This window comes from Lynx canadensis, chromosome X (genome assembly GCF_007474595.2).
Source record: "Lynx canadensis isolate LIC74 chromosome X, mLynCan4.pri.v2, whole genome shotgun sequence".
Lineage (NCBI taxonomy): Eukaryota > Metazoa > Chordata > Mammalia > Carnivora > Felidae > Lynx > Lynx canadensis.
Window position 1 is genome coordinate 95,129,927 of NC_044321.2, and position 142,136 is coordinate 95,272,062.

At 48.7% G+C, this 142,136-nt stretch overlaps 2 protein-coding genes, 1 long non-coding RNA gene, 1 other non-coding gene and 1 pseudogene across 11 annotated transcripts; 3 read left to right on the plus strand and 2 right to left on the minus strand.

The window, feature by feature from the left end:
* Positions 1 to 1,148: 1,148 nt before the first annotated feature.
* Positions 1,149 to 43,723, minus strand: LOC115506868 (annotated as a pseudogene).
* On the plus strand, positions 10,974 to 11,077 carry LOC115507955. The gene has a single exon (XR_003966868.1). It is a non-coding gene; the product is annotated as a U6 spliceosomal RNA (small nuclear RNA).
* A 25,704-nt stretch (positions 43,724 to 69,427) lies between the features above and the next one.
* On the minus strand, positions 69,428 to 75,873 carry LOC115507029. 8 transcript variants are annotated; one of them, XR_003966539.1, is made up of 6 exons: positions 75,686 to 75,873; positions 74,377 to 74,582; positions 72,609 to 72,724; positions 71,578 to 71,907; positions 70,635 to 70,754; positions 69,428 to 69,887 (listed from the first exon to the last, which is right to left on the minus strand). It is a non-coding gene; the product is annotated as an uncharacterized LOC115507029 (long non-coding RNA). The 8 variants fall into 8 exon arrangements; XR_003966537.2 differs by lacking the exon at positions 75,686 to 75,873 and adding an exon at positions 75,226 to 75,304; XR_003966538.1 differs by lacking the exon at positions 75,686 to 75,873 and having other exon boundaries at positions 71,578 to 71,704; positions 71,825 to 71,907; positions 74,377 to 75,039.
* On the plus strand, positions 75,137 to 108,515 carry SLC25A43 (solute carrier family 25 member 43). Its single transcript, XM_030305096.1, has 5 exons — positions 75,137 to 75,411; positions 82,943 to 83,184; positions 86,084 to 86,256; positions 107,046 to 107,180; positions 107,766 to 108,515. Exons 1-5 carry the CDS (start codon positions 75,137 to 75,139, stop codon positions 107,964 to 107,966), a joined length of 1,026 nt encoding a protein of 341 aa, XP_030160956.1. The 3' UTR covers positions 107,967 to 108,515.
* A 10,184-nt stretch (positions 108,516 to 118,699) lies between these two features.
* SLC25A5 (solute carrier family 25 member 5) lies at positions 118,700 to 121,848 on the plus strand. Its single transcript, XM_030305713.1, has 4 exons — positions 118,700 to 118,890; positions 119,931 to 120,417; positions 120,635 to 120,775; positions 121,440 to 121,848. Exons 1-4 carry the CDS (start codon positions 118,780 to 118,782, stop codon positions 121,595 to 121,597), a joined length of 897 nt encoding a protein of 298 aa, XP_030161573.1. The 5' UTR covers positions 118,700 to 118,779; the 3' UTR covers positions 121,598 to 121,848.
* The last annotated feature ends 20,288 nt before the right edge of the window (positions 121,849 to 142,136 follow it).

Sequence of the window (142,136 nt, forward strand, 5' to 3'; positions counted from 1 at the left end):
CTCTTTTCTCTCTCTCTTTTTTTAGTTTATCTATTTATTTTGAGAGAGAGAGAATCCGCAGGGAAGGGGCAGAGAAAGAGGCGGGCAGAGGATCCCAAGCGGGCTCTGTGTTGACAGCCCAGAGCCCGACGCGGGGCTCAAACTCACGAACCGCAAGATCGTGACCTAAGCTGAAGTCGGACGCTTAACCGACTGAGCCACCCAGGCGCCCCAAAAGTAAAATATTAAAAAAAAAGAGAGAGAAGGGGCGCCTGGGTGGCTGAGTCGGTTAAGCGGCCGACTTCAGCCAGGTCACGATCTCGAGGTCCGGGAGTTCGAGCCCCGCGTCGGGCTCTGGGCTGATGGCTCGGAGCCTGGAGCCTGTTTCAGATTCTGTGTCTCCCTCTCTCTCTGCCCCTCCCCCGTTCATGCTCTGTCTCTCTCTGTCTCAAAAAAAAAAAAAAAAAGTTAAAAAAAAAAGAGAGAAAAATAACAAATGACCCGAAAGAGCTGGACGAAGGAAAGATAATCACATACGAAGACGTGCGAATGAATAAGGTACCAATGATAAGATGTTCAACTTCACCAAGCGATGAAGGAAATGGAAATCCACACAACGAGATACCATTTCCCTCCATCGGATGGGCAAAAATGAAAAAGATTGATAACATCTGGTACTAGTAAGCATGTGGGGAAACAGGCATTCTCTTACATAGTTGGCAGGAGTATGACTGTTTACAACCTTCTCTGGATAATCATCTGACACCGTTTTTTTACGTTTTTAAAGCCCAGGCCGCCGGAGCCAGCGGTGACCCCGCTTTGGAAATCTATCCCACAGAGATCATCGGAGCGGTATGTGAGGCTATACGGACCGCACTGACTTCTGCAGGGATTGCGAAGGGCAGAGCAGTCTACGTGGCGTGACCTTATCTTTGTGCCGGGGATCGCTCCAGGCATAAAAAAATAAATACTTGCGGGCTTCCCAAGAATGCTGTGATCGCAGATAACCTTCTCACTCTCCAAGAATAACACCTTTCTGGTTAGAATACCTGAAACTCCCTCCGTGGGGTTGGGGCTAATCTTTGGGGACATCTTTTTTTTGCCCCCCCAGGTGTTTTTGTATTTCTTAGGTTTATTTCCCCCTTGTTCCAAGCTCTAAGCATCCTACTTCACCCCACCTCCGTGGCCTGCCCGGTTTCCTCCAGCAGCTCCAGGGTCAGCGGCTGCACCATCTGGGACAATGCAGCCACGGTCACAAGGGGCAAGGCCACCCTGGCCGGGCCCCTCTCTACGGGCTTCGTGGGTGAGCTCAATGTTCGCAGCGGCTTGGATCGCACGTGCACCCACCCTGCCCCCGGAGTCCCGGTCACCCAGGATCCCAGCAGCGATGGCTCCCACCAGCCGCCAGTGCCTCCTCCCTCAAGCTCCCAACAGTCCCCTCTGAGCTTTGACTTCTCTGGGCGGTCCAAACTTTGGCACCGATGGTGGTCTGTCGGAATAGCACTTCTTCACTCTGACTCCACTGGCCCCTCAGCCTCCACTCGGTTGTCACCTCCTCCGAGAAGCCTTCCCTGATCTCTAGACCTCGTGGTGGGCTGGAACCCCGTCCTCCCGCACTGCCAGGGCCGGGCCGGTGTCCCCGCAGGGACCTTTTGGCAGAGTGGGCGTGGTCAGCCTCGAACCTTGGGACATCGTGTTTTAAAATTTTTTTAATGTTTACTTTAGAGAGAGAGAGAGAGAGAGTGCACGAGTGAGGGAGGGGCAGAGAGAGGGGGAGACAGAATCCGAAACAGGCTGAGGCTCTGAACTGTCACCACAGAACCCCATGCGGGGCTCGAACCCCCCAGCTGAGCTGTGAGATCATGACCCGAGTCGAAGTCGGAGGCTTAACCGACTCAGCCACCCAGGTGTCCCTGGGACATCATTTTTAAGACGCAAAGTGAACTCAGGTCTCAGGGGAAGGGTGCAAGTTTGTGATGCTGAAATTGGGTGAGGGAATAGTTAGCGTGGGACTGGGTGGGGAGGAACATGTAAAGTTCGTTTATTCATCCATCCAACAAATGTTTATTGGCATTTACTATGTGACAGGCACTGTTTATAGCACTGGGGGGTTCATCAATGAATAAAACAGAGAAAAATCTTTGCCCTTGGGAATTTATATTGGAGGGGTAAGGCAGGCAGTTAACAAACTGCACCATATATATATATATATATATATATATATATATATATATATAATGTGAGATGACAAATAGAGCCAGGGAGGAAATTAAGCAGGAAAGGGAGGCGAGGTGTTGGAGGAGGCATTGTATTTTGAAAGGATGGCCAGAAAGACTCACTGAGAAGGAAGCATTAAAAAAAATTTTTTTTTTTTAGTGTTTAATTTGAGAGAGAGCGTGCAAAGCAGGAGAGGGGGAGAGAGAGAGGGAGAGAGAACCCCAAGCAGGCTCTGCTCTGCCAGGGCAGAGCCCAATGGGGAGGCTGGAAACTCACAAACCCTAAGATCATGACGTGAGCTGAAATCGAGAGTCCGACGCTTAACCTACTGGGGCACCCAGGCGCTTGTGGGCCATGACTTTACCTTATCCTCAGAACAAGATTGAGAGCCATTGGAGAATTATAAGAGGAGAGACATGATCTGGAGTCCATTGCGAGAAGGCCACTGTGGCTGCTGTGTTGAAAATAAACTGGAGGGGGGCGGGGCGACACGCTGGGCCTAGAGATGACTTAATAAAGAAAAGAAAAGAAACCGGAGGGAGGCAGGACAGGAGGAGGAAGACCACATAGGAAACTAATGCCATGACTAGGGAGAAAGGTGACAGTGGCTCAGACCAGGGTGTCAGCAGTAGAGGTGTAAGAAGTGGTCAAGTTCTGAACATACGTAGCAGATAATCAACAGGGATCGCTGATGTTTTAAATGTTGGATGTGAGAGGAAACGTGAGATTTTTGTTTTTTATATGTTGATTTTTTTTTGAGAGAAAGAGCGCAGGCGGCGGAGGAGAAAACAAAAAGGGGGGAGACAAGATTGGAAAAGGGCTCTGTGTTGACAGTAGAGAGCCCGATCTGGGGTTCGAACTCAGGAACTGTGAGATCATGACCTGAGCCGAAGTCCAACGCTCCACCAAATGAGCCACCCAGGCGCCCCGAGAGGAGAGTTTTTGCATGAGAAACTGGAAAATTGGATTTGCTATTTGCTGAGATTGGGGGTGGGGGGCGGGTTGTGGAGGGGCAAGCCAGGGGTGGTGGAGACCAAGGGCCCGGTTGACTTGTGTGCGCTCCCAGTGACGGGCCACTTCAAAACTCCCACCGGCTTCTTAAATTCCCTGTGAATTAGACCCAGAGATCTCCAGACTGAAAGCAGCCCTCCTGGGTTTCCATTCAGAGCTAGAGAACTCCACCAGTGAAGACAGAGACAGTCCCTTTCATCCTGAGGCGCATCTGACCAAAAACAAAATAGGAAAACAACAAAGCCAAATGCCACAAGTTTCTTCTATGAACAGTGAATATTAACAGAAAACCTATGGGAGATGCCACAGGGAAAGATGTCTGTGGACGACTGAGAGAAATGGTCCCTACAGAGTAGGGAGACGGGAAGTCATGGTAGACAGAATAATGGCCCCCAAAGATGGCGGTGTCTTGCCAGCTAAGACTTAAAGGTTGCAGGCCTTCACCAATTTCTCTAGGGGGGAGGAGGGCTCATTACCTTTCCCTGGCAATTGTCTCTCTTCCTCTCCTCTTCGCTCAGTGGCGCTTTGACAGCCTCCTCTGGAGACCTCCTATGATCCCTGCCCTCATATTTTCAATTTATGTTGACACTTGTGTCATACGTGAAAACCTTTTAGAAGCGCCAACAGATTATTCAATTGTAAAGTATTGTCACTGCCTCCCGGTTAGACAGAGTACTGATGTACTGACTCAACTTGCCCCCAAGTAACATACGTCTAATAGGAGTATAACGTTACGTTGCATTAACACAGAGAAACCCATGTTAAGAACCACAAGGACCATATAGAAAATATGTTATGAATTCACATCTGCATCACTCCGTCTTCCAGGAATCAATAAGCCAGACAGGAGCCAAGAGTTTTGCCAGAGAGCCTTTTTATTTTTATTTTTTTTTAAGTTTTATTTATTTATTTTGAGAGAGAAGGGGGGGGAATGCATGCAAGTGGGGGAGGGGCAGAGAGAGAGGGAGAGAGAGAAAACTCCAAGCAGGCTTCAATGCGGGGCTCGAACCCACGAACCACAAGATTGAGACCTGAGCCGAAATCAAGAGTTGGACGCTTAACCGCCTGAGCCACCCAGGCGCCCCAGTCTTTTTATTTTTAATTAATTGATTTAAGTTATCTCTGCACCCAACTTGGGGTGCAAACTCGTGACCCCAAGATCAAGAGTCATATGCCCTTCCGACTGAGCCAGCCAGGCGCTCCCTATTTGCTAATATCTTGTTAAGGATTTTTGCCACTGTATCCATGAGGGTTATTGGTATATAGTTTTCTTTATTGTGTGATGTCTGTCTGGTTTTGATATCAGGTTAATAACAGTTCATAAAGTGAATTGGGAAGTACAGAAAATCCTTGAACAACATGGGTTTGAACTGCGTGGGTCCACTTACATGTGGATATTTTACAGTACAGTACTGTAAATGTATTTTCTCTTCCTTAAGATTTTCTTAATAATGGGGCACCTGGGTGGCTCAGTCGGTTAAGCATCCGACTTTGGCTCAGGTCATGATCTCGCGGTCCGTGAGTTCGAGCCCCGCGTCGGGCTCTGTGCTGACAGCTCGGAGCCTGGAGCCTGCTTCGGATCCTGTGTCTCCCTCTCTCTCTGTCCTCTCTCTCTCTCTCCCACCCCTTCAAAAATAAATAAACATTATAAAAAGATTTTCTTAATAACATTTTCCTTCCTCTAGCTTACTTTATTGTAAGAATATATTGTATAATACATACAACATACAAAATATGTGTTAATCGACTATTGATGTTATCGGTAAGGCTTCTGGTCAACAGTAGGCTATTAGCAGTTAAGTTTGGAGGGGAGTTTAAAGTTATACATGGAGTTTCAGCTGTGTGGGTCAGCACCCCTAACTCCAGTGTTGTTTAAGGGTCAACTGTATTTCCTCCTCTTGTATTTTCTGGAAGAGTTTGGTAGAATTGGTATAAATCCTTTTTTACGTGTTTTGTATCATTCTCCAGTACAGCTATCTGGGCGTGGAGATTTCTTTTTCGAGAATTTTTAAGTTATAAAGTTAATTTCTTGAAGTCCGAAGATGATTCAAATAATCTATTTCATATTTGGCAAGTTGCGGCAGCTCGTGTTTTTCAAGGAGTTGGTCCATTCCGTCTCAGTTGTCAAAATTACGTGTGTGGAAATTTTCACTGTATTCTTTTATTATCCTTTTGATGTCTACAGGGTCTATGGCACTAGCCCCTGTTTGAGTCTGGCTGGTGCTAATGTGTGCCTTCTCTCTCTGTTTTCTTTGTCAGTGGTAGTAGAGGTTTGGTCATTGATCTTTTCCAGGAACCAATTCTTTGTTTCATTGTTTTGCTCTATTGTTTTTCTGTTTCTGATTTCTTTGATTTCTGTCTTTGTCATTATCGTTTTCTTCCTTCTTCTGCTTACTTTGGGTTTATTTTGCTCTTGTTTTTCTAGGTTCTTGAGGTGGAAGCTGTGATTATTGATTTGACACTTTTCCTCTTTTCTAATGTGTGCATCGAGTACTATAAATTTTCCTCCTGATACTGCTTTAGCAGCACATCTCAGATTTTGACATGTTGAATTTTCATTCTCAATTTAATGTATTCTTTTTATTTCCCTTGAGACTTTCTCTTTGACTGGTGGATTATTTACAAGTATGGGTTAAAAAAATTTTTTTTTCCATGTATTTATTTTTGGGAGACAGGGAGAGACGGAGCACAAGTGGGGGAAGGGCAGAGAGAGAATGAGACACAGAATCTGAAGCAGGCTCCAGGCTTCGAACCTTCAGCACAGAGCTGGACGCGGGGCTCAAACCCACAAACCGTGAGGTCATGACCCCAGCCAAAGTCGGACGCCCAACCGACTGAGCCCCCCAGGTGCCCCTAGAAGTATGTTTTTAATTTCCAACTGCTGGAGATTTTTCCTGTTACCTTCTTGTTTATGGATTTCTACTCTGATTGCATTGGGATCAGAGAACACAATTATTTTAAATTTTTCTGGATTTGTTTTGTGGTCCAGAATATGCTCTACCTTCGTGGATGTTTTGTGGGCACTTGAAAAGAATGCGTATTCGGCTGTTGTTAGGCGGAGTGTTCTAGAAATGTCTATTACATGTTATCGGTTGATGTTGTTGAGTTCTACATCCTTGCTTATTTTCTGTCTGGTTTTTCTGTGAGTTGTTGAGAAAAAGTCTCCAGCTACAGTCGTGGCATTTATCTGTCTCTAGCTTTTGTTTCACACATTTTGTAGTTTTTTGTTTTCTGTATATAGATTCAGAATTGCTATGTCTTTTTGGTGAATTTTGACGTTTTTGTCATCATAGAATATCCCTCTCTGTCACTGGTCATTTTCTTTACTCTGAAGTCTATTTTATGTGATATTAATAGAAGCACTTCTGCTTTCTTTTGGTTAATGTTTGCATAATAGATCTCTCTATATCCTTTTATTTTCACCCTGGTTTTTTTTTTTTTTATCATTTTATTTGAAATGAGCTCCTTATAGACAGTATGTAGTTGGCCCTGGGTTTTTTTTAGTAACTTTCTTTTTTTTTTTTAAGTTTATTTTAATTTATTTTTTGACAGAGAAAGAGAGCACAAGCAGGGGAGGGGCAGAGAGAGAGGGAGATACAGAATCCAAAGCAGGCTCCAGGCTCCGAGCTGTCAGCTCAGAGCCCAACGCGGGCCTTGAACTCATGAGCCATGAGATCACGACTTGAGCCAAAACCAAGAGGCAGATGCTTAACCGACTGAGCCACCCAGGTGCCCCAATAACTTTTTTTTTTTAAGTTTTCTTGTTTTTGTTTTTGTTTTTTTAGTAATTGCTACACCCAACGTGCGGTTTGAACCCACAACCCTGAGACCAAGAGTCACATGCTCCACCAGCTGAGCCAGCCAGGTGCCCCTAGTTGGTTCTGTTTCTTAATCCACTCTGCCAATCTGTCTCTTAATTGTTGTATTTAGAGTGTTACACTTGGGGCGCCTGGGTGGCTCAGTCGGTTGAGCGGCCGACTTCGGTTCAGGTCATGATCTCACGGTTCGTGGGTTGGAGCCCACGTCGGGCTCTGTGCTGACAGCTCAGAATCTGGAGCCTGTTGCGGATTCTGTGTCTCGCTCTCTCTCTGCCCATCCCCCACTCGCGCTCTGTCTCCCTCTGTCTCAAAAACGAATAAACATTAAAAAAAAAAAAATTCTTGTTTTTATGTATTCTTTTTTCTCCACACATTTAGAACCACCTCAGAAAGTGTTCTAATCATGGCTTCAACCATGAAACATAATTTAGAAAACTCAAAAGGAGAGACAAAGATTATTTTATTTACCCATATTTTTGTTCACTGTGTTCTTCTTTCTTCCTTCTTGATGATTCAAGATTTCTTCTTTTGTCATATCCTTTCTGTTTAGAGCAATTCCATTAGCTGATCTTTATGGTTGGTCTGATGGCGACAAATTCTCTTAGTTTTTCCTCATCTGAGAAAGTCTTGATTTTCCTTTCATTCCTGAAGGATGTTCTCACTAGATATAGGATTCTAGGTGGACAATTCCTTCTTTTCATCATTTAAAAAATTGTTGTGCCAACTCCTTCTGGCTTTCATGACTTCTGATGTGAAATCTGCCATCATTCAAATTGTTATTTCTCTCAAGATACCATTTTTTTTTCTGGCTGCTTTCAAGATTTTTTTCTTTGTCTCTAGTTTTCAGAAGTTTAATTATGATGTGCTTTGGTATGGATTTCTTTGAGTATATCCTGTTTGAGATTTGCTTAGCTTCATGGATCTGTGGCTTTATGTATCTTGCCATATTTGGGGAAATTTTGGTCATTATTTCTTTGAGTACTTTTTTGTCTTAAGTCATCTCTACGCCCAACATAGGGCTTGAACTCACGATCCCAAGATCATGAGTCACATGCTCCTGAGACAGCTAGGCGCCCCTCTTTGAGTACTTTTTAAGCTCTACCCTCTTTCTCCTCTCCTTCGGAGACTCCAACAACACAATGTTAGATCTTTTGTTATAATCCCTTAGGTCCCTGAGTCTCTGTTCATTTTTTTAAATCTATTTTGCTCCGATTGGGTCGTTTTTATTGTATCATCTTCTAGTTTATTGATTCCTTCCTCTGTCACCTCCATTCTGATGTTGAGCTCATCCACTAAGTTTTATATCTCAATGATTGTCGTTTTCAATCTTAACATGCCCATTTTGTACTTCTTTATATTCTCCAATTCTCATTTGTTTCTATCCTATATGTTCTATTTCATTTGTTTCAAGTGTGTTCGTAACTGCTGTTGAAGCATTTTTATCACAGCAGCTTTAAAATATTTGTCAGAGAGGGGTGCCTGTGTAGCTCCGTTGGTTAAACATCTGACTCTTGATCTCGGCTCAGGTCATGATCTCACGGTCATGAGATCAAGCCCAAGTCAGGCTCGGTGCTGGGTATGAAGCCTGCTTGAGATTCTCTCTCTCTCCCTCTGCCCCTCCCCCGTTTCTGCTCTCATTCTTTTTCTCTCTCTCTCTCTCAAAAAAAGAAAATTGTCAGAGAACTCTAACATTTCTGCCATCTCAGTGTTGGCAACTCTTATAGGCTGAATTGTATCCCTGAAACACAAAACTGTGTGTTGATGTCCTCATTCCCTATTACCTGTAAATGTGCCCTTATTTGGAAATAGGGTCTTTGCAGATGTAATTAGGTTAAGATGAGGTCATTAGGGTGGGTAATAATGAAATATGATTGGTATTCTTATAAAAGGAGGTAATTTGGGGGGCACCTGGGTGGCTCAGTCGGTTGAGCGTCCTACTTTGGCTCAGGTCATGATCTCGCGGTTCGTGAGTTCAAGCCCCACATCGGCTTGCTTCTCTCAGCGCAGAGCTCGCTTTGGATCCTCTGTCTCCGTCTCTCTCTGCCCCTACCCAACTGGCACTCTCTCAAAAATAAATAAACATTTGGCATGCCTGAGTGGCTCAATCAGTTGAGCATCTGACTTCAGCTCAGGTCATGATCTAATGGTTGGGCTGGGTCGGGCTCTGTGGGGACACCTCGGAGCCTGGAGCCTGCTTTGGATTCTGTGACTCCTCTCTCTGCCCTCCCCCACTCATGCTCTGCCTCTCTCTCTCTCTCTCAAAAATAAATAAAAACATTAAAAAAAATTTTAATAATTAATTCTGGGGGCGCCTGGGTGGTTCAACTGGTTAAGCGTCCAACTTCGGCTTGAATCATGATCTCACAATTCATGAGTTCGAGCCCCACATTGGGCTCCATGCTGACAGTGTGGACCTGCTTGGGATTCTCTCTCTCCCGTTCTCTCTCTGCTTCTCCCCTGTGCACGCACGTGCTCTCTCTCTCTCTCTCTCAATTTAAATAAATAAATTTTAAAATATATATATATCCCCAAAATAATAAATAAATAAATAAATAATGAATTCTGGGGTGCCCAGGTGGCTCAGTAGGTTAAGCGTCTGACTCTTGATGTCGGCTCAGGTCATGATCTCCCGCTTTGTGAGTTTGAGCCCCACGTCAGGCTCTGTGCTGACAGCACTGAGCCTATTTGGAATTCTCTCTCTCTCCCTCTCTCTCTCTGCCCCTCCCTCGCTCACACGCTCTCTGCCTGTCAAAACAAACAAATAAACTTTAAAAAATAAGAAAAGATAAAATAATTAATTCAAACAATATAGGCCAAAGGTGGAAAATACTTCCCCACTGTCAGTCTCATTCAGAATCAAGAAAATGGGCCTGAGGGCTTAAGGAGGGCTCGCTAAGGAAATACGAGCCTCGGCTTTACTATCCCTTACCCAGCTGGGAAACCCCAAATACACATGTGTAAAAGCGTTTTTGTGCTGCGTAGGTTTGTTCTCATTCATCGGGGTTTTTTTTTTTTCCAAATCAAGCTCCCCAGAACATCTTCCTCAGAGTCACCTTGAGATGCTTAATAAAAAAATGCATTCAGACCTGCTGAATCCGAGCCCAGGATTGGAGACTTGGCACCTATATTTTAACCAGCATCCCTTGTCCCCAAGAGAGCTTGATGTACCCTCATATTTGAGAACCACTGATCTGAGCCAGCGATAATATTGCTGAAACCGACCAGGCCGAGGATGAAGCCTTATAATAGGCCTGGAGACTATCCTTTGGGAACTATTAATCATTAATCAGGGCCCCCTGGGCAGACTGGATTAACCAGTTACTAATCCCCCCTCCTCGTCTTCGAGACCAGTCGCTATTGTGTCGCTCCGATTCCCACAAATAACATCTTGAAAGTCCTCAGCTAACATTTTGCCAGATTTCACTTGCTCCCCACTTGCCGCTGCCCAGACCTAGCATTCTAGGAAACCGATCAAAGGTAACGAAACTAGTCTGACAGGGTTTGTTCTCAGAGAACTCGTACTGGGTCCAGTGAACAGAAACCATGCTTCAAACATAATCCATTTTAGATTGTCTCCTGGAATCAACGTCAAGCTTACTGATCTGTCCACGGCCGCTTCTTTCCGGTTTTGAAAACCCACGATCACATTTGCCTGTCTTCAGGCTTCCGGCACCTCTCCTACTCTCCACACTGATGAAAACAAAAGTATCCCCAAGAGTGGTCTCAAGGTCTCATCTGCAGGCACTCCCAGGGCTCTGAGAGAGGCAATTTGTCCAGACCAGAGACTTGAACCTGGTTACAACAATGAAATACTCTGCAAGACCACTTGAACCGCTTTCTCCACCCTGGGCTTTTCTTTCCTTAGCGCCGCAGCATCGCCTGGGATCTTGTTAGAAATGCACGTTCCTGGGCCCCACCCAGACCGACCAAATCAGAATTTCCATTTTAAGTGACCGCGTTGGCAAGACGCTGAAGTTGGGATCGATGCAGAGAAGATTAGCATGGCCCAGTGCAAGGCTGACACGCAAATTCATGGAGCAGTCCTTTTATTTTTTATTTTTTTTTAAAGAATCTCCAGGGGCGCCTGGGTGGCTCGGTTGGTTAAGCGTCCGCCTTTGGCTCAGGTCATGATCTCATGGTCTGTGGGTTCGAGCCCCGCATCGGGCTCTGTGCTGACAGCTCAGAGCCTGGAGCCCGCTTCGGATTCTGTCTCCCTCTCTCTCTGCCCCTCCCCACTCATAATCTGTTTCTCTCTCTCTCTCTCTCTCTCTCTCCCTCAGAAATAAATAACCATTAAAAAAAAAAAAGGAAAGGAAAGCACTGGGCTAGACTTTCAGTATGAAAATTTCTCCTTGACAGAAAGTGAGAGCGGGGGGAGCTCTGGTCTGTCTTTATCATCCATCACTATGTCTTTGTCAAGTGCATGCTTTCCTCCATTGTCTTGTAGCCCTTAACTTATGAAAAGCTCTTTCTGTTGCCCTTACTATGTGGTGTTAAGTCTTGTGAACGCCGTTGTTACAGGTCTATACCAGCCTCCCGCATGTGTCATTGGCCTTGCGTGTTCCTTTCCAAATCTAACCTGCTAAGAACTGACGGTAAGGGATGTTTCCTCATCGAGAAGCTGCAAGGCACAGGGGCGCCTGGGTGGCTCCGTCAGTTGAGGGTCCAACACTTGATTTCAGCTCAGGTCGTGATCTCACGGTTAGTTCATGAGATCGAGCCCCACATCAGGCTCTGTGCTGACAGTGCAGAGCCTGCTTGGGATTCTCTCTCTGCGCCGCCCCCCCCCCCCGCCCCTACCCTGTTTTCGTGCTTCCTCTCTCTCTCCCTCTCTCTCTCTCAAAATAAATAAATACTTAAAAAAAAAAAAAGAAGCTACAAGGCACGATAATTCTCTGTGTACAAAAATCCATTGGAGCCCAGACAACACACAAGCCAAAAGGAGTTGCTATGTTTCTCTTTCTGCATAAGCCCTCAAGCAACCTTTAGACTATCAAGTGTCCTGAAAACTGGCCCCTGGAGGATCTTGTTATTTATTCCAGAACAGGAGACTATGCCACCTGCTACTCTCGGCAAGTTACCTACGGTTCTTAGTTAAGTGTGCAAGAGTAAGACCCCACATCGCTCTCCAGCGCCCCACCCCATACCATTTACTTCTGGGAGCCCTGCCCTCCTTGCCCCTACTCTTCCAGCGTCCTACTTGTCCGTATCTTCTGCTTGCAAAGCTCCTTACAGAAACCTGATTGCTTACTGTCCGTAATGAAATACCAACGTCCATGCTAACTGTGCCTTCTGTAGCGCCTCCGGGATTAGAAGGGTATCTTCCCCAGTTCCGTGCCGCCCGCACTCTGTCACCTGGGTTTTGCGCTAGGCCTGCTTTTGTTCAGTCTCTCAAAGCCTCCATGGGCGGGCCCAGCAGCACATGGTTTCTCATTTGCTTGACCACCGAAGCTACCGGTCTGGAAAAGGAATCGACCCCATAGTCCCCCCTTACGGCTTCTCTTCTCTTCTTCTAGCCCTTCTCGCCACCAAGAGCTCTTTCCGTCTCTCACGGTGACGGAGCAAATGAGCCCACAAAAAGGGATCGATGCAAATAGACACTGATGTGTGCTTGGGGGAGAGAGAGGAGGAAGAGGAATTGTACACTTTCGGAGGGACAGGCCTCCCGTTAAGTCATGCACAAGCGCCCAGTTATCGCTGCAATTGGTTAATCTCCCCACATTTAGGGAATTTCCCAGAGAGCTTTCTTTCTTTCTTTCTTTTAAGTTTATTTTTTTGAGAGCGCTCAAGCGGGGGAGGGGCAGAGAGAGGGGGACAGAAGATCCGAAGCAGGATCTGCGCTGACAGCAGCGAGGTCGGATCCCACATCAGATGTGGGACTCGAACTCGCGAACCGCGAGATCACGACCTGAGCCGAAGTCGGACCCTCAACCGACTGTGCCACACAGGTGCCCCCCCCCCCCAGATAGCTTTCTAATTATTGATTTCTAATTTAACTTTTTTATGGTCGGTGACACTTCTTCACGGCCCAGCATAAGGTTTCTCACGGTGAACGCTCCACACTTGAAAGCAATGTGTATTTTGCTATTGCGGTGGGGGGCAGGGGGGAGACCTATCAATATCCATTAGGACAAGTTAATTGATGGCGTCTTAATGATTGTCTACGTGTTCTACTGATTACTGAGAAAGGAGTATTAAAGTCTCCAAGTATAATTGTGGATTTCTCTCTTTCTCCTCTAAATTCTACCAGTTTTTACTTCACATATCTTACAGCTCCGTTTTTAGGCACATACACATTTAGAATCGTGCCTTCTTATGCATTGACCCTTTCATCATTACAAAATATCCCTCTATATCTCTGGCAATACTCCTTGTATTAAATTCACTTTATCTGACGTTAATATATATGATATATATAATAATATATATAATTATGTCCTATATTTTATATATATATACACATGTATATGGTATATATATCTAAAATAATATAGGGGCGCCTGGGTGGCTCAGTCGGTTAAGCATCCGACTTCGGCTCAGATCACGATCTCCTGGTTCATGGGTTCGAGCCCTGCATCGGGCTCTGTGCTGACAGCTCAGAGCCTGGAGCCTGCTTTGGATTCTGTGTCTATCTTTCTCTCTGCCCCTCCCCTGCTTGCACTCTCTCTCTCTCTCTCTCTCTCTCTCTCAAAAATAAGTGCAAGGCCAGGAACATTTAGGAGATACTATTGCAGTATTTACCTAGGACCCACCTAGGACCATCCCCTCAAGATAAGACCATCAAAAAGTAAATAACAGTAACGAGAGCATCCTTTATTGAGTGTGGACTGTAGGCCAGGCAGTGTTGGAAGGGTTTTACAGACAAAACGTCATAGAATCCTCGCCCCAACTCTATGATGTAAGGGCCATTACTATCGATGAAGAAACAGCCACAGAGCGGTTAATGAATGTATTCCATGACATGAAATTATAGTGGAATTTACATCCAGGTTCTTCTGACTTTTGCTGCCCTAAATTTTTTTACTTTTTATTCTGAAAATTTTCAAATGCGTACAAAAGTATGCAATAAATATTTCAGCGTATTCTCTCATGGGACGCTCTTTAAAAGCATAACCATGGGGCGCCTGGGTGGCTCGGTCGGTTAAGCGGTCGACTTCGGCTCAGGTCATGATCTCGCGGTCAGTGAGTTCAAGCCCCGTGTCGGGCTCTGTGCTGACAGCTCAGAGCCCGGAGCCTGTTTCAGATTCTGTGTCTCCCTCTCTCTCTGCCCCTCCCCCGTTCATGCTCTGTCTCTCTCTGTCTCAAAAATAAATAAACGTTAAAAAATAAAATAAATAAATAAAAGCATAACCACAATATTGTTACCACACCAAAAATACTAACAGTGATCCCTCAACATCATCAAAGAGTCAGTCAGTATTTAAATATCCCTGATAGTTGCATGAATGTTTACAGATCTTTTGTTGTTGTTCACATCAGTATCCACATATTGCAATCGATTGCTGTATCTTTTGAGTCTCTTTTAATCGCTAGGCCCCTCTGGCATTTCTTTGTTTTTCCCATTGGAATTTATTAATGCGGATGTGAGCTAGTTTTCCTGTAAAGTCTCCCACTGTCCATGGATTTTGGTGATTATATCCCGATAGTGTTTTTCAAGTGAACTGTTAGATCTAGAGACTTGTGAAAACCCGGGTTTGATTTCTCGGCAAGACAGTTTCATAGGTGATGCTGTGTTCTTTCATCAGAAGGGCATAATATCTGATCGTCTCTCTACCGGCGATGTCCACAGACACGAGCGAATCATTGCCCAGATCCATTGTTTCCTTAGAGACTGCCAATGGTGATAGTCTATCATTCCTTCTTCACTCATTAGCTGGAGTACCTCTATAAAGAAAAACTTCCCAGTATCAAGTTTTTGGTTACGCTGAGATAAAATCTGTGCAGAAAATACTACAGTCGCTCCTTTGCTGGTAGACGTCTCCATATACATAGACCTCAAGCTTGGGTTCCCCATGGTTACAATCACAACTTCAGCTTTTCTTTCCAAAGCATGCGTTCCATGCTAGTGTGTCTGGGGCCAGCCTTGACTACAGGGAAATTGGGAGAAAAGTTGAAAAATATATAAAGTATTGGGGCACCTGGGTGGCTCAGTTGGTTAAGCATCCGACTCTTGAGTTCAGCTCGGGTCATGATCTCATTGAGGCGGGCTCTGTGCTGACAGTGTGGTTCCTGCCCTAAGGTCAGGAACACGACAGGGGTGTCCACTCTCACCACTGTTATTCAACATAGTGTTGGAAGTCTTAGCCTCAGCAATCAGACCACACAAAGAAATAAAAGGCATCCAAATCGTCAAGGAGGAAGTCAAACTTTCACTCTTCCCAGAAGACATGATAGTCTATATGGAAAACCCAAAAGATTCCACCAAAAAACTGGAAGAACTGATTCATGAATTCAGCAAAGTCACAGGATATAAAATCAAGGCAGAGAAATCGGTTGCATTCCTATACACCAACAATGAAGCGACAGAAAGAGAAATCAAGGAATCAGTCCCGTTTATAATTGCACCAAAAAACATAAAATACCCAGAAATAAACCTAACCAAAGAGGTGAAAAATCTATGCACTGAAAACCATAGAAAGCTCATGAAAGAAATTGAGGAAAACACCAAAAAATGGAAAATATTTCATGCTCCTGAATAGGAAGAACAAATATTGTTAAAATGTCGATACTACCCAAAGCAATCTACATATTCAATGCGATCCCTATCAAAATAACACCAACATTCTACACAGAGCTAGAACAAATAATCCTAAATTTGTATGGAACCAGAAAAGACCCCGAGTAGCCATAGCAATCTTGAAAAGGAAAACCAAAGCAGGAGGCATCACAATCCCAGACTTCAAGCTATACTACAAAGCTGTAATCATCAAGACAGTATGGTACTGGCACAAGAACAGACACTCAGATCAATGGAACAGAATAGAGAACCCAGAAATGGACCCACAAACGTATGGCCAACTAATCTTTGACAAAGCAGGAAAGAATATCCAATGGAATAAAGACAGTCTCTTCAGCAAGTGATGCTGGGAAAACTGGACAGCGACATGCAGAAAAATGAACCTGGACCACTTTCTTACTCCAGACACAAAAATAAACTCAAAATGGATGAAAGACCTCAATGTAAGGAAGCCATCCAAATCCTCGAGGAGAAAGCAGGCAAAAACCTCTTTGATCTTGGTCGCAGCAACTTCTTACTCAACACGTCTCCAGAGGCAAGGGAAACAAAAGCAAAAAGGAACTATTGGGACCTCATCAAAATAAAAAGCTTCTGCACAATGAAGGAAACAATGAGCAAAACTAAAAGGCAACCGACGGAATGGGAGAAGATATTTGCAAATGACATATCAGATAAAGGGTTAGTATCCAAAATCTATAAAGAACTTATCAAACTCAACACCCAAAAAACAAATAATCCAGTGAAGACATGGGCAAAAGACATGAATAGACACTTTTTCAAAGAAGACATCCAAGAGGCTAACAAACACATGAAAATATGCTCCACATCACTCATCATCAGGGAAATACAAATCAAAACCACAATGAGTTATCATCTCACACCTGTCAGAATGGCTAACATTCACAACTCAGGCAACGACAGATGTTGGCGAGGATGCGGAGAAAGAGGAACCCTTTTGCACTGCTGATGGGAATGCAAACTGGAGCAGCCTCTCTGGAGAACAGTATGGAGGTTCCTCAAAAAATTAAAAATAGACCTACCCTAGACCCAGCAATTGCACTACTAGGCATTTATCCGCGGCATACAGGTGTGCTGTTTCGAAGGGGCACACGCACCTCAATGTTTATAGCAGCACCATCGACAATAGCCAAAGTATGGAAAGAGCCCAAATGTCCGTCGATGGATGAATGGATAAAGAAGATGTGGTCTATATGTGTGTGTGTATACACACACACACACACACACACACACACACACACACAATGGAGTATCACTCGGCAACCAAAAAGAATGAACTCTTGCCATTTGCAACAACACGGATGGAACTGGAGTGTATTATGCTAAGAAAATAAGTCAGTCAGAGAAAGACAAATATCATATGACTTCACTCATGTGAGGACTTGAAGAGACAAAACAGATGAACATAAGGGAAGGGAAGCAAAAACAATATAAAAACGGGGAGGGGGACAAAACACAAGAGACCCCTAAATACAGAGAACAAACTGAGGGTTGCTGGAGGGGGTCATGGGTGGGGGGATGGGCTAAATGGGCAAGAGGTATTAAGGAGGACACTCGTTGGGACGAGCACCGGGTATTATATGTAGGGGATGAATCACTGGACTCTACTCCTGAAATCATTATTGCACTATCTGCTAACTGACTTGGATGTAAATTTAAAAGTAAATTTAAAAAAAAAGAAGAAACTTTTGCATAACCAGAAGAAAGATTTTAGTTTGAAAAGACCACTGAGTGGCAAGTAGAATGAAAGAAAGGAAGATTGGCCTCTAATAATACATTCGTGTGAAATCTTAAGATATTGACAATAAAGGGAGGATCCTTAAAGCTTCTAGAAGGGAAAAAAAAAAGCCCATCTACAAAGAAATAAGAATCCTCATTGGCAACACTTCGATGCAAAAAACAAAAACAAAAACCCCACGAGAATAACATCAGGAAAGATTGAGGGAAAATTACTTTGAACCTACAATTCTATATTTGTTAAATAGAAGAACAAAAAGAAACATTTTTAGACATGAGACAATTCAGAAATTTTACCTCCCAGTTATCTTCTCTGAAAGAATTAACTAGAGGATATACTCCAACCGTCAAAAAAAAAGAGGTCCAAGAAAAAGGAAGTCATGGGATCCAAGAAGCAGAGACACTAACCCAGGAACACGATGAAAAAAAACTCCTAAGAGAGCAGCCATTGAGGGAGGCTTCGAGTCAGTACATATCCGTGCACTTGACAAGCCATCTAATCAAACAACGGAAAGACAGCAGCAATATGGTGACAGAGAACCAGATATCTTTGGGCAACAACAACACAAAGAAGGATAATTAGAAATTCGAAGGAAAACGAACTACTTCAAAAAGTCACCATCCACATATAAAACAATCTAGAATGTGGCATGACTAACAATGGATATTGGGAGTAATTTACTTTTGGAGAACCTCCTGCCCTCAAAGAACTCACACTGATGGGAGGGGTGGGGTAAGCAATAAACAGATGACTCTTCTCCTAAAAAAGACATGGTCCTCTTGGCCCTCTTGGCCAGATTCCCTTTGTGCAGTGAGCAACCTGCACAACTGTACACAGCAGGCCTATAGAGATTCAACAGTAAAAAAGAGCTACGTCACTAACCGGAAGCATTCTAGGTCACCCCAGGAAGGCCCATGGGACATCTACACTTGCCAACAATCGTATGTAGCTCTCCTCCTACACAATCTGCTCACCTGCCCCAATTACAGATTTAGGGCCACTCCCTGGGCCCAATCACCTTCCCAGAGATTATGAACCCTGCCACCTTCACATCTAGCTTCTCCCTTTCCGTGCATATCCATCTCATCCTTCATCATGCCTTACTAGACCCAGCTGGCCTCAACCCCACCCAACACCCCACCCTGCACCCTACACCCTTAGGATCCAACGTTACAAAATTAGAAACCCGGAGACAAAATATAGGAAATTTTGGAGCGAGCCACTGCCTCTCGTACTCATCTTACTCCACCCCATTTAGCAGGCAAGGGAGTGAAAGGAAGTCCAATGTGGGGCTCGAGCTCATGAACCGTGAGATCATGACCTGAACCAAAACCAAGAGTCGGATGCTTCACTGACTGAGCCACCCAGGCGCCCTAAAATTTTTTCAATGTTTATTTTTGAGAGAGAGCGATGGCGAGATTGGCAGAGGGGCAGAGAGACGGGGGGGGGGGGGGGGACAGAAGATCTGAAGCCAACTGACCGCACCGAGCCCTATGCGAGGCTCGAACTCGCGAACTGTGAGGTCGTGACCTGAGCCGAAGTCAGACACGCAACCGACTGAGCCGCCCGGGGGGCCCCCCCACAGAGCTTCCTTTTAAAACATTACATTCAATTTAAAGAAAAGATACTGGGAGCTCGGGCTCCTGAGTCGAACTGTCTGGGTTCAACTCTTGTCTCCATCACTTCCCAACTGAACTACAAAAAAGCCATCTGGCGTCACAGAAAACACAGACGGTCTGGACGCTTTGCCCAGCTTTAAATCCCCGCTCTCCCCCCTCACTGGCCGATCACCAGTGACCGGCAGCCCTTATGGCTTGTTTTCTCATCTTCGAGATGAGCGATAGCATCTTTACCTCGCGGCGTTGCTGCGGAGCTCACGTGAGAACGTGTACGGCCCGGCCCATAGTAAGTGCTCACTAAATGTCAGGCACCCTCGGTATTATTCCATTATGTGTCCCTTTCTCGTGCCCTGACAAGGGGGAGGGAAGAGGGCCGTGCTCTGCATAATCATGCAAGCACCGTCTCCTCGGTGAGCTGGGGAAGGAAGTCAGGCAAATTCTCGTCTCCCGTATGGATGCAGGCTGCACCGTCTCGGAGAATCTGGTTTGCCTGGAAGAGATTTGTGCGCGTATTTATGTTTCGTCCAGCTGAGAACCATTGCATACCGGGAACAACAGGACAGTGTGGGTCTCTCTGCGACTCCCACTGATAGGGAACACTGGACGGGGATGACGTTTGGAGTGCCAACGCCCACCCCAGCCTGTCCTGCTGGCCGCCCCAGAGCGACGTGTCAGGCTGCAGAACTAAGACTCGGGCCAATGTGCCAAGGGGGAGGGAGATTACACAATTTTACCCATTGTTTTCTCTATTGCCTCTAGCTTTTTTTTTTTTTTTTTTGCAAGAGAAAGCATGTAAGCCCACGCACGGGCACACGCGCGCGCGCGCGCACACACACACACGGGCATGGGGAACGGGGAAGAGGCAGAGAGAGAGAGAGAGAGAGAGAATGAGAATCTCAAGTAGGGTCCATGCCCCAATGCATTGGGAGCCCAACTTGGGGCTCGATCTCATGACTGTGAGATCATGACCTGAGCCAAAACCAAGAGCCGGACGCTTAACCAGCTGGGCCACCCAGACGACCTGCCTCTAGCTTTTGAATTATGCTTAAAGAGTCTTTCTTTCCATCAAGGTTAAAGGGGAATGTGCTCGGGTTACCCGTCTGGCTCAGTCAGAGGGAACATTGGACTCTTGATCTCAGAGTCGTGAGTTCGAGCCCCACACTAGGCATAGAGATTACTTAAAATAAGTAAATCATTTTTAAAGGGGGGGAGGTACCCCTGCTTTCTTTTTTCTAATGTTTTTATTATTTACTTTTGAGAGAGAGGGGGAAAGTGGGGGAGGGGCAGAAAGGGAGGGGGCAGAGAGTCTGAATCCGACTCCTTGATGACAGCCGAGACCCCAACCTGGGGCTCAAACTCACAAACCATGAGAGCATGACCTGAGCCGAAGTCAGATGCTGAAATGACTGAGCCACACAGGTGCCCCCCCACCACGTCTTCTTTTCATACTCGTAAGGTTTCATATCTTACGTTTGGATCTTTGATTCGTTGAGAGTTTGACTCCTGTATATGGTGTGAAAGTCGCATCTAACTTTGTGTTTTTCCACGTGGCTAGTCCATACATCCAGAATCATTTATTTAAAAATCCATTTTTGGGGCGCCTGGGTGGCGCAGTCGGTTAAGCGTCCGACTTCAGCCAGGTCACGATCTCGCGGTCCGGGAGTTCGAGCCCCGCGTCAGGCTCTGGGCTGATGGCTCGGAGCCTGGAGCCTGTTTCCGATTCTGTGTCTCCCTCTCTCTCTGCCCCTCCCCCGTTCATGCTCTGTCTCTCTCTGTCCCAAAAATAAATAAACGTTGAAAAAAAAATTTAAAAAAATCCATTTTTGTGCACCCTGGCCCAAGTCCAGTGCCGTGTGTTTATTCTTTTTTTTTTTTTTTTTAAAGTAAACTCTACGCCCCAAGTGGGGCTCGAACTTGCAATCCTGAGATCAAGAGTCCCGTGCTCGGGGCTCCTGGGTGGCTGTCGGTTGAGCGTTGGACTCTTGATTTTGCCTCAGGTCATGATCTAACGGTTCCTGGGTTCGAGCCCTGCATCAGGCTCTGTGCTGCCAATGCAGAACCTACTTGGGATTCTCTCTTCTTTTCTCTCTGCCCCTCCCCTGCTCGCTCTCTCTCTCTCTCTCAAAATAAATAAATAACAATTTTAAAAAAAGAAAAGAGAGTCACTTGCTCTATCCACTGAGCCAGCCAGGCACCCCCATATGTTTATTCTTTAAAAACTCTAGTGATAAGTAATCGTATGCGGAATGTGAGAAAGTGAACAGAAGACCGTGGGGGAAGGGAAGGCGGAAAAATACTTTCAAACAGAAGGGAGACAAACCGTAAGAGACTCTTAAACACAGTGAACAAACTGAGGGTGAATGGGGCTCGGGGGGGGGGGGAGGGGGAAATGGGTGACGGGCATGGAGGAGGGCGCCCGTTGGGATGAGCACTGGGTGTTGTATGGAAGCGACGAATCGCGGGAATCTAGTCCCGAAGCCAAGAGCGCACTGGCAACGCTGTGTGTTAGCTAACTTGACAGTAAATTCTATTTAAAAAAATAAATAAAAGCAAAGAAACGAAGAAAGAAAGAAAAGAAAACAGTCCGGCGATAAGTAAAACAAAAGATCAAACAAAAAACAAACCAAAAATCAGCAACAAAAATAATCTCCCTACCAAATCACATCCTTTCCTCATGGGTACGCACTCTCACTCTCCTCTCTCTCTTACAAGAGTGAGATTTTATACACGCCGTTTTTATCACGGACACCTTTATTCACACTGTTTTGGCCCCCATTCCTAAATATAATTAACAGCCTATAATTAACTGTATAATTAACATACACACGCGGGCTGTTTTTATTCGTTTTACAAAAACGGGATCACGTTACGTAATATTTCTCAGCAACCCATCTTTTCCTACTTAATACTTTTTTTTATTTTTTTAACGTTTATTTATTTCTGAGAGAGACAGAGACAGAATGCGAGTAGGTTCGGGGCAGGGAGAGAGGGAGACACAGAAGCCGAAGCGGGCTCCAGGCTCCGAGCCGTCAGCACAGAGCCCGACGCGGGGCTCGAACTCACGAGCTGTGAGATCGTGACCTGAGCCGAAGTCGGACGCTCAACGGACTGAGCCATCCAGGCACCCCCCCTACCTAATACTTTAAGGAATCTAAGTCAGCTGGTATGGACCCAATTCTTCCTTTTTAATGGCTAACTTTCAGTGATGTGGATACGCCAGATTTCTATGCCATTAAGCACTGAGGGGCATTGATTTTCTTTCCCTTTTTTCACTGCTGTAAACTGAGCTACAACTAACATCCTTGGACACATAGGAGTGTGTTTGTTCCCGGGTACCCTTCGCGTTAAACTCTTCTGTACTGCTTGGATTGTTACCATAAGCAACTATCGATTTATTTAAAACAAAACAAAACTGGGGCGCCTGGGGGGCTCAGTCGGTTGAGCGTCTGACTTCGGCTCAGGTCATGATCTCACGGTTCGTGAGTTCCAGCCCCGCGTCGGGCTCTGTGCTGACAGCTCGGAGCCTGGAACCTGCTTTGGGTTCCTGTCTCCCCCTGTCTCTGCCCCTCCCCTGCTCATGCTCTGTCTCTCTCTCTCTCTCCTTCAAGAATAAATAAAAACATGAAAACAAATTAAAACAAAACAAAATGTACCAGCGCGCACACCTTCCTGAGGACTCTGCTCAATGCCCCAAGAATTATGAGTTTTTCCAGTCTGCCTGGTGGGAACGAGCATGATCTCCCTCTAATCATTGCAGATGGTTCTTTCCCCGGCCTCGGGCAGTTTTCGCACACGTATGTGCTACTCAGGAGATTCTCTCTCAGTGCAGCTCTTTCCTGTCCGGCGTCCTGTCCCCCCTTCGTCTCTCTAGACTCTCCGCTCTGTCTCCTTGACTCGGGGGGGGGGGGTACCAAGCTCTGCCTCGGTTCTCTACCGTATGTCGCAGCCTGAAGCTTTCACGAGGAAGTAAGGCTAAGGCGATTCTAGGGCCTACCTTGTCTGATTCCCGTCTCGCTGGGATCACTGTCCTTCCTTGACGAATGTTCTGTGTCTGAAAAAACAATGGTATTTCGTGTACTTTTGTCTGTTTGTATTTATTGCTTCATGCAGGAGGGTGAATCCGGGGCCTGTTATCTCATCTTCGCTCCGGACACGTCAACCCCCCGGTATTTTCTCAGCCGGTAAAACAGAGGCCAAGAGCCCCAGCTGGCTTGCCCAAGTTCCTGCTACAAAATGGAGGAGCCAGGGGCGCCCCGGGGGGGGGGGGCGCTCAGTCAGTGGAGCATCCGACTTGGTTTCGGCTCGGGTCATGATCTCACGGTCCGTGAGTTCAAGCCCCGAGTAGGGCTCCAGGCTGACAGTGCGGATCCTGCTTGGGATTCTTTCTTTCTCTCTCTCTCTCTCTCTCTGCTCCTCCCCTGCTCGCTCTCTCTCTCTCTCTCTCAAAATAAACACATAAATATTTTTTTAAAAAGGAAAAAAAGACGGGCATCATGCCCTGACTGAGAAGGACAGTAAAGGCAGGACATTGTCTCCACGTGGCCCTTGTTCAAATGCACTCACAACCTCGGAGGGTCCTTGGCTCTAAGAAAAGCCTGAGCCTTGGGGGTCGGGAAAGGAAGCAGATGTCGCTTCCGGCCAGAGGGCAGACCTAGATGGCCTCTCGGGTGATGAAAGTCGTCTGGTGAGGAAGGCGCGGAAGAGGACACTCCCATTTCCTACCAGGTGCCATGACCAGGGCTGCCTCCACTGTCACATAGCAGAGACAAAGCTCCTGGGTAGATGGTTCTTCCTGGGAAATCAGAGGTTTCCTGCTTTCTTTACCTCCATGCGGTCCCCATCTAATCTTTTTTCAAAGCTTTCAACAAGACCTTCGCTACTCACTTTAGAGAAGACACCACGTCGTTTTCTTCGACTTTGTTTAAAACGAAAATCCGAGTTCGTTAACGCACAGCGTAATAAGGCCTTCAAGAGTGGAATTATTCATTCATCACTGACATACGACACCCCGTGCTCATCCCCACAAGTGCCCTCCTTAATGCCCGTCACCCATCTAGCCCATCCCCCCACCCACCCACCTCCCCTCCAGCAGCCCTCAGTTTGTTCTCTGTGTCTAAGAGTCTCTTGGGGCGCCTGGGTGGCTCAGTTGGTTGAGCGTCCCATTTGGGCTCAGGTCATGATCTCAAAGCTTGTGAGTTCAAGCCCCGCGTCGGGCTCTGTGCTGGCAGTTCAGAGCCTGGAGCTTGCTTTGAATTCTGAGTCTCCCTCTCTCTCTGCCTCTTCGCCACTCGTGCTCTCTCTCTCTCTCTCTCAAAAATAAACATTAAAAATTTTTTTAATTTTGGGGCGCCTGGGTGGCTCAGTCGGTTGAGCGTCCGACGTCGACTCAGGTCATGATCTCACGGTCTGTGGGTTTGAGCCCCGCGTCGGGCTCTGTGCTGACAGCCCGGAGCCTGGAGCCTGCTTCCGATCCTGTGTCTCCCTCTCTCTCTGCCTCTCCCCCATTTTCACTTTGTCTCACTCTGTCTCTCAAAAATAAATAAATGTGGGGCGCCTGGGTGGCTCAGTCGGTTGAGCGTCCGACGTCGACTCAGGTCATGATCTCACAATCCGTGAGTTCGAGCCCCGCGTCGGGCTCTGTGCTGACAGCTCGGAGCCTGGAGCCTGCTTCGGATTCTGCATCTTCCTGTCTCTCTGCCCCCCTCCCCCCACTCACGCTCTGTCTCTCTCTCTCTGTCTCTCAAAAATAAATAAACATTAAAACATTTTGGAAAAAGAAAGAAAAGTGGATCTTCTGCCTCCCAAACAGATACTGCTTTCTGCCCCCCTTCTCACCCCCACTTGCCTGGGCGGTGCCCTCCCGTTCTCTTCACCTCTTACGCAAACTTGGCACCTTTATTGGTGAAATCGTGCACTTACACAGCCGCCGAATCTCTTGGCGGTGGGGGGGGGGGTCTCCCAGCAAAGCAGGGCGGCGTCTCTTCACCGGCCTCCTTTACACCCCATTGCTTGTTGCTAACTGAAACCCAAAGATGCTGAAAGCGAGCCTCCCCACCATCACGCCTGCGCCTTGCGGGCTTTGGCCAAGACCTCTGGGAGTCAGGCCCCTCCCAAATGCATACGGCGTCGGTGTTCTGCCGCATTTGCCAAGACTCGAGTTCACACTCAATTCACTAATTCCTTTTTGTTTTGGAAAATACAATTATTTTCATTAAAGTATGTTATTCATAGTAACATGTGATACATGTGTTATTTTTTCCGTTTCCCAGTTGCAGTAAATATCAGTAGACAGAACTCACCTAAGCCAAAGTTCTTTAGGTTCCCGTACCTATAATTTTTATACATGTCAAGAAGTCCCGAGGTGCCTGGGTGGCTCCGTCGCGTCTGACCCTCGATCTCGGCTCTGGTCAGGATCTCATGGTTCGTGGGTTCGAGTCCCCCTTAGGGCTCTGTGCTGATGGCACGGAGCCTGCTTGGGATTCTGTCTCTCCTTTTCTCTGCCCTTGCCCTGCTTGTGTGCGCTCTCTCTCTCTCTCTCTCTCAAAATAAAAAACTTAAAAAAAAAAAAGTCCTCAGACCAGAAAGTTTGAGAACCGCTAGATAGCAATGAAAAGGAGCAAATTTCACAGACATAGAGCGAAAGAAGCCAGACACAAAAGCATATATACTGTATATTCCATTTATATAAAGTCCCAGAACAGGAAAAGCTAATGGATGATGTTAGAAATCAGGACGTGAGCCCCTGGGTGGCTCAGTCGACTGAGCATGCAACTCCTGGTTTTGGCTCAGGTCACCACCCCGGGGTTGCGGGATCAAGCCGCACACCAGGCTCCACACTGGGCTTGGAGCCTGCTTAAGATTCTGTCTCTCTCTGCCCCTCCCCTGCTCTCTCTCTCTTTCTCTCAAGAAAAATCAGGATGCTACTCTGGGGGAAGAAGGAGGGCGTTGGTTTAGGGGGAATCATGAGGAACATGAAGACACTGAGTGCTGTTAACATGTGTGTTCAACTGGCAATTCACTGGTGTTTTATATACGTTTCTGTACGTGTGTTTTGCTTGCGTTTTGGGTTTTTTTTTTTTTTTAAACAGATTTTATTTTTTTTAATTTTTTTTTCAACATTTATTTCTTTTTGGGACAGAGAGAGACAGAGCATGAACGGGGGAGGGGCAGAGAGAGAGGGAGACACAGAATCGGAAACAGGCTCCAGGCTCCGAGCCATCAGCCCAGAGCCCGACGCGGGGCTCGAACTCACGGACCGCGAGATCGTGACCTGGCTGAAGTCGGACGCTCAACCGACTGTGCCACCCAGGCGCCCCCAGATTTTATTTTTTTAATGTTTATGTATTTATTTTGGGAGACAGAGAGAGAGAGCGTGAGCAGGGGAAGGGCAGAGAGAATCCCAAGCAGGCTCCGTGCCATCAGCACAGAGCCGGATGCGGGGCTCGATCCCACGGACCGTGAGATTATGACCGCCGTTTGACAGCTCCTCTGGACTAATGGGCATCTCCCACTTACCACGGGCGAGCCAAACGCTCCCCTCCCTTCTTCCTTCTGATTCCTCGGGCCCCAAACTCTCTTCCTGTCCCCCCACGTACGCGGTGGCAGCTTTACCCGAAGCTAGTGTAGCTTTCGCTTCAGGGACCCTCGTGTTCCGAGGGCCTGGAAAAATCACCAGGAACATGTTCACCCCAACTTTCCTTCCATTGCATTTGCCCTTGTGCCGAGCGGTCGCCGAGCGGCCGTGGACATTCTGGGGATCTTGCTCACGTAACGTTGAGTTGGGCGTCCGCTTAGCTGAGCTTCGGCGAGATCCACTCATGTGCCTTGCCATCACTTCCCGGTGTCGTGACAGAAGAGCGGAGGTCCAGAAGTCATCGTGTGATAGGAATCCGTCCTGTGGTACTTGGCACCGAGGTACAGAGAGAGCCGAGTCAGACACGGCCGGAAGCTACTCTGCGGAAAATTCTCTCCAAAGCCTAGAACTGCACGCAGAGGACTGGGTTCTCATCGCCGCCTGAAGGAGAAAGAACTTTCTCCCTCGTTAAAAATACACTGGGTGATGTGGCACCCACGGTTATAAGTGCCGCCTACTCTTTATTTCTTGTTTGACGGAAATCGCGTTTGGTAGAATTGACTGGAATCCCTGTGTTTGCAGGGCACAAACCGGTGGCTGTGCTAAGGCGCTGAGTGTGTGCGTGTGAAGTCACACGTTTGTTTGCCGAATCCCAGCATGCCGAATCATGGCCTAAAAGAGCTGATCCTTCTCGTCCTCACAAAGTCTGCCTGGGTCATTGTGATTTTCTTTTTTTCTCCCTGTCAATGCATACGCGCTTCTGTCCTTACGATAGGGGCCCTTTTGTCCTTGGGATGCGTTCCAAGACACCCCCCCCCACCCGCCCCAGCGGCTGCCTGAAACCACAGATAGAACTCAACCTTAGATGTCCTCTGTCTCTCCTATACATGCCCGCCTATAGCAAAGTTTAATTTGCAAATCAGGCCCAGGAAGAGGCGAACAGCGGCTAATACTAAAATAGAGCAATTATAAGAATGTACTGGAATAAAGGTTACGTGAATGTGTTCTCTCTCTCTCAAAATATCTTCCCATGGGGCGCCTGGGTGGCGCAGTCGGTTAAGCGTCCGACTTCGGCCAGGTCACGATCTCGCGGTCCGGGAGTTCGAGCCCCGAGTCAGGCTCTGGGCTGATGGCTCGGAGCCTGGAGCCTGTTTCCGATTCTGTGTCTCCCTCTCTCTCTGCCCCTCCCCCGTTCATGCTCTGTCTCTCTCTGTCCCAAAAATAAATAAAAAACATTGAACAAAAAAAATTAAAATATCTTCCTGGACTGCACCCCACCTTCTCGTGATGATGTGAGATGACAAAATGCCTACGTGACGAGATGAGGGGAGGGGAAGGACGTGGGCCCCTGTGACAACGTGTTAGGCCACTGCTGACCTTCTGACGCCACGTCAGATAGGGGAGCATCTGATTCTGGACCTCGGGTGACCGCGGGTAACTGAAACTGGAAAGTGAAACTGTGCATAAGGTGGAAGAAGACGAAGAAGAAGGAGAAGGAGAAGGAGAAGAAGGAGAAGGAGAAGGAGAAGGCAGCCTGGGGCACCGGGGTGGCTCAGTCGGTTAAGCATTCGACTTCGGCTCAGGTCTTGATCTCGCAGTTTGTGGGTTCGAGCCTCGAATTGGGCTCTGTGTGAACAGCTCAGAGCCTGGAGCCTGCTTCGGATTCTCTGTCTCCCTCTCTCTCTGCCTTTCCTCTGCTTGCTTTCTGTCTCTCTCTCAAAATAAATACACATTACAAAGTTAAAAAAAAAAAAAAAGAAGAAGGAGGAGGCCTGGGGAGCCCGGTGGCTCAGTCGGTTAAGCATCTGGCTTCGGCTCAGGTCATGATCTCACGGTTCTTGGGTTCGAGCCGGGCGCCGGGCTCTGTGCTGACAGCTCGGAGCCCGGAGCCCGCTTCGGATTCTGTGTCTCCCTGTCTCTCTGCCCCTCCCCTGCTCGTGCTCTGTCTCTCTCTCAAAAATAAATAAACCTAAAAAAAATAAATACATAAAAATAAAAAAAGAAGGCCCCACAAATCATATAAGCTTCAGGCTCTACATGTAGAGTACGGCCCTGCTCACACTCTATATCCAACCAGCAAGTCCTGATGGCTTTACTTCCGAAATACGTTCATTTTCCAACCCGTTCTCATCACCCGGACGGCTACTACTCCAGCTCAAGCTGCCGTCACCTCCCCCTCGGATCTCCACACTAGCCTCCCGACCAGTCTCCCTACGTCCCCTGCCCCCCCCCGCCGCCATCGCCCCACGTCCCCCCGCCCCCCTGCAGTCTATTCTCAACCACAGCGGAGAGATCCTTCGATGACATTAATGAGATCATGCGAGTATTCTGCTCAAACCCCTCCAACAGCTTCACATCCCAACTCCGAGACAAGCAAGCTGTGAAAAGCGGTCTACCCACCCCTTCGTGATCGGGCCGCCAGGGGCCAAGTTCTACGATGCTTCCCCTCACTCGCTCCACTCCAGCCACGCCGTCCTCCTCGCTGTTCCTCAAACGCACCCCCACAGAATTTCCCCCTCGCGCTTCCTCCTCCCCCTAGAAAGTTCTTCCTCCAGACACCCCCCGTGGATGTTTCTCTCCCCTCCTGCAAGTCTTTGCTTAATTGCCACCCTCTCAACGAGGCTCACCTCCTCCCCGTTAAACGTTTCACCTCTGCACCCTCTTTGCACTCTTGGTTCCTCTTACTTTGCTCTCTACTGTTTCTCCTTATGTTCCCTAGCGCTTATCACTTTCTAAAACGCTGGACAGTTGACTTATTTATTGTATTTATCATTCTCACCTCTCTCCTCCTATTTTACTCACTGCTATATCCTCAGCACTTAGAGAAATGCCTGGCACCCAGTAGGCACCGAATAAATATTTGCTGAATGGTGGGCGCCTGGGTGGCTCAGTCGGTTCAACGTCCGACTTTTGGTTTCGGCTCAGGTCACGATCTCACGGTGGGTGGCTCTGTGCTGACAGGGCGGACCCTGCTTGGGATTCTCTCTCTCCCTCTCTCTCTGCCCTTCCCCCACTCACACATGCACTCTCACTCTCTCAAAATAAATAAACTTTAAAAATAAATAAGTAAGTAAATATTTGTTGAATGAATGGATAAATGAATCAAGAGGATGCCAGCCAGAGGGAACAGCATGTGCAAAGGTCCAGGGGTGAAAATGTGTGTGGCTTATTCAAGGAACTCAAGGAAGTCCTCAGGAGAAAGATGAAGAGTGGCTCCAGTGGAGTCAGGCAAGGCAGACGGGAAGCAGGGGGCGAAGGACGCTGTAGTCCAGAAAAAGGATATGGCACCTCAGAGCCAGAAAAATCCACTGAAGGGCTACTCACACCAAGGGAGAGGTGTGATCATAGTTTTTTTTTTTTTTTTTTTTTTTTTTTTTTTTGCGTCATCGTTGGCCGTTCTATAGGAAATGGATCACGGTGGTGGTGGGGTGGGAGCAGGGGTGAGGGTTGAGGACTGGAGGCAGAGACACCAGTTGAGAGGCTTTGGGAGCGGTCCAGGCAAGAGGCGAGCGTCTCAGACTAATTTGGGCAGTGACGGTGGAGCTGGAGAGAGAGAGGGAGTGGAAAGGTCTTTTATGTGGGACGTAGACTCGGAAAGCTCTGACGATGAGCCAAAGGGAGAAGGGCTTTTGATGAGAGGACCGTGGTCATCTGTGCTGACTGTTGCCAGGACTGCAAAACGTCTGTTGGACTTAGTGACAGAGAAAGAGCTGGCAACCTTGTCAAGAGCATTTCCACGAAATGGCGACGGTCACAAGTCCACTTGCAGCACAAGTGACGAGGGGGGTCTGAGGAAGCGGATGCCTCTCTACGTGTCCGCAAAGCACCCGACGCCTCGTAGGCTCTCGATACTTTCCTCCCGCCTTTCCCCGTAGTTTTTTTAGGTAAGCTCTACACCCAACATGGGGCTCGAACTCACGACCCCCGAGATCAAGAGTCGCGTGCTCTACCGCCTGCGCGGGCCGGGGTGCCCTCTCCTTTCCCTGTATCAACGATGTTGCGTATCTGCAACAGTATTGCTGATTAAAGTCTCGGTAAAGGAAAAATGTTAAATGAAAACGATCCCAGCTTGTCAAATATTTACTGTTCCTTGGGCACTGGGTTTCTTAAGGTAGAGTATTAAATTCAAATATTAACGAGGAAAACAGCTGGTGCTGAATATTCAAGCTCCCAGAGGAAGCCATTAATGAATCATTTTTAAAGCTGGACAGCTTCACGCTTAATCTGTTCAAGGAAGAGGAACGCAGTCATTTCTCAATTATTGTTTTATAAAATGAATATAAATTTCCGATTAGTCTGTTTCTGAAATGGAAACAGCCTTTTAGCATTATAATAATGAATGTTTGTTATAGGAAATTCAGGCATTAACCTAGTGTATAAAGAAGAAAGGGGAGACAGAGTTCCAGCTTTGCAAGATGAAGAATGTTCTGCAGACGGACGGTGGTGATAGGTGCATAGCAATATGAACGTACTTCAGGTCAATCAACCATACACTTAAAAATAGCTAAAATGGCAAATTGTGGGTTATATATATTTTACTCTTTAAAAAATAAACCATTTTTTTAAAAAAAGTTAAAACGGCAAATTGTATGTTACGTATATTTTACAATTTAAAAAATAAACCTTTTTTTTAAATTTTTTTTAACGTTTATTTATTTTTGAGACAGAGAGAGACACAGCATGAACGGGGGAGGGGCAGAGAGAGAGGGAGACACAGACTCGGAAGCAGGCTCCAGGCTCCGAGCCATCAGCCCAGAGCCCGACACGGGGCTCGAACTCGCGGACCGCGAGATCGTGACCTGAGCTGAAGTCGGACGCTTAACCGACTGAGCCCCCCAGGCGCCCCAACCTTTTTTTTTTTAAAGAAGGGGATGGTTGGGGCACCTGGGGAGCTCAGTCGGTTAAGTGTCTGACTTTGGCTCAGGTCACGATCTCGCGGTCCGCGGGTTCGAGCCCCGCGTCGGGCTCTGCGCTGACGGCTCGGAGCCTGGAGCCTGCTTTGGAGTCTGTGTCTCCCTCTCTCTCTGCCCCTACCCCGCTCGCGCTCTGTCTCTCTCTGTCTCTTGAAAATAAATGAACATTTAAAAAAAAAAAAGAAGGGGATGGTTACAGGGTCGGGGGGGGGTGGGACGGATAAAATAGGTGATAAATAATGAGGAGGGCACTTGTTGTGATGAGCACAGGGTGATGTATGGAAGTGTTGCATCACTACACGTCCACCCGAAACTAATACAACACGGTGTGTTAACTAACTGACAGGAAAACACAAACTTAAAAAAATAAGAATGGGAAGATCACCCCCTAATGCACTGTGTAGGTTAGCATATTCATTATTCACTCACCATTCATTCATTCATTCAACAGATATTTATGGAATGCCTGCTATACGCCGAGCATATGTCTAAGTGCTGAGAATATATTAATGGACAAAACGGCGTCCTTCCCCCCGTGGAGCTTACTTCGAACGGGGGAGGAAGAAAACAAACAGGGGAGTATGTACTATGTCAGATGGTGGTAAATGATACAGAGAACAACAAGGCAGAGAAAGGAGAAACAGAGTGATGAAGAGGTTGTCATTTTACACAAGGAAGTCCTCGTTGATGAGGTGACGTTTGAGCAAGGAGCTGAAACCAGAGCGTTCCAGGCAGCAGGAATAGCCAAGGCCAAGATCCCAAGGCAGAAGTAGGTTCGGCATGCTCAAGGAACAACAAAAAAGCCCGGGTGGCTGGAATAGAGTCAATTAGGGATAGAGGAGTAAGAAAGGAACTCACAGAGAGGTGAGGAGGGGCACAGATCACGTGGGTCTCAGAAGAACCCTACAGGGCTTTGACGTTTCCTCTGGGGGAGGATGGAAATCCCTCGAGAGTTTGAGCAGAGGAGGAACCTGACACCATTTCAGGTTAAAAAAAAAAAAAATCAGTCTGGCTGCCGCGTTGAGGTTAGACTCAAAGAGGGCAAGGCAAGAAGTAAGGAGGAAAATTAGGCTATTGCAATAATCCAGGTGGAAGTCATGGCGGCTGAGACCAACAGGGTGGCCATGAAGACCGTGAGAAGGGCTCAGACTGTACGTATATGGAAGGCGCAGCCAAAGGCATTTGCAGGACTAGACATAGGCGGGGGTAGATCTACGCTTTGTGTGGCCTAACGCTTATATAATTTGGGGGGCTCTCTATTAAGAAGAAGGTACACGGTCACCTGGGTGGCTCAGTGGGTTAAGCGTCCAGCTCTTGGTTTCCGCTCAGGGCATAATCTCAGGGTTCCTGGGACTAAGCCTTGTGTAGGGCACTGACAGTGTGGAGCCTGTTTGGGATTCTCTCTCTCTCCCCCTCTCTCTGTCTTTCTCAAAATAAGTAAATGCACTTAAAAATTTAAAAACGAAACAAAACACGGACTGCCTGAATGGCTCAGTTGGTTGAGCGTCCAACTCTTGGTTTAGGCTTAGGTCATGGTCTCGTCCTTTGCGGGTTCAGGTTCTGCACTGACAACACGGGGCCTCCCTGGGATTCTCTCTCCCTCTCGCTCTGCCCTGCCCCCACTCTCTCTCTCTCTCTCTCAAAATAAATAAATAAATAAACTCAAAAAAAAAAAAAGAAGGTCCAAAATTGGCTACAAAGGTGATTATCTATTTCATTTTTTTTCAATATATGAAGTTTATTGTCAAATTGGTTTCCTAATATCTATTTCAAATGAGACTAGAAGTCACAGTGTATTACAAATTTATAAAACCTGACAAATTCAACACACATCAGAAATTCAGAAAATAATATTAACTTCCCGACACGCCCCTACAAGGCCTTTTGCCTATCTTGCCGATTGCGTGCCATTTATTCACCCGTCCGTACGACGATTTTACAATATTGTCTATAAAAGAATAGAAAGATAATTCTCTCCTCTAGCATGGCTGACCGGAATTTGTGTTTTATGATTGATATTTCAATTTCATCTTTATTGCTGGTGGAGTATTTAATTGCCATTGTGACAACAAGACAGGTTTTGACAGGCTAGCCTTTCTCTCGGTTTACATACTTCGCTTCCTCCCTATCATATTTAAATTCTTGTTCATTAAAAACTTGCCCAAGGGGCGCCTGGGTGGCGCAGTCGGTTAAGCGTCCGACTTCAGCCAGGTCACGATCTCCCGGTCCGGGAGTTCGAGCCCCGCGTCGGGCTCTGGGCTGACCGCTCAGAGCCTGGAGCCTGTTTCCGATTCTGTGTCTCCCTCTCTCTCTGCCCCTCCCCCATTCATGCTCTGTCTCTCTCTGTCCCAAAAATAAATAAACGTTGAAAAAAAAAAAAAAAACTTGCCCAAAACAGGGGCATCTGGGTGGCTCCGTTGGTTGAGCATCCAAGTCTTATCTTGGCTCAGGTCAATATCAAGAGATCGAGCCCCACGTTGGGCTCTGCCCTGGGCACGGAGCCTGCTTAAGATGCTCCCTCCCTCTCCCTCTCCCTCTCCCCCTCTCCTGCTTGTGTGCTCTCTCTCAAAAAAAAAAAAAAATTAACAAATAAATACATAAATAATTTTTAAAAATTGCCAAAACCACAAAATTGATCTGAAAATAAAGCATTTAGGGACGCCTGGCTGGCTCAGTCCATTAAGCGTCCGACTTCAGCTCAGGTCATGATCTCGCGGTTCACAAGTTCGAGCCCCGCCCCGGGCTCTGTGCTGACAGCTCGGCCCCCGGAGCCTGCTTCGGAATCTGTGTCTCCCTCTCTCTCGGCCCCTCCCCCGCTCGTGCTCTGTCTCTTCCTCTCAAGAATAAACATTAAAATTTGTTTGCGTGAGAAACAGGAAAATAAAGCATTTACACAGGCAATTAGAATGCATTTACAAATTGACACTGCATTGTAGTGAGCTATGTAGTTTCATACTCAGATACTCTTAATATTGCATACACTGATTTATTGACTCATATGTTTAGGCTTTCTGTGACTGGAACACTGTTTCCTCGGGCTAGTCCGCTGTGCCCGTGACACTTTGGTGTCCCATTTCGTTTGCGAGTACCAGGCTCCATCGGAGCAAGTGGAGTCAGATACACTAGAATATGATCCCGTATGTTACGGTGTATAAAACATGCAAATTCACACATAAACTCACAATTTGCACTACTGCGACGGACTTGTGCTCCGCAAACATAGGGTTTTCGATAGATTCTAGCCCAGAGGATTCGCCTAAAAAATGTGCGGTAGCCACTGTGGAAAACAGGATGGCGTTTCCTCGAACACTTGAGAGAAGAACTACCACACGATCTAGCGATCCCACTTCTAGGAGTATATCCAAAAGAACTGAAATCAGGATCTCAAAGCAGCCTCATTCACCACAGCCAAGATACGGAAACACCCTAAATGTCCACGGATGGGTGGATAAACAAAATGTGATATGTGCACACAATGGAACATTATTCAGCCTTAAAGAAGGAAATCCTGGGCGCCGGGGTGGCTTGGTCCGTTGAGCGCCTGACTCTGGCTCGGGTTGTGATCTCACAGTTCGTGAGTTGGAGCCCCACGTTGGGCTCTTTGCTGACAAGCATGAGGCGGAGTGTGCTAGGGATTCTCTCTCGCCCTCTCTCTCTGCCCCTCCCCCACTAGCACACAGGTGCACCGGCGCGCGCCCGTGGACGCTCTCTCAAAAATAAATACACCTTAAAAAAGAGAAGGAAACCCTTTCATGGGCTACAACATGGAAGAACCTTGACATGATGCCAAGTGAAATGAGTCAATCACAGAAAGGCAAATACTGCATGTTCCAACTTACACGAGGCCATCTAAAATAGTCAAACTCAGAAGCAGAGTGGAAGGGTGACTGCCAGGGACTGAGAGAGAGGGGGTAATGGGGAGTTACCGTTCAATGGGGATAAAGTTGCAGTTGTACAAGAGGGATTAATTCTAGAGACCTCCTGTACGACACAGTGCCTGTAGTCAACAATAATGTGTTGCACGCTTAAAACTTTATTAGGAGGATAGAGCTCCAGTCCGTTAGGCATCTGACTTCCGCTCGTGAGTTCAAGGTTCGAGGTGCGTGAGTTCAAGCCCTGCGACCGACTCCGTGCTGACAGCTCGGAGCCTGGAGCCTGCTTCGGATCCTGGGTCTCCCTCTCTCTCTCTCTCTCTCTGCGCCAGAAGTGAGGGCAAGCCGCGTAAATACGCCTGATCAAACCCAAAATAAATGTAAACCTAGTTCAACCTCCCCTTTGTAGGACTCAAAATGCCCACAGCCGCCCAATGCCAACCCCACCACAAGAGCAAGAATGACGGAGGGGAAGTTGGAGGGGAAGGAGACAGCTGTCCGAACTGACTGCAATTACTTATTAATTACTATTAAATTAAAAATGTTTGCCTACGGCAAATTTTACAAAAGGCACGTGGTCACGTGATCCCGCCGTTAGGGCCTCGGAAGAAGGGGCCGCAAATGCGGAGCCTCTGACGTTTAAGCTTCATGAACTTCACCGTGAACTTGGTGCTAGACGTGGAGCGTGACAGAAAGAAAGGAGTCGGACTTGGCGCCAGGGTGTTTGGCCTGAGCAACAGGATGAACGGAGTTACCATTTACTGAGATACAGAAGGTGAAGAGAAGTTTTGGGGGTGAAATCCGGAAGTTTGGTTTGGGAGAGGAGAAGCTTAAGATGTCTGTTAGCTAAGAGGAGCTAGCGGGTAGGCAGAGATATGAGTCTGGAGTTCGTGGGAGGGGGCCATCAGGGAGACAACAGCCCAGGGACTGTATCTGAAGCTGTGAGATCGGATCTGGAGTAAGGAAAGAGAGGCAGGAACGAGGTGGACCAGGATGGGGCCCTGGGAAACGCTCTCGGTGGGGAATTTGGCGAATAAGGAAGCTAAGAAGCCAATGGGGGCCAAAAAAACCCCTAAGAGAGTGCGGGGTCCTGGAAACCAAGTGAAAAAAGTGTTTCAAAGCAGGAGTGTTCAAATCTTTCAAGTAACGTGAGCACCGAGAATGAACCATTTCAGCCAGGATTGAACGTCCGCGTCAGTGATGATGGAGAACTTACCACGAGTTGTCTAGAGTGAGACAAGAAAATGGAAGGAGCAGAATCACAGACGTTCATCACACTTGGTGTTTGAAGACCTGCTTCTCTCAGTAAAAGCTCTTGGCATTACTCTCTAACAGCCCACACAGATCTACTGTATTGTTATTTTTAATATAATTTATTGTCAAATTGGCTCACATACAAATGTATACTGTGCTCTTGGTTTTGGGGGTAGATTCCCATGGTTCATCGCTTCCATACAACACCCAGAGCTCATCCCAACAAGTGCCCTCCTCAATGCCCATCACCCATTTTCCCCTCTCCCCCACCCCCCTACTTTATTATTTTTTTAAGTTATTTAGTGCAGGAGAGCCTGGCTGGCTCAGTCAGTGGAGTGTGCGACTCTTGATCTTGAGGTTGTAAGTTCGAGCCCCACGTTGGGTGTAGCGATTACTTAGAAATAATTTTTTTTAAATCTTAAAAAAAAAAAAGTTGTTTAGTGTAAGGATTCCTATATTTGTCCAGCTCGCCTTTGATGGGCAGTTAGGCCGTTAATCTTGGCGATTATAAATAATGCCTCAATGAATATCTTTGAACATACTTTTTTCTGCACGTGCAAAATATGCCTCTAAAATAGATTTCTGAATTCTGAAATTGCTAAATAAAGAGTATGCACATTTTCAGTTTTGATGCATATTGCCAAATTGCCCTTGATTGACTTTCTCATCAGTCATATATGAGAACTGCCCTTTCCTCACACCTTTAAAAGCATCGGATACTAATAATGTTTCCATCTTTGCTACTCTGATAGGTTTTTAAAATAGCAACGTTATTTTATTTTGCATGCCTTTGATCACCAGTAAAGTAGAAGAGCTTTTCATGTTTATTTCCGTTTGTATTTCTTCTTTTGTGTGACAACCGAGGCCTCTGTCCGTTTTTCTCTTTGAGCATCTGTCCTCTTTTTATTCTAATCATTTTGTCAGAAATGCATCATATATGTTGCAAATATTTTCCCCCAAATGTTGTTTGACTTGCAACGTTATTTACGGTGGTTTTATAGAGTTTGGTTTTTTCCTACATGGTCTAAGCTGTCATTGTTTTCTTTTAATGGTTGCTGCTTTTCATATCACAGCTGATTGTTTTTTAACAAGAGCCACAGAAATAGATTTTAAGATTATTAACCCAAGGCTTAGAGAGAACACGTTCTCTTTTCATAGCTAATCAGACATCTGCAATGGGGACAAAATTGCCCCTCCCCACCCCCAACCTCAATCAAGACGTTTCTCTTTATATTATTGGCAAAAACTACTGCCTAATTGAGACTTCTGCGTATTCAATGAATGTCTGTGTATTTGGCCTCACAATGCCCAGGGGCTAATAGGACCATGTGCTTTCTCTAACAAACACGAGAACAGACATGAGTAAGACAGCCCTTTTGTAAAATATAACATTTGCAGCGTGCAAATTACATAAAATGGCAATAATGTGGTTTTCTAGGTTTGAATGCATTTCAGTTCATTCCATTTATAAAGCAGACTTGAAATAAAATAATGCCATTACAAAATATATTTTTTTTAGGCGTGAGTTATCTTTAAAGCTCTTTAGGTGACATGTTTTTGCCTTACATGGGTTAGAAACCACCACTGGTCCATTAAATGTGGTTTCCACATACGTGAATATTTTAATTTCATTTAGTGTCGAGTTTTTCTTTAAATTCCAGTTAGTTAACATATGGTGTACTATTGGTTTCCGGAGTAGAATTCAGTGATCGATCACTTACAGATGACACCCGGTGCTCATCACGTGTGCCCTCCTTAATGCCCATCACCCATTTAGCCCATCCCCCACCCACCTCCCCTTAGCGTGTTCTCTGTAGTTCAGAGTCTCTTATGGTTGGCCTCCCTCTCCGTTTTGATTTTCTTCCTTCCTCTATGTTCATCTGTCTTGTTTCTTGAATTCCACATAGGAATGGAATCATGTGGTATTTGTTTTTCTCGGACTGACTGATTTCCCTTACCATACTACCCTCTAGTCCCATCCACGTCGTTGCAAATGGCAAGATTTCCTTCTTTTTAACGGCCAAGTAATATTCCATTGTGCATACATGTACCACTTCTTTACCCATTCATCAGTCGATGGACATTTGGGCTCTTTCCATAGTTTGGCTCTTGTCCATAGCACCGCTATAAACACTGGGGTGCATATGCCCCTTCGAATCAGCATTTTTGCATCCTTTGGAGACATACCTACCAGCGCAATTGCTGGGGGGGGGCGGGTAGAGTAGTTCTATTTTTAGCAAGTTGAACTTTCTTTACACCTGAAAGCTGACGAAAAAGAGTTTCGGCATGAACTAAATTATTATAACCATTTTCTTAATGCTTGACAGGCAGCTCAAAAAAAGCGCTGTCGGCTACACAGAGAATAAAGAGCCCTCGATCTTGTTTCTTTCCCAAGGTAGCCCAAGGTGTTTGAGAGGTAAATTTTGAATTCAGGAAGTGTCCAGAGTCAGGGAAACTAAATGGAGCATGCGGACTTCAATCACTCCAAAAAAAAAAAGTTGACAAAATCTTTCAGACCACCAGAAACTGTGAAGTTGTTAAAATATCAGAATGCAGAAACAGATACTCCAAGCACTCCTGTTAGGGAAGCAAAAGCCGGAGAAAGAATACTCTCTATTTTAAATGTTTTCCTCATACCTATCAGAGACAGCTGCTGATGAGATTATCATATAAAATCGATAATCAGAATTTATAATAGAAGACATTATCCCACAATAGTAATAAAACCCATAAAATATCTAGGATTAAGCAAAAAAAAAAAATGACCAGGAGGACCTCTATAAGAAAGAAACTATAAAACTTCCATGGGACATAAACTAAGACTTTAACAGGAAGACTCAACATTTTAACATTGTCAGCTCCCCATAAATTAATCTAGAAATCTAACACGCACACAATGAAAATTCTAGAAGGAAATTCGCAGAAGGGAGAGACGGGGAACTCGACAAAATGATCATAAAAATGCATTAAAATTTAGAAAAGGACGGTAATAAGTAGGGATTAAGCCTACCAGACGGTAAAGGGTATTATCAAGCCACACGAATTCAAGAAGTGTGATGCAGAAATTGACAAGAATTGGCGATTTAAAGGATCAGAATGGAGTATAGAAACAGACTCAAATATATGGGAGGAGAACATAGTACTATATGATAAAGTTGATATGCCTTCATTCAACAAATACTTATCGAGCCATATGTGATGCAGACATGCAACACTCAAAATTTCTGTCTTGAGTGGAGCTTAAATTCTCATGGAGAAAAAAAAACCACAATAAATAAAATCTGTAGGACAGCAGTGATCAGTGCTATTGAGAAAACTCAGGCGGGAAACGGTGATGGGAGTTGGAGGGATTGTGATTTTAAACAGAGTGGTCATCTCTGAGAAGGTGACATTTCAGCACAGACCAGGAGGTGAAGGCACGGGCCAGGTAGACATCTGGGGAAAGAGCAGACCGGGATTTTTTCAACCTGGGCGATATTGACGGTTGGCAAGATAATTCTTCATTGTAGGGGAGGCTGTGGTGTGAACTGTACAATGTTTCGCAGCACCACCTGGCCTCGACCCACTGCACGCTCCGCCCAGGGTGTGACAACCAACACCGTCTCCAGGGGCGCCTGGCTGGCTCAGTCGGTGGAGCGCGTGACTCTTGATCTCAGGGTCATGAGTTCAAGCCCCATGTTGGGCATAGAGCCTACTTAAAAAATAAAATAAAATTTAAAAACATGTCTCCAAACATCCCCAAATGTCACCTGGGGAGCAAAATGGCCCCTGAATGAGAGCCTCTGCGTTGGAGGGAACAGTGAGGGCAAAGGTTTTGAGTGGCTGGCATGTTAAAGCAACAGCTAGGGAGCCACTGTGACAGGAGTGGAGTGAACATGGGTCGGGGATCCAGGTGGGGAGGGATGCCAGGAGGAGAGCCAGTAGAATACGAGGTAACATTTCCGAGGGAGCAGTCTATGGCAGATGGCACAGGGTCTTGTAAGGCACTGTGATGACTGAATCTCTTACGCGGGATGAGACGAAAAAGCCATCGGAGAGATTTTGTGCCAAGAAATGATTTGATGTTTGGGGCTCCTGGGTAGCTCCGTTGGTTAAGTGTCCGACTCTTGATCTGGGCTCAATCATGATCTCACGGTGCATGAGTTCAAGCCCCGCGTTGGGCTCTGTGCTGACAGAGTGGAGCCTGCTTGGGATTCTCTCTCCCTCTGTCTCTGCCCCTCCCCAGTTCTTGCACGTGTGCGCTCTCTCTCTCTCTCTCTCTCTAAGTAAATACATAAGCTTAAAAAAAATTTCTTTTAGGGGCGCCTGGGTGGCGCAGTTGGTTAAGCGTCCGGCTTCAGCCAGGTCACGATCTCCCGGTCCGTGGGTTCGAGCCCCGCGTCGGGCTCTGGGCTGATGGCTCAGAGCCTGGAGCCTGTTTCCGATTCTGTGTCTCCCTCTCTCTCTGCCCCTCCCCCGTTCATGCTCTGTCTCTCTCTGTCCCAAAAATAAATAAACGTTGAAAAAAAAAATTAAAAAAAAAAATTTCTTTTAAGCGGCTTGATGTTTTATATTTGCAAAGAACCACTCACTCTGCTGTGTCGAGCACATATTCTAGGGCACAAGGGAAGATTCTAGGATACTGATTATCGTGATAAGCCAGAGAAGAGGTGGTGGTGAGTTCCAAAAGGCTTGGACTAGGGTGATAGCAGTGGACGTGGGGAGAAATGGTAGATTCTAGATATGTTTTGATGGTAGAGTCGACAGGCTTTGCTGACAGATGAGAATGAAAGGTTGGCACGAGAATCATCTCCCAGATTTTAGCCTCAGCAACTGAGACACGGAGTTGACATTTACTGTTCGGGAGAAAACCTCGGCGCTTGCAAGTTTTCCAAAAGATTTTCTTTTTTTTTCCAGCCTTCTAGAAGAAACAGACGTATAAAGCACTGCTTTATACGCAGCAATAAAAACGCCTGTAGGATATCCAAATAAATGAACACAGATTTTATTTTTACATCATCGCTACACCCAGTGCGGGGTTTGAACTCACAACCCGGAGATCAAAGGTCACATGATCCGCCGACTGAGCCAGCCAGGCACCCCAGGGCTTGCAAACTTTAAGAGAAGTTTGGGAGTTGGGTTTTGGACACGTTGAACTCCAGTGACCTTCTGTCCATCAGAGTGGAGGGGAGGTGGTCAGTGGATATGTGGCTCTGAATTGTGTAAGAGAGGTCAGGGCTGGAAATATACATTTGAGGTCATTAGCAGATGGGTGGTATTTAAAGCCTTGAGAGCAAATGAGATCACCATAGGAGTAAACTCACACAGGGGCGCTTGGCTGGCTCCGTTGGTAGAGCATATGCGACTCTTGATCTTGGGGTTGTGAGTTGGAGCCCCACATTGGGTGTAGAGATTACTTGAAACTAAAATCTTCAAAAAAAAATGGGGGGGGGTAGTAAATTCAGACGGAAAAAGATCTAAGGACTGAGCCCCGGGACAGACCAACGCCAAGAGGTCAGGGGGGAGCGGGGAGGAGCTGGCAGAGGAAACTGAAAGGACAAGTCGAGAGAAATGAATGAAAACCAGCAGCGCGTGTGCGTCCTGGAAGCCGAGGGGAGAAAATGCCTCAAGGAAGCGGGAGTAATCGATTATGTCAAACGTCACGCACAGGTCACCGGATTTAGCACAAGGGAAGTAATTAGTCACCTTGATAACGGCGGGCGGTTTTAGCGGAGTAGCCAGGGCGACTTCGACTTCTCCAGGGTTGGGGGGAGCCTTGTTTTAGCCGAGGAAGAGAAAGTAACTAGAGGAGGGAGTGAGTTCAAGAGAAAGATTCCAGAGGGGGGTCTAGAAGTAACATCTTGGCAGGCCTCTAGGAGAGACACAGTAAAGGGAGGGGCAGGAGGGAGGGGGGACTGCGGGAGTGAGGTCCCTGCGTAGAAGGGGGTGGAATCGAGCGCACACACAGAGGAAGCAGGTACTACCGCCAGAAATGCGAAGAGGTGTTTGGCTTTTATGAAAAGAGCTGCTACCGAACTATACCGTAGGGTCCTTCAGCAAAGCGACGTGGTCTCACGCAAACTTCTGGAAAGCGGGGGATACCTTTTGCTTTAGGCCGCTTCGGTTTACAAAAGGTTTCAAGGCAACACTACGCTTTCAGACAGTGGGGGGAACCTGGATACGGATGTATTCAAATGGTTTCTAAGTAGTAGGATTTAGACGCACCCAAATATCTATCACATTGATTTTTTTTTTTTTTTTTTTAAACACTGGCTGGCTCAGTCGGTCAAGCGTTCAAGTGAGGCTCAGGTCACGATCTCGCGGTTCGTGAGTTCGAGCCCTGCATCGGGCTCTCTGCTGTCAGCACACAGCCCGCTTCGGATCCTCTGCCTCCCCCTCTCTCTGCCCCTCCCCTACTCTTGTGCTGTCTTTCTCTCCCTCTCCCTCTTTCTCTCTCTCTCTCAAAAATAAATAAACCTTTTCCAAAACGTTACTCAGGAGATACTTTCAGGCGGATACTTTAAGTGGAAACAGCAAGCTGCGAATCACATGAAAAAGATGATGTTGTTGTTTTAACAGAACAAGCCTTTTGATTTGTTTATCACTCAAAAACCCTTCGTGGTTTGTTTTTTTTTTTTTTTTTTTGTATTTCGCGTTCTGACTCTGCTTTTGCCTTCGACACTTTCACCACGATTTTCTGCTCCTCAGTAAGGAAAGCATGTTTGATCCTGTCACGAACACACTTAACACGCGCGGAACCACCATAGGTCCTGCTGACGTGTGTTTTCGTCGTAGGCAACCTCATAAGAACCTCAGGTCTCCCAGCACGAACTCCTCGAAGCTAGCCTGGGCACATACCACATGCTTTTTGGTGCTTTCTCACCCTTCTTGGTATAAAGGTAGATGATTCTGTTACCAGGGGTTTGGGACGGCCTCGTTTTGTCAAGGGCTGTAGCGTACGATAGCCTACGACAGGTTGCCAAATGCTGGACCATTCTGAATGCCTACAGACGTCGTCCCCTGATCTTTTTTTTTTTTTTAAGAAGTGGGAGGGAGGATATTAAAGTATCATGACCCGATGACAGCGGTTTCCTAAGGGCGGTGGGAATGGGGCAGGAAAGGGGGTCAGAAGGCTTTTAATTTTTACTCTATGCAGTTCTAAGTGACTTAGTTTCTACAACAGATATTTCTTTATTTTTTTTTAAAGTTTTTACTTATTTATTTATTTGAGAGAGACAGAGACAGTGCAAGTCCGGGAGGCGCACAGAGAGAAGAAAAGAGAGAATCCCAAGCAGGCTCCTCACTGCCAATGTAGAGCCCGACGAGACTCGAACTCATGAGATCATGACCTGAGCCAAAATCGGGAGTTGGATGCTTAACCAACCAAGCCACCCAGACACCCCTACAACAGACATTTCTTAATTTGGTAGTAATTTGTATTTGTTTTTTTAAATGTTTATTGATTTTGAGAGAGGGAGCATGAGCACGGCGGGGGGGGGGGCAGAGAGAAAGGGAGACAGAGAACCCCAAGCAGGCTCCAAGCTCAGCGCGGGGCCAAAAGCGGGGCTCAATCTTACGAACCGTGAGATCACGACCTGAGCCGAAACCAAGAGTTGGGCACTTAACGGACTGAGCCCCCCCGGGCGCCCCACAACCTGCTTTCCTGTAAACGTTTGGACAAAGTGGACCACAAGCAGTTTACAAAAGAGTCGTCAGTGATTCATTCAGTCGGTCACATGTTCATTTCTCCCTTCATGCAGCAAATATGTCTCAAGTTCGCGCTAGGCACCGGATACACCAAGATGCCCTTGGTGATGGGCAGACACTGCTCCGAGGCAGCTCACTCACCCGGGGGGTTGCTAAAGCCAGCAGTCGCAGCCTGAAGTGACTGAACCACAGGGGCAGCTGATACGGCCCGAATCAATTGTGCGTCATTAACCGCCACGAACAAAACAGGAAGTCAATGCCTGTCCCAAGAATGTCCCAAAGTAGAAGAGAACAGGACAGAAGCAGACATTTTTTTCAGTTTTTTAAATTTTATTTTTAATGTATTCAAGTAATCTCTACACCCAACGTGGGGCTCGAACTCACGACCCTTGAGATCAAAAGCCACATACTCCACCGACTGAGCCTGGCGGGCGTCCCCAGAAAGAGAACTTTTGAATCTAATGATGGGGCACCTGGGTGGCTCAGTCAGTTGAGCGGCCGACTTCGGCTCAGGTCATGATCTCGCAGTTGACGAGTTCGAGCCCCGCGTCGGGCTCTGCGCCGACAGCTCGGAGCCTGGAGCCTGCTCCGGATTCTGTGTCTCCCTCTCTCTCCGCCCCTCCCCCACTCACGCTCCGTCTCTCTCTGTCTCTCAAAAATAGGTAAATGTTAAATAAAAGAGCAAGCCACATTGGAAAAATCCAAGAAAGCAGCGTAGGCTGCCAAGAACCTGAATAGCAGGTCAAGTCAAAGCCCTCAGGAGGAAGTGTAGGTGTGAACGAGACGAGTTGATCTGGGGCCCTACCAGATCCCAAGAACCCGAGGCAAGATCCGGGCTGAGCCAAGAATTTGGTGCTGTGTCTCCTCTCAGTTTGCCTGCCCCCGTCTCTCTGAGCTACTGAATTCCCTCCTCACGTTGCCCTTTCTGTCCTCCCACATCCTTTGGACTCAACGTGTGATGTTGGCTTTTTCCTATTAAAACCTCGGCTCTTCTGCCCATAGCGCCTGGCTCTGGGCCCCAGGCTGCCGGAAAGTCCTGACACAACCCAGCCCCTGGAACCCTGCTACCCAGAAGCCAAGCCTATGGCCAGCACGCCCCCGCCCCACTTGGTCCTAGTCCCTATGGTGGGGGGAGACCAGGACCCAGATACGGGCATGAGGACCTCACTTAAAGGACCCTTGGCAAGGCCCTGTCCGAGCGGCTCTCCCTTCCCGATACTGCTTCTCTTGGCAATACTTGTGACACTTGGCAGGTATGTTTTTCGGTGCAAATTCTCAGCTTGGTGTTCTGGACTAGTAATCAATCGCCTGCAAGTGTAGATAGGGCAATTCTGACCCTAGACCCAAACGCCCCTGGGGAAGCCAACAAGACAAAGTCTCTGAATCTTCAAATCTGAGAAACAGACGCCAGACCATTTCAGAAACAGACCCTAGGCCCCTGGGAGGCCCTGTTCATACAGCCAGCTGGTTTCTTTCTTTACCACCTCATCATAGCCACAGGCAGAGTCCCAGGGATGATCCTGACACGTAGGACCCTCTCTGGGAAGGCAGGCTTAAGGAGGGCCTCCGGGAGAGCCGCTGGGTGTGCCGCAGAATAAAGGGCGTGCAAGCATATGGCGGCGAGGAGGGGCCGTTGGACGGCGAGGAGGGGCCGTTGGAAGATGCAGGGTGGCAAAGTAGTTAAGACTGTGGGTTCTGCCTGCGTTTGTGTCTCAGCCCGGCCACTTACAAACGGCGAGACTCGGGCAAGTTCATTAACCTCTCTGAGGCTCAGTTTCCTCATTTGTAAAACGGGATCACAGGGGCGTCCGACTTCAGCTCAGGTCACGATCTCACGGTCCGTGAGTTCGAGCCCCGTGTCGGGCTCTGGGCTGATGGCTCGGAGCCTGGAGCCTGCTTCCGATTCTGTGTCTCCCTCTCTCTCTGCCCCTCCCCCGTTCATGCGCTGTCTCTCTCTGTCTCAAAAATAAATAAACGTTAAAAAAAAAAATGGGATCACAGTAGCACTTATGGCTACATTATGCGAATGGAACGGGTAGTACCACGGAAAACATAGCACAGTGGCTCGCACAGAGGGAGCACTGAGTAAATGTCACCTGTTTCTAGAGGAGAGAGTAAGGCTAAGGAGGTTCCGACAGGGAGGAAAAGAGAAATGAAAGAGAGGTGACAAAGGCTCAAATAGACTTGGCCTAATTAATTCTCACTTTTGCCCTAAGGCCAACCTTGAGCGTTTTAGGCACGTATGCAGAAACACTTTTGCGTGCTTTGTACCTTACCCCGTCATTGCTGATTTCCAGCCCCAACTCTCTCCTTGTCTAGTTGCATGACCTTGGGCCAGTCTCCTGATTGTTCTGGGCCTCAGTTTCTCCAAATGGAAAACTAAACGGCTATTGTCCGAAAATGTTACGGTCGCCCATACTTTAACATTCTGGTTCTATCTTATGTTCTTGCCTTTCTCTCTGGGCAAGTGTTATGGGTTGAATTGTATCCCCTGAAAAGATGTGTTGAAGACCTAATGCCCGGTACCTGTGGACGTGACCTCATTTGGAAATAATTACAGATGGAATCACGTTAAGAGGAGGTCATCAGGGCTGGCCCTAATCTAATAGGAGCAGTGTCCTTATAAAAAGAGTAGAAGACAGAAACACACAGGGAAACATTTAGCCGTGGAAAATAGGTCAACAGGCACATAAATTAAGTGCCGCATTCCATTTTTACACTCATAATCATGCTTCTAGAAACAACTGTCTTAAGCATCAAATAGTGTTCACGTGCAGATAGGGTGACCAAAAATACTTTTAAATATCATCAACTAAAAATAGAACTACCCTACGACCCAGCAATTGCACTACTAGGCATTTATCCGCGGCATACAGGTGTGCTGTTTCAAAGGGACACACGCACCCCCCTGTTTCTAGCAGCACTATCAACAATAGCCAAAGTATGGAAAGAGCCCAAATGTCCATCGATGGATGGATGGATAAAGAAGATGTGGTATATATGTGTGTGTATACACACACACACACACACACACACACACAATGAAGTATTATTCGGCATTCAAAAAGAATGAAATCTTGCCATTTGCAACTACGTGGATGGAACTGGAGGGTATTATGCTAAGTGAAATTAGTCAGTCAGAGAAAGACAAAAATCATACGACTTCACTCATATGAGGACTTGAAGAGACAAAACAGATGAACATAAGGGAAGGGAAACGAAAATAATATAAAAACAGGGAGGGGGACAAAACAGAAGAGACTCATAAATCTGGAGAACAAACTGAGGGTTACTGGAGGGGTTGTGGGAGGGGGGATGGGCTACGTGGGTAAGGGGCACTAAGGAATCTACTCATGAAATCATTGTTGCACTATATGCTGACTAATTTGGATGTAAATCTTTAAAAATAAAAAATAAAATTTAAAAAAATCACCAAAAGAACTTGATATACCTTTCAAACTATGCATATCTGTACCATGAAGTAACAATTCTACCCTGAAATTTTCCCAAACTGAGAAAATACCCTATAACAGATTCTCTAGTCTTCTTTTTCTGACTTCCAGGGCAACGACAGCAATTTAAAGCCTTATGAGACATTCCTAAGTGTTTTATAGCAGCCTGCAAAATTTAACTTCTACTCTTTATTCATAAAAGAAACTTTCTAATAGATGCTAATGAATTTTGTATTTAAACAGTAGTATGTATATAAAATCACGCTGTTTCTCGAATTTCGATTGATGAGCTCAAAGTAAAGCTACCAATTGGTAAATATAGTGCATTTAATCCTTTCGTGCAATACTGAACCCACACCAGGGCATCTGGGAGGCAGGCTTAGTCCATATGCTTTTTTCTGACATAGTACTAACAGCAACCAAAAATTGTAACCCCAAGGAAACCATAAAGTTTAGAGTGCCTTAAATTTTAATGTTTCCAATAAAATGACTTAATATATATGCCTTTGTTGGGACGCCTGGGTGGTTCAGTCAGTTAAGTGTCCGACTTCAGCTCAGGTCATGATCTCACAGTCCGTGAGTTCGAGCCCCGCGTGAGGCTCCGTGCTGACAGCTCAGAGCCTGGAGCCTGCTTCGGATTCTGTGTCTCCCTCTCTCTCTGCCCCTTCCCCGTTCACACTCTGTCTCTCTCTCTCTCCCTCTCTCTCAGCCCATCCCCTGCCCATACTCTCTCTCAAAAAAAAATAATAATAATAATGAATATGCTTAAAAATTAAAAAATAAAACAAAATAAAATCTTTAATATGTATATGTATTTAATAAAAAAGAAAAGAAAAGAAAAGAAAGAAAGAAAGAAAGAAAGACAGACACGGGGCAAGACAGCCATGTGATGATACAAGAAAATATGGAAGCAATGCATCTACAAGCCAGCCACTATGAGCAAACAATGGAAGCAGAGAGAGAGAGAGAGAGAGAGAGAAAGGAAGGTTTCTTCCCTAAAGGTTTTCAAGGAAGCAAGGCCCTGCTGACACCTTAATGTCAGACTTCCAGCCTCCAAAACCGTAAGAGAATAAATTTCCGTTGCTTTCAGCCACCCCGCTAGTTGTATTTGTCACAGCAGCCCTGCGAAACTAATTCAGAAAGTTTTCTCCAAGTCATGTCTATCTTCTGCTATCAAACTGTGATTTCTGAGGGTCCTGGCTGTTTCCGTGTCTCCATTTCCAATTAAAGAAAGCCTCCGCACTGCATTCTAAATTCCTGATTTAGTAATTTCATTAAATGATAGAAATTAATGCACGATATACCCGATATTCAGAAAATGTAAATTGCTAGAAGATTGTTATAGCAACATCCATACTAATTATCATGTCTTAAGAAAGGCCATGCATGTTTAGCCACTAATTAGAATCATACAATCAGAAGAATAAAGAGTACTTCCTCGGGGACATAAAATAAATAAATAACTACAATATTTTCATTAGGTAGTTGGCAATGTTCCTTGGAACCTATTTGAGTGTTAGAAATTGATGTATAAATGAAATGGTTTTATGGTTTAGATTTGATATTTAGAAGGGACTCAGGCCATTAGAGAAAATTGTTTTAAAACGTACCGTGCGTTTGAAAAATGCCATGAGGCTTGTGATGTTATGTGAACAAAATCAACTGTAACTCATTTCAAATCTTGAAGAATGTTTTAGAGACTCATTTCCATATTCTTATAAGACCAGAAAAATTCTCAAAAGTTCAGAGAGCTTGATTTAAAAATGCACCAATGCAGGGGTGCCTGGGTGGCTCAGTCGGTTAAGCGTCCGACTTCGACTCGGGTCATGATCTCACAGTCCGTGAGTTCGGGCCCCGCGTCAGGCTCTGTGCTGACAGCTCGGAGCCTGGAGCCTGCTTCAGATTCTGTGTCTCCCTCTCTCTGCTCCTCCCCCACTCATGCTCTGTCTCTCTCTCTTCAAAATAAATAAATAAATAAAGATATTTAAAAATTTTTTTTTACAAATGCACCAATTCCTAGATCAGGGCTTGCCAACTATATAACCCACAAGCCAAATTCATCCCACCACTGGTTTCAGCCCATGAGTCTTATAAGAATGGTTTCTTTAGGGGCACCTGGGTGGCTCAGTCGGTTGAACGTCTGAGTCTTGGTTTCAGCTCAAGTCATGATCCCATGGTTCATGGTATTGAGCCCTGTGTTGGGTTCTGTGCTGACAGGGTAGAGCCTGCTTGGGATTCTCTCTCTCTCTCCCTCTCTCTCTGCCCCTCCTCTGCTCACTCTCTATCCCTCTCTTTCTCAAAATAAATAAACACTTTAAAAAAAAAAGAATTATTTTAGATACTCTAATTTTTGAAAATATATATATATATTTTTAATTATATATAAATATATATATATATTTTTTTTTATTAAGCCAACTCTATGCCCAATGTGGGGCTCAAAGTCACAACCCTGAGATCAAGAGTCACATGCTCTACCGACTAAGCCATCCAGGTACCTCTCTAATTTTTTGATATTTTATTCTTTGTTGAAGTATAGTCGACACACCATGTTACATTAGTATCAGGTGGACGTTGTGATGCAAAAAAAACTCTATATGTTTTGCTGTGCTCACCACAAGTGTAACTACCACCTGTCCCCATACAATGTTATTCCAATACCGTTGACTATATTCCCTGTGCTGTATCTTTGATCCCCGAGAATGGTTTTTACATATTTAAATGATTGGGAAAAACTCAAAAATCAGGGCGCCTTGTGGGGGGGGGGCGGGCTCAGTCGGCTAAGCGTTCAACTCGATTTCAGCTCAGGTCATGATCTCGCCGTGCCGACGGCACGGAGCCTGCTTGGGATTCTCTCTCTATCGCCCTCTCTCTCTGTCCCTCCTGTGCTCTCTCTCTCTCCCCCAAAGTAAATAAACTTAAAAACAGACAAACCGTAAAATAAAATAATTTTTTTAATAAAAATTTCTAAGCAGCAAAACAGACGCAGTCGAAGCCCCCATTGCACCCTTCTCTAATCCCATGCCACTCCCTTCCGCTCCAGAGGCTAACCGCTGCCCTGTGACCACCTGTTCCATCGACAACATATGGCCCAGTTTATCACGTCTTCAGCTTCCCATAAATGGAACTATACGCCACGTATTCCGCAATTTGGATCTTTTGCTCTGTGTATTTATGAGACTCATCCACATTGATGTGTGTAGTTATAACGTATTTATTTTTACTGCTCTATAGTATTCCATTGTATGAATATGCCGTGGTTTATTTGTCTGTTCGACTGGTGATCTACATTTGCGTTATACCCGGCTGTTTGCTATTAAAACGATGCTGCTCTGAATATCCTCGAGGAGCCTCTTGGCTCAAATATGAAAATTCGGCTCTTGTGTGTCCACCTGGGAGTAGAGGTTCTGGGTCTTGAGGTATGTGCATGTTTTTATTTATTGGATATTACCAAATTCTCCTCCAAAATGGTTGTGCCAACTTATACTCCAACCAACAGTGAACAGAGTTCCTTTTTCCTCCATCCTTCCCAACAATTGGCATTATCAGACTTTTAATTTTTGCCAATCTCTTGAGTGTGAAGTGGTGCTTCCTTATTGTTTAATTTTGCAATTTCTTGATTGCAAATGGTATTAAATATTTTTCCATATTTTTATTGTCCCTTCAAGTTTCTGCTTTTGTGAACTGCCCATTCATAGCCCTGATCGATTTTCCTATTGAGCCATTTGTTCAAATATTTCTCTTTTTTAATGTTTATTTATTTTGAAAGAGAGAGAGAGAGAGCGAGCGTGCACGAGTGGGGAAAGGGCAGAGAAAGAGAGGGAGAAACAGAATCCCAAGCAGACTCCACACCGTGAGCGTGGAGCTCGACACAAGGTTCCATCCCACACACCGTGAGCGAGATCATGACCTGAGCCGAAATCGAGAGTTGGGCGCTCAACCGACTGAGCCACCCAGGCACCTCATTTATTCAAATATTTCTAATTGATCTGTAGTTCTTTACATACCCTGGATACTAGTCCTTCATCATTTATATTCATCTGATAAATATTTACTAGGGTATGCCATGTGCTAGACATTGGTTGAGGGCCAAGAAATATGGCAGCCAACAGAACAAAGTCCCTGTGCTCAAGGAGCTTGAATTCGAGTGGAGAGGTGGGTAGTAAATAAATGAGCAAATAGATGTAGAATATCAGGTCGTAGTAAGTGGTACGTAGGCAAAACAGATGATGAAGTGATGGAGGTGTTATTTTCAAAAAGGAGGTCAGGAAGTCCTCTCTGAGGGGGAGACACCTGGACGGAGACACGACTGAATTAAAAGAAAGAGCCAAACGTGCGTTTGAATGAAGACTGTTCCAGGCAGAGGAAGACCAGATTGCCAAGGGTCTGAAGGTAGGAGCCAGGACATCACAAATACCTTTCCCTGGTCTGTGGTCTGTTTTTTCATTTTGTTCATGATTTATTTACTTGTACGCAAATTGTACATTTTCAGTGTAGTAACACTTATCCAGCTGACGCTTACGGTTCATCTATTGACATTTTGTTTAAGACATCCTTCCTTCCCACAAGATCATAAAGATACAGCGTGGGGTCAGGGTGTAATTCTGGTTTGGGTTTTGTTTTTCCACATAGATAACCAACGGTTCCAGCAACGTGTATTAAATAATTCCTCCTCTCCACCCTGGTCATGTATCAAGTTTCCATTTATGTGCGGGTCTGTTTCTGGGCTTGCTGTGTGGTGACACTGGTCTATTTCTTTTTCTCTGCACTGTCTTAATTACTACCACTTCTGAAACGTGTTGACATCCGCTAGGGTATAGTGTGCTGCTTCAATATCGCCTTGGCTATTCTCGGTCCTATTTAGAGAGACTTGGTATGATTACTTATTAAGTTTCCCTCCACATGAACATGTCTCATCCGTCCATTAACTTAGGCTTTCTCTAATGTCATTCAATAAAGATTCACGCTCTTCTGCATACAGGTCTCACACATCTGTTGTTAGACTTGTCCTTGGGGGACTTTCAGCGTTTGCTCCTACTGTAAGCTCTGAGTATTGCCCTACTGACTTTTTCGTGCAGCTCTTACATCCTCAAACATTGCTAACCGTTCCGAATTTTTCAGTATTTGTATATTCTCTTGTATGTAGGCAAGCATGCCATCTGCTAAGAGCCCCCTCTGTTTCTCCCTTCTCAATCCTGACTTTTTATTTACTCTCCTTTCTTTACTATACTGATGGTGACTTCTAGTGCAACACTGAATAGACGTGATCGTTTCGTTCCTTGATTATTGTGGTGATTTAATAGATTTTTCTTTTTTCAAAATTTTTTTTAATGTTTATTTTTGACAGAGAGAGACAGAGCATGAGCGGGGGAGGGGCAGAGAGAGGGGGAGGCACAGAATCCGAAACAGGCTCCAGGCTCTGAGCTGTCAGCACAGAGCCCGACACGGGGCTCGAACTCACAGACCGCGAGATCATGACCTGAGCCGAAGTCGGACGCTCAACCGACTGAGCCCCTCAGGCGCCCCTAATAGATTTTTCTAATGTTAAAACATTCCTATTACAGAGATACATACAACTTGGCCCTAATGTATTCTTATACGTTATCGTTTCTGGCTCGTTTCGCTTGGTTTGGCATGACAGTTACGTTAGCCTTGATAAAACAAGTTGAAAGGGATTTACTGCAACAGTTTATATAGTATTGAGATTATCTGTTCCCTGAATGTTTGATGAACTCATCTGTACAGCCAGCTCTCTAGGGGATCCATGGTGTGTTGCATATTTGCTTGTCGGTTGGTTGGTAGATTGTACCCACCGCTTCAATTTCATTAACAATCATAAGTCAGCTCAGCTCTCCCATTTCTTCTTCAGTCGGTTTTGCTAAATTGCAGTTTCGTATAAAATGAGTCATTTCGAGGGCGCCTGGGTGGCTCCGTCAGTGAAGCGTCCGACTCTTGACTTCAGCTCAGGTCATGATCTCCCGGTTCGTGAGTTCAAGCCCCGCATCGGGCTCTTTGCTGAGAGCGAGGAGCCCCTTTGGAATTCTCTCTCTCCCTCGCTCTCCCTGCCCCTTCCCCAGGTGCACCCCCACATGTGCTTTTCTCTCAAGCTAAACAAACTTGAAAAAAAAATACAATTTGTCAGTATATGTGGTGGAACTTGTAAGTTTCATGTGTTTACGCTTTCACTGCGAGTTTGGTAAATTTCTTCCTACCACCTTGACTTGTGCTTTCTGCTTACCCTACTTTTCTTTTTTTCCTTTGTTTGCTATTTCTTGGTGCTTGTGGTATTAGTGTTATCTTCAATCTATGGCACTGGGACATGGAGCAGAGGAGTCTTTATTTGTTTTTACAGGAATCTTTTTAATCCACATGTACATTTTGTACGTGTTAGTTTAACTGAAACAAGATCATATTATCCATGAATTCACTTGACTCGGCACAGTAAATGTGTATTTCTTTTTTTTTTTAACATTTATTTATTTTTGAGAGACAGAGAGAGGCAGAGCATGAGCAGGGGAGGAGGAGAGAGAAAGAGAGAGAGATACAGAATCCGAAGAAGGCTCCTGGCTCTGAGCCGTTTGTTAGCACAGAGCCCGACGCGGGGCTCGAAGGGACGAACTGCGAGACCGTGACCTGAGCTGAAGTCGGAAGCTAAACCGACTGAGCCCCCCAGGCACCCCAGTAAATGTGTACTTCTTTCAGGATACTTTGCATCCTGCCTCTGCCACCAACCGTCACAATAAGGTGTCAATATATGTCCTAAATATTAATGTCTTACTTGATGTCAATATATGTATTAAATATTAATATCTTACTTTCTGGTTTAGAAAAATGAATATATATTCTAACATTTTGATACCCCTCCTCAAAAGGATTAGTGTTATGGGTTGAATTTTACACACACCCCCCACAAAGATATGTTGAAGTCCTAGCCCTATAGCTCAGGATATGACCTTGCTTGGAGAGAGAGTCTTTACAGAGGTAATCAGGCTAAAATGAGGTCATCAGGCTGGGCCCTAATCCAATATAACTGGCATTCTTTAAAGAGGGGAAATCTGGGGCGCCTGGGCGGCTCAGTCGGTTAAGCATCCGACTCTTGGCTTCGGCTCAGGTCATGATCTGATGCTTTGTAAGATCGAACCCCACATCGGACTCTGTGCTGACAGCACAGAGCCTGCTTGGGATTCTCTCTCTTTCTGTTTCTCTCTCCCTGCCCCTCCCCCGTTCACATGCATGTGCGCTTGCTCTCTCTCTGTCTCTCTCTCTCTCTCTCTCTCAAAATGAATACTTTAAAAAAATAAAGTTAGGGGCGCCTGGGTGGCTCAGCCAGTTAAGCGTCCGACTTCGGCTCAGGTTATGATCTTGTGGTTCGTGAGTTCGAGCCCCGCGTCGGGCTCCGGGCTGACCGCTCAGAGCCTGGACCCTGCTTTGGATTCTGTGTCTCCCTCTCGCTCTGCTCCTCCCCCACTCACACTCTGTCTCTCTCTCTCTCTCTCAAAAATAAATGAACACTAAAAATTTTTTTTTAAATAAAAATAAAAAATAAATTAGTATTAATATTAGTGTTACCGATGTGGTTGCGAAGCACTGATCTTTTTTCTTTAATGTTTATTTTTGAGAGAGAGAGAGAGAGAGAGAGAAACAAAGCGCGACCAGGGAAGGGGCAGAGAGAGAGGCAGGGAACAAGGATCTGAAGCGGGCTCCGTGCTGACAGCAGCGTGCCCCATGTGGGGCTCGAGCTCACGAACTGTGAGATCATGACCTGAGCCGAAGTTGGATGCTCAACTGGCTGAGCCACTCAGCCGCCCCATTGTTTTTTAATATTTTTATTTTTTTTAAGTAATCTCTACACCCGACGTGGGGCTTGAACTCACAACTCCAAGATCAAGAGTCACATGCTCTACCGGCTGAGCCGGCCAGGTGCCCCTCTAATACGCTTTTATTCGATGATAGAGAACAATAAATCGTTGAAGATATTTTTCACTCACGCCTTCGTTCAACAAATGTCAAACAGGGGCTTCCGGGTGGCTCAGTCCGTTAGGCGGACAGCTGACGGCAGCTCAGGTCTTGAACTCATGGTTCGTGAGTCTGAGCCCCGCATCACTTCAGATCCTCTGCCCCTCCCCCTCAAAAATAAATGAAACCTTTTCAAAACTCTAGTCAGTCTTCAAGTGGGGGTGTCAAGTGGGCAACTGAATATGTAAGTTTGGAGCTCAGGGGAGAGGTGTGGGTTGGCCTTTTTTCTTTTGAGTCATCAGTATCCGTGATATTGAAAGCCATGGGATTACGAGGGATTGTCCAGGGAGTAAGTGTACATAGAGAAGGGAAGAGGGCCAAGGACCCAGTCCTGGAGCATCTGACATTTAGAGATTAGATTTTGTCAGATCAGCATTACAGTCTGAAGACTCTCCCTTCCCGACTCTGCGGCCTATTCCCTCCCTGTTCACAAGTGACAGGTCTGTGGTCTGGCCTGAGGCATGTCCTGCCCACTCCTGCTTCCTCCCCCTTTGTTGTTTTGGGGTTTTCTTTTTTTTTTTTTTTTTTCCTTAACATTTTAATTTATTTTTGAGAGACAGAGTGTGAGCGGGGGAGGGGCAGAGCGAGAGGGAGACACAGAACCCGAAGCGGGCTCCGGGCTCTGAGCTGTCAGCACAGAGCCCAACGCGGGGCTCGAACTCATGGACCGTGAGATGGTGACCCGAGCCGAAGTCGGACACTTAACCGACTGAGCCACCCAGGCTCCCCTAGTTTTTTTGGTTTTTTTTTTTTTAACGTTCATTTTTTTATTTGGAGAGAGAAAGAGGAGGCATGTGAGCTGAGGGAGGGGCAGAGATGGGGGGGGCGGAGAGAGAATCCCAAGCAGGCTCCACACTGTCAACGCAGAGCCCGACACAGGGCTCGATCCCATGGACGCTTAACCAACTTAACCAATTAAGCCACCCAGAGGTCCCCCTCCCCCTTTGTATTTCACAGGCAAAACTCCCGAACTCCGAGCTGTTTCAGTATCTGCTCCCGAGAGGACCTAAAGTGACAGCATTCGTCCTAGGATCGGTCTGAGAAACAGAGCTAAGGTGGGGCTGTGGGACCGGATCACTTACCACCTGAACTGACATGAGGACTTCATCTCAGGTGATACAGGAGGCCAAGAATAGTCCTTCGTACAAGGATAGCGGAATATGCTGGCTGTTATTAATCGGCATTGACACCCCACGGAAAGAGAATGAAACCGCTGAGGGCAACTGAGAATAGAAATGGGCGCCTGGGCACCTTTTGGGATGAGCACTGGGTGTTGTGTGGAAACCAATTTGACAATAAATTTCATATATTGAAAAAAAAAAAAAAGAAATGGGCGCCTGGGTGGCTCGGTCCGTTGAGCGTCAGACTTCAGGTCAGGTCATGATCTCACAGTTCATGAGCTCGAGCCCCGAGTTGGGCTCTCTGCTGTCAGCACGGATCCCGCTTCTGGATCCTCTCTCTCTCTCTCTCTCTCTCTGCCCCTCCTGCACGCGTTCTCTCTCCCTCTCTCTCAAAAATAAACATTTTTTTTTAAAAGGTGTAACGGCTGGAGCACCTATTTGGTAGCTCATGAAGAGGTCCTTATCCCCTTCGGTGGGAGAGCAGAAAATCCTAAAAGCCAAAGTCAGAACTTGATGACCAGAGTCATCAAGCTTCAAAGATGACTGCTTATCCAAGGCAGCTCTGTTCCACCAAAGTCAGGGCCCCAGTTGGGGAAACCCAGGAACCTGGCAAATGGCATGGGGACATCTAAGTGGATGCGTCCAAAGAGCTTTGGCTCCCCCGACTGCTGGACCCTCAGAGCCTGCAATGATAACCCACCCCTTCCTATTAAAGGCTAGCATCCACCCCACCCCTTAAGGGAAGACAGTGGAAAGGTCTCTCCCTTGTAAGGCAGTAAGATCTGCCTCGACCTGTTCTCCTGGGTACTAGGCCATTAACTCGGGTTAAGTCAGGGTATAACCCAGCTAGGGATGTGCTGGGCTTGGTGAGAAAGAAAAGGGTCTATGTGCCAAGGGGCTGTAAGCCCTGGCCGACTGTGTGATCAGTGGGGCTAGAACATAAGACTAGGTAACGGACAGTTTGTTGACGTGGGGGTGCTCTCTTGAGATACAGGACTCAAAACCCTGGCAAGGACCCTAGGGGTAGGTGCAAACCCACGGTTATGGTGGCTTCTAGAAGCCTGGAGAAAGTGATGACCCATACCGGGTGAGGTTAAAATGCCTGAATTGCCACAGCAGATGGTAAAGAAAAGAATTAAACCCCTCAGAAGACCCGCCAGAGAGTGACGTTGCATGGGAAGGTTCTGGAAACGCCGTTTACCAGAGCTGAGGGACACACACCAGTGCAGGCCAGTGGGAACCGTAGGAGAGGCAACCACGGAGTTGGGTTCGTTAATAGAGACCAAAGCAACAAGGATTAGGCAGCTGGGTTTAACTGCCCGAAGCCAGGAGGCTACGGTAACCATACTGGCTGGCAAGGGCCGAGGGGCAGCCAAGGGGGCTTGCCCCTCATGGAGTCAAGAAGATTAAGAGAGTATGGTGTCCCCAGGGGCAAATAGACGGACAGCCAACAAGGATATTGTTTAATTATATCATTTTTTTTTTTTAAAGCAGCAATAGAGGGGCGCCTGAGCGTCCGACTTTAGCTCAGGTCATGATCTTGCGGTTCGTGAGTTCGAGCCCCGCGTCAGGCTCTGTGCTGACGGCTCGGAGCCTGGAGCCTGCTTCGGATTCTGTGTCTCCCTCTCTCTTGGCCCCTCCCCTGCTCACATCCTGTCTCTCTCTCAAGAATAAATAAAGATGAAAAAAATTTTTTTTACGAAGCAGCAAGAGAAAAGAGGCTGAGGGTAACACCGTGAAAATCCTAGAAGAGAGCACCGGCAGGGATATTTCTGACACTGGCCGTAACAACATTTTTCTTTTTTTTTTTAATGTTTATTTATTTACTTTGAGAGACAGAGACAGCGAGCAGGGGAGGGGCAGAGAGAGAGAGGAGAGAGAGAATTCCAAGCAGGCTCTGAGCTGGGAGCACAGAGCTCAATGCAGGGGCTTGAACTGACTAACCGTGAGATCATGACCCGAGCTGAAATCAAGAGTCGGATGCTCAACCGAGACACCCAGGTGCCCCTGGACTCTTAACTATAGAGAACGAACTAATGGTTACCAGAGGGGAGGTGGGGGGGGAGTGGGTGAAATAGGTGATGGGGATTAAGGAGGGCAGTTGCCGTGATAGGCACCAGGTGATGTATGGAACTGTTGGATCCCTATATCGTACACCTGAAACTAATATAACCCTGCATCTTCACTAATTGCAATTAAAACAAAAACTGGAAAAAACAAAACAAACAAAATTTAACTTCATCCAGAAACACCCTTAGGAACACTCGGAAAACAAAAAAGAGGGGCACCTGACTGGCTGAGTGGGTGAAGCATGTGACTTTGGATCTCAGGGTTGTAGGTTCCAGCCCCACATTGGGGGTGGAGATTACTTAAAAATAAAATCTTCAGGGGTGCCTGGGTAGCCCAGTCAGCTGAGCACCTGACTCTTGGTTTTAGCTCAGGCCCTAAACTCATGGTCGTAAGATCGAGCCCTGAGTCGGACTCCCATGCTGAGCGTGGAGCCTGCTTAAGATTCTCTCTCTCTCTCTCTCTCTCTCTCTCTCTCTCTCTCCCTGTCCCTCTCCCCGACTCGCTTCTCGCTCTCTCCCAAAAACATCCACTATTATAACTGGAGATTTTCTCCAACACACCCTTTGGTTGGCAATTGATAGATGGAGTGGACAGAAAATCAGTACAAGTCTAGAATGCATATTGGAGAACAGAAAGGTGAGGACCGACAGTCGCAAGCCCTGAGAGCAGCTGCGGAGAGGTGTGGCGCTTCTCACTCACCTCTTCTTCTATGTCTCTCCTCAGGGAGAGAAGCCCACGGGAGCACTGAACAGGCTCGGAGAAGGGGGTCCCTGCAGCGCCAAGGGTGGACTCCGACAGCAATGGAGGTGCACGCTCGGTCTCTCTTCGGGAAAGAATTTGCCACGGAGCGCGGTTAGCCCACAGCCTCCCACCGCAGCACCTCGGGAGATCAGCTGCAGCACCCTCAACAAGGCCATGTTTTCTTTGGGAAGATTCTAGCCAATGACCAAGCGCAGCAGCAGTACGAGGGCCTAGCCCCTTCGGCCCAACACGGGGCTCTTCTAGCAGGAAGTCTTTCCTCCGGAGCTCCCCACTGGGTTGGCCCAAACTTTGTCACATCTGCCTGGCAGTCTAAGGCAATTCTGCCCACTACCCGTCCTTCCCCTCCCTTTCACGAGCGTCAGAGCTGCGTGATGATGTAAGGGCTTTCCCCACCCATTCTTGCACCCTGCCCTTGCACCTTTCGCTGGCATCGTCCCCAGTCAACGGCTTGCATTCCCAACTCCATATTAGCATCCGCTTCCTGGAGGACCCAAATTGGCACAATTAGCCACTCACCACTGCCATCCACTTTGGAGAGATTCTGCAGAAGACCCTTAATCGAGCACTTCAAGAGTCTCTTCATTATAATCAAAACGTTGGCAGCAGGCTTCTCTGTCGAATTCAAAACTAGGTAATTCCGACCACGAAAACCATTGAATACCCCAAACTCCACAGTCTCCATCAAGGCATATACGTGTTACAGCTACAATTTTTGCGACCGTGTCATTGGGTTTCTCGTGCACTGATGAAGCCTGTCATGAATTTGGGTTCTTCCAAGTCAATCCTACTGGTGCTTATGATCGTTCGGATTGAAGATGCCCCCCCACCCCCCGCCGCGCCCAGAAAGACACAGATTTTTTGTAAAGTTCAAATAGTCAGGTGATGACTTCTCCTCGTGAAGACCAGCGCAAAAGTAGTTATTTATAGTCCTTGCCCATCTCTTCATAAAGCTGAGGGGAAAAATTCTTGACATAACTGGCAAGTATTAAGCGCTTCTCTCCTATCTTCGTTGCAACTCAGGCGGAGAGGGCTTCTCTGTGGACGACCATGGGGAGACATGTTCGTCAGGGTAGATGAGACTCTGCTGTGGTAACAGATCCACCCCCAAAATGTCAGCGGCTTAACACAAAGGCGGATTTCTCACTCGCACAAAGTCCCATGAGATGGTTCCAGTCTGAACAACTCTCCCAGGTAGGTTTCCTCAAAGCGGTAGGCTCGAGGGTCCAGGTTCCTTGAATTGCACGACGCCCTTTTAGAGTCCATCGTTTAGTGGCACTTATCAATCCCGTCCGCATTCCACTGCCTGAAACAAAGCCACATGGCTTCACTTGGCTAAAAGGAAAGTCGGGAAATACAAGTACACAGGTGTTGGTGTAGTCTCGGCCATAACAGACTTTGCTTTTGGCGTAACCGCTTGAATATATGGAACGAGCCCTCAAGTTGGATTTACCATAGCTTGAACGTGCTTCATACTTTATCTTGACACATCACCTTCAGCCTAAATTATTCTCACGAAATCATCAGTGAGCTTAAAGTCCTTCCCTATCTCAGTTACTTGCAGCACCACCCCCACCCAATGAGTCAAGTCCAAACTTTAGACGTTCTTTCCTCTACATGGAAACAAAACACGAGAGAGCCAAGGAGCCCAGTGCGAGGGCGATTCCAGAAAAACTTCCATAAATATTACAGTCCAATAGGAAGGCGTATTCCTGCAATAAAGATGGGTTGGTAGCATTACCTGTAAAGAGTATCCTAATATTTCCCTAACTTCTCATTGTAGCGGAAAAGCGCACTAAGACTCCCCTAAAGGAAAGAGGGTGCCCTGAATATACAATGTGAGTATTCAGGTCCGCTTAGCGGTCATATTCCTCACAGTAAGTTAATAAACAGACATTCTAGGGGAGCCTGGGTGGCTCAGTTAAGTGTCCAACTCTTCATTTCAGCTCAGATCATGATCTCCAGGTCGTGAGATGGAGCCCCACATCTGGTTCTGTGCTGACAGCCCAGGGCCTGCTTGGTATTCTCTCTCTCTCTCTCTCTCTCTCTCTCTGTCTCTCTCTCTGCCCCCTCCCCCACTCACGCATACTCTCTCTCACACATGCTCTCTCAAAATAAATAAACATTCTTAAAAAAACAGACACTCTGGGGCACCTGGGTGGCTCAGTCGGTTAAGCGTCCGACTTTGGCTCTGGCCATGATCTCGCGGTTCATGAGTTCCAGCCCTGTGTTGGGCTCTGTGCTGACAGCTCAGAGCCTGGAGCCTGCTTCGGATTCTGTGTCTCCCTCTCTCTCTGCTCATGCTGTGTGTGTGTCTCTCTCTCTCAAAAATAAACATAAAAAAAAAAAAACAGGCATTCTGATTTATATATCAGTATCTTAAAGTAGGATCATTCTAATATATATATATATTCAACAAATATTTATGTATATAATGTATAATGCATATATATAATGTATATATGTATAATATATATGTATATTGTATATATACATATATTCAACAAATATTTATCGAGTGCCTACTAGCCTACTATGTTCCACAGCAGTGTTCTAAGTTCTAGAAATATGGAAGTACAGTTGACCCTTGAATGACACGGGTTTGAACTGCATGGGTCCACTTATATGCAGATTCTTTTCAATAAACACAGTACGGTACAGTAAATGTATTTTATCTTAGGATTTTCCTAATATTTTCTCTTCTCTAGCTTACTTTATTGTAAGAATACAGTATTTAATACACATAACATACAAAGTATGTGTTAACCAGTGTTTCTGTTATTGGTAAGGCTTCTGGTCAATAACAAGCTATTAGTATTTAAGTTTGGGGGGGAGTAAAAAGTTGTATGTGGATTTCTGACTGCACAGGGGGTCCATACCCTTAACCCCACGTTGTTCAAGGGTCAAGTGTATACAAAACAGACGAAAACAGACTCCTCACGGAGTCTTCAGTCTAGCAGGCTAAAGAGGGGTTTTTTTTAAGGAAAATGTGTGGTACATCAGACAGTGATACATTCTATAGAGAAAAAGAAAGCAGGGAAGGGGGCAACGGTGGAAGCAGAAAGACCGGTTAGGAGGAAATTCCAATAACGTAGGTGAGAGATGATACATTTTATTTTTTTTTCAACGTTTTTTATTTATTTTTGGGACAGAGAGAGACAGAGCATGAACGGGGGAGGGGCAGAGAGAGAGGGAGACACAGAATCGGAAACAGGCTCCAGGCTCTGAGCCATCAGCCCAGAGCCCGACGCGGGGCTCGAACTCACGGACCGCGAGATCGTGACCTGGCTGAAGTCGGACGCTTAACCGACTGCGCCACCCAGGTGCCCCGAGAGATGATACATTTTAAAGACAGGAGCACCTGGGGGTGCCTGGGTGGCTCGGTCAGTTAAGTGCCTGAATTTGTGGCTCAGGTCATGATCTCAAGGTTCGTGAGTTCAAGCCCCGTGTCAGGCTCTGTGCTGACCGCTCAGAGCCTGGAGCCTGCTTCGGATTCTGTGTCTCCCTCTCTCTCTGCCTCTCCCCTACGTGTTCGTTCTCTCTCTCTCTCTCTCTCTCTCTCTCTGTCAAAAATAAATAAATAAACATTTTTTAAAAAAGAAAAAAAGAGGAGCGCCTGGATGGCTCAGTCAGTTGAAGCGTCCGACTTTGGCTCAGGTCATGATCTCATGGTCCGTGGGTTCGAGCCCCGTGTTGGATTCTGTGCTGACAGCTCAGAACCTGGAGCCTGCTTCAGATTCTGTGTCTCCCTCTCTCTGCCCCTCCCCTGCTCATGCTCTCTCTCTCTCTCTCTCTCTCAAAGAATAAATAAACATTAAAAACAATTTTTTTTAAAGAAAAAAAAAGGGGGCACCGGGCTGGCTCAGTCAGTAGAACATGTGACTCTTGATCTCAGGGTTGTGAGTTCAAGCCCCATATTGGGCATGGAGCCTACTTTTAAAAAATTAAATATAATTTTTTAAAAAGATAAAACTGGGTGTCAGGGAGACTACAAGTGTTTTGGCCTGAGTTACCAAAAGAACGAAGTTTCCATTCACGAAGATGGGGAAGACCAGGGGTTTGGTTTGAGACACATTAGGTTTGAAATGCCCATTAGATGTCCAAGAGGAGCTGTTAAAGAGGCATCCGGGTATGAGAATCTGGAGTTCGGGGAGAATTCAAAGCTGGGGATACACATTTGAGAGCCGTCAGGACATAGATGGTACTTAAAGCCATTAGGCTAGATGAGATCCCCATGGAATTCAGTGTAAATAGAGAAGAGGTTCAAGGACTGAGCCTGGAGGACTTCAATATTTAGATAAGGAGAAACCAGGGGCGCCTGGGTGGCTCAGTGGATTAAGCCTCCAACTCTTGATCTCGGCTCAGGTCATGATCTCTCGGCTTGTGACTTTGAGCCCCGCCCTGGGCCTCGCGCTGATGGAGTGGAGCCTGTCTGGGATTCCGTGTCTCCTCTCTCCTCCTCCCCGGCTTGTGCTCTCTCTCTCTCTCTCTCTCTCTGTCTCTAAGTAAATAAAGAAACTTAAAAAAAAACTTTTAAAGAAAGAGATAAGGAAGAAGCAGCAAAGGAGACTGAGGCGTGACCAACAGTTATCAAGAGTTGACTCACTGCACCAGTTCACTGCTGGGTACGCTCCTAAAGCGGAATTTCTGGATCCACAAAGCTAAGGCATAGATACCGGGGACCCCCACCAAGGTATTGCCGTCCTGTGAAGTCTGACTCAGGAGCCGGGCAGCCTTTCTCTTTGACTTCTTTTCAGCGCAACAAACCTCACGCAAATCATAGGGAGAACAGCAGCTGCAGCATGGCGATACTTTGGTAGGTGTGGCTGGCCTCTACCTGGGACGTTAAACACCAGCACCATGCATGTCACACTTGCAGGGGGGGCTCGGCCCTGTGACCTCCCCCACGCCGACTAGGTCCTTGGGCCCGATCTTGGGGAACACCTAGAAGAGACGCTGGAAACCATGGCTCATTGTAGCCAGAAGGCGAGGGTGAGGGTGAGGGTGAGGGTGAGGGTGAGGGTGAGGGTGAGGGTGAAGTCAGGGTTAGGGGCTAGGTTAAGGTTAGAACTGCCAGGCTGTGATGGGCCAAGTCCCTCCAGCCTCGAACCTCTCCTCAGGACGTTCCCTCCACATCCCCCTGTAATTGAAACCTTGGCGGTCCGCTGACCCCTCTGAAGACCAGGCTGTCTCTTCTCTATCTCGTAGGCACTGAGATGCCTGAAAGGGTGCACGGAGTGGAGGGGGGGCTCCCCCTGCTCCCCAAGGCCGCCTCAGCTCTTGGCCAACGACCACTGCCGTGTGGGGAAGCACTTCACAAGCCCAGGCTGGAGCCCTAGCGTGGGGCCTTGTATCTTGAGGGTCCACAGACCTCAACACGCCATTGCCGGAAGCTGACAACCCAACCCTTCGTACAGGAAGGAGGAAAAGGCGTGTATAATTTTTATGAGGAATTAGGCCAGTGCTTCATTCTTCCGCTTTGTTTTCTTTTTTTTTAATGTTTTTATTTTTTAAAATTGACAGCCAAATTAGCATATAGTGCAGCCATGATTTCAGGAGCAGATTCCTTAGTGCCCCTGACCCGTTTAGCCCATCCCCCCTCCCCCAACTCCTCCTGCAACCCTCAGTTTGTTCTCCGTATTTACGAGTCTCTTCTGATTTGTCCCCCTCCCTGTTTTTATGTTATTTTCGTTTCCTTTCCCTTATGTTCATCTGTTTTGTCTCTTCAGGTCCTCATATGAGTGAAGTCATAGGACTGTTGTCTTTCTCTGACTAATTTCAGTTCACAGAATACCCTCCAGTTCCATCCACGTAGTTGCAAATGGCAAGATTTCCTTCTTTTTGATGGCCGAGTAATACTCCGTTGTATATATACGCCACATCTTCTTTATCCGTTCATCCATCGATGGACATTTGGGCTCTTTCCATACTTTGGCTATTGTCGATGGTGCTGCTATAAACATGGGGCTGCATGTGTCCCTTCGAAACAGCACCCCTGTATCCCGTGGATAAACGCCTAGTAGTGCGATTGCTGGGTCGTAGGGTAGGTCCATTTTTAGTTTTTTGAGGAACCTCCGTACCGTTTTCCAGAGTGGCTGCACCAGCTTGCATTCCCAATTCTGTTTTGTTTTCTATTGAACTCAACACGGATCAGTGGTTACAACTGGGATTTTAAAGTTTAACAGCAGATGAAGATCAACCCCAGCAACACCAAAATACATATTCCCAAAGTTATTCATTGTAACATTGCTTTTTGTGTGTGTGTGTATTCATTTTTGAGAGAGACAGAGGGAGTGCGGGGGAGGGGCAGAGAGAGAGGGAGACACAGAATCCGAAGCAGGCTCTAGTCTCCGAGCTGTCAGCACAGAGCCCGACGCGGGGCTCGAACTCACAAACTGTGAGATATGACCTGAGCCCAAGTCGGACACTCAACCGACTGAGCCACGCAGGTGCCGCTAAAGGAGATATTTTCAGACCAATGCCTGTACAGAAATGTTCATGGCTGCTTTACTCATAATAGCCCCAAACTGGAATCAGCCCAAATGTCCACCAATGGACGAGTGGGTAAACCCTGTGGTGGGGCCGCACAACGGAACACGACTCAGCAATAAAAAGAACAAATTACCGAGGAACACCAGAACAGGGATGGATCGCAGAAGCATCAGGGCCAGTGGAAGAAGCCCGTCTCGAAAGGTTACCGGCTGTACACTTCCATGTATGTGACATGCTCAAAAGGCAAAACTAGAAGGCCAGAGAAAAGATCGGCGGCCGCCCAGGACTGGGAATGGGGGAGGCCCTGACGGGAAAGGGGCAGCGTAAGAGCATCGCGGGGGCAGAGGGGCAGTGGCTCGGTCGGTTAAGCATCAGACTCCGGGTTTCAGCTCAGGTCACGATCTCAAGGGTTCTCTGCCAACCTTGTAGGATCAAACACTCCCCCTCGCGACCTGTGGGAGGAGTGCCCCCAAATGATTGGAAGCAGCCTCCAAGAGAGAGGACCCTGTCCCAGGTCCTAGACCGCCTCCCTCACAGAAAAGGAAAGGACCCTGTGCCCTCAGGGCAGTTGCCGCCTCGGGGCCTGCCAGCTGTCCCACCTTAAGTGTACTGTCACTAACAAAGCTGCTTTCTGCGTTCACTTTGGGCGCCCGGGCTCTACTCCCTTATTGTGTCCCTGCTAAGAGCACAATGCTTTTTGCACTGGGGCGCCTGGGTGGCTCGGTCCCTGAAGCGTCTAACTTCGGCCCCCGTCCCGAACTCATGGCTCGTGAATCCGAGCCCTGCATTGCGCTCCCTGCTGTCAGCGCAGAGCCCGCTTTGGATCTTCTGCCCCTCGCCTGCTCTCTCTCTCTCTCTCAAAAATTAAAAAAAAAAAAAATTTAAAAACAGTGCGTTTTACGCCGACACAGTACTACAGATGTATCACTCTATCAACCTGGACCATCTCTCAGAGTTGTAACCTACCAGCAGCCAAGAAACTAAAAGTATCATGTGACTACCATAAAAAAAAAAAAATTGAAATTTGGATTACTGTGGCCTGGTCACGGGAGCTAATTAAATTCCATGAGGTGACAGCATAGTTCCTGATATAGAGCAAGTATTCGTTAAATATTTGTGGAATGAATAAATGAGTGACTGAATGAATGAATGAATGAATGAAAACCTCACCTAGTTTTCACGCGAAGGCTTCCTGCGTCAAACATCATCGAAACTTCTGAAGCGGAGCAGAAGGATGTCCAAGCATCGCCTAAAGTTAAATACCGCATGCCAAGGGATAAAAATGCCAAAACCATGGAAGCCACATTTTATGGTGTTTATATTTCACTGCGAAGGTTTTTTTAATTTTCTTAATGTTTATTTATTTTTGAGAGAGAGAGAGAGAGAGAGGATGTGAGCAGGGGAGGGTCAGAGAAAGGGAGACACAGAATCCGAAGCAGGCTCCGGGCTCCGAGCTGTCAGCACAGAGCCCGCCGTGGGGCTCGAACCCACGAACCGGAAGATCACGACCTGAGCCGAAATCGGATACTCAACTGACTGAGCCACCCAGGCGCCCCCTGAAGTCATTGTTGACACGTCTGCCAAAAACCTGCCACGGAAGACAGGGTGACGGTGAGGACTGGGGCTAAAGCCAAGTGTCCCTGTCAAGTATCAGTTCACTTTAGAATTCCAGATGCGGCTATAAACGTAAAATGGCAAATATCCAATTCTGACCAGGCCGAATATCATCCAGTGCAAATTGAATCCACGGATCTTGTGAATTCAGCTAATCTTCTGCTATTTATCACACATGACCTAGAAACTTTCATGAAGACGTTGTGTTTCGTTCATCTTGGCCCAATCGTACGGCGGAAAAAGAGATTTCCTTCCTCCCTTCCTTTTTTTTTTTCCTTCCTGTAACTAACGATGGCAGAGTGACGTGCGTCAACCAGCGCTCCGGGTGCGGCGGGGGACACAGCTGTGAACAAGCAACAAGATCCCTGCCCTCGTGAATCTTACACTCTGGTAGGTGAAAACACAGGCGATCAACCGAGAAAGAAAAGTAGCAGATCGGGACAGATGCTATAGGGAGAATTGGAAGGAGGCAAAATGTGGTAGAGTGAACAGGGCCTCCGGGGAATGGGTAGAAAGGCCAGCGCTCTGGGGCGCCTGGGTGGCTTGGTCGTTTAAGGTCCGACTTCGGCTCAGGTCACGATCTCGCAGTCCGTGAGTTCGAGCCCCGCATCGGGCTCTGGGCTGACAGCTCGGAGCCTGGAGCCTGTTTCAGATTCTGTGTCTCCCTCTCTCTGACCCTCCCCTGTTCATGCTCTGTCTCTCTCTGTCTCAAAAATAAATAAACGTTGAAAAAAAAAATTAAAAAAAAAAAACGAAGAAAGGCCAGCGCTCTGGGGAGGTAACGTTTCGGCTGAGCTTTGAACAAGACGAAGGAACCAGCTCCTCAAACGTCTGAGGAAAGAACTTTCCAGGCCGAGGGAGCAGCGGCGAGAGCACGTGGTTCTCAAAAGGAACGGCACTGGCTACTAGGGGGGCGTTTTGAAAATTGGGGGGGGGGGGCGCCTCACCGATTGCGGTGCTCTACTGGCAATCAATGGGCAAAGGCCAGGCCTCTGTGATGCAGGGGAATGTCCTGCCTCCTTCATGACTTCCATAGATCCTACCAGACACTCGTGTTAATAATAATCATCCGAGTTGAGAGCTTAACTCTGCTCAACTCAAAGACGAACCGGCTTTTGCACGGTTTCCTGTGCATGAAATTTCCCAGGAACGCAACTAACAGGTAAGTGGAAGGTAGGTCGTATTTTGTTGCATTCGGACCTTCACCAAGAGCTGGTCAACATTTTGAAACCGACCCCTCCTGAGGGTAAAGCCAATGTCACAGAAAACACTGTACCGAACGGGAATGCTTCAGAGGAAATTGATGGCGGATGAGAGCATTTTTTTTAATTGGTAGAGATTTTTTGTCGTTGTTGTTAAATTGGCAAAAAGAGCGGGGGAGGGAAACAGTACTGTGAGGAAGGAAAAATTACCTCTGCCCTCCAGGATCCTTCTAGTTGGAGTAAGAAGCAAATGGACCGGAGACAAATTAACAGGAGAAAATCAAATTTAATTTCAGGGACATAGGGAATCCACACACGCGTAAGATTCCAAAGACAGCCAGGCAGTGCGAAGTCACCCTGAACTAAGGAGGAGGAAGGAGTCTGAGACTACAAAGGGAAGGAATGCTCACAGGAAGAATGAAAAAGAGCGAACGTGGTAAATAAATGTTGACTGGGTCATCCAGAAACAATGGGACACAGGGAAGATTTTGATCAACCGGACTTTGCTGAATTCCTCGCTCTCCACCATACCTACTTCACATTATAATGTAGGTAAGTATGGCAATGGCTCCCTTCCCGGAGCACGTCCCCAATCTCATTTCTTTGAGGCAGTTTTGGGGGCAAGGTCAAAATTTCTCCCTGCGTCTTCTGGGCCTGGATTGTTTTCAGCTCGGCATGATCTGCGTGACCAAAGTGGCACATCTTGGGGGCAGTCGGCCTTGGCCCCTACAACACAAAAGGGCACAGTCAAAACTCAATCTCCCTTGCACCTCTGTTCCCAAGTTTCACGTTTCCCTTCCTTGAGGGAACCTGTTGAATAGCTTTTTGGATGTCTCTCCAGAGGAATTATCTCGCTTTTGTTTAAAAGAAAGGCTGGCATGGGGCGCCTGGGTGGCTCAGGTCATGATCTCCCAGTTCATGAGTTTGAACCCCGTGTCCGGCTCTGTGCTGGCGGTGAGGAGCCGGCTTGGGATTCTCGCTCTCTCCTCTCTCTCTGCCCCTCCCCTGCTCGTGCTCTGTCTCTCGATAATAAATAAACACTTAAAAACGAGAAAAAAAGAAAAAAGAAAAGAAAAAAATTCAACGGAGTAAATGTAAAGATCAAATTGCCAGCACTCCATCTAGCAGATAGTAAGGAGCTCCACTGAGCTGCAGCCGAGGGTTTCAAAGGTGGGGGTGGGTGGGCCGGTATTCTTAGCAAAGAATGCATTGTTTTAGGCAAGGTCACCCCCCTAAGGGGAATGGGAGGGTCCAGCAGAAAAGTCCCAGGTTGGTTAAGGACCACATTTCTGGGAGAAGCTGGGAAGCTGCAATTAGCCTGGGTACTAAGTTTTGGTGGGGTTTAACGTAAGTGACTCCATTTTTAACAGAAGGAGGGAACAAAGGGAGGGGGAAACCCACATAAAGGAGTATCTGAGCGTGAAAAAAAAAAAAATGCAAGGAAAGGTGCACAGATGCCTGCCAAGCTCTTACCCCTGAGCGCCTCGAAGCATGTGCAGGGGGCGCCTAACTCTCTTTAATACACTTCTGTACTGTTTGTCCCAGCTTCTGACAGGCATGTACTACTTCTGTAATTTGCAAAATTCCACAAGGCTAAAGAACAGAAGACAAATTAAGAGAGCAGGCATCAACTAACTTTGGTATAATCAGAGCAAGATAGGGGTGCCTGGGTGGCTCGGTCGGTTGAGCGTCCGACTTCGGCTCAGGTCATGATCTCGTGGTTGGTGAGTTCGCGTCCCACGTCAGGCTCTGTGCTGATAGCTCAGAGCCTGAAGCCTGCTTCGGATTCCGTGGGTCCCTTTCTCTCTGCCCGTCCCCCGCTCATATTCTCTCTCTCTCTCTCTCTCTCTCAAATAAATAAACATTAAAAAAATTTTTTTTAAATCATAGCAAGGTACACTATAATCTGAGAAACATCAGCAAGTCAACTAAAGTAATTTATTGTTTTAAAAAAAAGCCCAAACTGGAGTCACTTGCCCCCCACCGAGGACAGCAAGCCGAGATTTAGTTTCCACCTCTCCCAGGAATGTGACTTTCTAACAGTCAACCTGAAATGTTTCCCTCAGCACTGGTCATGTAACCTGCATGATAAACACCGGCACTGCCCACCCCTCCAAAGCAGATGTCCTGGCCTACAGCAATCCTTTCTTTTCTTTTGCTAATAACAACCCCAAGGAGGCTCCAGGCTCTAAACTGTCAGCACAGAGCCCTATGCGGGGCTCGAACTCACGAAGAACCGTAAGATCATGACCTGGGCCCAAGTCAGAGGCTTAACCGACTGAGCCCCTCACGTGCCCCGATTTTTATTTTAAAGTAATCTCTACACCCAACGTGGGGCTCGAACTTGCAACCACGAGATCAGGAGTCGCACGCTCCGCCGACTGAGTCCCGCCTCCTCTTTAAAAAGTAACCATACCTTTTTAACAGAGAATTCTAGTTTCACATCACGTTCCTTTTCCAAAGTTGGGGATCCTTAACCTGCTAGTGCTTCTTCACAGACGTTTCAACGAGGGTGCAACAGAAGCAGTAACGTTAGCTTGAGTCTACAAGGCACAGTGCACATCCAAGACACCATCAGAAACTGATTTATGGTTAAGATCGACGCACACCAGGTTGTCAATCCTAGCGAATGAATGGGCCGTGGCAGAGTAAAAAGAACACACCTCATTGTGTTAGCACCCTATCGCGAAAAGACAGAAGGACAGGCAATACATATTCCTGCTTGTCATGTTACCGTTTAGCGCACCTGCAGTAAAAAGAAACATATACTTTTTTACTTTCTGGGTTAAAATAAATCGTCGGCTGGTGATTTCTCCCAGCTCCCAGCTATGAAAAGTGAAACACTTGTTCCTGCCTCTGGCTCACTGGAGCATCTTATTCGTGCTGGGGACAAAAAGAACAGCAGCGCTGGAGACAAGAGCATGTATGTACCCTGTCGTCAGGATGGGTGCACGTGTGACGCTCACGCAAGCTGCCTTAAAACAAAATGAAGGGGCGCCTGGGTGGCGCAGTCGGTTAAGCGTCCGACTTCAGCCGGGTCACGATCTCGCGGTCCGGGAGTTCGAGCCCCGCGTAGGGCTCTGGGCTGATGGCTCGGAGCCTGGAGCCTGCTTCCGATTCTGTGTCTCCCTCTCTCTCTGCCCCTCCCCCGTTCATGCTCTGTCTCTCTCTGTCCCAAAAATAAATAAACGTTGAAAAAAAAAATTTAAAAAAAAAAAACAAAATGAAAAACAGGAGCGCCTGGGTGGCTCAGTCGGTTAAGCGTCCGACTTCGGCTCGGGTCGTGATCTCACGGCTCGTCGGTTCGAGCCCCGCGTCGGGCTCTGTGCTGACAGCTCGGAGCCTGGAGCCTGCTGCCGGCCCTCTCTCTCTGCCCCTCCCCAGCTTGGGCTCTCTCTCGCTTTCAAAAGTAAATAAAACATTAAACAAAATGAAAACCAGAGGCACCTGGGTGGCTCAGTCAGTTAGGCGACTAACTCCACGTCAGCTCAGGTCTGGATCTCAGGATTGTGCGTTTAAGTCCCACAGTGGGTTCACATGCTGGGCACTGGGCGTGAGGCCTACTTAAAATATTATATATATTTAGATGCCTTTTAGGAAAGGTTTCTTTATTGTCCTGTGTGTCAGTAACTCGTAGAAAATAACTGTATGAAGGGCGCCTGGGAGGCTCAGTCAGTTAAGCATCTGATTTGGGCTCAGGGTGTGACCTCACAGTTTGTGGGTTCGAGCCCTGCATCGGGCTCTGTGCTGACAGCTCAGGGCCTGGAGCCTGCTTCGGATTCTGTGTGTGTGTGTGTGTGTGTGTCTCTCTCTCTCTCTCTCTGCTCCTCTCCTACTCATGCTCTTTCTCTCTCTCAAAAATAAAAAAGAGGGGTCCCTGGGTAGCTCAGTCAGTTAAGCATGCGACTTTAGCTCAGGTCATGATCTCACAGTTCATGGATTCAAGCCCCGCGTTGGGCTCTGTGCTGACAGCTCGGAGCCTGCTTCGGATTGTGTCTCCCCTCTCTCTCTCAAAAATAAACACTAAAAAAAGTTTTTTAAGAAGTAAAAAGAAGAAAAAAAGAACTGAATGAGCCTAAAAGCAACTGTGTACCTGGGATGTTTTACCCTAAGAGACTGCTGACCGCCCCTTTCCTTTTCACTGTTATTATCAATGTGGCTTTTTAAAAAGAGAGACAGGGAGAAATTGGGAATTCTTTTTAACTTAAGAAAATTCTTCTTAAAAACAAAAAAAGAAAATTCTTCTTGGGTTCTGGCCAAATCACTCTTACCCTCCATTCCTTGCCCTCTGAAGCTTACAAAACCACTGAAAATGTCCCTATTTGAGGTACACCCTGCAGTCATAGCGGACGTGTAGTGTAGCTACTAGGTGGCAGAAGACTGACCTAGATTTGAATCCCGCCTGCCTCCAGCAGCTGTGACCTAGAGCAGGTCAACCTCCCCGTCTCGGTTTCCCCTTCTGCAAAGTAAGACCTAATCGTAGCACACACAGTGCCTTCAGGGGCCATGGACAGGCGGTCCCAAGATGGACCACTTCGGCAGGCCAACTCTTTGGAGCTGAGGCAATCGAGACCCCGTGAGCTCAAAAGAAACGTTTGCCCCTCCCTTAACGACACAAAAGAATTTAAATTGAGGGTCTTTTCCTGAATAAAGGGCTATTACCAGAGATAAATTTTATCTGAGTGACGCATCTGTCTGGCAGGACAAACATCTAATTACCAAACATCTGCTCTTACTGCCCGGTGAGCTGCATTCCTTTCCTTTCAAGTCCCAGACCCTACCCCCTTCTGAGTTCAGGATGACATATATCCCTTGTTTTGCCTGTCTTTGGAATTTCCACGTGTGTGTGGTTCCCTGTGTGTACAAAATTAAATTTGATCTTCTATTAATCTGTCTTATGTCAATTTGATTCTTTTAAGTATACTTATTTCTTTCTGACAGAGAGTGAGAGAGAGAGACAGAGAGCAAGCACGAGCAGGGAAGGGGCAGAGAATCCCAAGCAGGCTGTACAAAGTCAGCCCGAGCTGCACTGGGGGGCGGGGGGGGGGGGGCAAGGAGCTCGAACTCAGGAACCGTGAGATCATGACCGGGGCTGAAATCCAGAGTTCGGTGCTAAACGGACTGAGCCACCCAGGCGCCCCTCGTGTCAATTTGATTCTTTATCTAGAAGGACCCTGAAGGGGACAGGAAATTCTTGCTGCCCGGAGGTGCTTACCTGTGTCATTGTTCATTTAATCTTTACAACAACTCCTGGAGGAAGTAACTACAGATGAGCAACTGAGGCACAGAGAGGTTGGACTTTCCCCAGGTCACGCGGCTGGTAAACTGCGGAGCCGAGACGCTAAGGCAGGTTCCAGAGTCCAAACTCTAGCCGCCACCACGTACAGCCTCTCCAAAGGAGGGCAGTACACGAGGACGTACCTGTTCAAGGATGATTTGAGGATTAAATGAGATCATGTGCGGGAGGGAACCCGATGTTTGACAAGGGCGACGGGTGGCAGCTGTGTGTAATCGGTTTCTTTTCCCCTTCTGCGTTGCGAAACTGGCCCGCCTTCTTCTTGGAGCAGAAAAGCAGAGGTCGGAAGGAGAGCCCCGGCCCGGGGAGGAAGCGGCCGAGGTGGAATGTGGAAAGGGGAGGGGGGGCGGGGGAGGAGAGGTAAACACGAGAGACGAGGCGGTGGGGGGAGCGCTGAAGACTTAGGAACGAAGAAGTGGGGGCGGCGGGGCCCTGGGGACTCTCAACGGCAAACAGAACCGGGCCCTCCGCAGCGCGCGCGGTGCAGGGGCGAGGCCTCAGCCCGGGGCGGCCTCCCCGCCCAGTCCCGGCCCCGAGGCCGGCGCGGACGAGGACCCGGCTTCCCGTCCCGGCCGCGGCCCGCCCCGTTGCCGGGCGGGGCCCGATCCGCCCGCCGAGCCGGGAGCCGCAGCCCCGCGCCACGCGGTCCCCACGGGCCGGGCCCGGCGGCCGGGGCGCGATGGCGACGTGGCGGCGGGACGGCCGGCTGACGGGCGGCCAGCGGCTGCTGTGCGCCGGCGTGGCGGGGGCGCTCAGCCTGAGCCTCACCGCGCCGCTCGAGCTCGCCACCGTGCTGGCCCAGGTCGGCGCCCGGCGGGGCCGGGCCCGGGGGCCGTGGGCCGAGGGGCTCCGGGTGTGGCGCGCCGAGGGGCCCCGGGCCCTGTGGAAGGGGAACGCGGTGGCGTGCCTGCGCCTCTTCCCCTGCAGCGCCGTGCAGCTCGCCGCCTACCGCAAGTAAGCCGGGGTAGGGTAGGGGCGGGGCGGGCCCGGGAGCCGGAGCCGGGAGGCCGCCGCGGCCCGACGCCGCCCTGCTGCCCGGGCCCGCGCTCGGGGCGGGGGGGCGGCGCGCTCGGGGAGCGGGGGGAGGGGGTGCAGCCTCCTTCCGGATCGCGTGCGAGCCCCTCGGGGCACTTAGGCCGGGACGCGGGCCCCCGGGGCGCACTCTGGGGCTCCCTGCCCCGCCAGGCGCCGTTTTGTGGGGGCGCGGCCCCGGCCCGGAGAGGCTCACCGGTGTCGGACGGGCGAGGACGTGGAATGGGGCAAAAGCATCTGCAGAGAGGTGGCTCCAAACCATTCCCACCGTCCACCGACTTGGAAAGTTCCGTGCACCGACTTGCAAAGTTCGCCTTGGGCTGCCTCAGGAGAGACAGACCCCGCGGAAGGGGTGTCAGCGCGGTGGCGCAGTTGTGAGCAAAGCCCGCCGAAGAAAGTGCAAAAGGCCACAGATTTCTGCCCGCCCCCCCCCCTCCCGAAGCAAACAGGCCCCTCAACTTAATGTCTCGCCGCACCCTCTGCCCACCGGCCTCCTCCTTTGGGCTTTTTTTCACCTTCTCCAACAAGAGCTGCTTTTTTTTTTTTTTTTTTTTTTTTTAATGTTTGTTTTTGAAACAGAGAGAGGGCGACTCGGGGAGGGATAGAGAGAGCCGGAGGAGACCTAGAATGTGAAGCACGCTCCAGGCTCTGAGCTTGTCAGCACAGAGCTGGAGGCGGGGCTCGAACTCCCGAACTGATCGTGACCTGAGCTGAAGTCGGAGGCTTAACCCACTGAGCCACGCAGGCGCCCTCAACAGCTGCTTCTTAAGGACACTTATCGAAACATGTAAATACCAGATGAGTCTTCAAAGCTTCCTCAGAGCTCAGAGATATCTGCATTTTAAGTGAAAACAAGCTTAAAAGAATGAAATGGTACTGATGGAATTTCAGGAAGAGGGGATGTTTCTGTACTTGGGTTGGGATGGTCCCTGTGTTCCTCATTCCGTGGCGCACAGTGCCAACTCCGAAGACTGGCCTTGGCTCTGAATTAGACAAACAGCTCACAGTCTTGACCACACAGTTGAAGCCTTGGAGGTGAACAGCCAGGATTTTTGCCTTTTTTCTGGGAGGCCCGGCTTACCTGGCAGCTGACAAGCCAGATGGAATCATTCTTCTCATTGAGTCTCTAGCGTGCATGACCTAAGCTTGGGAGAAGTTACCTTCTCTTCCCCTGGGGAGGAAAGGTAGTGAGATCCTGGGGCATTTCTCTCAAGGCTCTCTTGCGACATCTGGCCTGATGTCTGTAAACAGTTCTCTGAGGGTTTTTTTTTTTTTTTTTGTAAGTTTTATTTATCCTGAGAGAGAGCGTGCAAGGGGGGGAGAGAATCCCAAGCAGGCTCCCTACTGTCAGTGCAAAGCCCGACACAGGACTCGAACTCAGGAAGCTGGAGATCATGACCTGAACGGAAGTCAGACACTCAACTGACTGAGCCACCCAGGCGCCCCAGTTATCCGAGTTTTAATGACTCCAGTCCTCCCTACTTCCCTCCATTCTCCACAAAGTGGTATGGAAATCTTACTTTGGAATGTGTACCAAGGAGAAGGGGGTGGAACTTTGAAGGCTGGTTTAAGAATTGTCAGCCTTTTCCTCTGTGGGAGGTTCTTCTAGCTGGACTAAGAAATTGACGTGAAACAGATTAAGGGGAGAAAGCCAAACTTAATTTCCTATGTATGTTCGGGACTACACACACACACACACACACACACACACACACACACACACACACAGATTGCAAAGACTGGCAAAATGAGGTAGAGATGTCACTCCGAACTAAGGAGAAGGAGGTGTAGGGGTCTGGGACTAAGAGTAAAATGTTTGGTGAACAAGTGTTTGCTGGGCCACTCAGAAACAAGGGGACTTAGGAATTTTTTTTTTTATTATTTTTAAAGTTTTTTATGCATTTATTTATTTTTGAGCGACAGAGCATGAGTGGGGGGAGGCAGAGAGAGAACAGAACCTGAAGCAGGCTCCTGAAGATGGCGAAGTCTGCCCTTGGCCTTGGCACCACCTAGTATGTATAGACATCATTGGATTTTTTTTTAACAGCACCATTGAGATATTGACCTATAAAAAGTGTATATGTTTAAGGTGTACGACTTGATGTTTTGATGGACGTTGTGAAATGATCGCAATCAAGCTAACCAATATATCCATCACCTCTACATCGTGTGTGTGCGTGTACACGCACACATTGGGTTTCTACAATTCCTGCCTCCTGCCCTGTAAGGTCCATAAGGTGGGAAGCATTATGCCCATTTTACAGATGCAGAATTGGGCTCAGACTGGCCGCACCACTCCTCAGTGATCGAGCAGAGAGCCCCGTCACCTGACCTTCTGCCTCCAGATCTATTACTCTATTACATCATGCTGCCTTTCTGTCTGCATTCATCTGACATTAATTTAGCCAGGCTTCATTAAGTACCCTCTGTGTGCATAACGCTGGGGCCACGCAAAGATGAACGGGGCGCGGTCCCTGTGCACCAGAGCTTACAGAGTGATAGAAGAGTAAGACTAGTGTGTCCGTAGCGTGTGGCTGAAATGCTATAGAAATTCACGCTTCTGGGGCGCCTGGCTGGCGCAGTCGGTAGAGCGTGCAACTCTTGATCTCGGAGTTGTGAGTTCCAGCCCCACGTGGGGTGTAGGGATTACTTAAAAATAAAATCTTAAAAAAAAAAAGAAGAAAAAGAAATTCACACTTCTGATGAGGAGAAGATGTGAAGACTTCACAGAGGAAGAAAGCCATCTGAGTTTGGCCTTGGGAGAACGAGGAGGAATCTGCTGGCAAAGACCGGGAGAAGGAGGTTGCAGGTAATGTCAAGAGCAAAGGCACAGAGGCGGGGAGGCATGTAGCATGGCTGGGACACAAGGTGGGTCTGCAGCAGTAATGGGAAGTACAGCCAGAAAAACAGGTTAGAATGAGACCTCAGAGTGCCAGGTTAAGAAGTCTGGTTCCGCACGCACGGCCAAGGTTAGGCGTGGGAGATTTTTGAGGAGGTGGGGGGTGGGTGTGATGATGAAAGCAACTCCACGGGAATTACTGTCATCTGGTGGCAGGACCAGTTAGGGACCTGTTGCACTAGTTCGTGTAGCAGCTGAGGGCACCTGAGACAGGCTGGTGACTGGGAGAGGAAGAAAGAGATAGTTACCCCGGCTAAGTTTGCTAATAATTTTTCCTGCGCGATTATTTTCTTTCTGGAAACTAAAAGGAAGTGTTTCAGTGAGTGGCTAGGCATAGAAGGCCAAGTGGTTGATTAATCATGGTGCCATCCTTCCTACATAAAGATGATACCTTTGGCCCAGCATCCTACTGACTCATCTCTACTCTTTCCTGGCCATGAGTTTGTGAAAACAGTTGGCGGAGGTTAATGGTATAGCCTATGATCGTGGGTTTGAACAAAGCGTAAGCATCCAGAATGTTCAGGAAATGGAGTGGTTAATTGACTTGCCCCCAGAGAGAATTAATGGCAGAGTTGGAGCTTGAACCCGGGTCTTCTGGCTCCTTAGTCCAGGGCTCTGCCCACCGTCATCTGTCTGCTCACTTGGATTTCTGATCAAAAGTCCACTCCATAGTCTTCTAGGAGCTAGGTCCTTGCAATAAATAGCACGTAACACAGTAGATGGCTTTCAAATACATCAAATAGTAGATGCTCGTCCAACTTTACTCCACGACTCCTCGTCTAGCTGTATAAACATTGGCCTGGGTCCCTGCAACACTGAAATAGTTCATAACCAACACCACCTCTTTATTGTATAACCACGTCATGAGCTTGGGTCTGGCTGCTAAGCTACGTTAGGTTGAAGCTCTACCTACATATGTCCAGGGTGTGTGAAATATCATCGCGGCTGAAAGGCAAGGGTCACTGCTGTTCACCAGCTTACCCAGTCTCCCTGGGAAAAGCTTCTGTGCTTGCGTGGGAAGCGAGCTGGGGGAGGAGAGCAGAAAGGGGGCCACTGCCGCCCCAGGCAATCAGACAAGAGCTTAAGCGGATGTCATCGATGGCCTATCAGGGTTGCCTGCCTTGACTCTGCAATTCTAAAGGGGAAGGATTGGTGGTCATTGCCTGTTCAGATGGTAAGAGCCTGAGAAGAAAGGACTCCTTCCTCTGGTTCCTTTTAATTTTGGAGATTTGAGAGGAAGACCCTCCTTTGTAAACCAGACTGATCAAAGACAAGGTTCCTATTCCTAGTCCGTCAAGGTATTCAGTGAACCAAGGGCCTGTTTCCCCTCCTGTTGCCCCGTGGGTCACTGCTTTGGCAGGACTGTTGAGCTCTGTTAGGACCTATGCTGGGCGCTAGCACCGTGTCTGGCACGTTGTAGATGTTCAATAAATGGGGAATGAATGAATTCAGGCCCCGGAAGTGGCCAAGTGAGATAAGGAAAACGGTGAGGCGATGAGAATGAATGGTGTTTCTTTTGGCATTTCAAACTCCCACCTTTGTCTAGATCCGTTCCAGCTTGCCGTGGGCCGCCCTTCCGGTCGAGCATTTCCATTTCCTCTGTCCCCCCTGCCCCTCCTCAGGGTCCCCTCCAACCTGACTAGCCTGGGGAGAAAAAAAAAAAGGAGGAACAAGGAAGTGTCCACGCCATGAAACAAGTCAATGGTCCCTTGGCGAATGCCTGCTGTAGTTACTGCGACTTTCAAAAGCAGCTGGTTGGGGCGCCTGGGTGGCTCCGTGGGTTGAGCGCCCGACTTCGGCTCAGGTCATGATCTCACAGTTCATGACTTTGAGCCCCGCGTCGGGCTCTGTGCTGACAGCTCAGAGCCTGGAGCCTGCTTCGGATTCTGCGTCTCCGTCTCTCTCTGCCCCTTCCCCGCTCGTGCTCTGTCTCTCAAAAATGAATAAACATTAAAAAAAAATTTATACAAAAGCAGCTGGTTAACTCACGAGTGTTTCTTTTCTTTTTTAAGTTTTCCATTAGTGCGGTTAAGGCAGGTTGACAAAATGAAGTTAAGACTTTCCTACAGTTTGAAGGAGATGCTTTTAACCAATGAGTGTTTACCTGGGCGCCAAGGAAACCTTCCTGGAACCTCTTCAGTGACTTCAGGACATGCCTCTTTGCGGGAGATTTAAAAGCCAAAGTACTGAGGATGCTCTCGTTGTTAAAAAGATAACAATAATTTTATTTTAGCCTAGCCCCGTTCACTTTCCCTTCAGTCAAACCCTTGATATTTCTCTCCCTCTCCCCTACCCCATTCTCTGGCAGAGAATATTGTTTTTCCTGGTCTCCAAGCGCTTTTTGATTTTGTCCTCACCAGCAAGGAGTAAAATTCCTTTGCTTCCTGGCCAGGGAATGGGTACTGTGTGAAAGTCCCTTTATAACCATTTCTGCCAAGGTAGGCCCTCATGACTAGGGGATGCACTGCTTCCAAAAAGGGGCACCTGGGTGGCTCGGGCGGTTGAGCGTCTCTGCCTCTTGGTTGCAGCTCGGGTCGTGATCTCGCGGTTCGTGGGTTCAAGCCCCGCGTCGGGCTCTGTGCTGACAGCGCTTGGGATTCTCTCTCTCTCCCTCCTGCTGTCTTCCTCTCTCTCAAAATAAATAAATAAGCTTTAAAAAGTTAAATAATAAACAAGCAAATAAAGGGGGGGAGAGAGAGAGACTGTAACACAGTGGCTTTCTGGTTGGCATTTGGAAAAGTCCACCCAAAGCCATTTTGGACTCCATTATAAAACTGTAGAGAAACACAAACCCCGTGTGCCCGCCGCGCGGAAGTAACAGTACGAGCGACAGTATGAAAGTATAAAAGATACTTCAAGTATCTTCTTTGTTTTAATACAAGAAAATACAATATTACTGAGAAAGCTGGAGTCCTGTTCATTCTCATTCCCAGCCCCTTCCCCCCCTCCACCTTCCCGGAGGTCTATTTTACACATTTTTAGATGTATCTACGCCTCTCAATGAATGATACAAGGTATGATTTTCATGGGTGTGTTTTTCAGTGTAAATAGTTTCTTAATTGTCATACACTGGAAGTCAGCCTGAGACTTGCTTTCTGCGCTCAACTTTATGCTTTCAGGATTATCCACGTGAATACATAGTTGCAAAGTCATTTTAACTACAGTATCCATTGTGTGAGCGTGCTACAATTTATCTCCCTATGAATGGACTTGTAGGTTGTCTGACTTGTCACAGCAACAGTGTCGTATGTGTCCTCACATGTACACGTGCAGGAGTTTCCCCAGGGGATGTGCCTAGAAATGGAATTTCTGGGGCGAAAGGCTTTCTTTCAGTTGTGCTAGATACTACAAAGGGGCCGTACCAAATTTACATTCCTTTTTTAAAAATGTTTATTTATTTTCCAAGAGAGAAGAGGGAGAGGGGCACCAGGAGGGACAAAGAGAATCCCAAGCAGGCTCTGCACTGTCAGCACAGAGCCTGATGTGGGGCTCGATCCCATGAACCGTGAGATCATGACCTGAGCCGAAGTGGGATGCTCAACCGACTGAGCCACCCAGGCGCCCCCCCCCCCCAATTTACATTTCTACCAGCAGTGGGTGAACATTCCTGTTTCCCCAGGTCCTCACCATCACTTCATATTCTCAGACTATTTCATCTTTGCCAATCTGCGAGGGGAGAAATGGTACCTTGTTTTTACTTGTCGTTTCCCAGACAATGAGTGGGGTAACACATCTTCTCTTATAATTGTTCAACCAATACATTTTTAAAACTCAACTACAGGGGGTGCAGGGGTGGCGCCTGGCTGGCTCAGTCGGTAGAGCGTGTGACTCCTGATCTCGGCATTGGAAGTTCAAGCCCCACATTGGGCACAGAGCTTAGTTAAAAAAAAAAAAATCAACCACTGGGGATGCCCCAAGTTATCATTTCAAGGGATTCGTTTAAGTTTCAACAGAACCAAAGGGGCACATTCCAGTATTCACCAAATACTCGTATTCATTTGCATCCCACTGGCAAGCCGGGGTTGACAGGCAGATAACAGGGGAGAAATGCTTAAAATGAAGTGGGAAGAGGGGCACCTGGGGGGAGGCTCAGTCAGTTGAGCATCTGACTCTTGATTTCAGCTCAGGTCATGATCTCGCAGTTGGTGAGTTCGAGCCCCTCATCGGGGCTTGGTGCTGACAGCACAGAGCCTGCTTGGGATTCTCTGTGCCTCTCCCTCCCTCCCCACTCCCCGCCCCTGTCCCAACTCGGGCTCTCTCTTGCCAAATAAAGAAAGAAACTTTCAAAAAATAAAATGGTTTTTAAAAAACTGAAGTGAGAAGAACTTAGGGTAGACATCAAGAAGAAGTTTGGACGGCTCCTCGCAGCTAACTAGAATTCTACAGATATAGTAGAAGCAAACGTGCTATTCATTCACCCTAATACATTAGTATAGTACTTTTCACTTTGGAAAACCTTTCCAAATGCTGGGAGACAATGCAAGAAATTGTAGAGAGCACTCTAGCACAATCCATAGCCGACACTCTTGGGCTTTTCCCCCTTTTGTCTCCTAGGTTTGTCATGCTGTTCACGGATGACCTGGGCCATATTTCCCAGTGGAGATCTATCATGGCGGGGAGTCTCGCAGGCATGGTTTCCACTGTTGTGACCTACCCTACAGACCTCATCAAAACCCGGCTGACTGTGCAGAACCTGCTGGAACCATCTTACCGAGGGATCTTCCATGCTTTTTCTACCGTCTATCAACAAGAAGGGTTCCTAGCCCTTTACCGAGGGGTTTCCCTTACTGTTCTAGGTAAGATGGAACTTTTCACCTTGTCCAAGAAAAGGCTGCGTTCTGTGATATGTATGAACGTACCGTATACCGTTGCTCGTAACCAGTTAAATGCAGCTTTTTGAGGTCGTGGTCACATGGATCCAATCCATATAGAGCCAGTTAGCTTGGTTCTATTCCATAGCCATACTCCCCACTTGCAACTTTGGCCTGTCACACCCCAGGGCGGGAAGGAGGAGACAGTGGAGGTGGCTCAGCCCAAACTGATAGGAAGGCAACCCCACGCACCCCATCTGACTGCGGGGAGGCGTCTCAGCCTGCACCCATGGGCACGCACGACCAGGGCAACAACTGGAGCTTCTGTGGTCTTGGGAACCTTTGCCAGGGCTACAGACGCACGAGTCGCCCGTGTCCCCCAGTTGCCAGACGCAGCCGACTTTCACCCATTATCTGACCTTTGTTGCAGCGCTCGAGGAGACTGGCCACCCCTTCTTCCGGAAACTTGCCTTCTAGGACCCTACCGGCTTCTGGGTGTCTTCCCCATCTTTCTGGCTCACCTGACACTCTCCCCGGGGCTCCTTCCTTACCTTTCTTTCCACCCTCCATCCCCTCCCTGGGTGGCCTCAGCTAGGCCAGTGGCTTAAACAGGCATCATGATACTCTAATGACCCCCCAACGTCACCTCTGTAATAACAGAGACTAACGGTTCCCCTGCTGCTTCCTGTGGCTCAAGCGGGAAGAAATTTACAATCGAAGAAATTTACAATCGCCTCAGCTCCGCTCCTCTCACCGCTGTGGCTTCAGTCAGCGCATACCGTCGACTCGACCCCTCCACTCTCAGTCTGTCGCCCCCTCCTTCCCTGCACCCACTGCGCTCATCCTCCCTTCCCTGCAGACATGAGCAAGACGCTCCCACCTGGTCCCAGGCCCGGGTCTCTCCTGCCTACACTGAAATTAGCCCTTTCACCACCCCCATGCCGCTGTCCTCCTTTAGAGCCTTCACTGATGGGCGCCTGGGTGGCTCAGTCGTTAAGCACCTGACTTCGGCTCAGGTCACCATCTCACAGTTCGTGGGTTCGAGTAGCACATCGGGTGAGCTCGAACCCCACTTCAGGTGAGCCCTGCTTCTCTGTCTGTCTCTCTCTCTCTGCCCCTCGCTCACTTGCGCCCCACCACCTCTCAAATAAACAGATAAAGCCTTCACTGACTTCTGAGCTACAGGGGAAAGCCCAAATTCCTTATGGCACACCATCAGATCCTTTACACACGTGGCCCCCACGGCCCATCCCACCTCCTCTCCTGCCCCGCCTCCACCTGCACTCACTCTCCAACCATACAGAAAAACCTGCAGTTTCCTGGAAACCCCACTCCCTCTGTACCTGCTGTTCCCTCTGCCCGGACTGCCTGTCCTCTCTCCCGATGTCTGGCGAACTCCTACTCAATCCTCAAGACCCAGTGGAAAAGTTCTCTCTTCTGTGAAATTCTTCCTGATCCCCCTAGGCAAAATTACGAGGATCGTCATGTGCCTAAAGAACTTTGTATAGCCCACCCCCCCCCGCCCCACCCAATTATGGCACATATCCGCTGCCTGTCCCCTCCACTAGAGGGTGAGTATCTCTAGGAATTAGCCTGCTCTTTGTGTTTACTCCTCTTTGTATTCCCAGCAGCTGACACAGGGCCCAGCATATGACATAAAGTCCACAAATATTTTCTGAATGAAGGTAAATGCGGGGTTGGTGCTTCATGTTTAATGTGTTTATTAAATAAATATTATTGCATTTTCCTAAAGGCAAGCAACCCCACTGATGCTATCCCCTCTTTTAAATCTCATTTGAGGGGCGCCTGGGTGGCGCAGTCGGTTAAGCGTCCGACTTCAGCCAGGTCACGATCTCATGGTCCGTGAGTTCGAGCCCCGCGTCGGGCTCTGGGCTGATGGCTCGGAGCCTGGAGCCTGTTTCCGGTTCTGTGTCTCCCTCTCTCTCTGCCCCTCCCCCGTTCATGCTCTGTCTCTCTCTGTCCCAAAAATAAATAAACGTTGAAAAAATAAATAAATAAATAAATCTCATTTGAAGGAAATGTAGTACCTCTGTAAACTTAAGATAGCTCCCAAAGTTTCTGGAAGACCAGTCCCTCCTAACCGCTTCCAAAACCTGATTAAGTGCCACTCACTGACTTTTTCTTTATGGGAGTGATTTTCTTCCCCCAAGATTTTATTTTTAAACATTTCTAACACCCAACCATCCAGATGCTACAATTAACTTTTTTGCTTTATCATCTATCTGTCCATCCCTCTGGCCATTCACCATCCATCTTCCATAATTTTTGATGATTTCCATGTAATTTCCAAACATCGAGGCGCTTCACCCCTCAACCCGTTCAACATTGTGTAATCATTATCTAGAGTTCAATATTCGTTTGTGGTTCCTCGTAACGTAAAATTTACGTAAAGGGCGCAAACCTTTAGTGAACCATCCCATGCGTTTTGACAAATAACACAGCCCCTATCAAAATGTAGCACATTATCACCACCCAAGAAAAGTTCCTTCCTATTGCTCTGGTGGGAGGGATTTTATTTATTTTAAAAAATTTTTTTAATGTTCATTTTTGAGAGAGAGAGAGAGAGTGCAAGTGGGGCAGAGAGAAAGGGAGACCCAGAATCCGAAGCAGGCTCCAGGCTCTGAGCTGTCAGCACCGAACCCGACATGGGGCTGGAACGCACGAACCTTGAGATCCTCCTCCGTCATCTGAGCTGAAAGTCGGACACTTAACCAACAGAGCCAGCCAGGCGCCCCTGGTGGGAGGGATTTTAACAAGCCCAGGGCCGTCCTGTTTACTTCACCGGGCTTCCCCACAGGCATTTCTGTTGTCACGCCAGTGTTGCCAGAGACAGAAGCAGCCTCTTCCTGGCCTCGTTTTGCAGGTGCTCTCCCGTTCTCTGCCGGCTCCCTTCTCGTTTACATGAACCTGGAGAGAATCTGGAATGGACCCCGAGATCGGTTCTCTCTCCGCCAGAACTTTGCCAATGTCTGCCTGGCCGCTGCAGTAACCCAGACCCTCTCCTTTCCTTTCGACACAGTGAGGAGAAACATGCAGGTGAGGGGTTATGTTGGGGGCGCGTCGCGTACGAAGGGGCGCCTTGACGTGGGCTGCAAAGAACACTGACCCTGAGTGATGCCGGGTCTCCAGGGCGCTCGTGACCATTCATGAAAATCCTGTGCAACCCCACGCACCCTCCTCCCGGCATTTCTGCTACTAACCTCAGGGCTAGTGGCCCGAGCCAGGTCACCTCCCTGTTCCCATACTCTGCTTTTGCAGGTCCTTGTCAAAGCCTCCAGATGAGGCCCACTTTTCTTTCCTCTCTTCCTCAAAGCTGCCTCAATGAGGGAGACTGGAAAGAACCGAAATCAGTTTAGTTTAGTTTAAGTTTATTTATACTAATGCACACGGATTATAGAAAATTTGGGAGGGGCGCCTGGGTGGTTCAGTTGGTTAAGCATCCAACTTTGGCTCAGGTCACGATCTCATGGTTTGGGATTCTCTCGCACTCGTTCTCTGCCCCTCCTCTCTCTCTCTCTCTCTCTCTCTCTCTCAGAATAAATAAATAAACTTAAAAAAAAGAAAATTTGGGAAATACAGAAAAGTATAAAAAAGAAAACAATAATTACCTATAAACCCAGCACCTATGCACTATGATTAATAGTTTTCCTGCATGTTTGTGTGTGTGTGTGCATGTATATATGTGTGTGTGTGCGTAAATGTATATGATACATGTATATGGAAAGTTGGGTTTTTTTACAAACTTGTGTCCCTACCACATATAAAATTTAATATCCTACTTTGTTCACTTATTATATAATGGGTATTGCCCCAGGCCATCAGCTATTGAAAATGCCTTTTTAAATTTTCACATAATATTCCATTATATGGGAGCGCCTGGGTGGCTCCGTCGGTTGAGCGTCGGACTTCGGCTCAGGTCATGATCTCACGGTTCATGGGTTCGAGCCCCGCATCGGGCTCTGTGCTGACAGCTCGGAGCCTGGAGCCCGCTTTGGATTCTGTGTTTTCCTCTCTCTGCCCGCCCCCCCACTTGTGCTCTCGCTCTCTCTCTCTCTCTCTCTCAAAAGTAAATAAAATGTAAAAATATTCCATCATGTGGATGTGCCATAGATTTTTTTTTTCTACGTTTTTATTTATTTTTGGGACAGAGAGAGACAGAGCATGAACGGGGGAGGGGCAGAGAGAGAGGGAGACACAGAATCGGAAGCAGGCTCCAGGCTCCGAGCCGTCAGCCCAGAGCCCGACGCGGGGCTCGAACTCACGGACCGCGAGATCGTGACCTGGCTGAAGTCGGACGCTTAACCGACTGCGCCACCCAGGCGCCCCAGTTTTTTTTTTTTTAATGATGACTTATTCTTGCAAAGTTCTTGAGGCTAGAATTTTAATATCGGGTTGATGCCAGGGCCAGGCCCCATTTGAAGGCTTTGGGGTGGATCCTTCCTTGTCTCTTCCAGCCTCTGGTCGCTTATTCCTTGGCCTGTGGCTGCATGATTCAATCTCTGCCTCCATTGTGCCATAAAGAACAATTTCTTGGTTTTTAAATATTTAGGCTATTTCGAATTTTTCCGGGTGATAACGTTACAGTGAAAACCTTTGTATTTTTTTCACATCCGTGATGACACCCTTCAGCTCTATTCCTACAAATCGACTTACAGGTCTCACGATAAAAATAATTGTAAGGCTCTTTTGCTTTTTTAAGTTTGTTAGTTTGTTTATTGTGGGGGGGGGGGAAGACGGGGAGGGAGCATCCTAAGCGGGCTCCACACGGCCAGAGGAGCCTTATGTGGGGCTTGAACTGATGAACTATGAGATCATGACCTGAGCTGAAACCAAGAGTCAGATGTTTAACCAACTGAGCCACCCAGGTGCCCCCCCTTTTAAGTTTGTTTGTTTATTTCTTTCTTTTATTTTTAAAATTATTTTTATTTTTTTATACCATAAATCGGGGTAAGATGCACTAGAAGTAGGTATTCGGGGGTAAACCTGATTATCTTTTTCCCTGGTATGGAAACCTTCTTGATAACAGATGCACAGAGCTTCAACAAGAAGCTTTCAAATATACACAAAGTCATGATGGTTATTGGAAAAAAAAAAAAAAAATCCCAAAGAGGTAATTGCATGGGTTTCATAAAGTATGATCAGCATCCAGTTATGAATAACATCATAAATATCACCCAAAGATATAGGAAGTGAATTCTTAGGGTTGCGGTCAAAGTTTTATTTTACAGGCATTAATAAACATAATAATACCCGGTCCACCCTACTTAAAAAAAAATTCACTCCCAACATGCATTGCTTCCTGTGGCCATTAGATGTCGCTGCAGTAAACGGGACGTTTCTGAGCACTCAGGATCTTAGCCTTGCAGGTAGGGATCTCTGTCCAGTTAACAACCTCCTAATCCCTGCTTGAAATCCACCTTCAGTTTGGAGTGTAGGGAGCCTAGAAACAACAGGCTAACTCGAAACTCTGTTGTGGTGGGTTTTTTCCTGCAAGGCACACGATCCACATTCTCCAAGACAAAGCTTCGCTAGCAGTCCCCCCCCCCCCCGCGGGAGCCTGCCAGTTTTGCCAGTGGAATTTATAACGAGGGGACTTTGCCTGGGAGCCAGGCTGCCCTGAACTGAGGACACTTAATGGCAATGTTTGCATTCCGCTGGCTTTCCTCCTCGAGCTGCCTGTCCGGAAGCGAATCCACGTCAGGTGTCTGTTAGATAACCAGCTGGGCGGGGAATTTTCTCAACTCCCACACTGACTGGCCACTTTATCTGAATGTCTCGTTCTCCTAATATGCTTTTGTCCAGATACACACACACACACACACACACACACACACAATCTGCGCATCTAATGCCATATCAGGTTGGAACGCTCTCGAACATTAATGAGAATGATCAGAAGTCTCGTTTAACCAGCTGAACCCTTCCTTCACCATGCTTCCACTCATTTTTATTCCTTTCTCTTTTTCTCGCCCTGGCTCCTGGCTGGCATGCTAGGGAACGGGGAGGTAAATAAATTATGAATGTGCATGTTTTGATGCAGTGGTTTCCGGTGGGAAGCGGGGGGTGGGTCAGCCCTGTGCACAAATGGCAGGAGATGTCCCCCACCCGGTGTGCCGCCTGAAATCGCCTTGGCCGCTCTTCAGTGCATCATGGCTCAAGCTCTTACAGGCACAGCCTGTCCTTTTCATCTTCATTCTCCCTCACGTGGCCCAGAACGTGGGCCTGAAATGTGTATTTCAAAGCAGCACTGAGTGTACTGAGAGAATAAGTGGCACAGGGAAGATATTGACGGAGACTAATCCGTCTAATTAATCTGTGGGCCCTTAATAAAGGCCGGGGACGGAGTCCTAAGCAAAAGGTTCTCTGGACAGGTGCATGTGGAAGAGAGAGGGAGACCGGCTGCCCTGACACTCGAGGGAGCAGCTGAGAACATGGGAGCCTTGGAACCTGGCGGGCCCTCTGAGAGGGTCAGGTGGGAGGCACCGGGCACCAGCTTGGTGTCGCCCCCCCCCCCCGCCCCACACCCAGCCCAGAATCTCTGACACCCTCCCCCGCGACCCATGTTAGGGGTCTCCATTTCATCAAATATAAAACCGAGTGCCTGCCTGTTGCTCTGTACCCCAGGGGACTTTGACCCCATCAAGGCTCACAAGGCAAGCAGGATTGGGCCAGGTCAGCATTTGAACTGAAAGTACATAAACTGAAGGACAAAGGTGGTATCCGAGTGGCACAGCTGACCGAGCAGAATACACAGGGTCCCTGAGCGAAGAGAGGCCCCGGGCTGTTCAAACAGAGACGCTGAACCCACCCGAGATGCTTAGCACCTCAGGCTGCCTTTACCAAACGGGGCGCGCTGTCACTTGGTCCGTCCCCTCCCGGCACAGCCCTGTCCTCCTGGGTCTCACACCCGACTCCACGGGTTCAGCCCCCACCCACGCTCCTCGCTGCCCGCTGCGCGTGGTTATCACCTGTATACACTGTCGCCTCTAATGTAATCTGTATCAGACCGACCTCTCCTTCCCCTGCAACTTTGTGCCCAGGGCTTTCCATTTCAGTCCCACCACCCCCCACCCCCAGTCACCCAGACTGGAATTCCAGAAGTTGATGCTCACGCTTCCTCTTCCCCTCCCCCAGGCAACCTTGAGTCCAGTTGGTTCTTCATGCCTAATGCTCCCACCCTGGTCTTTTTGTCGCGGTCCCTGCCCTAACCTAGGACCTTGTCAGCTCCTGCCCAGGCTATGGCAGTAAATCCTCTAACTGGGCTCCAGGATTAAATCAAAAAATGGGAGCGCTCCTGGGTGGCTCGGTCGGTTGGGCGGCTGACTTTGGCTCAGGTCATGATCTCGTAGCTCATGAGTTCGAGCCCCGCGTCGGGCTCTGTGCTGACGGCCTGGAGCCTGCTTCAGATTCTGTATCTCCTCCCTCTGCCCCTCCCCTGCTCACGCTCTCTCTCTCTCTCTCTCTCTCAAAAATAAACATTAAAAAAAATGTTTAATCTAAAAATGATCATAAGCACCGAACACTAACGTAGCAGGCACTGTGCCAAAAGTACTTCATGCTCATTATCTCATTTCATCCTTAACAACGACCCTACGAGGTGGGTACTGTTCATATGAAGCCCATTTGACAGATGAGAAAACAGAGGCACTGAAAGGTCCCAGGGCACCTGGGTGGCTCAGTTGGTTAAGCGTCCAACTTTGGCTGCGGTCATCATCTCACGGTTCAGTTCATGAGTTCAAGCTCCGCATTGGGCTCTCTGCTGTCCACACAGAGCCTGCTTCAGATCCTCTGTCCCCTTCTCTCTCTGCCCCTCCCCTGCGTGTTCTCTCTCTCTCTCTCTCAAAATAAATAAACTTTTGAAAGAAAGAAAGGTCCTGCAGCCTGCCCAAGTAACTGAGCTGTGATTGAAGACCAGGTAGCCTGGAGTGGCTCAGTCGTGAAGCACCTGACTTTCGCTCAGGTCATGATCTCACGGTTCACTCCCCGCTTTGGGTAAAAAAAAAAAAAAAAAACAAAACCACAAGCCCTACTTCCCTCTCCCTCTCTCTCCCTCTCTCTCTCTCTCTCTCTCTCTCTGCCCCTGGCTCACTTGCACACCCCCCCACCCCTCAAAAAAAGACCAGGCAGAGGTAGCTTGTCTCCAGGGTCAGTACTCCTTTCAGTCCCTCCAGCCCAGCCCAGCCCCTGGCTCCCGCCAGCCCCATTTCCTTAAGATCTGCCCGTGTTCTGTCCTGCTTTATTGCCCGTAGAGAACACAAGCTGAAGTTGAGCCCCTTGGCCTGGCCTGCTGCCCGTACCCACTTTGCCACCGCATTGCACAGAGGTCCTATATTCGGAGTTGCAAAATCAAATGCCAGCAGCAACTTGGAAGTAACATGGAGAAAAAAAAAAAAAAAACCGACGCAGGGAAACCCAGATAACAGACACCCACTAAAGACTTTCTGAGCCATCACAGTCTTTTTGGCTTGCGAAGCATTTTGGAGAGCTAACTGGTTCTGTGCTCACAAAACGTGATTAGCATCTCAATACGGGTCGCGGGAGGGAATAAAGGAAGCCAGTGGAGGCCAAGGCCAGTTCCCCTCTCCAAGGGTTGGATGCCATTTTGAAACGTGGGCCCAGTTTTTCAGGGGAGGCTACACTCACAGATTTTTATGTCAAAATCTCCCAGTGTTCCAATGTTGGCAAATAAAAACTGTTGAATCTTGCGTGGGCTAAATAAGCCCTGCCTTTTTATAACCTCTGCTCTATTCAAGCCTCCAGTTCCGTCAGAATGATCTTAGTCCCTGCCCCCGGGGCCCCCTAGAGAATGAATAAATGTATTTCACATTCCTGTCACCTCTGCCCAGACCATCTACCTGCCTCTTGAAGGCTCAACTGAGGTGTTTCACCTCACAATGAGGGTGTTCCAGACCACCACGAGGAGGGGATTGTGGGGCAGGAGAGGCAGAGTTCACTAACAATGTGCTTTACCAACAATTGCAGATTGGAAAGCACTGGAAGCCAAGGTTGCTTGGGTGGCTCAGTCAGTTAAGCGTCCGACTTCGGCCCAGGTCATGATCTCACGGTTCGTGAGTTCAAGCCCCACGTCGGGTTCTGTGCTGACCGCCCAGAGCCTGGGGCCTGCTTCAGATTCTGTGTCTCTCTCTCTCTCTCTCTCTCTCTCTCTCTCTCTCTCTCTCTCTCCCACCCCTGCTCACGCTCTTTCTCTCGCCCTCTCTCAAGAATAAACATTAAAAAAAAAAAAAACCAATTGCAGATACTATGTTTTCATTTTCACCCCCACCGCACCCCTGAGGGCATACTTATTTGTTTCAAGAGCTTAGTGGGTAACACTCCCCCCTCCCCGTTTTTTTAATGTTTATTTTTGAGCGAGAGTGCGATCAAGCAAGGGAGGGTCAGAGAGAGGGAGAGGGAGACAGAGAATTCCAAACGGGCTCTGTGCTGACAGCAGAGAGCCTGATACCAGGCTCAAACCCACGAACCATGAGGTCATGACCTGAGCCCAAGTCGGACGCTCAACCCACTGAGCCACCCAGGCGTCCCCCCCACCAAGTGATCTCTTTTAAATGACGCCGTTAGTCTGTATGTGCCCCCTGAGCCAGCCAGTTGAATTTCCTTAGCGTTTCTCTACATGCCCCACCCTCTCCCACGTCTGTGTCTCTGCCTCCCCCCTATCAAGGCCACCTCCTCAAGCCTTCTGTCACCTCACAGCGGGAGTCTCCCCCTTCGGAATGCCCCATAGCTCAACTCTCCTTATGGCTCTCTCCTGGCTCGAAGTCACCTGCTTCCTTGTGTTATAACCTTCCGTGTCACGAGCCCCTCCATCCCCTCGAGACTGCAAGCTCTTTGCCTTCGGGAAGTAGGGCTCACACATTTGTGTGTCCCCACCGCATGTGGCCTCATGTGGCAGGCACTCGATACTTGCTGAAAAATGAATGAAGTTCAGGGCCGGCTTATGAGATCTCACTGCCCGTGAGCACAGAATTGAGCCTTAGCTGCCATGGGGTGAGCTCCAAGTCCTGTGCCCGTCCCTCGCCAGCTGTTCCCATCTGAAGACAGGTGAATATGCTGAAAGGCCAGCGTCGGAGAATTTGTATTTGTTAGTTTGTTGATTTCAGTAACTGTGGCCCAAGGTGAACGAACGGGGGGTCTCAATCTGTGCTCTCTTGTGACAGGGGGAGGCTTTTGTCAGGGGCAAGGGTGGGGACAAAAGTAGGTCAGGAGGAGGCAATGAAAGGAGAGTCTTGCCTGGGATTAATAAATTATAATCTGATAAGAACCAGCATTTATTGGTCATGCAGCAGGGACGAGGCAGTTTATTATCCCACTCCATCCTCCTTATCGACCCTTTGAAATAAGTGCCGGTACTAGTCCTGTTTTCTAGCTGAGGAAAGGAGGCGCAGAGAGGGTAAGTTACTTGCCCAACAGTCACACAGCCAGCAAGTGGTGGGGCTGAGATGGAACGCAGGCCTCTCCTTCCTCCGGCCCATGCTCTATCTTCCAGGACGGAGTACGGGGCGCTTGTGCCTAGACACCAGGTAATCTGTCCGTTTCTTTCCGTTCCCTTGCCCTGGAGGCAGGAGTAGAGGATGAGGGCGGAGACCTGACCTTGACAACTGGGAGCTCACGGTCTCAGTGCCAGAGCAGTTGAAACCAACAAACAAAAAAACAATAACGTACACGCTCAGAAACGGACGGACAAGAGCGTGGTTTGGGCCAGGGAATGGTTAACTCAAGTTAAAAGGGCGGGGAGGGGAGTCTTTAGAAAAACCGGGCTGCCCAAAGGCTCTCTTTTAGTCCCTGGCAGCCTGACAATGGAAGGCTTGGAGCCAGCAGATCGGAATGAGGGACACAGATGGTTCAGTAGCCAGGACCTCTGGCGGGCCACAAACTGACCAGGCAGGCACAGGCGAGCAGGGTTTCAGGTCTTCTGTCTAGTTCAACACTCCTTGCTTGACATAGCGTCTCTTCCCGGCAGGAACAGAGCTGGAACAGAGCTCGGTAGAGCCACCTCACCTATCCAGTGGTGCAAACACTGCTGAGTTCTAAAGCTCTCCGGGTAGTGGGAGAGGACGGGAACGTTGCCTTTACTCTGTTGCCATTTTCCGCTCCTGGCTGTCTGCCGGCTTACTCTGGGGTCTGGCCCCTTTGGGGAGTAACTTCTGCCTAAGTCAGTAGCATTACCTTGGCAGTCTGCCAAAAAAAAAAAAGAAGAAGAAGACACTTTTCGGATCCAGGTATGGATGTCCGGACATCCCTTAGGCAAGATGGCTTTGGTTGAGCATCGTTGTGCCAGTGTAGGGGAAGGAGAACTCTCCCCTGGGTTTTCCCAAAAGGTGTAGAGTGCCCTAAATACTTTAGGGATGGCAGTTGTTGGTCATGGAAACAAGACTGGCCCTAGAGGCAGGCGAGGAGGCAGTAGGGAGGGGCCTGCCTAATTCCACTCCTGTAAAATCACTCTGCCCTTTTCCTCTGACCTGAGCTGGCTTACTCTGGGAATCAAAATGGCCGCCCTGTGCTAAGCAGGCTTCTCTGAGCTCCAGCTCAACAGTAACAGCAGCTCTGATAGGCGCTGACCCGCCCCCTCCACAAAAGGGGTGAAGAAGGAGGTAGGGGAGAGAGCGAGGTCCCCACCTCCACAGCAGGGGTGAAGAAGGAGGTAGGGGAGAGAGAGAAAGAGAGGTCCCAGAGAAGGCCTGCTCTCAGCCAGGAAAGACCGCAGCCCCTGCTGTCAGGAGGAGACCAAGACCACAGCTTGCTGACCCCTCTGCTGGCCTCCAGCCAGCTGGGAAACGCACACACCCCTGGTGGTCACCCCTTCCCCCCACGGAGCTGTTGCTTGTTTGGCTTTGACAGCTACGTTCCTCTTAAAGCCGTAATGGGCAGACTCGCTCAGTGGTCAAGAGTATGGGCTTTGGGGGGCACCTGGGTGGCTCAGTCAGTTAAGCACCTGACGTCGGCTCAGGGCGTGACCTCGTGGTCTGAGAGTTCGAGCCCCGCATTGGGTTGTCTGCTGTCAGCACAGAGCTCGCTTGGGGTCCTCCGTCTCCCCCTCTCTCCGCCCCTCCCCTGCTCACGCACGCTCTGTCTCTCTCAAATATTAAAATTAAAAAAAAAAAATTCAGAGCGTGGGGTCTGGATGCCGGCCCTGCCCCTTACCCCTCTGTGAACTTGCGTAAGGCCTGCGGCCTCTCTGAGCCTCGTCTTCCTCGTCCGTAAAACATGGGGGTAAGCGTAGTGCCTGACTCATACACCCGCAGAGAACACAGAATTGGGTTAATGCAGACCCAGAGCCGGGCATGCGACAGATCCTCAATAAAACTGAGGTGCTATTTGTTATTGTTCTTGAAGCATCTCTTCAGAATCTATGTGTGGCGTTGGAGGCCCGATTCGAACTATAAAAGCCTGTCCAGGTGTGTTTCCGTGTGCTCTGTGATTGTCATACACACACAAAAGGGCCAGCTAGCCTCACAAAACCTCAAAGGAAAGGACCCTCGATCTCGAGAGAGAATGGGGAGCGGGGACGGTAGGAGGGTTAATGATTCATCGGGTTGGGTGAGCTTGACAGGCATTTACCTAGAGGCCACCGTGCGCCAGCACGGCACACATCTGTATACTCCCAGCCCTCCGAAAAACCGCTTTCTTGATCTTTCCCCTCAGCCCCATCGGGGTGACGCTAAATTTGGCTCTTCGGGGCCACTGCTGCTCTGGGCGCTGCTCCCAAGGCCTCAGCCGGCTCCACTCCCCTACATCTCAGTCGCTTCCTCGAGTCCCCGCCAGTCGGGCCCAGCCGCACCTCTGGTTTCCCCACCCCCACCTCCGGACCCCGCACCCAGGAACTCACGGTTTCTCTTCTCTCTTGCCAAGCGCACTACTAACCTGCGGTCCCCTTTGCCGGCTTCCCCGCCATTCCCGTTACCTCGGGCTTTCTGGACTGCTAGTGGCGCCCCCGGTCTGCTGAGAGGCGAGGCGTGCGGGTAGGGGTGGAGGGTAGCTTGTCGGCGGCCGTGATGAGGCCAGCTGCCCACACCCACTGTGCGGACCTCCCCACGGCAGAGCCGGGCGTTCCCCAGCCGTATGTGGACGGCCCTTGGGGGTCAAGGTCTGCCAAGAGCAACCTGGGCCACGTGGTTCACAGGACCATGAAGGTCCTTTTACGCCCATACGGTGGGCTTCTTTTGTCGCTCGCTTATTGGAGACGGGCCAGAAGACAAAAGCTTCCTACCACGACTGCCTTCCGCGTCTATACGTCCTCAGACGGTGTGGGGACGGGACGGCTTGGTCTTCAGGTCGTGTCTTAACGTGTCCACGGAAGATAAAAGTTGTTTCCAGTAACAGGCCAAAGGTTCTGAGCTCCCGTTTGCTCCAAGTACAAGACCCTTCTTCTTTTTTCCTTTTCTTTCTTTTGTCCCTCCTTTTACGTACTCTTTTTTTATAGTTTTTTAAAAGTTGATTTATTTTTGAGACAGAGAGACAGAGAGGGCCCTCGCACACGTGGGGGAGGGGCAGAGAGAGCGAGAGCGAGAGCAAGAGAGAGAGAGAGAATCCCAGGCAGGCTCCACACTGTTAGCACAGAGCCCCACATGGGGCTCAGACTCCCAAACCGTGACATCATGACCTGAACCGAAATCAAGAGTTGGACGCTTAACCGACTGAGCCACCCAGGTGCCCCTCTTTTTTATAATTTTTTTAAAATTTTATTTGAGAGAGAGAGAGAGTGTGTGCGTGAGCAGGGGCAAGAGGCAGAGGGAGAGTGAGAATCTTTTTTTTTTTTCTTTTTTTTTTTTAACATTTATTTTTGAGACAGAGACAGAGCATGAATGGGGGAGCGTCAGAGAGAGAGGGAGACACAGAATCTGAAGCAGGTTCCAGGCTCTGATCTGTCAGTACAGAGCCCGACGCGGGGCTTGAACTCCCGAACCGCGAGATCATGACCTGAGCCGAAGTCGGACGCTCAACCGACTGAGCCACCCAGGCGCCCCAAGAGAGAGAGTGAGAATCTTAAGCAGACCCCACGCTCAGTGCAGAGTCCGACCCGGGGCTCGATGCCACGACCCGGGGATCACGATCTGAGCTGAAATCAAGAGTCAGGCCGCTCAACTGACTGAGCCACCCAGGCACCTCATTTAAATATTCTTTTTTTAAACCAAGAATTTATTTTTTTAGAGCAGTCTTAGGTTCAGAGCAAAGTTGAAAGAAAGGTACAGAGTTTTCCCACACGTCCCCCGCCCCCACACATGCCCGTTTCTCCCATTCTCACCACCCCCACCCGAATGATACACTTGTTACAATCGATGGAACTCTGCGGGGACATCATAATCACCCAAAGTTTGGACTTTACCTTAGGGTTCACTCTTGCTGTTGTACATCCTATGGGTTTGGACAAATGTATAATGATGTATCATTATAGTATACAGAGTATTTGCACTACCCTAAAAATCCTCTGGGCTCTGCCTATTCATTGCCACCCCCCAAACTCCTGCAAGCACTGATCTTTTTACAGTCTCCAGAGGGTCATATATTGGAGGGGGAGGTGAGGGAGGTGGGTTGGCACCGGGGAAGGTGCCGGAGAGGACGCATTTCAGCTGGGTCCTGAAGGGTCACCGGGAGTTTACCTGGCAGTAAAGCGGGGGAGGGGGAGGTCTCTGCAGGCAAAAGCAGCAGCGTGAACAGTGGCAGAGATGGGTGTGTGTGTGTGTGTGTGTGTGTGTGTGTGTTTAAGTAAGCTCGAGGCCCAACGTGGGGCTTCAACTCCTCACCCTGAAATCAAGATCCCATATGCTCACTGACTGAGCCAGCCAGGCACCCCTACAATACAAGGTTGTGGGGTTTTTTTAATGTTTATTTATTTATTTTTTTTATTTTTTTTTCAACGTTTATTTATTTTTGGGACAGAGAGAGACAGAGCATGAACGGGGGAGGGGCAGAGAGAGAGGGAGACACAGAATCGGAAACAGGCTCCAGGCTCTGAGCCATCAGCCCAGAGCCTGACGCGGGGCTCGAACTCACGGACCGCGAGATCGTGACCTGGCTGAAGTCGGCCGCTTAACGGACTGAGCCACCCAGGCGCCCCCAACGTTTTTTAAAAAGATAGGTAGGGGTGCCTGGCTGGCTCAGTCAGGAGAGTATACGACTCTTTTTTTTTTTTTTTAATTTTTTTAATGTTTATTTATTTTTGACAGAGAGAGAGAGAGAGACAGAGCATGAACGGGGGAGGGGCAGAGAGAGAGGGAGACACAGAAGCTGAAACAGGCTCCAGGCTCTGAGCTGTCAGTACAGAGCCCGACGTGGGGCTCGAACTCTCGGACCACGAGATCATGACCTGAGCCGAAGGCGGACGCTCAACCGACGGAGCCACCCAGGCGCCCCCACAGCATATGACTCTTGATCTCAGGGTTGTGAGTTCAAGTCCCACATTGGGCGTAGAGATTACTTAAATAAATAAATATTTTTTTTTAAATCCTCAAAAAAAAAAGAGAGAGGTAAAGTTTAAGAAAAGAAGAGAGAGAGGGAAGAAGGAGCTGGGAAACAGTTCCAATTAGGGAATTTACAATTTTTTTAATTAAGTTCATTTATTTATTTTGAGAGAGAGAGAGAGAGCACAAGTGGGGGAGGGACAGACAGAATCCCAAGCAGGCTCCGTGCTGTCAGCCCAGAGCCCACTGCGGGGCTCAGTCTCACAAACCTGTGAGATCTTGACCTGAGCCGAAATCAGGAGTCAGATGCTCAACCGACTAAGCCACCCAGGCACCCCCGGGGAAAGGAGTCTTTTAGTATCTAGCAAGAGTCCTTTTTTTTTTTTTTTTTAACGTTTATTTTTGAGAGAGAAAGAGAGCACAAGCGGGGGAGGGATGGAGAGACAGGGAGACAGGGGACCCGAAGCAGGCTCTTCCCTGACAGCACAGAGCCCAGTGTGGGGCCTGAACTCACGAACTATGAGATGGTGACCTGAGCTGAAGTCGGACGCTCCACCGACGGAGCCACCCAGGTGCCCCAGCGACGTTGGATGTAGAGATTACTTAAAATCTCTGGGGCGCCTGGGTGGCTCAGTCGGTTAAGCATCAGACTTCAGCTCGTGTCACAATCTCATGATCTGTGGGTTCAAGCCCCTCATGGGGCTCTTTTCTGGCAGTGTGGAACCTGCCTGGGACTGACTCTCTCCCTCTCTCTCTCTCTCTCTCTCTCAAAATAAATAAATAAACTTTAAAAAAACAATAAAATCTTTTTTAAAAAGTTGATCAAGCTGGATTAATGAGGAAAGAGACAACGATGTCTCATATAAAATGAAGAACTATGGAACCTTATTAATTTGCATGGCATTCAAATTATACTAACAACCCAGGACTCGGTAAGGAAAATAATAATATAAATAGCATAGGGCGCCCGGGTGGTGCAGTCCGTTAAGTGCCCGGCTCTTGATCTCGGCTCAGGTCGTGATCCCACAAATCTTGTGGATTCGAGCCCCGTGTTGGGTTCCGCGTTGACAGCGCAAAGACTGCTTGGGATTCTCCCTCTCTCTCTCTCTGCCCCTCCCCTGCTCACGCTCTCTCACACTCTCTCTCTGTCTCCCCCCCAAATAAACTTAAAAAGAAAATAAATCCCGTTTTTGAAATGAGGAAATTGAAGTTCAGAGAAATTAAGGAACTTGCTTGTGATCACACAGCTGGTGACCGGCAGAGAGAAGGGTTGGAATCCAGGTCTGTGTGACGGTAAAACCCATGCACGTGACCTTTGTGCCCCACTTGGACTTCCCCAAACGGCTCAGCTGTCTGCGATTGTAGGGCCCGGAAAGTTTCTCTACTAGGCTGTCCTTCGTTAACCTACTTTCAGTCATATATAATAAAACAGAATATCCTTCTAAAATTTCGTAACTTAGGTGTCACTAATTTAAACGAACCCCCCCCACTTCCCCCCCCCCCGCCCGCCACACACACATAACACGTCGGAATTAGTGACGTTTTTCTGTATTGTGTATTATATGCCCTCGTGGTGGGGGTTCACGAGAGAGGCTAAAGTCTAATGATATAGAGGACTGCTGCCATCGCCAGGGGGGTTGCGACAAGGAGCGGGGTGGGGTGTCCTGCAAGGACACAAGTGAGGTACATGTTGGGTGCAGCACACGTTGTCATTTTATGTCTTGGAACTTAATGCTTTATTTATTTTTGAGAGAGAGCGCGAGCAGGGCAGGGGCAGAGAGAGGGGGACAGAGGATCCAAAGCGGGCTCCACGAGACAGCTTCAAGCCTGATGCGGGGCTCAAACCCACAAGCCACGAGATCATGACCTGAGCCGAAGTCGGACGCTTAGCCGACTGAGCCGCCCAGGTGCCCCCATGTCTTGGAACTTAGAGGCCAAGGTCAGGGAGTCCCTGGGAGGCAGGTCCTGGAGGGCAGGCCGCAGTGACCCAGGAGGCAGAGCACCTGGCTTTCGTCCCGGTCACTCTTCCGTTCAAGATCTTGAGTTTTCATCTGTCAAATGAAGTCATTGGAGAGGAATATCATTTTTTTTTTTAAGTTTATTTATTTGGGGAGGGCAGAGAGAGGGGGGAGAGAGAATCCCAAGCATTGACAGCGCAGAGCCCGATGCGGGGCTCGATCTCACAAACCGCGAGATCATGACGTGAGCCAAGATCAGGAGTCAGACGCTTAACCAATCGAGCCACCCAGGCGCCCCGGAATATCATTTTCTGAAGATTTTATTTTTAAGTCATCTCTACACCCAAGGTGGGGCTCCAACTCACAACCCCAAGATCAAGAGTCACACGTTCCACTGAATGAGCCAGCCGGGCGCCTCCGTTGGACTAGAATATCTTAAAGTCCCTTTCAGATCTGAGTCTGTGGTTTGGGGATTCGGGGTTATCGGGGCCCAGAGTAATGAAGATCTGGGAACCAGAAGGAGAGCAAGACAGGGCCAGGCTTTGTGGTCAGAGACAACAGAAATCTACAGTCCCCGAGGCCTGACCTTCTTGGTAGTTTGTTTCAGTGATTAAACTTGAGTTTGAGCGCTGCTTCTCTGGCTGTAATTTGCTCGTACATTCTATGGAGATTTATGGAGGATGGCGGAAAGAGGAGAGTAAGACGTGGTCTCAGCCATCAGGAATTACGGTCTCCGGGGGAAAGAACACGAAACAACGAACGAACAGAAAACAGAATAAAATGTCTTATTGACTAGCCGTGTGACCTTGATCAAATCACTGAACCTGTCCCCAGGCCTCAGTTTCCTCACCTGAAACAGGTGCATACGCGGTCAACAAATGCCTGCGGATTAGTAATAGGACTACGACTATTATTATGGGCGACGGGTGTGCTTAGCAAAATAGAACTATCTACACAGTGTTGCAAAGGGAGAAATGAAACCGCGTGGAAGTTGATCCTGGTTTTCTCCGTATCATATTGGACAGTTTTTTAGCCACCGTCTTTGTAACTCGTGCCTAACGTTATGCCAAAACGCTTTAAAAACTCCAGACCACTCCCGTCCTGAGCATTTCAGGCATTTGTTCAGCAAACCGTTCACCGAGCCCCGGCCATGTGATACAGAACTGAACAAGGCCAGTCCCTACGGAGTGCACAGCCCCCTCCGAAAAACGGACATGGGAAAGAGTTGTTTGTATTCACTGTCTCCAGTCTTTCTCTTCCCATCTCTCTTGAATGATGCCCACCAGACTTTGGCCCTTACCACCCAACAGAAACTTCTTTTCTTAAGGCAAGCAGTGACCTCCGTGTCTCTAAACCCAGCGGTCGGTACTCAGGCCTCATCTTCTCGGCTCCCTCTGATTCGCTCACTGCCTGCACTTGGCTTCTGAGACACCACCCTGGCCTGCTGTCCCTTCTCAACACCGACAGCCCCTTCTCGGTCTTCTTTGCGTGACTTCTAAATGCGGGGGTATCCCCGGACTCGGGCCCTAAGTGATCTCATCCGGTCTCCTGGCTTTAAATACCATCCAGGTGTTGAGGACTCCCAAATTCTATCTCCAGCCCTGACCCTCTCTCCTGAGCTCCAGACTCGTGTGGCCAGCTCTTGGTTTCGGCTCAGGTCATGATCTCACAGTTCGTGGGATCGGGTCCCACGTCGGGCTCTGCATTGACGGTGTGGAGCCTGCTTGGGATTCTCTCCCCCTCTCTCTAGCCCTTTCCCGCCCCCCCCCTCTCAAAATAAACATTTTTATGTCACTCTCCTATTGAGAACCCCCCAGGGACTCCCATTCTCACTCAGTAAAAGCCAAAATACTTACGATGGCCTACCAGCCATTGTTACTGTCTGGTTCATTCCATTCTCACCACATCGGCCTCCTTTTTGTCTCTCTAACGCCCTAGGCATGCTCCTGCCCCAGGGCCTTTGCAGATAGCTGCACAATTCAAGTCCTTCAGATCTTTCCTCAAAGGTCTTGCTTGGTGAGTCTCCCTTGACCACCCAAATAAGACTTCAACACCCTCTAGGCACTCCCTGTATCTTTTCCCTGCCCCCATTTTCTTCAGAGCATCCCGTGCCTTTTAATATTTGGTATAATTATTTACCTTCTTTGTCCATTCCCCTCCCCCAACTAGAATTTCAGCTCTGTGGGAACAGGGACTTTCATCTGTTTGTTCACTGCTGTATCCCCAGCACCTGGCACCTAGTGGGTATGAAATAAGCATCTGAATAAATGAAAAGTCTTCAGAGGGGATAATGAGCGCTAATGGAAGCACAGAAATATTGCTAAGGACTGCAGGGGGTGAATGATGCTTTTAATGCCAGGAAAATTGTTATTTAAGGGCCTTGTACGTCATTCTAAGGAGCTTGGATTTCCCAGGAATCCCAGGTTCCTGACTTGGGGCTGCAGGTTGAATGGTGGTGACATTCACGGAGTTAAGAAATACAGAAGAGGCCGGGCGCCTGGGTGGTTCAGTCAGTTAAGCATTTGACTTTGGCTCAGGTAATGGTCTTGCGGTTCATGAGTTTGAGCCCCACATCAGGCTGCCTGCTGTCAACACAGAGCCTGCTTTGGATCCTCTGTCTCCCTCTCTCCCTCTCTGCCCCTCCCCCACTAGCATGCTTGTTTTCTCTCTCTCTCTCTCTCTCTCTCTCTCTCTCTCCCAAAAATAAATTTAAAAAAACAAAAAAGAAATACAAGAGTGGCCGAGTGGTTCGGGCAGTTGAGTGTCGGACTCTTGAGTTCGGCTCAGGTCATGAACTCACAGTTCGTGAGATCGAGCCCCACATCGGGCTTTGTGGTGAGAGTGCAGACCCTGCTTGGGATTCTGTCTCTCCCTCTTTCTCTGCCCCTCCCCAACTTACGCATGCGTTTTCTCTCTCTCTGTCTCTCAAAATTAATTAATTAATTAATTAATTAATTAAAAAGAAATACAGAAGAGAGAATACATTTCATGGGGCACCTGGGTGGCTCAGTCAGTTAAGCATCCAACTCTTGATTTGGGCTCAGGTCATGATCTCACGGTTGGTGAAAATCAAGCCCCACGTTTTGGGCTCTGCCCTGACCGTGTGCAGAGCCTGCTTAGAATATTCTCTCTCCCTCTCTCTCTGCCCCTCCCCTGTGCTCAACCTCTCTCTCTCTCTCTCTCTCTCTCTCTCTCTCTCTCTCTCTGTCAAAATAAATAAATAAACTTAAAAAAAGAATAAATTTCATGTGGTCAAGGTGAAAGGCAATAATGGGTTCTAAGAGTGTCAAGTTTTGAAAACCTGTGTGCTATCCAGGTGGAGATGTCCAGTAGGCAGCTGAGTGCTTGGTTTGGGAGCTCAGGGTGGGAGGTCAGGGCCAAAGAGAAAGATTTGAAAGTCATCTAGCTGTAGATGGTGTTTAAAGCCATGGCTATGGTAGAATTTCCTAGAGAAGTCGTATAAATTGAGGAGGGCAAAACGTTACTGGTTATTAATGCCAAATACTGCTCCAAAATCCAATAAGAAAATACCAAGGGTGCCCGGGTGGCTCAGTCAGTTAAGTGTTTGACTCTTGGTTTCAGCTCAGGTCATGATCTCATGGTTCTTGAGCTCCACGCTTCGAGGAACCTGCTTAGGATTCTCTCTCTGCCCTTCCCCAGCTCGCCCTCCCTCTCTCTCTCTCTCTCTCTCTCTCTCTCTCTCTCAAAATAAACTTAAAAAGATATTTTTAAAAATCCTACTGAATTTGGCAGTGAGGAGGCCCTAAATGAATATATTCATTTATTCAAATATTTCTTGAGCATTTGCTCTGTGTCAAGGATACAGAAGATACCATAGTGAACCAAACAGGCAAAAATCCCCTTTGCCCCAGAACTAAAATTCTAGTTGAGAGGAACAGACAAATAAGAAAAGAAATAAGGGGCGCCTGGGTGGCTCGGTCGGTTAAGTGTCCGACTCTAGAGTTTGGCTCAGGTCATATCACGCTTCATGATATCACGTGAGGTCATGGGTTCAAACCCCGCATCAGGGTTCACACTGATGGTGCAACGTCTGCTTGGGAATCTCTCTCCCTGTGTCTGCCCTCCTCTGCGCGCGCGCTCTCTCTCTCTCTCTCTCTCTCATACAAAATAAATAAACTTGCAAAAAAAGTACAAATGAAAAGGGAAAGGGACGTCCGTTAACAGACGAGTGGGTAAACCCTGTGGTGGGGCTGCACAACGGAACACGACTCAGCAATAAAAAGAACAAATTACCGAGGAACACCAGAACAGGGATGGATCGCAGAAGCATCAGGGCCAGTGGAAGAAGCCCGTCTCGAAAGGTTACCGGCTGTACGCTTCCATGTATGTGACATGCTCAAAAGGCAAAACTAGAAGGCCAGAGAAAAGATGGGCGGCCGCCCAGGACTGGGAATGGGGGAGGCCCTGACGGGAAAGGGGCAGCGTAAGAGCATCGCGGGGGCAGAGGGGCACTTCTGTGTCCTGACGGTGCTGATGGTCACACGAAGCTCTACGGAGGAAGGAGTTGTTGTCTTTTTTCCTTAAGAGAACGTTTTTTTCTTTTTTTAATGTTTATTTATTTTTGAGAGAGAGAGAGAGAGGCAGCATGAGTGGGGGAGGGGCAGAGACAGGCTGAGAGGGAGAGAGGGAGAGAGAGAGAGCACCCAAAGCAGGCTCCGCGCTGACAGCACAAAGCCCAACACAGGGCTCAAACCCGTGAACCGTGAGATCATGACCTGAGCGAAAGCGAGAGTCAGACGCTTAACCCACCGAGCCACCCAGGCGCCCTGAAGTGAACTTTCTATGTAATAGTAAATAGCAACGCTGGCCCATATTTATTGACCCTTCCCATGTGCAGGACGCTGCTGAGTGCCTTCCATGCACCCCTCGTTTAATTCTCACGAAAGTCCCATGAAGTGGGTACTATGAATAAGGAAACCAAGGCTCGGGGGGGGGCTAGGTAAGTGCCCAGGGTCACATGGCCAGCAGGTGAGGCGGCCAGGATAGAACCTGACTTGTCTGACTCCAGAGATTCTGCTCTTCTGACTGTGAGACTCTATTGCCTCGCCCGCGTGGAAGATCGTTTTTGTTGTGTGTTTATTTATTTGCTTATTTATTTTTAAGTAATCCCTACAGCCAAGTTGGGGCTCGAACTCATGACCCTGAGATCAAGAGGCACGTGCTCTTCCGGCCGAGCCAGCGGGGCGCCCCTCCCGCCTGGCAGATCTGGATTGCACTTCACGAGAATGCCATGCTAGCCTCAACTAGACATTTCGGAAACAAACCAAAGTATGCGCGACGCTCAGTGTGACCCTGACACCATTTCTGAACGCCAGCTGTAAGGGGCCGTCCCCCTCACGGTGGCCCAGAGCTGTCACGTGCGTATGCAGCTGGTATACTGAGAAGTCCTTTCATCTGGTCCCTGAAACTGTTTTACTAAAGGACAAAAATGTGACTTGCAGGGAGGGAGCATTTTGGTGATCGGCCCGGACAGTCCTCGGAGTAGTGGTGAAGTCCGTGAACGTGGCCAAAAGTGGTGTAAAAGCAAGGATCGCCGAAGTCGAGGTCCAGAAACTGGGTGCGGGAGGGGTTGTCTTACGGATGCCGAAGTTCCCTGAGATGGCGTTGAATCTGGAAGAGGGGGAGCCCCCAGGGGGCACGGTCTTCAGTGAACATGGCAGACCTTCAGGAGGTCAAGAGACGGGAACAGCAGCAAGGAGTGTGGTTCGGTGACACGAGCCCCTGCCGAGAACTTGTGGCCTTAGAGCCAAGGAGTCAGGGTCCGGGGACGGCGAGACGGATCTGCTCCTCAACCGGGGACGTCTGTGACGTGGAGAAATGAACGGCCCACACCTGAGAGCTTCACAAGGGAGGCCTCAGTTAAGACAGGGAGACGGAGGGGCGCCTGGGTGGCTCAGTCAGTTGAGCGTCCAACTTCGGCTCAGGTCACGACCTCATGGCTCGTGGGTTTGAGCCCCGCATCGGGCTCTGTGCTGACTGCTTCGGATTCTGGCCCCCCCCCCTCTACCCCTCCCTGGCTCGCTCGCTCTCTCTCTCTCTCTCTCTCAAAAATAAACATAAAGAAAAAAAAGGGGGGGGAGCCAGAGGAGGGGGGCATTTAAAGGTTAAGGGCCTGGGAGAATGTTAATCACGTCCAGAGGGCATAGGTAGGGAAGCCACGTTAAGTATGAAGTTTCCTTTGTCCTGAATGGTTGCTTCCTTCCGAGCAAAACAAGCTGCAAAAATGTGAACGGGGCGTCGTGACTTTACTGCGTGTTGATGTTCATCCTGAGCCCATCGAACAAGAGGCCTGTGACAGCCGTTCTTGGCCAGCCTCTTGGCCAGGAGCATAGCAACCGGGGCCCGGACTGGAGACGCTGGCTTCTCTGGCTAGAACATTTATTTCCCGGTGACTGCGTCACCTCATCCCATCTTCTCGATTTCCCGCCAGGCTCAGAGCCCGTGCCTTCCGCACCGTGGAGGAGTGGACGTCCATTTCTCAGGAGCGGTGGACTGCTTCCGGCAGATAGTCAAGGCCCAAGGGGTCCTGGCGCTCTGGAACGGACTGACACCCAACTTGCTAAAGGTGAGAAGGGCGGTCAGTCTCTTCTTCCCCACCTCTTCCAGTTCTAGCCCGTTCCCTTGCCGCTGCCCGACAGGATGTGTGGAGACACCCTGTCTTGTGCCGACGGTCGCACGAGACCCAGGCGTGGAGGCTGGCAGTCAGCCCCGAGAGAGGGGACCCTGTGCGGCGTTGGGGCATCTGACACCCCACCCCCGAGCAGCTGAGCACTCAGTGTAGAGGCTCCTCCCATGGGGGCTCATGGCCTCCTAAGGGGAACCTAACCCCCCCCCCCAAGCCTAACATCGTTTGCAAAAAAGCGTACGATGTGCCCGCGTGCATCTCTCTGGGGAGAGGATCCCAAGCTTTCGTCGTCGTATTCCCAAAGTAGCTCATGACCCTCCCCACCACCACCACCACCGAAGAAGGCAAAGAACTCCGGACTGATCTTGCGTGAGCTGACACTTAAATGATTCCAACCAAGACCAGCATACGTCGCCAGCTTTCATTCTGTCATCTTCCCTGATTCCGAAAATCGCGTCAGGTTGACTGCAGACGCACTGTTTTCTGCTTAAAATTTGATCATGCTTTCCATTTCTTTTTACACAGATAGTTCCGTATTTTGGAGTTATGTTTGGCACCTTTGAGTTCTGCAAGAGAATCTGTCTCTACCAAAACGGTTACACTGTGTCTCCTCTGAGCTATCAGCTGACCCCAGGGGTGGATCAGAGTTTGAAGCCCCAGGAATTACGGGAATTTAAAAAGTTCTTCAAAACCAGACAGCTGAAGTCTAAGAAACCAACTCTTTAAAACCGAATGGAGCAAGAAGGGCACTGACTGAAGGCGTGTTACAATCACAGAAAAGAGGTAGCCTCGGAATTGCGTGTGCGTGGAGCGACAAGCGGGTCCTCCTGTCTGCTGCTCTCGGAAATGAGAAGGTTGAGCCGCGTATCACCTCCGAGATCCGATCTGATGTCCTGGTGAACACCTGTGCCGGGGGAAGTTTCCCAACGTGACTGTTTTGTGGCAGCATTCCACCCGATTTCATAACAAAACGTGGCTGTAGCGAAATGTGCAACGTACACGTGCAACTTACACGACACCAAAGAAATGGCCCCGCCGCGACCTCAAAGCGACGTGTAGTTGGAGTGGCTGAGCGGATACATACCACACCGTGAGCTTAGCCGCAGGGTCACAGCTTGCACTAAGCCACACTGGCCTAGCTTTGCTCCATTTGACCCGAGACTTCCCAACATAGCTGCTCTGAAACTCCTAATCCTTGCTGACTCCGGAGTGCACACGCTATAGCGTAAATTACACCTTCTCAGAAACTAAATTAAAACGTTTAACATTTAAAAATTATCACTGCCGTAGTAGAAGCATCCTTCTCTATTTAAATTTGAGGTATCTCCGGGCGCCCGGGTGGCTCAATCGCTTGAGCATCCGACTTCGGCCCAGGTCATGATCTTGCAGTTCACGAGTTCAAGCCCCACGTCGGGCTCTGTGCTGACAGCTCAGAGCCCGGAGCCTGTTTCGGATTCTGTGTCTCCCTCTCTCTCTGCCCCTCCCCTGCTCGCACTCTGTCTCTCTCTGTCTCTCTCAAAAATAAACATTAAAAAAATTTTTGGGGGGGCACCTGGGTGGCTCCGTTGGTTAAGCGTCCGACTTCGGCTCAGGTCATGATCTCACGGTTTGTGAGTTTGAGCCCCGCGTGGGGCTCTGTGCTGACGGCTCGGAGCCCGGCACCTGCTTCGGATTCTGTGTCTCCTCCTCTCTCTGCCCCTCCCATGCTCATGCTTATGCTCTGTCTCTCAATAATAAATAAATGTTAAAAAAAAAAAACACTAAAAAAAAATTTTTTTTTAATTTAAAGTATCTCAAGCTGAGGAATTTCAGGAATCTTGTTTCGAGAAGGCAGTTTTTACTGTGACCGCTTAATTATACCCCAAAAGAGCTTCTTCCAGTTGAAGTCATGTGCAGGTGAAGGGGCCTGAATTCTCCACCTTTTTAACTTGCTTTAACTTGCAAGCTTACCCTGGAAATAAATTAGTCACGTTATTCTCACAAGGTGTCCCCGTTGCCTAAAAAGGATCAAATAGAACATTTGACACACATATCAGAAATACATATATAACTGAACAAAAACGCTTCAGGCTAATCATCTCTACTAGATTTTTTAAAAATCACATTTCAGATTATTCCACCTTAAGGACTCCATGTCAAGTTTCTATAGCTGTACTTTCCAATAGTGCCTATGTATGCATTAAAAAACAGTAAAATTGTTAATTTACACATGCATAAACACACACACACACACACACACACACAGGCTTTTGGTATGTTGAAAGTATTTGGGGGGGACGCCTGGATGGCTCCATTGGTTAAGCGTCCGACTTCGGCCCAGGTCATGATCTCTCGGTCCGTGAGTTCGAGCCCCGCGTCGGGCTCTGTGCTGACAGCTCGGAGCCTGTTTCGGATTCTGTGTCTCCCTCTCTCTCTGACCCTCCCCCGCTCATGCTCTGTCTCTCTCTGTCTCAAAAATAAATAAACATTAAAAAATTTTTAAATAAAAAGTATTTTACCCTGTTAAATTTATTTCCCAAAGAAAAATGTGTGGTCATTTGTTACTAATGTGAGTTGTAGCTGTAGCCCGGTCTGTTGGTTACAGTTTGGAGGGTGGCAAATTCTTTCCCCACAGTGAGGCGTCATATTTATTACTCTTCGTTTTCCTGGAGGTGAATGATTTTGTTTTCAGCTGTAAAATCTACAAAAAGAAGTTATTTTTTTTAACTCGATCTAAAATCCTAACCTCAGGGTACTTACATCATGTTAATATCCTCTGTGTATTTTTCCACAGGGTTGACTTTTTCAATAAAGTTACGTGGGGAAAAGGAATGCCTCATTTTTCTAATTTCGGGACCACTCTTAAAACTCTAGTTTGGGGGCCGGGCTCCTGGCTGGCTCAGTCAGAAGAGCATGTGACTCTTGATCTCGAGATCATGACTACGAGCCCCCTGCTGGACGCAGAGACTGCTAAAAATACATTTTTGTAAATCCCCCTAGTTTTGTCCTAAAAGAAACTTCTGCTTTATGGCTGGCAGGGTGCACCAAACTGGGTTGGTTAAACGTCCGACTTCAGCTCAGGTCATGATCTCGTGGTTCGTGAGTTCGAGCCCCGCGTCGGGCTCTGTGCCGACAGCTCGGAGCCCGGAGCCTGCTTCGGATTCTGTGTCTCCCTCTCTCTGCCCCTCCCCCGCTCATGCTCTGTCCCTGTCTCTCTCCCTCTCAAAAGTAAATAAAAGATTTTTAAAAATTAATGTGGTAGCAGCCGTGTATAAGACTGCCAGGGGGCTCCCTGTATAGCCACCGAATCAATGATTAAAGGAATCATCATAGATGAGAGGAGCCAGTAATGAGTCTTGAAGGAAGGGAGAGGACATTGGGGGGTGAAGAACAGGTTGGCGGTAGGTCAAGGATAGGTTACCGGCGGAAGGGGAGGCCCATGTGGTATCGCAAAGAATGGAAGTAAGCAAACAGTGGGGTAGAGTAGGAAGACTGACTTCCACACGTCGATGCAACGGGCCGTCGGACCCCCTGGCCACAGCGGTAACGCAAGGCGGACAAGGTCCTTGCCCTCTGGGGCTTTCTAGTAAGGGCCACAGGCCATAAAAAGGTAACCTGCAAGTCAGGTAATTACAGATTGTAATGTTATGAAGGGGATAAACAGGGAGCTTCATCAGAGAATTATGAGGGGGCCAGGGAAATAATGTTGCATCACAGAAGGGCTAAAGTGGTAGTGGAAAAAGACCGGCGAACCGTGGAGAGGTGAGCGTGGCCTGAGTGGGCTGTGTGAGCGAGAGCGTTTCATGTGCATTTCGAATTTAAACATGTCCAAAAGAGAACTTTTAATTCCTTCCCCACCAAAAGTCTTTTTTTTTTTTAAGATTTTATACTTTTTTTTATGTTTTATTTATGTTGAAAGAGAGAGAGAGGGGCAGAGAGAGGGAGAGAGAGGATCCCAAGCGGGCTCCGATGCGGGGCTCCAACCCACAAAGCAAACCGTGAGATCATGACCGGAGCCAAAATCAGGAGGAGGACGCTCAACCAACTGGGCCACGCGGGTGCCCCTCAGTTGGATTTTATTCTAAATGCAGTTGGAGGCCATTGAAGGTTTTTATGTACACAAACGATATAATCTGATTTTCTTTTTAAAATATCCCTCTGGGGATACCTGGGTGGCTCAGTCAGTCAAGGGTCCGACTCCTGACATCAGCTCAGGTCACCATCTCACGGTGCGCGAGTTTGAGCCCCAAGTCGGGCCCTGCACTGACCCCATGGAGCCTGCTTGGGATTCTCGGTCTCCCTCTCCCTCTGTCCCTCCCCCACTCGTGCGTGCACACGCGCACACACTCTCTCTCTCTCAAAATAAATAAATAAACACTTATAAAAAAATATACCCCTGTTTGCTACGTGGATAATAGATTAGAGGGACGCAAGGCTGTGATGGAGAGGACAGAATGGGTTCAAGACAAATTTTGGAGTTGAACCCAGCAGGATGTGCTGAACAATTGAATGTAGGCAACAAAAGGGTGGAATCAAGGGCACGTGGGTGGCTCAGTCGCTTGAGCATTCGACTTCGGCTCAACTCATGAGCTCACGGCTGGTGAGTTCGAGCCCCACGTCGGGCTCTGTGCTGACAGCTCCGAGCCCGGAGCCTGCTTCCGGTTCTGTGTCTCCCTCGTTCTCTTGCCCCTCCCCTTCCGTGCTCTGTCACTCTCTCAAATAAACATAAACATTAGAAAAATAAATACAATAAAAAAGAAAACGATGCAATCAAAGACGGTACCTAGGTTTTTCGCTTTTGATTTGAATAACAAGGTAGATAATGTTGCCATTTGATGACATAGGGCAGACTTTTGGTAGGGGATGGGGCCCCTGGCTGGCTCAGTCGGTAGAGTATGTGACTCTTGATATCAGGTAGTAAGTTCGAGCCCCATGTTAGCTGTAGAGATTACTTAAAAATAAAATCTTTAGGGGTGCCTGGGTGGCTCAGTTGGTTGAGTGTCTGACTCTTGATTGCTGTTCAGGTCACGATCTCCTAGTTCATGAGTTCAAGCCCTGAGTCAGGCTCTGTTCTGACAGCAAGGAGCCCAGTGCTTGAGGTTCTTTCTCTCTCCTCACTCTCTGCCCCTCCCCACTCATTCTCTCTCTCTCAAAATAGATAAACATGACAAAGTTAAAAATATCAAACAAAATAAAATCTTTAAATGTTTATTTATTTATTTTGAGAGGGAGCAAGCATACGCACGCGGAGTGTGGAGCCTGTCTCGGGGCTCGAGATCATGACCTGAGCCGATATCAAGAGTCAGTTGCTTCACTGACTGAGCCACCCAGACACCCCTAAAATAAAATCTTAAAAAAAAAAAAAAAAAGACTTTTGGTGGGGAAGGAATTAAAAGTTCTCTTTTGGACATGTTTAAATTCGAAATGCACATGAAATACCGAAGTAGAGAAGTCAAGTAGACAGTTGGCTGGAGCATAAGCTGTCCATGTAACTGTCCAAACCGGTCGCAATGGACAGAATAATGATCCCCCCACCCCCAAGGGTATCCACACCCTTATCCCTAGAACCTGTGACTCTACCTTATATGGCAAAAGGGACTTCGCAGATGTGATTAAGGGAGGGCCAATCTAATGACAGGAGTCCTTACAAGTGGAAGAGTGGGTCACAGACACTCAAGGATGGAACAAGAGGCAGAAGAAATGGGGCATGAGAAGGGCTTAGCTCATTTTTGCTGACTTTGACGACAAAGGTGCCCGCGAGCCAAGGGGTAGGGTGGCCCCTAGAAGCTGAGAATAGCCCTCAGCCGACTGCCAGCCAACACTGTGAATGAGCCAGGAAACTGGTATCCCCCTAGGGCCTCCAGAAAGGGACGCAGTCCTTTGGGACACCTTAATTTTAGCTCAGTGGAGTACCGTGTCAGACTTCTGACCCACAGAACTGTGAGGTAATAAATTTGTGCTGCTTAAGCCACTGAGTTTGCGGTCGTTTGTTACAGCTACGACAGGAAAGTCACACACCGGAACGCTGCTAAGAATTATGTCCGAATAATACACAGAAATCAGGACTGTCCTGGGCGAACCTGGACAAGTCTGGAGTTCAGGGGAGAGCGATGGCTGGAGACAGAAATCTGGGTGTTATCAGCAAATAGACGGCTTTTAAAGCCAAGAGACTGAGGGGCTCCTGGGTGGCTCAGACTGGAAATCTTGGACTCTGGCTCCGACTGGAAATGTTGGACTCTCCCGTTGGGGATGTAAAATGGTATAATCATTTGGGAAAACAGTCTGATAATGCCACTTTCTAGGTTTAAACCCCAGAGAAATGAAAACAGGCCCACACAAAGACTTGCACAGGAATGTTTAGAGCAGCATCACTCATAATAGGCCAAAAGTGAAAATGAGCCCAGAAGGATCTCGAAAATATTGATAGATACTGATATATTGATTTACATAGATATATATATCAAGTGAGAGAAGGAAACCCCCCCAAAAGGGTAACATGTTGTATGGTTTCATTTATTTTTTTTTAAGTTTATTTTATTTAGTGATCTCTACCCCCAACAGGGGGCTTGAACCCACAACCCCAAGATCAAGAGTCGCATGCTCTTCTGACGGAGCCAGCCAGGCACCCCTGTAGAATTCCACTGACAGAAAATTCTAAGAAAATGGGAACTAAGGTGACAGAAAGCCGGTCAGTGGTTGTTTGGGGCAAGAGGGAGAACATTTAGTGTGGTGATGGAAATATTCCCTATCTTAATTGTGATGGCTTCACAGATGTTATACATACATAAAAAACTTACCAAATTGTAAACTTTACATACTTACAGTTTGATTGTATGATAATTATACCTCAATAAGATTGTTTTTTGCTTTTTGTTTTAAAGGCAGCGGCTCCCGGGCTGGAATCCATCAAATGCTTTCTAAACACACCCGGAGGGGCCAGAAATAAAATCCTTGGTGGGGATGGGAGAAAAAAGGGCTTCAAATGCTAAGCTGAGGAGTTTTAGTTTGACCAACCAAGCAAAGAGGGAGGGATCACTTATTTCTTGAGCAACCCAAGGGACCGTGGTGAAAACTGGAGGTAAGCAAGACTGTTCCAGAAGCTGAAGGGGTAATGGGAGACTAGAGACAAGAAGATTGCCGCCGAAGATCAGCACTGTTTTCTCCTCAGTAGCTGCAGGACAAACCCTGGTGTGATGTTACAGTCTTCCGTGGTGCACGCCAGGTCGGCACACAGAGTGCTTTTCCTGGGTACCTCTTAGACACTCAAATCCAGCTTCAGTGGTCACTGATAGGGTTGCCAGATTATAGGTAGGGTCCTCAACCTGGTGCTGAGAACTGGCTTACCAACTTGCTTAAGTAAGGGCGGAGTGATTTGTCCATTAAAACTCAAGAGTTGGTCAATCTAACCTAATATTTGCCTTCGGATACTTTTTACCTTTTTTTTTTTTTTTTTTTTTTAATGCAAGCTCCATGCCCAATGTGGGGCTTGAACTCCCAAACCTGACATCAAGAGTTTCACGCCCCTCGGACTGGGCCAGCCGGGCACCCCCATGAACACAGTTATGATGTCCCTCCTTCACCCAAAGCTCTTCCCTAGTATCTCTCATTCATTCAGCCATTTCTCAAATGACATGATTTACGGGAACTTCACCTTCCTGATGCCTTCTTTGAATATGTTCCAGTTTGTCAATTTCCTCTTAAACATGGCATCCAGAAGTGAGCATAAAGCTCATAAAGACTCATTGGCCCTTTTTTGCATTGCCAACGCACAGTGAGGACCCCCCAGGTCTTTATCATACCTGCTGCCGTTTAACTCCTCATCCTTTTTTAAAAAAATGTTTATTTATCTTTGAGAGTGGGGGACAGAAAGAGAGGGAGACAGAGAATCCCAAGCAGACTCTGGGTTGTCAGCGCAGAGCCTGATGCGGGGCTTGAACTCACGAGTCCTAAGATCATGACCTGAGTTGAAACCAAGAGTCAGACGCTTAACCAACCGAGCCAACCTGCTGCCCACTCTAACTCCTCATCCTTAAATGTCCTCCAATAAATAGAACATTGGAACCCTACATTGTGGTCCATCCCATTTTATAAGCTGGGTTTATTCTGGACTTCAGCCCTTCTGACTCAGCTCCTAGAGGTCTGTGATGCTCTTTGGTCTTTGTCCTCGGAAGTCCAGCCCTCCTGTCATCTATATATGTACTTCTAAAATCTGAGCTTATCAGAGAATAATCTGGAAGGACATTTACATTTATAAGTATCTCTCCCTTTGTAGTTTCACATTGGAATTTTTGTAAATTGTACAGGTTTGAACTTTATCTTTGGAATCTTTTGCCCCCTTGAGCGATCTTTCTCTTTTGGTATTTTGCCAGGACATCTATTAATCTTTTCCCTGTGAAGTCTATCCCCTACACACACACACACACACACACACACACACACACACACACACACATTAGTTAACCTATCTGACCATGCCCAGCATTCTTTTGCTGAACAGATCCAGATGGCACTGGCATGGTCAGTTTCCCCAATATTCTTGTCACTTTCACTTTGCTAACCAGATCTTCCTTATTTCTTATCAGGATGAAGCCCCATTTAGCAATTTACCTCACTGATTCTTTAGACTTCTGAGAACTGTAATTACCAACCAGAGAGTCAAGAATGTATCCAATGTGTTGCTATCAGAATAATGAGACTATCAGCAGGTGTTCAGATGGTTTATGCCTCTGGTCACCATCTCTCGCCTATGTGATGGTTTTATGAAGTATTATTCACAGCTGTTATCTAACCAGGCAGTTCCTTGTATCCTTCCACAACTACAATCACTTTCATTTCTCCCTTTCATTTCATTTTCACCCTCCAGCCAATGAATTACTGATACATTGTTGCTGCATTGTTACTACTCGGCTGTCCTTCTACATAGTATCTCTGTGAACCAGGTTTCCCCTTCCTTTTCCAAATGACAGTCAGAAGTCCTACTCTACCAAGTTTGAACAATGCCTGTAAACTTGTGTTTTCTTGCTTGTATCAGCATTTTACATTGACTTTATGACCTATATTCTGGGTGTGTTGGGACATAGGTAACTGAGGCCTTAAGTATCATTTCTGACCTTCTTCCTAGTTTTTTCTTGAGAATTACTAGGCACGGCCTTAGCTTTAGCTCCTTTTTCTTAATTATACGTGTATTGTAAAGAGCTTCCAGAACTCACAGTAGTTACTAACACAGAGCCCCCACTGAGGCTTCACTGGATGAATTAGTTTTTGTGTGTTTTGTTGTTGTTGTTGTTGTTTTATTTTTCTTTATTATTTATTTTTGAGAGAGAGCACAAGTGAGTAAGGGGCAGAGACAGGGAGAGAGAGAGAATCCCAGGAAGTGCAGAGAGAAAGGGAGAGAGAGAGAGAGGGAAAGCGTAGAGCCCAGAGCGGGGCTCAAACTCACAAACCCTGAGATCATGACCTGAGCCGAAGTAGGATGCTTAACCGACAGAGCCACCCAGGCGCCCCTGGTTTTTTGTCTTTTTTTTTTTTTTTACTATAATTTATTTAGTCTTAAAGTTTATTTGAGAGAGAGTGAAAGAACGAGCACTCAGGCAAGGGGCAGAGAGAGAGAGAGGGAGAGAGGGAATCCCAAGCAGGCTCTACACTGTCAATGCAGAGCCCGATGCAGGGCTCGAAATCACAGACCGTGAGATCATGACCTGAGCTGAAATCAAGAGTCGGACGCTCACCCGACCGAGCCACCCGGGCGCCCGCCCCCTGAATATTATTTTGAAATGCACTCTAAAAACCACCTCCCTCTAAACAAAATGCTCCGTAGATTTTTGTTTTAGCTGTTAATTCTCTCACCAGTAAAGGTGAGAGGAGTGGCTTCTCTCACCAGTAAAGGTGAGAGGAGTGGCTATCACTTTCAGAGAATATACTTCATCACTTAAACTCTACAGTAAGGTCATTTCGGTATCCAGCTGTGTCACCGTTATAATCAACTAATGAGAAGAGGAGCAGCTTCCAAGAACACAGGTCAAAGCTGTCACCCAGGATCAACAAAGCTGGATTCAAAACTTCTCTTCTTTGGGGGCACCGGGGTGGCTCGGGCGGTTATGCCTCTGATTCTTGATTTCAGCTGAGGTCATGATCTCCCGCGTCGTGGAAATCAAGCCTGGAGTTGGGCTCTGCACTTGACAGCGTGGGGCCTGCTTGGGATTCTGTCTCTGCCCCTCCCCCACTCACGTTCTCTCACGCACGTGCGCGCGCTCTCTCTCAAAATAAATACACACATTTGAAAACAACAACAAAAAACTGCTCAACATTCTTGTGATTACTTAGACGTATGATATGTTTTCATACTCTCCTGTCCCGTTCTGAACCTGAGAGCCCACTCAAGCTAGCAAGTAGGTTTTTAAGGACTTGTCTGGCAAATGCTTACCCAGAGCAGGGATTAAGGGAGTCAGTAAGCACTTGTCCATTGACACAATGGCTGTCAACCTAACTCAATTGATTCCTCTGAAAGCTTCTGGAGTGAGGAATCTACTCAATCCAAGAGTACTTTACTTTGCATCCGAGGAGCCAAATGCCAACCTAGTTCACACAGCCTCTCAACCTTCCTGGTACAACCTCTTTATTTGACCCCTGGCTAAACCAATTTCCCTACCCCCAGCCGAGTTCTTTGGAGTGTCTTCTGCCAATTCCCAGCAAGATCTTTGTTAAGTCGGTTTTACAAACCAGAGTCCGGGGCACGCTGACAGTGTCCCGACTCTGCTGTTCCCCCAATTTCCTCTGGCTTCACCCGGGCAGCTCCAGAGCAGAGCCAGGTCTAGCTGCGAGGAACGAGGCACCCGCCCTCGCTTAAGGGGCGCCAAACAACTCAGTAATCAAGACCAACGATCTGTAATGCACTATTTTTAAAAAGGCCAAAGTAATGCAAAAGTCTATGATGAACAAATTATCCAAACTTAGAATAAAGACAGGATGCCACCCTGCACTTCCATGACCCTGCCTCATCCTCCTTACCCTAATCCCAACCCTGGGGCTCCGATTCAACTTTATTTTACAAAAACAGGCGACCGGGCCAACGGGCCGTAGTTTGCCCGTATTACTTTTTTTTTTTTTTTAATATTGCACTGAATATTTATCTTGATTATAGGGATTTTTTTTTTTTTTTTTTGATACTCGGGAAGTTTCTAACCAGGCACACCGTGAGCTCACTCGCCCTCCCCACTCGCGCGCTTTTCCCAAGAGTCCAGCGGCCCCGGGCCTAGGTATTCCCTGGGGTCGCCCCTTCCTCCCGCCAGGGCAGGTGCGGCGGGCGAGCGGCGAGGCGCGGGGGGCGGCCCCGGGCCCCACTCCGCGGCTCCGCCCCCCGCGCGCTGAGCCACTCAGCCGCCCCGCGGGCCCGCGCGCCGGGGCTCAGTGCCCGCCCAAGGCCCGCCCCCGACGCCGGCCGCCCCGGCTCCTGCTCGCCCTATATAAATCGGCCATTTGCTTCGCTCCGCCCCGCACTCCCGGAGTCCCAGCCGGTTCCTACCGCAGTCCCGCAGTCGCCCGGCTCCTCTTTCCTTTCAAAATGACAGATGCCGCTGTGTCCTTCGCCAAGGACTTCCTGGCGGGTGGAGTGGCGGCGGCCATCTCCAAGACCGCGGTAGCGCCCATCGAGCGGGTCAAGCTGCTGCTGCAGGTAGGTCCGGGGGTTGGAGAACCCGACCAGGAAGTGGCGGGGGGTGGGGGGCGGGGGAGGCGCGGAAAGCCTTGCGCCAGGGGTGGAGGGGAGCCAACTCTTCAGGCCGGTCGGGGGAAGTGGCCGCGTGCGGGCTGGGGTGGCCGCAGCGGCGGACCCACAGGCAAACTCGAGGGAGGTGCTTTAGTGACCTGAAGTTGTGGATCTAGGAAGGGGTCGGGGCGGAGGGAGGCGAGGGAGACCAGGGCCTTGGCATCCCGGAGGCGGCGAGCTCGGAGGGGGCTTTCCGGGAGTGGCAGTCTCCCCGGGGCCTGGAGGTCAAGGGCGAAGCCTGGAAGCCGGCGCTGGACGCCGGAACGCGTGGCCGTGGCGAGGGCCTCAAGGTCGCGGCAAGGAGATAACAGCCTTGCGGAGGCCACGCGGCAGGTCGAGGGACCGCGCCGCCCGCGGACGCGCTCTCGCCTCGCCGGGCCGGAAGCCGGCGCCGGGAAGCGCGTGTGACTACTGCGTCCGCCCCCGCGCAGCCGCCGGCGTGTCCCCGCCGCCTGCCTCCTCGCGCCGCGCTCTCCCGCTGCGGCTCTAGAGGGCGCTCCCGGTCGGGCATAGGGGTGGTGGCCCGCGGGTCACCTCTGGGAGAGGAGTGGGGGCGGAGCGGGAGAGGGAAGCAGCCCCGGAGACCTGAGGCGGAGGCCACGGTCACCAAGGTGACCGCGCCCTGCGTAGGACAGGCCCTACCTAATGCCTCCGAACCTGGATCTGAGGTAGTGAGTGACCTCTCCCGGGTCTAAAGGGCACGGGTCCACCTGAGGGCGCTCCGTCCCCACCCAAAGGGGTGGAGGCTTAGTGCCTTCTAAGGGTGCCGACCTCCCTTCCGCCGGTGACAACCTGAGGGTTAGGAGGGTCCATCCTGTGTGACCTAGAAGACTAGATTTAGGAAGTAACTAACCTTAAAGCGCCCTCAGTGATCGGGAGGAAGTATTGTCTTCCTTTTTCCCTCCTCCGCGGTTGTAACTCTCCCTGTTGGCCTCCTTGTCTATCAGGTGCAGCATGCCAGCAAGCAAATCACCGCAGATAAGCAGTACAAGGGCATCATAGACTGCGTGGTTCGTATCCCCAAGGAGCAGGGAGTCCTGTCCTTCTGGCGCGGTAACCTGGCCAATGTCATCAGATACTTCCCCACCCAGGCCCTCAACTTCGCCTTCAAAGATAAATACAAGCAGATCTTCCTGGGTGGCGTGGACAAGAGAACCCAGTTTTGGCGCTACTTTGCAGGGAATCTGGCATCGGGTGGCGCCGCTGGGGCCACATCCTTGTGTTTTGTGTATCCTCTGGATTTTGCCCGTACCCGTCTAGCGGCCGATGTGGGCAAAGCCGGAGCGGAAAGGGAATTCCGAGGCCTTGGTGACTGCCTGGTCAAGATCTACAAATCTGATGGGATTAAGGGCCTGTACCAAGGCTTTAATGTGTCTGTGCAGGGCATTATCATCTACCGAGCTGCCTACTTTGGTATCTATGATACCGCAAAGGGTAAGTTCGCTGTGTGCTTTGAAGCTGTGTTCTTTTCATCTAAAAGATCAGTAATGCCACCCTAATTTTCCGCAGCCCGAGATTGTCTGTGATTGCCAGAGGAAGCCGTGGTTGTCTAGTACAAACTGGACACGCGAGGGGCTGGGGGTGGGGTGTAGAAAACAACAAGCCACTAAAACTCTGCTTTCTGGTCAAAGTGTCCCTTTCCTGTTACCAGGCATGCTTCCGGATCCCAAGAACACTCACATCTTCATCAGCTGGATGATCGCACAGTCCGTCACAGCGGTGGCCGGGTTGACTTCCTATCCCTTTGACACTGTTCGTCGCCGAATGATGATGCAGTCGGGGCGCAAAGGAAGTAAGTTCCACTTGAGCAAAAGAGAAAGAGATGCGGGCACGGGACAACGTGTGGCCACAAGCTAGCGATGCCTGACTTTACAAATGCAGTCTAGGGGCGCCTGGGGGGCTCAGGCAGCTGAGCGTGCGACTCTCGATTCCGGCTCAGGTCACGATCCCAGGGTCGTGGGACGGAGACCCGAGTCAGGCTCCGTGCTAAGCGTGAAGCCTGCTTAAGATTCTCTAAAATGAGGAATGCAGTCTGTTCTGGTCAAGGGATGGGGTTGATAGTATCTGCCTTTGAGCGGGCCCTTTGCATGCCTATGAGTGAGGGGGCTTAAATGGTGTTAGAGGTTAAGACCAATGGGTAGTGTACCTATCCCTGTTGTCTTAGTCACGGCATTAATATTTCAGTATCACCCACACAAGCGTGTAACCCTTGGATATTCCAAAAGTGCGATTAGCTCTTAGAGGTGGGACTGCGAGCAGGGGAGGGACAGAGAGTCCAAAGCAGGCCCTCCACACAGGCAGCTCGGAGCCCGATGTGGGGCTCCCACTCCCGAACCGTGAGATCATGACCTGAGTCCGGACGCTCAACTGACAGAGCCCCCCGGGCGCCCCTGGTTTAGTGTCGTAAGTCTTGGGGAGGACTTTGGCCACCAACTCCATGTCTTTATTCTTTGCAGCCGACATCATGTACACAGGCACGCTTGACTGCTGGAGGAAGATTGCTCGTGACGAAGGGGCCAAAGCTTTTTTCAAGGGGGCGTGGTCCAATGTTCTCAGAGGCATGGGTGGTGCCTTCGTGCTTGTCTTGTATGATGAAATCAAGAAGTTCACATAAGTTATTTCCTAGTTTCTTCCCCTGTGAACAGGCATGTTGTATTATATAACACATCTTGAGCATTCTCGACAGACTGTTGGCTGTCTATTTATCAACGGCAACTATTGACTGGTTGAAAATGGGAAGCAATAATGTTCATCTGACCAGTTTTCTCTCAAAGCTATTTCCACGATGACGGGACTCAATTATATTTTTTATTTCAGTCACTCCTGATAAATAAATTTGAAGAAATAAACACTATCCGAAACATATTTTTGTTTGTGACTTCTCGTACTTTAGGAAATGCTACGTTTGAGCACATGTTCCATGTTTAATAAATGCTACAGGATCTCCTGAGATGAGCTTTCTTTTCCAGGCAGCGGCTGGCCATTCACTTCTCAGAGCAGCTTGGTGTGGTGTAACCCATCCATTTTCCCAAGACAGTAGCAAAATGAAATTCAGGCACACTGTATCCAAACACCACTGGTCCCTTGCCTGTGGATGGTGCTAACTGAATGCACTTTCTCCAAAAAGTACTATGTAGCCATCTTTCCTAATCCTGTGGTTCTTAAGAACCATAAACTTGATTATTTTTTTTAATATTTTGAGAGAGAGCCTGTAAGGGGGGGAGGGGTGGGCAGAGTGGGCGAGTGGATCCCAAGCAGGCTCCACGTGGGGCCCGATCTCCCAAACCCGTGGGATCATGACCTGAGCCTCAGTCAAGACTGATGCTAAACCAACTGAGCAGTCCAGGCACCCCTGAATTGTTCACTTTAAAATGATTACTGGGGGTGCCCGGATGGGGCCGTCGGTTAAGCGTCCGACTCCCCATCTAGGCTCAGGTCATGATCTCACAGTTCGAGAGTTCAAGCCTGCTTGGGATTCTGCCTCTCCTCTCTGACCCTCTCTCGCTTGTGTGCTCTCTCTCAAAACGAACTTAAAAACCTCTTTAATGGTTGCTTCTCGTTACACGAATTTCATCTCATTGAAACAAAAAAATCCTAAACTACAACGATTCCAGGCTTCCGTCCAGTTGCCTTCCCTCATCCACCTGGCCCAAGCCGTCTCCTTTTAATCGCGTTCAAAGCAGAGGATTAGAGCCGGCAGTTAGTGCGGGGATTGCTGGGCCCTTTAAGATTCTAGAGGGAGCCAGACACCTGCCACGACCTCAAAACTCATTTTATTAAAAAAAATAAAAAGGAAATGTAGCATCTGCCACCTTTTGTCAAACATGCTAATAATAAGCCCAGTCAACGGAGGACACTTAGTTTCTTTTGAATAATCCCTTATTTGGGATCCACATGAGAACGTGTTTACAGTTTGTGCAGCTCTTGGCTAGGCCTCAGAAATCCAGTGGATTTTGCCTGTAACCCAAGACTTGAGCAATAAAGTACCAGGGCTGACAAGCCACATCATTAAGAGTAGAAAGTGACCGGTGATCCACGTGCATGGGTGAAACACCTGAGGGACGTCGCACACCCTGGGGTGTCTAAGTGCAGCTCACACACGGGGTCTGCGGGGGGGGCCGTGGAGTAATGCCCTGGGGACCTTAGGGTTTTGTTACATGCCCCCTGGCAAAGCACCGGAATCAGAATATGGCTTAGTTAAGAACACGTCGTGGCGTATACAGGTATCAAAACATCAAGTCCTAACCTTGAATGTATATCATTTTTTTTTAAGTTTGTTTATTTTGAGAGCACCAGTAGGGGAGGGGCAGAGAGAGAATCCCAAACGGGCTCCACATTGTCAGCACAGAGCCCGACACGGGGCTCGAACTCCCAAACCGAGAGATCATGATCTGAGCTGAAGTCAAATGCTTACCCAACAGAGCCGCCCAGGTGCCCGTTAAATATATACCTTTAAAAAAAAATTTTTTTTTAATGCTTATTTATTTTTGAGGGAGAGAGCGAGCACAAACGGCGGGAGGGGGGCAGAGAGAGAGGGAGACAGGACCCAAGCAGGCTCGAACTCAAGAAACGTGAGATCGTGGCCTGAGCCAAAGTTGGACGCTTAACCGACTGAGCCACGCAGGTGCCCCTCAATATATACCATTTTTATATGTCAAAGATATCTCAAAGTTTTCAAAAACCCAAAACCCGGCCGTAGTATCAGAGAAGCCTGGATTCTGCTGTTTGCTTTTGCTGTTAGGGAAGTTAACTTGATTTCTCTAAGCCCTGGTTTTCTCCGTCTATAAAATAGGGGTGATAACGCCTGCCTCAGAAGGTTGTTACAAGGATCAAAGAATTTAGGCGAAGCATCCACCATAGAACATACATAATAACCACTCCATAAGTGGTGACGATGACAATTATTAGGAGACAGTGAAGGTTTCAGGGGCTCCAGAATCGGAAGGACTTGGATTTGAGGGGCTCCTGGCTGGCTCAGTTGGTAGAGCATGTGACTTTTGATCTCAGGATCACGAGTTCAAGCCCCACCTTGGGCATAGAGCTTATTTAAAATAAATAAGCTACGTTAAAAAAAAAAAAAGTACTGGGGCGCCTGGGTGGTTAAGCGTCCGACTTCAGCCAGGTCACGATCTCGCGGTCCGTGAGTTCGAGCCCCGCGTCAGGCTCTGGGCTGATGGCTCAGAGCCTGGAGCCTGTTTCCGATTCTGTGTCTCCCTCTCTCTCTGCCCCTCCCCCGTTCATGCTCTGTCTCTCTCTGTCCCAAAAATAAATAAACGTTGAAAAAAAAAAATTAAAAAAAAAAAGTACTTAGATTTGAATCCCAGCTCTGCTGCTTGCTTAGATGTATGACCTCAGGCAACTCCGTTCTCCCGAGTCTCAGTTTCCTCATCCATAAAATGGGGATATAATAGTGCTAGCCATATTTCCTAGGGGTGTTGTGAGTGAGGATCACGTAACATAGAGCATATAGAACAAGTATAGCACCTGGCATCTAGTAAGCATTCCAGTGTGAATTTTTCATAATTAGGCTCCATTTGGTTGAACGAAGATTTGCCCAAGCAGGGCACAACTTAAGAACGAATTCAGGGGCGCCTGGGTGGCGCAGTCGGTTAAGCGTCCGACTTCAGCCAGGTCACGATCTCGCGGTCCGTGAGTTCGAGCCCCGCGTCGGGCTCTGGGCTGATGGCTCAGAGCCTGGAGCCTGTTTCCGATTCTGTGTCTCCCTCTCTCTCTGCCCCTCCCCTGTTCATGCTCTGTCTCTCTCTGTCCCCAAAAAAATAAATAAACGTTGAAAAAAAAATTTTTTAAAAAGAACGAATTCAATCAGGGGCGCCCGGGGTGGCTCAGTTCGGTCGACTGTCCGACTCTTGATTTCGGCTCAGGTCATGATCTCACGATTTGGTGAGTTCGAGCCCTACATCAAGCTCTGTGCTTGACAGTGAGGCGCTGTCTTGGGATTCTCTCTCTCCCTCTCTGTCTGCACCTCCCCTGCTCACGCTGTCTCTGTCTCTCTCAAAAAAAATAAATAAATAAATAAATAAATAAATATTTAAAGAATGAATTCAATCCACAGACACGTGAAAAGAGGCTCAACATCCCTGGCAGCAGGGAAATGCAAATTAAAACCACAATGAGCTGTCACCTCACACCTGTTAGAATGGCTATTATCAAAAAGACAAAGAGATATGAAGCGTCGGCGAGGACGTGGAGAAAAGGGAACCCTCGTGCCCTGTTGGTGGGAACGTAAATTGGCGCAGCCGTTATGGAAACGCCGTATGGAAGTTTCTCAAAACATTGAAAATGGCAATTCCGTGTGATCCAGTAAAGCCACTGCTGGGTGTTTACCCGAGGAAAATGAAAACACCAATTCAAAAAGGTACGTGCACCCTATGTTTATTGTAGCAGCATTGGCAATAGCCAAGATATGGGAGCAGCCTAAGTGCCCATCGATAGATGACTGGATAAAGACGATGTGGTGTATGCGCGGAGTGGAATGTTACTCATCCATAAACAAGAATGAGCTCTTGCCGTTTGCAACAACACGGACGGACCTGAAAGGTATTATGCTAAATGAAATAAATCAGAGAAAGCCAAATACCGTATGATTTCATTTACATGTCGAATCTAAAAAGCAAAACAAGACAAACGAGCCCACAAACACACCCACACAAACGGAAACGGTCTGAAATACAGAGAGCAAACTGGTGGTCGCCAGAGGGGAGTGTGGCGGAGGGGATGGGCCAAATAGGCAGGAAGGATTAAGAGACACTAGCTTCCGGGTATACAATAAATAAGTCACAGGGATGAAAGGTACAGCATAAGGAATATGGTCAATAGCATTAATAGGTAAACATAAAGAAATGTAAGAAGACTGAATTGAAGCCCACTTTTCTTCTTCTGCAACAGCCTAGAGATATTATATTAGTAGCATTTATATAAAATAAACTTCAGCCGAGGTCTTTTTCAGTTACAGGTTTCGATCCTGGAAGCGGATAAGGGGCTCGCCGCACACGCCGCAAACCACAATACAAGGGAACCCAACCCCCCTTGATGGTTATAACGATGGATGTGGACTCCCTGATCTGGCAGCTATTAGAATAAGCCTGGGACCGGGCATTAATGATCAGAAAGCAAGAAGCGGTACATCCTACAATTGGGCGGCTGACATACACGAGGGGGTGTTGTTGTTGTTGTTCTTTCCATTCTTGTTGCTCAATGATTTTTGAAATTTAATTTAAAGACAAAGTGGTTTTAATCTCTCCAAGCTGTGCAGGATAGTGCTATAGAATTCATTATGTCCATTATGCTCACGCGAACATTGATGGTACACAATCTTAGCAACACCCTAATTTATGCCGTTGTTTTGTTGCTATTCAACGCATAACAGGATTCGTAGAGCCCGATTCCAGGTGAGAGAGCCAGAATACAGGTCAGCTTGCTCACAGCAGCGCTTCCCATTCCGGGGGCTCTTCACTCAGTCACTGGAGGCGGCGTGCGGCGTGTGCTCCGGGCCGCTGGAGAAAGAAACCGGGAGTGTCTCCCCGCAGGGGCAGTTTTCGTGGACGGTAAGTCATTTACGCTATTATTTTCATATTGAAAGCGACGCAGATATGCTAGCGAGTCTATGGCACAATTGCAATGCATTTTGAAAACATAAGCTGCAAAGAGAGTTCTTGTGATACAGAGCACCCTTTCTCACGCCGGACCCAGACCCCTGGGAGAACGCATTCAGCCCTCCTCTGCCATTATGGGTACTTTGGTAGAAATGTTTTCAAAGTACTGCTGTACCGGGGTGACAGATTTTCAAGCGTCAGCGTTACCGCGTTCAATTTCACGTCTCCTGTGAAGTTTGCGAGTTACGGTCTCTCTAATTCCTCTCTGCCCTGCCTCTCCCCTCCCCAGTGGCCCTCCTCAAAAGTGACCGTTATGGGCCAGGGTCTGGTGCATCTGTCTCCTCCAGAATTAATGCAGATTGTCAGAGCAGCTGGTCTGTTTTTATCGGAATCATATTCTGACCGCCTGGATTCAAAATGGCACGATGCTTCCAGACCAGTATCAGACGGTGGGGAATGCCAGGACTCACAGACGCCATCGAAGGCACGAGCCTTGCGGAAGGGATAGCTCCTGGACTCTGAGCGGGGATTTCTAAGTGTGACCCTTTATAAAAGCCCCAAGCTAGTGCTTTCCTTTCAGGTTTCAGCTTTGGTTGCTGAGCGACCCCGGGGGTGGGGGGTCGTGACGAGCCACTTCCAACCTCGGGGGTTTAGTTTCTGCTGTTGGGTCCCTTTGAGTTTCAGATGTTCTCAGGCTCCGTCATTTTTACATAAAGCAGAATCAGTGAAAAGACTGGGGAGCGGTGATTGAATCCTTCCAGAGGACATTTTTCAATGTCTAACACAGAGTCATTTGCAGACCGTGTGGGCGGGTCGGCATTGGCAAGTGAAATCACAAATGTAAAGATTTACATTAATTTCGGGACCAAGACACTGAGCACCAAAATTACAGCTCGGGGTCTGGGTCAAAGGTGGCCTGATTTACCTCCAAGTAATTAACAACTGTCTTTTCAACGCCCGATCTCGCGTATAATGCGCACTTCGGTAGGCAGGTGGAGATTTATTTGAACAACAGATATCGGATGCTGCGATTTCTGGACACAAAAAAATGCCTTGTATGCCACTTAAAATGTTTGGAGGAGCTTTCCCATCATTTCAGCCATTATTTGCTTTATGTGCAGGTGAACAAGTTCAGATACATGGTGCTCTTCTGAGCCAAAGGCTTAAAAGAGCCTTTGGTATCCTGGCAACAAATATAAACAATGTTCAAGTGACAGATTGAGTGGTTGTTTTCACTGGACCCTCTTCAGAGACAAAACTGAGATAAATTAAAAGAGTCTATTAATTCATGCCTTTTCCACGACTGTCAAAGCAGGGGACAGTGGAAGCGAGGTCTTATTCTGATGGCGAACATTCATCCTGGGATTTCATTTCCTTGGGCAACTTTTGCAATGCAGGCAGGAAATTTAGGACGGTGGAGATTAAGCCAAATTTGATCACGGGATGCATTTCACGGACTCTGATGTTTTCACTCCTGACCTGCAGATATAACGCGAAGGGCATATATGAACGTGAAGACATAACCAGAGCAAAGTCTGCTTTGCTGTTGACAGATGGACTTTCCCAGGGCCTCGTGTTGGGGGAGTGAAAAGGAAAACTCTTTCTGTCAAAATGAGATTCCAGTGCCCTGCTCGGCCAGGAGCAGAGACATCTCCCGGGCAGAGGCAGAGGCACTGTGACGCTAAGAGCCGTCCCTTGCCCGGGACCCCTTCCCACCCCTGGAAGGCACCATAGCAACGTAGTCCTGTGGTCACGTGGTTTTGTAAAATGTTCACAAGGGAGATACGCTTGTGTATTTTGAAAAGAGGGCTCCAAAATCATGTAAGCTGCTGGAACTGGAATAGAGAAAGGAATGTGGGGCTAGGCCTGTACAGCAGGGCAGAGGCCTGACCCAAGTCTGGGACTTTCTTATCACTTGAGCCCCCCCCTCCCCCACCATTCCCCATTTTCCCACCCAGGGCTCACTGTCAAACACCAAACTTTCTCACTTGACAACTTTCCAACTAAACGGCTCTGCTCCTCAGTTTCCCCATCTGGCATGGGGAATAACAACAGTGCCCACCCTGTAGGAATAGAGGCAAAGAGTTAACGTGTGAAGTGCTTAGAACAACGCTTTAAATTCTTTTCATTTTATTCATGGGATTTATCCCTGCCCTCCAGATTTTCTAAAATAGTCTCAAGAAAATGCCACAGGTTCTACAGAAAGTGAATCACACACACACACACACACACACACACACAGAGAAGATTATAAAGAAAGAAAGGGGGGCGCCTGTGTGGCTCAGTCTACTAAGCCTCCGACTTCCGCTCAGGTCATGATCTCACGGCCCGTGGGTTCGAGCCCCGCGTCGGGCTCTGTGCTGACAGCTCAGAGCCTGGAGCCCGCTTCGGATTCTGTGTCTCCCTCTCTGTCTGCCCCTAACCCACCGGCATTCTGTCTCTGTCTCTCTCAAAAATAAATCAATATTTTAAAAAAAGAAAGAAAAGGACACTCTTGGACTGGACTGAATAGCCGAATAGGAACATATGTCATAGTGAGAATTCTGAGCTCTAGCTCAGAGCACTTAGTTTATTTACAACAACGATCATGAAAGGGAGCAAACGCCAAAAAAATCCGGCCTGCCTCACACCCAGACCCCACCGCACTGCTGGCCCAGTGGGCACCGTGTGATTCCCCAAGGCTGCCTTTGCTCTGGTAGTAGCTCAGTGAATCCATGGGGTCCCACCCTGACTTCCCAACCTTCTGACTTCCCTCCCTAGGGAAAGAAGCTGCTGGAAACACACCTGTTTTCACTTTTGCAAATAAGCTCGGGACTCAGGAGTGGATTTATTATAAAAATCGAGCCTTGCAGTGGGTTTACCTTAGAAGTGAAGGTCAGGGGGCAAAGGTGCTTGGGACCCTGGGTGAAAGCATGCCATTTGCCAGTTAGGATAGGAAGCAGGACATCTGGCCAACTGACGTCGTCGTTCTCCGTCAGCTCCATGCTTCTCCAGGTGTCTTGGGTCACATGACACCTCATCATGGGTTAGTGCCTTGGTCTGTCCACCAGGAAAGCTGGAAATCAACTTTTCTTGCTTAAGTTACCATATCATGTCTTCATTCTTCTACTAGGGGCTGTGGCCCTTGGCAGAAACTCTAGAGCGAGGCAGATCGGATTAAGTGAAGCCTGCTTCTTTGGAGAGAACGACTGCTACCACCAAATAGCAGCGATGTTTCAAAAAGTACAGAATCAAGAGCATAGCGATTTTGACCTCTGCTATGCCAGACGTTGAGCTAAGCACTTCACAGGACATAGATGAACACTCTCCTGATCCTGTCAACAGCCCTGAGAGAGAGGAATTATAATTAATTCCATTTCACAGCTGATGAAACTGAGGCTTGGAGAGATCAGGTGTCTGACCCGATAGGAGTTTCAAAGAGAACTTTAAGATGATCCTGTCCAACTTCTTTATTGTGGGTCGCGAAATGTGTTAAAATAGGAAAGCTGGCTAGTTTCAACACCAAAAGACAAAATCCACTTGACAAATATTAAAGAGAAATTGTAATAACTAAAGCACCGTTTACAGAATCCATTTTTAGAGGGGGAGTTATTTTCTTTTCAGCCGATTTAAGAATTATTGTTGTAAAAAAAAATCACTAGAACCGGGGCGCCTGGGGGGCTCAGTCGGTTGAGCGTCGGACTCTTGGTTTTGGCTCAGGTCATGATCCCAGGGTCGTGGGATCGAGTCCCGTGGGATCCAGCCCCGCATCGGGCTCCTTGCTGAGCGTGGAGCCTGCTTGGGATTCTCTCTCCCTCTGCCCCTCTCCCCTGCTCTCTTTCTCAAAAAAATTTTTTAAATCACTGGAACCTAAAGCTCTAGAGTGAAATTTGACTTGATTCAAGTTTCGTTAACTTTCCAGGACAGACCTTCCTTCTAAACAGTTTTTTTTTTTTAAGTTTTTTTTATTTTGAGAGAGTGTGTGCACGCGCGCATGCGTGAGGGAGGGGCAGAGAGAGGGAGTGAAAAATTCCCAAGGAGGCTCAGCGCCCCCTACGCAGGGCTGGATCCCGTGAACCAGGCTGAAAACAAGAGTCCCACGGCTGCTCAACTGACTGAGCCCCCCAGGCACCCCAGACCTTCCATCTAAAATGATGGCTCTTAGTAAAGAACGCTGAGCCCCATAAATCGGCATGCCTCGGGGCTGGGATCATTGGGCCCTTGGGTAAGTTTAGCCCAAGCGACTAACACAACCACCTGGCCAGATGGTGCTGGGCGCCCCCTCGCCTGTCCCCGGCGTTGGGTCTCAGCAAAATGCCGAGACTCAGCCGGGCCTTGGTCTGTTGTATTTGATTGCACCTGACCTGGAGAGCCAGTAACGTGCACGTCTTGTTCTGCTACTCTTTCCGTGCAGGCTGTGCTGGTCCCCAACCAAGCCACTTGCCCTTCCCTAGTCACGTGGCCCGTCCACTTTCAGGTTGCCGGGCATCTTCGTTGTATTATTACCTCCTCCACCCCCACCCCCACCCCCCACCCGGCCCGGGCCCCAGCCTCCCTCTTGGCCCGGGACACAGTCCCTTAAGACCCAGCCGAGCTCACACCTCCCAGACTCTCTGCCCTCTTCCCTGAACTGCAAAAGTAATCTCTACTCCAGCTCGATGAGTGCAGTGATCTTGTCTGTTTGATTCATGCTTGTAGCCCCTGTGTCTAGAACAGTGTGTGGCACACAGTAGGTAGTCAAGAAATCATTGTTAAGTGATTGGCTTATAATGTTTATTTCGTAGGATGGCAGCTACGTGTTTACTCGTCCGTTTCCGTTAGGGGCTGTGTCGTGTCCCTCTTTACATTCCTAACACTGAGCACAGAATCTAACACATAGTGAACGTGTAGGAAATGGGCATTGGAGAGAGAAATGAATGAGAGAATGAATGAATGAATGATATGTGGAGTTCGGTCCTTTGGTTATCAATCGGCATGAATGAATTTTGGCTAGATGCAGCCTCTTGCTCCCTGGGAACAATTCTGCAGTAATAAATTGCACGGGGGCCTTCCTGACTCGCATCTGATGTTTGCCCAGCTCCTGGGCTTACGGGGAGGATTTGGATGCGGCGGGCGTTTGGAAATCCTGCTCTACTGTCCTATTGCCCGTGCTAGACAACTAGAGGGCCAGGGGCTGGGGACACCTCCCTCCCCAAATCTGGGTGAAAACAGGTCTGAGTCCGCATCAAGGGCGCTCCTACCATCCTGTGACTATATGCTGCCCTTTTGATCCTAAGTCCCTAACACAGAGCCCTTCATATGCTAAAGACTTGATGGCTTATCTGACTGTGATGGGGACAGTGCCGAACACTGATTGTTACACAAGATGACTCAGGCCACTCCAGGGGAGAGGAACAGGCATGTTATTGGGGCACCTGAGGACGCTGCCATCAGAGCTGTACCGGCTGCACACCCACGTGACATATTAGGGCTGATTAGACCAGACATACATCTGTGCCCAGGCCTGATGTTCCCAGCTCCCAAGACAGCGTGGTCATTGAAAGCGGGAGAGTCGATGTGCCCCTCTTTGACCTGCTCTGGAAGTAAGTGAGTTTGTTCTTTCCCTTCCTCCCCCTCTCCCCCTTGCTCTCTTCCTCCATCTGTCTCTCTGTCTCCTCTCCCTCTCTCTCTTTCTGTCTCTCTCTCTCTCGTGGATGGGAAGCCCCTAGGGGTGCCAGGGTCTTGGTCTAGTCGTTTCTTGAGCTCTTGGCTACATACGGGCCAGGCGCTCTTCTAATGGTGTGCGGATTCTCTCATTTAATCCTTTTAGCGGCTTTATGAGGCGGGCGCTAGGAGGACCATTTCTCAGGTGAGAAAAACTGAGGCACCTGGCAAGCCACATAAAGCACCTGCAGCTGAGAGCCCTGAAAGCGGAGGCCCTGGCTTAGAGAGGGCCGGGAGGCAGCGCAGGTCAGTGCGGGGGGCTGGAAAATGACCAGGGAGAGCCGAGGAAGAGGAGTGGTTCAGTCTGGGCACCATCGGCCTGTCTGGGGACTGCTCACCTCCGGCAGCAGCGGCGTGAGGAGAGGCACTTGAGGGAGTGCTTCATCAAGAGCATGACTCTGCCTCTTTCCGGCTGCGAGACGGCGGGCAAGGTGGTAAGCGCTCGGTGCCTCAGCTTGCTCAGCTGTGAAATGGGGTCAAGAACAGCACCGCGGTGCGGAGTGAGCGTATTCCGGCGTAGAGCTGGGCACGGCGTGTGTGCCTAAGTGGGGAAAGACCGCCGGGGTCGCGCAGAGGCAGGCCTGCCCCGTGTCCGTCTAGAGGCCGGCTTTCTCAAGGGAAACTTTGCAGGGGGCGCTCTCAGCGTGTCGGCTGCGATAGCCTTTGCTGCCAACCCGGGAGTGGCGGAGGGAAATGTCCCCTCCCGCCACGGGTGCAGCTGAGGGCAGGTACCTAGCAGAGAGGAGGGCTGGGCGCGCCCTGGGGTGGGGGGGTGGGGACAACGGGGTTGTCGTGGGCCTCGTGGCGACTGAAAGCCTCTGGAAGCGCCAGGCTGGGTGAGACACGCAGGCTGAGAAAGCCCCAGCCGCCGCCGCCGCCCACGGCGGGCTCCGAGCGCCTCCTCGCGGCTGGCGGCAGAGGGCGCGCCCCCGCGCCCCTGCGCCCCTGCGCCCCGCGCCCCCGCGCCCCTGCGCCCCGCGCTGCCGCCGGCCGGCTCCGGGTGCGGTGCCCTCCACGCGGGCTGCTCCCCGCCGATCTCCGGCCAGCCCGCCTCCTCCAGGAAGCCCCCTCTGACCGCTGCAGCCGCGCGCTTCCGACCGTGAACCCCCAAAGTGTCCGCGCTTGCATAATTTAGAACTTGGTTACGTGCTGGCTGGTTCGCCCGAGTGTGTGGATGGGCCAGGCAAGTCTGGGCCGCAGAGCAATAGCAGAGCTGGTGTGTCCCCCCCCCCCCCCGTCACACACAGCCCCTGGCACACTGGCAGCGAGTGCCCAGCAAACACTTGACTTGCCTTTGTGAGGTCTTCTTGTAGAGACTCCGAAAGGAGACCCCCGGGGTCCCTGGTGTCACACAGCCCGGGGGTAGCAGAAGTGGCGCCTAGCAAGAGGCATGTGTGGCCTCGGTTGTCACTTTGAGCCTTTACCAATCGGGTAGGACTGGGAGGCGATGCCTTGGTGTAGAGGAACCCCGTCTGCAGAAGAGCGCACGGAGGTGGAAACATCTGCTGAGCCCCCGCTTGGGTGCAGAGCCCTGTGCTGGGCACCCAGAGCGCAGGTATAAACAAACTCCTTGGCCTTGTGGGGGGCAGCGTGAAAAAAATAGAAAGGAGAGATTTAGAATCGGAAAATCCCCCCCCCCACACACACACACACACTGGCTGTGTGACCCTGGCCACACCGTGTGACTTCTCTTAGCTTCCGTTTCCTCACACACATCTCGGAGGGGGTTCTGGAGTGGGATGGGGTGGTCAGAGAATACAGTAGCCAGATCTATGCCTTCATTTTCACGAGAAGGATATATTTACCTACTAAGTGATTTAAATTACATAGCATTATTATTTGAGATTTTATTCTTTTTTAAAGTCCTCTCTGTACCCAACGTGGGGCTCGAACCTACAACCCCGAGATCAAGGGTCACGTGCTCTACCAACCGAGCCAGCCAGGCACCCCTAAATTACATTTTATAGTTGAAAAGCTAAACGGCAGCGGTAGCATTTTGTGACGGTCAAACGGTGAAGTATTTATGAAAGCTCTTGGTTGATCCGAAGAGGGTCCACAAAGGTCCGTCAGTTTTTCCATTGCTAAAATACATAGCAGGCACTTGGTGAACTGCTTCTTGAGGAGAAAGGAAACGTTTACTGGGTGGTGATGTGAACAGTAGTCAAGTGACAGGACCCGTACACAAACGTGGAAGTGAAGGGTGCAAGAACGTCTGACATGTGTCACCTGACATGTCCAGACACTTGACTTGTCCAGATGGCGAATGCTGGATGACTTCAGAGCCAGGGGCAATCACTGTGTGCGGGCGGGTTGGAGCCTCCCTCATGGAGGCAAGACTCCAGACGAGCCTCGAGGATTGGACTGGATTTCGGCAAAGGGGCACAGGGAAGGGCATCTAGACAGAGGGAATGGCATGCCTAAAAGTGCAGAGACCTCGGCTTTGGCTCATGCTCGTATCCCAGGGACTAGCACATAGTAGGCTCTCAGAAAGCGTTTGTGGAAGGAACAAACGAATGAACGAATGAATTGGGCCAAGTAGTTGGAGCTTCCCAGAAATTGAGAGAGTCAGGACAAGCAGACGAACAGAGATCAGAACGACGCAGTGGGCTGAAGCACGAACGTTTTCTCCTCCATCAGATTGGAAGCTCCCAGAAGGGGGGACGGCACGTAGAAGAAGCTCTATAAATGTTTGATGAAGAAGTGAGGGGGTGGAGGAATGTGGCAGTTGGCAAAAAGGCATAGGCTGTGGAGTCAGCCCTGAGTTTGAGTCCTGGCTCTGCTCGTATGGCTTGGGTGACCTCTGACAAGTTGCCTAACGTCTCTGTGACTCATTTTCCCGTATTTATTTATCTTTTAAATTTACTTATTTATTTTGAGAGAGAGAGAACGAGCAGGGGAGGGGCGGAAAGGGAGAGGGACCGAAGATCCGAAGCGGGCTCCGTGCTGACAGCAGACAGCCCGATGCGGGGCTCGAACTCACAAACCGCGAGATCATGACCTGAGCCCAAGTCGGATGCTTAACCGAGTGAGCCACCCAGGCGCCCCATCCCTTCTGACGATAATACCCACCTCACAGGGTTGTCCTGAAGGTTCAGTGACATCATGTGTATAAAGTGCCTGCCTCAACCCACAAGGACATTTTGTACATCACAGCCCTTCAGCTGTGATCACAGCCCTTCAGCTGGAGCGGATTTCCGTGTAAGGCGCGGGCAGCAGGGAAGAAGGAGAGAAAGGGACGAGGGGAAAAAGGAGAATCAAGGGGACTTGTTGAAAGGAGACGGCAGGGACACGCCTGTAAACGGAAAGGGGAGGTAGGCGTGAGCTCAGAAAGATGCAGCGACCTGCCAAGCGGGCTTTGCTGCGCTGTCCGGAGCCCCGAGTCAACACGCAGAAGAATCCAGAAGACTCACCAGGGCTTCTGGCGTCCCCGGTCAGTGAAAGTCACAGTGGCCCATTCCCGGACCCTGCAAGATTTTCAGGCCACGGTATTTTTCCAGGAATTTTAGAGACTGCGTGTATTTTCTTCTCCTCTTCTCCCCAAATATCAGAAAAGGACAGTCCACAAGGGGGCAGATGCTATCTGGCCGAGGCCAACGACCTTAGAAATGAGGTGCTAGTAAAAGGCCGTCTTCACTCAGAGATGCTCCAGCTTGAGAACAAGCACGAGCCGGACGTCGGTGGCAGTCCCTTCCCCTGCGTCGTCGGCACGGGTGTGCGCGTGTGGGCCGTGGCCGCGAGGTGAGCTCTGGGAAGGCGCGGAGCCCTTGCCTGACTCCAGGGCACACGGGTTATTGCTCAAACTCGCCGCTGCTAGCTCCTGGCCGCCTTGCTGTTTGCACCTCCCTCGCAGGGCCAGGGAGGACCAGAGTCTGGTGGCCAGCAGGCCTGATGGTGTGGGCAGAACTCCTGCAAACAGATCAATCTGGCACCCGCGCGCCCGCTCCACGCAGGACCCGGGACTGGGTGTCACGAGGAGGAAATCCGGAAGAGAACGAAGATTCTTTGTTTTACGATTTTATTTTTCCGTGATCTCTACACCCAACACGGGGCTCGAACTCACCACCCTGACATCAAGAGTCGCATGCTCTACTGACTGAGCCAGCCAGGCGCTCCAACAAAGATTCTTTTGAGAAACTGAATGTAACGGAAGAGAAGAGGCAAACCCACACTGAACTGGAGAGCAGCGCTGGGATCAGAGAGACCGGGGTTCAGATCCCGGCTCCACCATTTCTTAGCTACGTGTCCTAGGACAAGCGACGTAACCTCTCCAAACCTCAGTCTCCTCGTCTGGACAATGGGGAGAGTAATAACAGCACGCACCTCCCAGGGTGGTTGTGGGGTTTCAACGGGATAATGTATACATGAGCTAGTGCCTGGGCAAGCAGTGCTCAGTAAATGGTAGCCGGAATCCTTGTTCCTGTTGGTAGTAACAGTAAAGCAATATGGCGCATGTTGAATATAGAAAAGACTTTGGAAGACACAGTGGCAGGTGGGCAGGAGGTGGGCTTTACCCTGAGTTGCGGAAGGTGAAGAAGCAGGAGTTGTGAGCGTGGAATGAGGAGGGCATCCAGGTGGAGGGAAAGGAGGGGAATGTCTTTGGGTTGGCCAGTGGCTTCACTTGGGTGGCCCGCTGGGTCTGCATTGACAAGGATGGAGCGGATTCAGGGGGGCCGAAGCTCATCTTAGCATTAGGGAGCTGGGGAAATGACCCGAGGAAGAGAGTGTCTCAGGCGACTGTTAGAGAAGCCTCTCAGTGTCTAGCCTCAGCCTTTTAGAAGAGGAAGACAAATCCGTGAGAGCAAGTGCATTAGAGTTCTCTAGAGAAACAGCACCCATAGGAGCGATAGATAGATAGATAGATAGGTGATAGATGATAGATGATGATAGATGATAGATAGATAGATAGATGATAGGTGATAGATGATAGGTGATAGATGATAGGTGATTGATAGATGATAGGTGATAGATGATAGATGATACATAGATAGATGATTGATAGATAGATATTATAGGAATTGGCTCCTGTGATTATGAAAGCCAAGAAGTCCCAAGTACTGCCATCTGCAAGGTGGAGACCCAGGAAAACTGGTGATGTCAACTCAGTCCGAGTCCAAAGTCCTGAGAACCATGTGGCTGATGCCATAAGTCCTGGTCCAAGTCCAAAAGTCCAAGAACCAGAGGCATCAATGTCTGAGGCAGCAGCAGATGTCTCAGCTCAAGCCAAAAAAAAAAAAAAAAAAAGCAAATGTGCCTTCTTCCTTTTTCCTTTTTGGTGAATGCCCACCTGCACTGGTAAGGGTAATCTTTTTTTTTTTTTTTTTAGAGGGTGGGGGAGGGAGCACGAGTGGAGGAGGAACTGAGAGAGGGAGACAGAGGACCAGAAGCAGGCTCTGAGCCGTCAGCACGGAGCCCAGCGAGGGTCTCAAACTCACGAACCGTGAGATCTTGCCCTGAGCCTAAGTCAGATGCTTAACCGACTGAGCCACCCAGGCGCCCCCACCAATTCACACACGAATCTCTTCCAGAGATACCCTCGCAGCTACACCAGAAATAGTCTTTTACCAGCTGTCTTTGCACCCCTTACCCGAGGTGACACATGAAACTGACCATCACAGCAAGCCAAGGAAGAGTCCCCGTGTTCCCGCAGCATGTGCAGACCCAGGGGGAATAAACTGAGAATACAGAATAAAGGAGTCAGGAAGTTTCTTTGTTCTGGACTCCAAACACGTATCCAGAATTTCAACACGGCGACCCAGTGGGACCTAGAAGTCAGCTTCTACCCACAAAACCCACAGCGGTCAGCTGCAAAATGCTTGTCCCCAGGCAGTGCTCCCCTCTCCCCTCCGCAGCCCAGGGCAGTAAGTTGGAAGGAGGTTCCTGACATTTTTAGTCCCAGGGCCTGGTCTAAGGCTCTCATTTCCATACTGACTTTCTAAGCTTAACCTTCCCTGTTAGCGGATCTTTTTGGGGGCCTGGACTCAGGGCCAGCAAAGCTGGGCCGATTTCCTGTCTGCGCACATGGTATGCACCCACAGAAACCTTGGTTACACAGGCCCTTGGGGGAAGCCTCAGCCTAAATAGCCCCAAACAAGAGATCATTGAAGAGCCTCTTATATTTAGCTTTAGGATATCATGAGTGATGTTTGGGCAGGACATTTCCCTTCCTAAATAGGGTTGGATTAGGCTGAAATTCGAATTAACTTTATGAGAGGCAGTACAGCAGGGTGGTTTGAAGCTATAAACACAGCGGTTATGGGCTCGTAACGTGTTCCGGTTTCCATTCGGCCACCAGCACTTACTAGCCGTTTTGTTTCTCTGAGGCTGGGTTCCTTCGTCTATAAAACAGCCAGAATACTCCCCTTCGCTGCCTGGTTGTGAGGCCAGCTTGACCTACCATGCGCGTAAACACTTAGCTTGATGCCTGACTCACAGAAGCATTCCACAAACGGCAGTGATCATAATTATTGTCACATGGTTGTTACTTTCCCCAGCAGATCTGATGGGCCCCACAGAGAGGAAGCCTGGAGGCAGCCTGGGGGACAGGTGTGCCAAGGGAAAACCAGACCAGGATTAAAAACCGTCAACATGCAATCCAGAAAAAAAAAAAAAAAAAGAACAAAACACTCCACCCTGGAAAACTGACAAACTGACTTGTCCCCTTGTCATGGCAAAAACCACCAGAAGCTACCTTCCCGGCCCTCGTTCTCGGCTCGTGCCAGCTCCTTCGCAGGTTGTGGCCGGATCGAGCAGGAAACATGGTCCTGCCATGGGCTCACCTTGGCCCGCGCCCAGCTGGACATTTCTCTGTGCCAGGGGGGCAGGCCCGGCGGGTGACGGGGGCATGTTTGCAAGGTGAAGAGCCCGTGGTAGGACAAACTCGTTTCTGCCTCCGCATTCTTGCCGGCTTATCAGTTTCCTCATGTGATGTGCTTGGAAAAACGACTAGAAAGCACACGGCTTTTCCCCTAGCTAGGACACGGGAAGACAAATTGGTAAATTCTGCCGATACGTCCTGGTTCTTTTATTGTCAACAACCCCAACGCTTTTTTTTTTTTTTTAAAGGGGGCTCCATGCCCAGCCTGGGGCTAGAACTCACAACCCTGAGATCGAGAGTCACATGCTCTTCCGGCCGAGCTAGCCAGGTGCCCCTCTTTTATTCTCTGCGTAGTGGCGTTTTTACTCCTATTTGTATTCTCTGGGCTCCGCAGAGTACCAAACGCATCCCCTCCCCCCTCTTTTTTTTTTTTTTTTTTTTTAAATGCATCTCCCTTGAAAGAAAGTCTGGTGATTGAATGTCCGCCCCAAGGTTTCCTGCCCTCAGCCCAGCCCTGGGCGTCCACACCGTCTAGTCGATATTTCCGCAGGCGTGTCGGCGCATTACCTGTTGGGGCTTGCCGCTCTGGCCGTACTCTCCCGGGACAAAGATTTATAAAGAGGCCACCAGGGCCTTGCTCACTGTAAACAGCTTGTTATCTACCCTGACGTGCTTTCTCTTCCGGGCTCCGTTCGGCGTCAAGCCAAAAAGCTTCGTTCTGACGGTTCTTTGGTGGTGGTTCTTGCCTGAGACCGGGGTTCAAAGGATTTTGATTCCATGTTCATCTTTGGGTTGTCTCCAGGCACACTCAGCTCAGAATTTTGGCTCAGGAAATAAAACGCAGAGGTTTCTTTTTATTTATTTATTTACTTACGTGTTTGTTTATTTACTTATTTATTTATTTATGAGAGCGAGCGCAAGTGACCGAGAGAGAGAATCCCACAAGGTGCAGAGGGGGGGAGAGAGTGCGGAGCGCGGAGTGGCTCAAGCTCACCCGATGCGGGGCTCGAACCCAGGAACCGTGAGATCACGATCTGAACTGAAGTCGGATGCTTAACGGACTGAGCCCCCCAGGCACCCCGAAAACGCAAGAGTTTCTGACTCCTTGAGGTATGGCTCAGCCCCTGCCAGAGCTGACTTTGCCAGAAGCATCCACGCATCCAATGTCCTCATTCTCCTTCTCCCTCTCTCTGTCTCTGATGTGACTAGGGGACAGGCTGGACCCTTGCACCTGGTCCATATAAAAGGGCCTAAGGAAGAAAGGAAAAGGGGGAGTGGACAGGTCACTCCTTGTCCTGTTGTTCTCACGGGGATCGTATACCCAAGGAGGGCAGCAGGACTGAATAGCCAAGAGAACAGAGTCTGGGGTTCACGCTACCTGGGCGGGAGTGACTCTGCCGTTTATTAGCTGTGTGATCTTAAGCAAGTCATTTAACCTCTCTGTGCCTCAGTTTCTTCAACTATAAAATGGGGCTGATAACTGGCCCTCCTTTAAAGGGTTGTTATGAGAATTTAAGGAGTAAACAGATTGCAAGGCATTTAAAATAGGGCCTGGCGTATGGTAAATGCTATAGAAGTGCTTTTGAAATACAAATTAAAATTTTCATGTTCGTGGTCCCTGTGTTCGATCCATTTCCCCCTCCCTGGCTGTAAGTTTCAAGGCTTCCACGTATGCATCTGGGGTCTCTTGGTGCATTTTTTTCCTACAGGGAAAAGCTGAATGCCATGGTGTATGGTCTATCTCTGACAGAGAGGGAAGCCTGAAGAATAGCCTCTATGTAGACGCAAAGTCCTGTGTAAAGGCAGGATTGTGGGGGCGCCTGGGTGGCTCCGTCGGTTAAGCATCTGACTTCGGCTCAGTTCACGATCTCGCGGTCCGTGAGTTTGCGCCCGGCGTCGGGCTCTGTGCTGACAGCTCGGAGCCTGGAGCCTGCTTCGGATTCTGGGTCTCCCTCTCCCTCTCTCTGCCCCTCCCCCACTCATGCTCTGTTTCCCTCTCCCTCTCTCTCAAAAATAAATAAACATTAAAAATATTAAAAGAAATAATAAAGGCAGGATTATGATGGGGCACCTGGGTGGCTCCGTCAGTGAAGCGTCCGACTTCAGCTCAGGTCATGATCTCATAGTTCGTGAGTTCAAGCCCCGCGTCGGGCTCTGCGCGGCCAGTGCGGAGCCTGCTTGAGATTCTCTCTCTCTCTCAATTTCCCTCTCTCTGCCCCTCCCCCACGCGTGCTCTCTCTTGTCTGGAAATAAACAAACTTAAAAAAAAAAAAGGGCAAGATTATGCTAGCTAAGGTCCCATGACACCGACTTTTGTCTGGGGCTGCCCCGGGGGCCCCCCTCCATCTCTAGAGGCCTTAGAAGAGCCCTCCCAGGAGTGTCCCCAGCCAGCGCCTTCTGGGAGGGGTAGCTCTGGTTGCTGAGCTGGGCTGAGCTCTCAGCCTCCCCGGAAGAGGTGCGTGTTGCCATGGCAACAGGCCTCTGCCCCGCGGGGCTGCAGAGCAAGACACAGCCTGGAATCCAAGACCGGGTCGGTGGGTGTCAGAGTTCATTCTGCCAGGTTGGCAGGCCGGGCTCCAGACAACAGAGGTGCCCTGTGCTCTTCAAGAGGCTGGCTTATCGGCCCCGGGCTCCTCCTAGGACTTCTCTCCAAGCCTCTCGTTTCTGTCTTATCCCGACACAAGCGGTGTGCCTTCCAAGTGACCTGGAACCAGAAAGGCTTCCGGAGTCAGCTCGGCCGGGGGCTCCTGGAGAGTTCCGTGGGAAGTGCCAGGGACCGTCATCTGGGAAGGCTTCAGGACCTCAAGGCTGGGTCCCGGACAGCCCTTGGTCACCCTCGGAGACTCACTCAGATGCTGGCATCCCTCAGTAAGGGGAAGTCAAATGACCCTGACCGCGTACACCTACATTTCCTGTGTCTTTGTGCTCAGGCGGGGCGGGGCCCAACTGTGCCAGAGCAGCAGGGGTTCAAAGGGCGTACCACCTGCTCCCCAAGGGTCACCCAGAGTTTAGTGCAGTTCTCTGGAAGGCGGGAGGAAGCGTAT

What these genes read in the sequence shown, in the direction of transcription:
- SLC25A43 (XM_030305096.1), top strand. Translation starts at nt 75,137, where the DNA reads ATGGCGACGTGGCGGCGGGACGGCCGGCTGACGGGCGGCCAGCGGCTG. An exon ending in CAGTGAGGAGAAACATGCAG is followed by an intron (nt 86,257 to 107,045) that starts GTGAGGGGTTAT and finishes ATTTCCCGCCAG; the next exon opens with GCTCAGAGCCCGTGCCTTCC. An exon ending in TGACACCCAACTTGCTAAAG is followed by an intron (nt 107,181 to 107,765) that starts GTGAGAAGGGCG and finishes CTTTTTACACAG; the next exon opens with ATAGTTCCGTATTTTGGAGT.
- SLC25A5 (XM_030305713.1), top strand. Translation starts at nt 118,780, where the DNA reads ATGACAGATGCCGCTGTGTCCTTCGCCAAGGACTTCCTGGCGGGTGGA. An exon ending in TATCTATGATACCGCAAAGG is followed by an intron (nt 120,418 to 120,634) that starts GTAAGTTCGCTG and finishes TCCTGTTACCAG; the next exon opens with GCATGCTTCCGGATCCCAAG. An exon ending in GCAGTCGGGGCGCAAAGGAA is followed by an intron (nt 120,776 to 121,439) that starts GTAAGTTCCACT and finishes TATTCTTTGCAG; the next exon opens with CCGACATCATGTACACAGGC.